This window comes from Mercenaria mercenaria, chromosome 11, assembly GCF_021730395.1.
Source record: "Mercenaria mercenaria strain notata chromosome 11, MADL_Memer_1, whole genome shotgun sequence".
Classification (NCBI taxonomy): Eukaryota; Metazoa; Mollusca; class Bivalvia; order Venerida; family Veneridae; genus Mercenaria; species Mercenaria mercenaria.
This window is the reverse complement of record NC_069371.1, coordinates 44,490,750-44,634,928: the sequence shown is the minus strand read 5'-3', so window position 1 is coordinate 44,634,928 and position 144,179 is coordinate 44,490,750. Positions and strand designations below refer to the sequence as shown.

At 33.8% G+C, this 144,179-nt stretch overlaps 1 protein-coding gene and 1 long non-coding RNA gene across 2 annotated transcripts; both read left to right on the top strand.

Moving 5' to 3' along the window:
• Nucleotides 1-25,256: 25,256 nt before the first annotated feature.
• On the top strand, nucleotides 25,257-47,967 carry LOC123531314 (cytochrome P450 2D28-like). The gene is made up of 6 exons (XM_045312162.2): nucleotides 25,257-25,931; nucleotides 27,333-27,545; nucleotides 28,801-28,939; nucleotides 42,625-42,890; nucleotides 43,345-43,472; nucleotides 45,320-47,967. Exons 1-6 carry the CDS (start codon nucleotides 25,371-25,373, stop codon nucleotides 45,534-45,536), a joined length of 1,524 nt encoding a protein of 507 aa, XP_045168097.2. The 5' UTR covers nucleotides 25,257-25,370; the 3' UTR covers nucleotides 45,537-47,967.
• Nucleotides 47,968-55,423: 7,456 nt separating this feature from the next.
• LOC128546887 (uncharacterized) lies at nucleotides 55,424-121,056 on the top strand. Its single transcript, XR_008366200.1, has 3 exons — nucleotides 55,424-55,516; nucleotides 57,885-57,959; nucleotides 120,357-121,056. It is a non-coding gene; the product is annotated as an uncharacterized LOC128546887 (long non-coding RNA).
• Nucleotides 121,057-144,179: the final 23,123 nt, after the last annotated feature.

Sequence of the window (144,179 nt, the reverse complement as noted above, 5' to 3'; positions counted from 1 at the left end):
TCTATTTTGATTGTGTAACCAAAGTAAACAGATAAAGGGGGATGACAATAAGTTTGCAAACTTGCAGGTGGGTCACCAAACTGCGTTATCTGGGATCAAGAAGTATGTCACAGGGTTTAATTATAAAAATTATGTTAATAAAATAGAGTGCCTGTCTCAACGTCTTATCTATCATCACGAAACACAGATCTGTCCAAGGTGTCTGTATCGAGTCCATGGCCAGCAGCACAGAATACTGACCAAGTCTTTAAACCAAACCTAGCCAGCAGAATTTTATTGCAGTTTAAATGTACAGGCTACCTAGTTTTTCTTGGATGATGTTGTTGCAAAACAAGGGCCTAGCAATGTCAATGTTTTGATGTCCAGTTCGTCTAACCATCCCCCTCATCGTCATCCCCAATATGTTTCCCCTACATTTTATAAATTAAAGGTTCCCGAGCCCAAACAAAGAAAAAAATACATTGAGGGGAAAGTTGCCTAAAGCCTTGTCAGGGTCTGTTGCTTTAAAGATGCTGATGGATTGTGCAGAAGAGAAGCAGCAAGAGGAGGAAGCAAAACAGGTAAGAAAGGCAGAAAGAATCAGGAAGTGGGAAGAACGAGACAGATGAAAGCAAGAAAAGTAAAATAGATGTTAAAAGAAAGAAAAACGAAAACTAAACATGTAGATTCAAGTAAATCTGATGAGCAAAACATGAAATTCATGAATGACAGTGATTAGGAGGATGCTATTTGTCCAGGTTGTAAGTCAAGTGAAGGCACACCTGAAGAGTGGGTGGGTTGTGAACAGTGTCCACGCTGGTGGCACGTAAAGTGTACGACGCCTTCTTAGTAAAAAGGCTAGCGTTCTTGCAGACTGTACCTTTGTGTGCTACTTGTGTGAATAAGTCTGTTCTAAATCTGGCTTCTGTTTACAGCAGTTTAAAGTGAACAGTATTTTATGATCATATGTTACCTGTTAAATCATGTCAGTAGAAAAATGCATATAACAGTTAAATCGTATGATATTACATAGATTGGACTACATGTATAAATATATCGTATTTATATTCTAAAGGTAAATTATATATTGACATGCATGTGCGCATTGAATAAAATACAGATATAACACAGTTGTTTCCTTGGTTTGTTGTCTTCTTTTTGTTTGTTTTGCAAGTCATTATGTTTTTTAATAGATAAGTTAACAAAACAGCAGGACGAGCTTTGGAAAACGATTACTGATAAAAAAAACTTCAAAGAAAGTATTTTCTGAGAAAGGACCTATATTTCATAAAAGTAAGTATTTGCAAGTTTTTGACCCAAGTAATACTATTAAACATGTAGCATACACATTTTATGATTACATTTTCTCCGCTTTTAGTGATATAACTTACCTTGTATTTAAAATTTAATTAAAAATAATCAGCCCTCCCTCCGAAGTATGTCGTTAATTGTAGCCAACTGTCGAAAATAGTGTCCCGTAGCCTACATACATTGGAGTGAATTTTACATCGCCACATAAACTGATAACCGGCGGTGTGTGAAAAAAAGCCAGTCGTATTTACTATTGAAAGAAAATACAGCTTCTGCGACAGTAATGGAACTATTTGATTGTCGGATGCAGGTTTCGTCTTAAACTGTCGATAACTTTGCCCTTCGCTCGTGTGTTGACATGGAATCATTTGCCCCTCACCGGTGTGGACTCGAGCCTCAATCGGGGCTTTGAAGTCTTCATGTGAGGAAGCCATCCAGCTGGATTACGAAGGTCGGTGGTTGTACCCGGGTGCTTGCCAGTGATGAAATAATGCACAGAGAGCACCAGGGGTCTTCCTCCATCATCAAAGCTGTAAAGTCGCCATATGACCAATAATAGTGTCGATGTAATGTTATACGCAATTAAAATCAAATCAAATGCTAAATAGATGTTAAAGGATGTGAAAGTTAGTCCATAAATTGCAGTTGTCTGATTTAAGATGGACATATTTCATTACTAAAGAAGTGGTAACAATAGGCGGGCTTGATTTTGTACCCCGTTTTCTCCCGATACGGTGATTTCATCCGACTTGTACTCGATTCAGTCGGGCATGTTGAGTGCTCATCAATTTGATAAACATGCGGGACATGCCAAATAGCCCAATCGAAACATAACGACGAATTCCGGTGTACCGATTACGTAATCAGGATAGCCCACTTTTATATAAACTGAACCCACCTAATATCATCACTTTTTGACTTCAGCCATTGGGGCATTATCTAGAAGTTCAACACCACAAAATCAAAACTTCTTTACTTTTATATATAGTCCACTTGGTTTATCATAACATTATTTGAACATTTTCTTGAATATCAGGTTTTCAGGGACTTACGTTGCAATACAGACGATATGCATGTCAATGTACCTTTACGCTAAAAAAGTAAAAGGAAAAGGGGTGTAAGGTTTTCTATAAGAAAGTTACTCTTCATTAACTACAAATCAACTCTTTATCATTTCTTTTCAGTGTCACATTTCTGGACTTAAAACTGTGACACAGCTATATTTAACGTGCGACATGAGCATGCTGGTTTCGATAGATGGATACAAATACTGAAACGCAGAGGTGTAAAATAATACACAATGCTGTCAAGAAAGGGCACGGGGAAAGAAAAAAAAAAGATTAGGGTTCTTTATATTTGGATTACTTTTGACTAGGCACGCGTAGGCGATAGTGATCAGTCTAGCGTGGTTTCCTGTGTAGAAAAGGCAACGCAATGACAGGTCCAATATTCCCATGTACATTCGCCAATTGTTGATGTTATACATTAGTATTAATACGCGGGATAGGACTAGATCACCTCTCCTTAGATATCCAAAATCTAAATTATTTCGCGGTAATTTTCATGATACAGGTTATTTAATGGTACAAGGGAGATAAATTAATATGTAAACAAACACGTGTTCTTGCTATACTTTATTTAGCTGTCGTCATAAATAATCACCATCTCCTGTTAATACTCATTATAATCGTCTTCGTCTTTGTAATACTGTACGTATTCCGGCGACCTTTCAACTCTGTACATGAGCACATCGCCATTAACTTCGCTTACCAAGCTCTCATCAAATATTCCCAGGTCAATTTTACCTGCCGTGCGTGCTGTAAAAAGAAATCGGTATATGGTCTTATACAGTGTTTAAGGTCTAACCTACTCTGTGGTAGCACAATTCTAAGCGAATTCAGGGCCGTATGAACAGTGGGGGGGGGGGGGGGTGCCCCCTCCCCCACCCACCAATAATTTGACCGATTAAGGTAATTATCTTAGCAATTGGTTGACAGCGATTCAATATTAGCTGTGCCCTGCAGTTTTGTAATTGTTTTAGATGGGCTAAGCACGCACATAAAAAAAACGTTGTTTAACGTTTCTTTGATCTGAGTCTGTTACAGGTCGGTTGATTTTCAAAATGTGTGCCCCCCCCCCCACCCCCACCCCCCACAATCTGAACATGCTTCCTTCGTGCCTGTAGTGGACCCGTAAAGACTATCGGAAATGTCCATTCGAATACATAATCTTCATATATTATTTCAGAATACTACGGTTTGAACGGAAAGCCAGGTGCTCGCTTGAGCTATAATATCGCCCAAAGAACGCCGAAATGCTAAACAGTACAAGAAAACATAACCATAAGGACGTTGGCGATTGCCATTACTACTCCACTGCCTTGTTAACAAATACAAAATTCTTACTCACTTAGAAGTACAAGAAAGAACAGTGTCTGTTACTTTATATTTATTCATGATAAAGTTGCCCATTGGATAGTTTATCCACTGTCGAATGTTTCGAGCAAGTCGTTCCGATGTTCAATTAGGAACAATAAGTAAAGACGTCCTCCTCTATTATCTTTATATATATTATGATATTATTAGATCTTTATACTCGCATATCATAAGCTTCCATAGCAGTGTGGTTAAGGCTTCAGTTTAGATATTTTACATGATTTAGGGCCAGGGGTTCAATCCACAGCTCTTTTTCTGTTGTTACCGTTTAAAATAGAAAAAGTGGAAACTCCACAGATCGGTCAACGCGACAAAAACGAAAATGTTGCAGGCTCGGTTTGATTGAGCCTGTTCATGGACGGTAGCGGAAATCACGCCCTCTAGCCCCGGGTTGAGCAGAACTCAACATAAACATCATTTTGTTGACTGTGTTGATAGCACAAATTTATGGATATGTCTTTGTTATTTAAAAATAAATAATAACATTAGAGATGAGAATTGCATCTGGCAGTGGCTTATTTTAAATTGGATTCTTTGCAAATCAACATTTTGTAAATGGTAAACGGCTGTTTTACTTGAATGAGTTGCATATAGCCTAAACATTTATTTTAAATTTTCATTATGTTTTAATTGTGTTAGTATTTCTGTTAGTTGTTAATTTCGTTTTGACGACGACCGTCAACAAAAACAATAATGGGACTGTGTGTTATAAATATTATTAAATAGGAACGATATAAGATATCTGTTAACATTTACTTTGTCGTCTAAATGTCGTATAAATGATTAATATTAAAAAAGAATCATTTTGTATGAATTGAGTAATATCTCAATTTGGCGATGTTTTGACACTATGTGTTTGTGGGATGGATAGTGCCTGTCTGGGAGTAAACTCGGTGAATTATTTCCATATTTCGAAAATAAATGTGTATATGCATAGGCTTTTCTACATGTATGTTTTCTAAATGAAAAGACATTCCTAAAATTAGTTGATATTACATCAATTGCATCGTAAAACACTAAAAGAATATTCAAATTCGGACCACTATTGAATACCTTTATGAGTTTTAAATTTTAGAAAATGGCATGGCTATGTTGAATTATTAAAGAAAAAACAGTTCATATAAGTAAAACTCCGTCACTTCGTTATGCCATACAAAAAACTATGGCTGCAAATTTTATCGAATATTGAAATCACGGTCAAACATTGTTTCATTTTGAGGCCGAATTAAAAATTATTATTATTATTATTATTTCATTCACTTAATATAATAAATGACTTATTTGAGGAAGCCGTTTGAAAAATGTTTCATCACTTTAACTAATAACAAATAACAATATCATTTACGATTATTGTAATATCTTTCTCTAAAAGAAACTTTCTTCAGTCATATTTTAGCACATAGTAATATTGCACTTACTATAAAATAAAATAATTTTGTACTGTCTTCTGTAAACAAAGTGTTATTATAGATATATTTTAGACTCATCCAGCGGTTTATCTGTTAACACAACGGAACTGTGACAAATGAAACCAATTGATACAGCAGTAGTATCCAGCAGTATAGTTTTATTATAAAACTACATAAAACAATATGAATTACTCGACTTTTCTGTAATGATTCAATAGACTTACGTCAATAAACAATTATAATATACTGACGTGCAGCGTCCACCGCAAGCACAATTGTCAGCAACAAAACCACAACGTAAAATTTCATTTTCCTTGTTTCGCCTAAGACAGCAAACATATCACTGAACACTGCTTGGAATTGTATATAAATGAAAAACATACACGAGAAATTCGTGCACGCGATATAATTACATGTGATATACATAGAAATTAATTAAAAATATTGGACAACATAAATGATTGTACGGTTTGACGGTATGATTCATAGTTGAGGGATGTGAGTAATTTCGAAAAGTCACAAAGTTGGTCCTTTTGTGGTATTATGTTATTCAATTATTCCGACTCATGCTCGTGTAATTCTTTGAATCAGAAACTAAGATTTAAAAATGATTTTTTTTTCTGTTCATTATTATTTTTTGTCTGGTACTTATTTATCTGAGACACTGCTGGTCTCCTTATTGATTTGTCTTGCATTTGGGGTCGGTTATGGGGGTGGGGATTATTAAGTCCGAATTTTTAAAAAAGGAAATACATTTTAGTTAGACTTGCATGGAGTTTTCGTGTATCCTTATAAATCATAAGACTGATTAAATTAAAGGCTTAACTGTATTGGAAACTTGGAAATTTACAAATATTCATGTAAAATCGTCTAGAAACTCCTTAAGTATGCAATATATTAATAAATCATTCGGAAAAACGAACTTTGGGGCACTTTTGGAGAAATTATTTAAAAATAATGCCGTTTTCTGAATGTTGGCGTCTCTGGTACAGCTGGAAGGTATTGGATATTTCCCAACATGTTTTATTTGTGTTCCAAAACATACCTACGCGTAAATTTATATTAACTAAATTATGTAAATATAATAAAAGTAATTAATGTCACGCTTTCTAGTTTATATCTGAAATTTCAAATTGCCTTCCGTGGTATTTCATATTAATTTTATGGAGTTTATTAAAAAGGCCAATTCTAGACAGGAAATAAAACTATTTTTTATTTAACATACAACCGGTTATTATGCTATACAAAAGGACAGATCGCAGTCAAAAACATAGACACCAAAGTGCCTTGTTTTTATTATTTATTTCGGAGTGGTCAAAGGTTTCAGTCAGTCCAGGCTTAAACCAGGGATCCCTTATTCAATGGAGCAGTGCTAACAACCTGCTTCACACATATTATTTCTTAAGGTAAAAATATTCATAACCAGATACCATGATGTTAACCAGATTGTCACAAATGTTAACTATTCTCTTGACATGCAAAACATGGTCTTATATACAGAAATGTAGTTCACCAGTTTCCCTTCATATTGGTGTGCCTTCAAAAAATAAGAGAAAATTTAAGGGTTATAACAAAATGTTACAAAAGTGCATATTCGAGAATGATTTTCTATTCGTTGACAATTTAGTGTTATAGTCTATGCAAGAGTTGTCATTCGCAGTAGACATATAGAAAATGTTGCCTGATTGGGCAGTTCTGTTACCAGTAGCCAATTAAACACAGTGTAATGGGTAATCCTTGGCACACCCTTCAAAATGGCAGCTATGAAACAGAACAAAGTATTTCTTTAAAAATCAGAAATAAATCAAGATTGTGTGTATCAATGAAGGTTGTTGATATTTTTGCCATATTTTGGTATTGTCCACTTGTAAACTAAACACACTGCATGTACTGTATAGAGTACTAGTTTGTTTTGTGTTTGGTTTAACGCTGTTTTATTAACACTTGAACAGTATTTCAGTTATGTAACGTTGGAGGATGAATGATGTCAGACACAAAGTCTTTGATCAAATCGTCACAGAGAACATCCGTAGATCTGCGCGCTCCTTACTGAGCTAAATGGGTTTCGCTACTTATGCCCCCAAAGGTGGGCATATTAAAATTACACTGTCCGTCCGTCTGTGCCTCAGTGTAAATTCTTATCCGGGCTGTAACTCTGCCATAAGAAAGGGATTTTGAAATAGCATGACATAATTGTTGTAATGAGAGGACGTGTCATGCGGAAGACCAAGACCCCTAGGTCCAAGGTCAAGGGCACATTTAGAGGTCAAAGTATAACAGGATCTGTTTCGTGTCCGGTCCATAACTTTGCCATCCATGAAGGAAGTTTTAAATAACTTGGCTTAAAAATCCTTATGAGCCAATATGCCATACACAAGACCCAGATCCCTAGCTCCAAGGTGAAGGTAACACTTGGAAGTCAAAAGTTAAGAGGGTCTGTTTTGTTTCCGGTTCATAACTCTGCTATTAATCAAGAAATTTAAATGTTCCCAATAATGAGATGACATGTAATGCGCAAAATTCAGACCCCTAGCTCTAAGGTTAAGGTCATACTAAGAGGCTAAAAGTTAACATGGTATTTTTCTTGTCCGGTCTATAAGTCTGCCATCAATGAAGGGATTTTAAAATTAATTGGCATAAATATTCCCTATAATTATGACAGTATGTGTCATGCGCAAAACCCAGGCCCCTAGCTCCATGGTCAATGTGACACTTAGGAGTGAAAGGTTAGCATGGTCTGTTTCTTGTCTGGTCCATAGCTCTGCCATTTATCAAGGTATTTTAAAATTACTTGGCGTTAACTGTATTTATGTGTGTTATGCTTATAACCCAAGACTATCAGGTCAAGGCCACAAAATGATTCAAACCTAAATTATTCTGGCATATTTTGCGCATACACCTGTAGCATTCTTGGGCACGCTTTGGGATTATTTGTCACTAATAGTGACAGTTCTTGTTGAGTACTAGAACTGAAAGTGAAAGAACAAAATTACAACTGCCTAACGGGATTTATTCCATCAGTTTCAAAAAGAAAAAAAGTTTGTCTGTTGATCACATCATAATGCTATGACTGTGAATTATAGGCAAAAACCTCAGTGATGTATAGTCTACTAAAATTATATCTTTTTTTAGTCCACCAGAGGACGAAGTGCTCAAGGTGACCAATCATCGTCCGTCCGTCGTCCGGCGTCATGCGTAGTGCGTCAACCGTCAACATTTGCCTTGTCAACACTCTAGAGGCCACATTTGTGACCCAATCTTTTTGAATCTTGATCAGAATGTTTGTTTTGATGACTCTAGGTCAAGATAAAACGTGGGTTATCTTGGGTCCAAAACTAGGTCAGTAGGCCAGATCAAAGGAAAATCTTGTTAACACACTAGAGTCCACAGTTTAAGTTGGAAACTCATGAGAAGTGTTGAGAGTGTTTGTCTTGATGAATTCTAGGTCAAGTTCGAATCTTGATCATGTGGGCCCAAAAACTAGGTCACCGGGTCAAATCAATTGAAAAGCTTGTTAACGCTCTAGAGGCCACAGTTGCAACCCAATCGTTTTGAAACTTAGTCAAAATGTTTATATAGATGATCTCTAGGTCAAGTTTGAAACTGAATCATATGGGTCAAAAATAAGGTCAGTAGGCTGGATCATAGGAAAATTTTGTTAACACTCTAGAGTCCACAATTTAAGTTTGAAACTAATGAGAAGTGGCCAGAGTGTTTGTCCTGATGACCTTTAGATCAAGTTCGAATCTTGGTCATGTGGGGCCAAAATCTAGGTCACCCGGTCAAATCAAAGGAAAAGCTTGTTAACACTCTAGAGACCAAAGTTGTAACCCAATTCTTATAAAACTTAATCAGAATGTACGCATAGTTGATTTCTAGGCCAAGTTTGAAACTAGGTTATGTGGGGTCAAAAACAAGGTTAGTAGGTCAGATCAAAGGAAAATCTTGTTAACACTAAAGAGTCCACAGTTTAAGTTTCAAACAAAGTTCAAATCTGGGTCATGTGGGGTAAGATACTAGGTCACCCGGTCAAACCAAAGGAAAAACTTCTTAACAATCCAGAGGCCACAATTAAAACTTTTTCGGAATGTTTGTCTTAATGATCTCTATGTCAAGTTTTGAAACTGGGTCATGTGAGGTCAAAAACTAGGTCAGAAGACCAGATCAACTCTGCTGAGCGATATATGGCCATCATGGCCCTCTTGTTTTATGAATTTATGTTACAGAAACTAAAATTACAACATGAGTGAAAGAAAATGTATATGTTTTAACTCGTATATAATGACATGTGTTATCATAAAACAGTCACTTAGTGCTGTTTGAATACTTATACAGTTGTAATAGAAATATATATTTAATAACTGGATGCTACACACAATTTCTAGCTTAACTATTCGAAGAATATTCTAGAGTTATTCTACTCATGCTGGCACTGGTGTTGGCTTCACACCTTGGTTAAAGTATTGCACGGTCCTTCGGGAGCATGGAGTCCGTTCAACATATGTGTAATAGAGTTTCGCTTAAGCCGGTGCTAGGGGGCGTGAGAGGTGTTGCACATTTCATTACCTCTCATGAACAGAAAACCGAGTCTGCTATTATTCTTCTTGGTTGCATTCTTTGCTTCCAAAGGATCTTTTTGCAGATTTTATTAATAAGATAGTAACCGATTTAACGCATGAATTCTCCGTTAGAAAGATAAGGGAGAATGGTGTCATTTCACTAAAAAAAATATTAATATATTCTGAACAGTGTTGGCATCTCAACAGATGTTTAAGTATCTTGCTAGATTTTATCATCAATTATTGCAACAACTGTTATATTACTGTCCTGTGGATGATGTAGTTGTATCCTCATACTTTGAATAAGTGGATATTCATAACAGAATTACAGTTTCAAAATTTCGTGGACTTTATTAAAGATAAGTATGATACGTAAACCAGGCAAATTGTTTTTGTTAATATTAAACTGTAATCAGTCCGTATAAAGTTTGATTTTGACAGATGAGAATTCAATTTATAGACTCATCTGCTGGATAGGGAAATCAGCATGATTTTGATATTTGTCATAACATAATATAAGCAGTACTTATTATAACTATCAGAATGACGTAGTGGTTTCTCGTTGGCCTATCGCTCAGGCGAAAGCGGTTGAAACATTTGATGTGTAATTGTATTCATTTCATGATTTTAATGTTATTTTGAAATTATATATTTTTGATGTCATAATACTGTCATATATAAGTAACTTATATTTAATGGCGCTCGCGGTAGTTTTTCTGGACGGGTCGATATTTACCCCAACACCGTGCCAATTTGGTTGTTTCTAATCGATATAGCTCATTGCAGAGTTGGAGCGGTCTTCTGCGCATGTTCGGAAGTGATTATCAAATGTCGCCTACGGCAAAAAATGCGCAAATTATTGCATGTTCGCACGCTTGTAGTGTATAATATGTATGATATACTGATTAAAGGTTAGGGTTAGTATCACCATGGTTACAAAATATATACATTTAAAGGATTTTTACTTCAAATTGCTTCAACCCGTCATATACCCGAGTCTGTAATTTATACCGGCACTCCAACTCTGCATTGAGTCACAGCCTTTCTAATCCAGTACCGTACCCATACCGTACATCCGTATTCGTAAACTGTAGGTTTTGTTCGGAGAAAGACGGAAACTTACATCGTTCTATGACATCAAAATACTTCAGAAACACGTTTAAATCCGCTTATTAAGAAATCTGCCGTTTGATAATTTGATATATCTGTGAGTCATTTGCTAAAACACTGAACGAGTTTCCGTGGCATTTGTCGAGAAACCTTTGACCTGTACTCTTCAAACTTAGTGGGATGATTGACTAAATGGAGTGGATAACACCTTTTAAGATCAATATGTTAAAGGTAAAGGATGCGGCAGCCAAAATGATGAAATGATTTCTTCCTATAAAAATCCAGAAATAAAGTTTCAGCGAGTTTATTCCAAATGTTCCAAAGGTGAGCGACATTGGGCCATTTGATCCTCTTGTTAAATATCTCTGCCTTAAGCTGTGGACAAATAAAGAATACTGTCAAGAGTTTGGCTGAATATATGCCCTTGTTTGAAATAAAAATTGATGACGTATTTCGTACCAACCTGCGTTGAATAAATGCCCGCCACACCCCACCTCGTTGTAATTTGATTTATGTGAAATCTAATATGATGACCTATCAATTTTCTTTTTGTTTTAGATTAGCTAGACATAATTAAAGGTATGTGCAGAGTTTGATTCAATTATATTATATGAAACTCGATAAAATAGCAGAAGTACCAACTTGAAATTGACAAAAACATGCAAAAATAGCCCTTGGGTCTGCTGAACAAGTATTCCTTTCTTTACAAAATCATTTTCTTTTGATTTCTCTGAGCATGCTTCAAATAGATATATTGTTTTCCGCTATAAAAATACTTAGATATCAAATTTATGCTGGTTATTGTACTTCACTGAAATATGTTTTCGGAGTATAGAAATTTTGAAAAATGTTAAAAATAGCAACATATCTAGGGGCAAATAAAATTGAAACAAATCTGGTGACCTAGTATTTTTATTTCATTTTTCAATACATCATAACATGATCTTTCAATACAGAACATGTCATCAAAATCTATTATTGGGAAAAAAATCGAAACTGTAGCGAGCGTCTTTAAATGCAAAATACCCTTAAAAATGCTTCTTCAGTAGTTTCGCTAGCTGTGTGAATGAATTCCTAGTGTCAAAGTGCCAAGTTAGAATGACAAGCATTAGATGCAATCATTTCTTTGTTTCTTTTCACGTGTGTACAACACATTGTGTGTGTATTCTATAAAAATATTTATACTAATACTGAAACATTATTATTGAAGTACGTAACAGATTTACATATTATTTTATTATATAGTTTATCTCCCCTGAGAAGATTTGAATTCACATAACGCGATAAAAACTATAGAATAAAATACATAATATACATAGTGGCACTGTCGGATATGGAGCCCATACCCACAAAAAACAAATATCACAATGTTTATACAAACTTGTACAATCAGGGCTATTAAAGCGAAACATAAGCCCATACAAATTGTATTAAAACATACTGATTGGTAAATATTATTTAAATAACGGACCGTTCCATTAGTAAGACGGTTTCGCATGTTTGGATCAAAATGTAAAATTTCAGAACATACTGAAAATAATTCGGCAAGTAAAAGATAGGTCACGTGCTCGATCTTTATGCTAGTTAACTGATACAAGTTTTCATAATGAGAGCCTATAGGAAATTCCCTATATTGATAACATTTTCGCGAATAGAATTGTACAAATTCTACAAATTGAATATGTAATAGTTATTGTTCGAGGAATAGGTCTGCATTGTGTTTATAGTCCTGTTAGGGATTTGTGAACCAATCGAGCGTAGCGAGCGAGGTTTTCAAATCACCTCACAGGTCTATAAACACTATGCAGAGCTATTCCGAGAATGATAACTGACTTACCGACATGCTTCTTTGTTTTATATAGTCCAGATTGGTTTCGGATTTGAAGAACGTTTGTAACGTGTATGTATGATTAAAAACAAATAGTTAGAAGAAGGCACAAGACAATATGTGCTACAATTTATTGGATACTATTAATATAACAAAAGGCCAAACTTGCTACGCACCTGTAAATATATTTGTTAGCAACTAGGACATGACATTTTGTTTTGCATGAAAAATCCGTGCACATTTCGGAGATATTGGGAAGATTATAGTCTCTTTCTGAGATGTGTGTCAAGTCAATTAGTCAGAGTTTGACGCGAATGGTATTTTATAAGTTGTTTTATGTCACAAAGATAGGCATATAAAAATCGCACTGTCCGTCTGTCCGTCCGTGCGTGTGTGCGTGCGGTAAATTCTTCTCCGGGATGTAAGTTTTCCAGCCATGAAGGTATTTTGAAATAACTTGCCATAAATGTTAACCATAATGAGACGACGTGTCCTGCGCAAGACCAAGACCCTTAGCATCAAGGTCAAGGTCACACTTAACTTGGTCTGTTTCGTGTCCGGTCCGTAAATCTGCCATCCATGAAGGGATTTTGAAAAAAAACATGGCATAAATGTTCCTCATATTGAGACGACGTGTCCTGAGCAAGACCCAGACCCCTAGCTCCAAGGTCAAGGTCACGATTATAAGTCAAAGGTTAACATGGTTTGTTTCTTGTCCGGTCCATAACTCCGCCATTTAAGTAGGGGTTTTGAAATTTCTTGGTCTACGGATCATAGGGTCGTGAGTTCCATCCCCGGGCGGGGCATATGTTCTCCGCGACAATTTGATAAAGGACTTTGCGTCTGAAATCATTCGTCCTCAAAATCTGATTCATGTGGGGAAGTTGGCAGTTACTTGCGGAGAACAGGTTTGTACTGGGAAAGAAGCCAGGAACACTGGTTAGGTTAACTGCTCGCCGTTACATAACTGAAATACTGTTGAGAAAAAATGGGGTTAAACCGAAAACAAAACAAAAATAAAATCACAGCTCAGAATGCTTTAATTGACAAACTTCTGGCAAAATCAACATAAACAGTAAATTAAAACAAGTATGGTTACGCTTTTGAACATTTTACTTAAGGTCCATGGACTTCATTAAATACGACAATAACACTCTCTTCAGACTAGGTTAACGCGATAAAAATGTGGAAGTATTCACTTTGCCGCCATTAATGATTTATTGTTTGGGTAACTTCTTCATAGCTTCATAGATATGTAGCTTATGCATCGCAAAGAATGTTATGTTATATATTTACATTTACTTTCTTTATCTCAAGCTGTAACTAAAAATATCGTTTTAAGAATCCTTGTGCATATGCCTCGTATGAATGTTTTGAATTTACTCAGTGAAATATTACTATATTCGTAAGGAGTCCTAATTATTGTATTTCGCTCTTATCACTCCTTCAGTGTGTAAAGACAAGGCCAGAACAAATTAAAGATACGAAAAGAATGACAGCCTTCTAAACCCAAACCTACAATTATAGTATATGCTCGTTTTCTCGATATACATCTTTCCAAAATTACATAGAAGAAGTAATCCAGATAGACAAGAACATACCAAATGTATATAGGAACAGAGTGCGGCCCAGCCTTGGAAGGTTCAGTGACACTAGCTATGTAAATCCCATACGTATATCATATTAGCTTTCTTGACACATCACGCAGAATTATAAATAATTTTCATAAAGCGAACTTGTAGTTCTTGTCAATCGTCCTTCATACAGCTGAAAATCCCAAATTCCAACGCTTTGACCTTGGATATGTTTTACTAAATGCCCTCCGTTACATGACTGAAATACTGTTGAAAAACGGCGTTAAACTCCCCAAAAAACAAACATTAACTGAATCAGGTTATGTATAATATTACATATTTTACAGAAATAGGTCTCTATGTTCAAACTGTACTTGCAAAATGTTCATGTGTAAATAAACGTGATCTCAGTGTTAATATGTTCATTTGGTGCCAATTTGCTATGATAACGTTTTGAAAAATATTGTATTTTCATGCCATAATATTTGTTATAAAAGGACCTCAATGGAAATAAATGTATTATTTTATCTCCTTTTTGTGTTATCCCTTGTGCTAATGCAGTGGGCATAATTCATTATCCTCTTACGATTTAACTTGTTATGCTATGAAATCTTAACATGTTTCTTTTTTTTTCTTGTCAGGAATATAGGATAACCCCATTTATTCTCCACGTCTGTAGTGATGGAGTAACAAATAATACTCAAAATGCTATTACCACACCGTTTCAGGACCCCGTATTTTATCAAAAAATATAAACAAAAAATAGATTGAGATTATTTTTCTAAAATTTAACCAAAACAGAAAAAAATAGGAAAACCCTGACGTAGATAAAGTGTTTTATTGCACATTCAATTTATATAAGGAAAAATATCCCTAAATTCCTATGAAGAACATTAGACTAGAAGTTCTGTGTTCATACAACAAGTAAATGGTACAAATGTAATATACATTAATTGTTTTCCGTTTGAAAGGGTGTTGGAAAAAATATTTCCATTTATTTTGGTATATTTCCGTCACAGTTTTTCCGCTCTGTTTGATCTATATATCTGTTAGCAATTTACTTACATTTGGAGTACTCACTATTTCAAAGATATTCAACTGATCAGTGTTATTTTTTCTTGAGTCAGTTTTATTAGAATATCAGCGATTACTTTATGAAAGTACATACAATATTCTTTTAGATCGATATTGTATTGATTGTTTTGCTAAAGTTATAAATTTGTTATTGTATTTGTCATAAAAATCAGAAATGTACATGCTGTTTTTATTTATCAGTGTTACAAAAATGTTTTTTTTTTTATTTTGTTTTATGTCGACGTTGTTCCTTATATCAACATGTTCCGTTAACATTTTAATTAATTTGTATAATTTATTTTCTACCAAGGTTTTCAACTAGAAACTTACTCTTGATTTCAAGCTGATGCACATCTTGTAAGTAAATATTACGTTTAAACAATGTGATTCCAACTGTAAGTTTTAATTCGTTCGATCTCCTATGCTGTCCTCATTTATTATCATTTTTACCCGTCCAGATTTTTTATATGATTTAATTTTATATTGATATCCATTAATTTCATTTTTTGTTTTTTGTGTTTTTTTGTTGTTGTTTTTTTTTTTTTTGTTAACGTTTGAAAGTCCGATTTAAACTCATGTATAGAGTAGAATTTTTGCCTGGAATATTTTTAAATATAAAACATGTACTTTTGGTAATATGCTGTTGGTTGCCTTGGCAGCGGGGCTAAAATGTAGCATTTTAAAACTTTTATGCATGTTCTGGCTTTAGCATTTTCATTTCTGGACGTTTAAGGGCTGATCATTTTTTTTTGTTGGATTTAACGTCGATCCGACACATGACAGGTCATATGGCGACTTTCCAGCTTTAATGGTGGAGGAAGACCCCAGGTGCCACTCCGTGCATTTTTTCATCACGAGCGGGCACCTGGGTAGAACCAACGACCTTCCGGAAGCCAGCTGGATGGCTTCCTCACATGAAGAATTCAAAGCCCCGAGTGAGGCTCGAACCCACATCGATGAGGGGCAAGTGATTTGAAGTCAGCGACCTTAACCACTCGGCCACGGAGGCCCGTGTTATAACTGACATATGTAATGTTCCTGTAAAGAAAGCAGAAAATAGTATTCAAGTTCCCATGGTAACATGTCGTTTGGTAATCAATTTAATTTTGTTTCCTTAGAATAAGTAAGTTTCTTTCATTTGTTCTCACAATTTATAAAGGCAAAACTATAAGCAGTGATAAAATGGATGTCATTCGCTTGGTTTTGCATGCGAAAAAGGGTATACAAATATTTCATTACCATTGCAACAGAAGTGAAAATGTAAAATGAACTTTACAATCTCATGACATTCCTCTATTTTTCAAAGATAGGAAAGAAAAGGTAAGTAATGCACAGTTTTGAAGAGGACCAATTTAAGAGATGATGGCAACAGAAAACGCGAGCTTGTAGAACACGAAATGCCCCCACCCTTTTGTTGCATTCAATAATAATAAGGAACAGAAATGATTTAGTCACTGTACACAAACGTCCTACTATTCTGGGTCAATGTGACCTTGACCTTTGACCAACTGACCTTAAATTCAATAGGATCATCTACTGTTCAAAATCAACCTCCCTATCAAGTTTCGTGATACTAGGCCCAAGCGTTCTCAAGTGATCATCCAAAATCCGCTTAACTGCACCGGGTTAATGTGACCTTGACCCTTGGCATACTGACCTTAAAATTAATAGGTGTTATCTGCTTATTATGATCAGCTTCCCTATCCAGTTTCATGATTCTAGAACCAAACGTTCTCCATTTTTCATCCGAAAACGGTTCAACTGTTCCTGGTCAATGTGACCTTGATATTTCATCTACTGAAAATCAATGGTCCTAGGCCCAAGCGTTCTTGAGTTATCATCCGGAAACGGACTGGTCTACAAACCGACCGACCGACAGACCGACTGACATCTACAAAACAAAGTACCCATATTTCTTCAAAGTGGGGTGGGGGCGCATAAAAATACAAAATCTATATGTCTCACACGATGGCCTGTTAGTGGCGACTTGGCACGAAAACTACATTTTCAGTATGGTTTGAACTTATCTGTGACCTGTGTGCAAAATCACAATATTCGTCATCTACTTAATATACGGATTCCTGCTGCATGTAAATTACACCCTAAACCACTGTTTATCTCATTGGCACTGTGACCTTTATCTTTGACCTCCTGACCCCAAATGTTTCATCTATTGTCCACAGTCAGTTATGATTTAAGCCTAATGACCAGGGTCAAAGTATTTTTCAGTTTTTTATAATAAAACATTTTAGTGTGGGGTCACTGTTACCTTGACATCTAACCTACTATCACCTTAAAGAAAGAGATAATCTACTGATCTGCAATGAATTTAAACCGTCATGGACTAAAGCATTCTGCTATTATTGATCAGATAGTGCTTTCAGATTTCTCCATATTTTGTGTATTATCATAAATCCTACTCCCAGCAACCTATCAAACTTATTTTGTGCTTCCATAGTGGCGTTTGTGTTTTCATCATTGTATCCAACCAATGTTAATTTCTTTGTACTGTTTTCCTGCAGTCATAGCATTCTTATAATCCATGGGATTCCTCATCAAAATTAAATATTCAACATCCTGGTCCTTTTTGTAAACAACCTTCAAAAATACGTTCATTTATAGCGTATCTTCATCTTCATTTCCAAATGCTAGCTCTTTAAGTTGCTGTATTATTTTCGAAAACTATTGTACCGACTCATAACTTTCTCTTTCATCATTCAGGAAACATTCTACAGCCCCTTTGATCAGACAAAAGCATTACATATTTTCTTTCTTCATGACCCAATAATTTTGTTTACCTTCAGACGTGTGCTTGTATGCATGCGTGTTTCCGTGCGTGATTGCGTCCGTCCGTCTGTCTGTGCGATTATTTTTTATCAAGATTGTAACTTTGCTGTATATTTGGAAATTCTTTATGTTGCATAGGTGAGATATGGATTCTCTAGAGCGAACATAAGATCCCTATCTGAAATGTTACACTTCGCTGAGGGTTTTGGCAAGTATCATGGTCACAAGAAACCATCTCGGTGAGGCAAGCAAATAGTATTTCCCCAATAAACGACAACAACATTTAGTCGTACAGACGGTCGAGCAGGCGTACGCATGCACGCATGCAGATTTCCCTTGATCTATTTATATTTTATAAAAATATTCAAAAAAAGTGGTTCTGATAGAGTTAATGATACGTTTAAAGTTTGGGTTTGGCTAAAGGATGGGGGTAAGAGTGATTTATTTCCTCTGGAAACACTTTATTACGGACTAACAAATATATCATAACTATATAATCTTATTGATTCATATCTCCATTTAAATAATACTCTGCCATTCCAGAGGGCGTTGGGCGGGGCAACATTCGGCGGGAGGGAGGGGGGGGAGGGGAGGGGCGGAGCGTTCGGCCTGACGACGTTTGGTCGTGCGACATTTGGCGGGCTGACGTTTGGCAGGGCGACATTCGGCGGATCGACATTTGGCAGGCCGACGTTCGGCGGGGCGAAGTTATGGTGTCCAACATTCGGCAGTGCGCAATAACGACGTTTATCATTGTATCGCTACAACAGAACGAAAAAACAAAATGTTACACATCAGCCTCCATAGTTAATAGATCTTTATCATTACCATGTTAACAATAGTTCCTGTCATAAAACTTAGTTTCTCATAAAGCGTAGGCTGTCATCCAGTAAAATGGAATTTTGACAAGATGAGCGGAAAAGAGTTTTAAAATACTTAGTTAAATGCGTATTTTCTAGGTTACCCACAAAATGTTAAGAATGACCTTTATGAAATTGAAATTGTGTAAGAATACGTTTCCAATAGCGTCATTAATAGTGAATTATTGGCCAGGATCTTTTCCCGGCTCAAATAATTAGAGTATCAGAGCCTTTGTATGTTTTTAAAAGTCTCCTCACCCCCGCCCCCCAATGCACCCCCGCCCCCCCCCCTCCCCCCCACACACAAACACCTCCAATTTTTTGCTCCTCGGTGAGCAAATGAGGTACCTACTTAGCACAAACTTTTCTCAGGTCCAATCAAACGCTTTTTCAGAATTGCTTGCACACTGCCTTTTGATATGCCAGTACATACGGCTATATCTCTCACCGGCAATCACGCCTTCTGTTTGACCACAGCTTTTACAGCATCGATGTTTCTATGATAACATTGGTTTAGAGCCTACCAGAACGAGAATCATCTTAACTCGGTCATTTGAAGAGAAATGTGCACGAAATAAACGGAACTCCTTAGCTATTGCACACACCATTCAAATGCAATGAAGCGTGTGATTTTTTTTAAATACTTGGGATAAAAGTTCTGCCACTAATTGGCTTCCGTAGATTTTGCAGGACCCTCATAGCTTAAAGGTGTTAAATCAAACTTAAGCATTATATGATATTTTTCATTTTTAGTATATTCTGTTATGAACAAAAGTGATCCATTAAATAGAGTTAGATCCCTTTAAGAAATGTACCACTTCTTATTGATCTTTGTATTTTCTTCCCTTTAATAAAGTAATAAAAAGGTGGACTATTTCATTAGATTTCAATATAATTCCCAGTTTTTTCATTTGCATTTGACAGATACATGTACTGAGATATCTCAATAAACGTAATCGAAATGTAACTGTTAATATAGTGTGTAGCTTCATAATTCATTGATCTTAAATTTATCCGGTTAGCGCAAACAATATAGGTAAAGGGAGGTAATATTAAGTTTACAAACTTGCATTTAAAGATGAATTTTTGCTTGATATATATTTACTCCTTGGCGATATGATAAAAACGTCCAATTCATTTCTTAGCCTAAAGTTGTTTAAGATTTAAACATATTCTAAAATAACTCTAACTCTGTTGGGCAACCAGCTTAGGGAAATTAAATATTCAAACCATTCTCACCTAAAATCGCACATGTATTAAACGCATAGATTTGAATGAAGGAATACCAATACAGCTCAATTATCTAACTGAACGGAAAACTGTTACTGAACATTTTTATTTCATCATAACACAAAGTTTTCAGCTAAGCACACATAATGTTTTCAGATTTTGTGCTTTAAATAAACATTTTATTTTAAACATGAAAGTATATATGTAACATAAATTTAAACATTGAAAATGGTAAACAATGGAAATGTTTATATGTTTCGGATGAACATTTCTTAGCGGCCACCTGTATTAACAAGTCACTTGCCAGCAGCCACTCAGCTAACTTCTCAAACTGTCTTTTGTTCTAATTTCAACATGCATTATGTTTGAAGTTATAGTCAGATAAAGTATCATTTTAACCTATTCACCCACTACCCGAACCACTCTCTCAACCCCATCCAATTTTTTGCGTATCTGTTGATGCTGTGCTCTGTGCGTCTATGAAATCTAGCCTTACATTGTAATTGAAATGCAGTTCAACACTGTATCGCTCCCTTGACTGACTATTTAATACAGATATAATCAGCCTATAACGACATTTATAAACATTTAATGTAAATGGGTGTGCGAAGGGGAACTCCAGTTACTGTCGCATACTACTTTGAATCGTTGACGAATTCTACATGACTGAGGAAGCCATCCAGCTGGTTTCTGGAAAATCGGTATTCTTCCCAGGTGCCTGCTCATACCTGAAATATTAATGGGACACACGCATTACCGCTGTTTATTTAAACATTAGTATCAACTAACAAAATGACTTATTTGTGTCATGTACTGATGATATCTAAAACACAAAAAAAAAACAGAATAAATCGCAAGCTTATGTTTCATAATGCTTACAGATTTAGAAAGAACATAATGCAAAACAAAATCAAAATTCAAACACAAAAATACTTATAACGTATTGCCGTAAAATAACAAACATTTACAATAGTTGAAACTCGACAAAAAAGATGGTTTGTATCAAATAACATCTACATGATGCGTGATATCTACAATGTATAACAAAATTATATTACAATTAAACTATCTAGCCGTCTAGCAAAACACTGTGAATGCGGTTATTATATTGCAGTATTTAAAAATATCTTTAAACAAGTTTACAAACTTATCTCTAGTGAGTGAAATGGGTTTTACGGCGAATCGACACAAAATGGTCATATATCGCCGAGAACTTATTTCTAAATAAAGTCATCATTCGACACATCTTAGATACAATTTAATAGTAAGTTCTTACTGTTAAATCATTCCATTTCGTGGGCAAAATAGTTCGTGGTTTCGGAAATTTAAAAATAAATATTTTATGGGACATGTATATGTCGATGTTAAGTATTTAACATATAAGTATCTAGAAATCCACGAAGGTTAATCTCGCACGAATACTGATTATTTCACACTATTTGTTTTTTCAAATGACATTTTTAAAGCGTTTGACGTTTACTGTAAGAATCCGACCAGCCAGAGCAATTCGCAGTAAATAATTTATGCTAAGTAGCGATTAACCTGACCAAACATTTTATCCCGCCGCCTTAAATACTGTCTCGAGCCTTACTATCGCCTGAAACCATTAATCTCCTCTTTCACTGCCTATTAGTATACTCGATACCTTCTCTCTTCCTGTAATAAAATCTGGTAGTATTCCGGGGCCTACCCTCACCTCCAACAATAAATATTCTCCTTAGTGTCTGGTATTATATCCGAGACCTTCTTTCAACATTCAAGCTGCCTTAGGTAGTGTATGGTAGTTTATCAAGGCCTTTCCAAACATCCATCAAAAAGTCTCATTTGATTTATCTTAGTATTTTGAGCCTAAACATTCAAACTGCCTAAAATAATATCTGGTACAATTTAGTCTACCCGAGGAGACCTTTTTCCAACATTCCAGCTGCCTCTGTCAATGCCTGGTATAAATATCAAAACCTTCTTGCAAAACTCAAGCTGCCTCTAATAATGCCTGGTAGTATATCCGAGACCTTCTTCAAACATCCACACTGCATCAATTAATGTTTGGTAGAAAACAAACTCTGGACCTTCTTCCAACATTTAAGCTGCCTGTATTAATATCTGATAATATTTCCTTCAATAGCCAGGCTGCCGAATATAATGATTGGTACTACATCTGAGGCTTTCCTATAAAATTGAAGCTGCCTCAATAATAGTTCTGCATGGCATGTGCATGTTGTTCAAAATCCTTGTACAGGATTTATCAGTTTATCACTTTTGTTGTAGACTCCAGTTAAAGATAAACCCTTAGATTCTTATCTGAGGTAAGTTATCAGGCCTGAATGAGTTAAACGTCTCATACGCAGAAAATATAACTGTTCGACATCCGACACACTTTTAAGATGTCACATCAGTAGAAAAATCAGCTCTTTGTGTGTAAACAAATATTACGTAATCTTACGTAATCGTCGCGCTTTAAAGGTGATCAGGTGTACCAAAAATCTTGGTGAAAAAGTTTATTTTATATAAGCACGGCACAATGCAAGAGAGAAAAGTACAGGATATTACAAGCCTTAGTAATATTAGTGCACTTCAACACAAGTGTTTGTTGTTCTGTTACAATGGAAATAAAGCTTCTATATTAGCACTCTGAACTAAATTTTGAGAGGATTCGCTGTCAAATAGATTAAGTATATTTTTATATTATAATGCTTTCTGAATAGAAGAGATAGTGTTTGCATTTGCATTCAATTTGTTATTTGTTATGTTTATATTACTCGGGATTTCGACGAATAACTGTTTGCTGTGAAAATATCTTGGTGAAAAAAGTGATACATTTGTTTGATATTATCACGGATAAAGTACATGGTATTACAAGCATCAGTAATAACGGTGCACCAACACAAGTAATTGATGTTCTGTTATAATAAAACAAAAGGTCGGTATTTGGATTCTGAACTAAATTTCAAGGTGATTCGAACCCAGATCGGTTCAGTAATTATTTCTCCGTCATTTACAAAATTATAATCACTTAGTTGCGGCAATAAGAGTCCTGGGGCTGTCCTGGTCCTTCTCTTAAAATGCTTAGCGTTTAAGGACCACATCATCTTATAAAAGCAGATTATGACTAGAGTACGTTTTCCGAATAGAAGAGATTGGGATTTACATAAGGAAATGCATTCAATTTGTTATTCATTATTTTTTTATAGAACCAGGGATTTCTACGAATTAACTAACTGCTTAACTAACTGCTTCGATATCCTAGTGGTAGAGCGTCCGCTTCGAGTGCGGAAGGTCGTGGGTTCGATCCCCGGCCGCGTCATACTAAATGGTACCAGTAGTTCCATTGCTTGGCGCTCAGCATTAAAAGGAAAACTGGCCTCTTTTTTCATACACATGTACATTTGTGGCGATGAACTCCATCAGGAATGATGTGTCGAGAGTGATAAATGGAAGTTGTAGAACTTCCTTCACAATCGACCTGAAATGAATTATGTATAAACTAACTAATTGCGGTATAACACAAAAAAAATGATTCGATTCCCGTAGCGCCTTAAAGGTGCTAAGATGTTTAATGTGTTTTTCTGGTCCATACAGATGGATGTGTTTGTATATTTTCTAGTCCTTACGGATCATTTTGTTAAGATTTGACATGAAAGACTTTGTCTTTAGATTAATAACAAATCAGATTAACGATAGTAAAATTATTCAAACGTTTCAATGTCATATTATGTGCGATTTCCAGAACCGTCAAAATGTCAAACATTTATATGATAAGATAAAGAATGCTGAATCCGCAATCCAATTCTTTTATTCAACACATTTTTATAATTTTCAAATGGCAGGATGATCATAATACATAAAAAAAAAATTTTCAACACTGATACGTCTGAGATTATCATTTAGAGTCCGTTTTAATAATTTTCAGTATTTATTTTTAGATCAAATAAAATATGCTTAAATTTGACCATAATATTAATGTTCATTTTAGTACATCCGCATTAGTTTTTTTTATTATTTAACAATATTTTCTTCGAGTACAGATGAACTAGCAGTCTTAAAGAATAATACATTAAAACATTGTAAAACTAAAAGACTTACATCAGTAAATAAGGTAAGATAAAAGACTGCTGATCCCTTTTTTTTTCAGATAATATTTTTATTCAACACAGTTTTCATTTTTCCAAATGACGAAATGATGCTGCCTTACAGGAATAGGGACATTTTAAAGTTTTCTATCACTGTCCATTGATCTGCAGTTCTTAGCCAAGCACTATGTTACATTTTTGGAAGGCGGGGATCGAAAACACAGGCTTTTCTTCATCCAACAAAGGCAGACGAATTCATGAACTAGGTTTTGACGCTAATTGAGCTTAACCCGTATTATGCTGGACATGAATTATTATACGTTTTAGACCAGTGTAGGTCATGATCAGCCTGCACATCTATGCAGTGTGATCATGATCTGCACTGTTGGCCATTCAGTCAATACCTTTTTTGCTTAGCACCCCTTTGAACATTAAATAGTACTGTCCAAATTTAAAGATGAACAAGTTCATTATTATGTAGAAATTTAGCACGGTAAGGATGAACAATAGCAAAAGCAGCAAACATTTTGTATTTCCTGTGTATGTGCTAATTGTCAATTACCTTAAGTCACACATGTCATATATTTTAAATTGCCGAAAAAGAATTAGAAAATAAAATGGGAAGAGATCTTCTTAAGAAACAACATTAATGTAAGATAATCATTTATATGGCCATTTATATTAAGACTTAAGAATTTGACTTTATATTGTTTTGAAAACCTTCCATACTGTGAAATCATTAATACATGTATTCGTGGGGGACTAATTCTTGTGGATTTCATGGTTAAGTAAATCCACGAAATTTAATCCCATCGAATTCCAATCCATTTTATGTTTTTATGTTGGAAAGTTGAATTCATTACCCCACGAAATTGCCGTTTTAACCAAAACCACGGAATATAATGCCCACGAAATTAAATGATTTTACAGTATGTGAAATAAGATCTATAAAGTCCTTTCTATTTACCTTACTCTTTACACGATCGCGTATATTATTTCTTTTGCAAAGAATATATTTTACGCATGAAGAATTGTGATTTTAAGATGTAGTTGTGTAATGCGCAGTGGTACAAACTTGATGTTTTATAAGGTTATTGGTGTGTACAAAAACTGAATAATTCTGACTTCTTGTGAGAAATTGATCATGGGATACGAATTGTTTTACATAATCTTAGGACTTGTAACAGTGTATATATATTTTAGAAAGAAGGCATTGAAAGGTAAAGTTATAGCAGGACCGAAGGGGTTGCCTGTTCTGGGATGCATCCATAAAATCAATGGTGGGAATATTCGTTACAAGTTTATGGACTATGCAGAGCAGTATGGAGAAATATTTCAAGTGAAAATGCTCTTTGACAGCTTTGTAGTTTTAAATAGCGAAAGCATCATTCGTAAATCATTCGGTGGCGAAAAGTACAAACATTTTTTCAACGATCGGGCATCATATTTTTTTGGCAAGCATTTTCCTTTTTTTGACAACCGAGCCTTAACCTTCCTAGAAGATGGTTCTGGTCATTTTCATAAGACTGCAAAAAGATTTGTAGTGCAAGCGTTACATGCTTACGGGAGTGGTCTTCAAGACTTGGAAAATAATGTAATGTCGGAAATGGTGAATCTACTGCAAAGAATCGAGAATAAACCGGGACAAAAATTTGAATGTGTGAGAATATTTCTGCAGTCTCTGACGAATATTATTTCACTTATGGTTAGTAAGATGTAGTGTATTTAGCCATTTAGGCTGGTTATATTAGATATTTGCGGAGTATGCCGGTACTGAATCCGAAATGGTAATCCGATATTCTTACTCCAATTTGAGGGAGACTCAAGACAAGTTGAAATAAAACACACTGCATTAAGCTGTTTACTTGAATAAGTGTGTCTCTTCTAACTTAATTACCCATTTAATGTGACAAATCTAGATTCATTATATTGTAGTGCTTAACGCGATACTAAGGAATCAATATTTTTCACATCATTGCGTAAATTTTACAGAAATTTTAATGGTATCTTCATTATTCAATATTACATTTAAATAAATTTATGTGAAGAAGCAAAGTTATGAATTAGAGTGATAAATCATGTCACACCATTTACCAGCTGGTGCAAACCAAGATTTGAGAGAAAAATAGTAGGATAGTGTTTGAGTCATAGTGAGTTTCCTATTTGACTTGTTTCTTACATACTGTTTTTTAGATTTCCTGATGTTTGTGTATTCGTTTAAACATGCTGATCTACCAATCAAGACATAGTTTTGAAGTCATGAGCTCAGCAATCTTATGTGGCAAAAGATCATACTGAAGATATAAAACAGATTGCACCTATTGATTTGTCCGAATATAGCTGTTCGCTTCGATCTGTTGCTTCTACAATTATTATCTATCAAGATAAAATAGAAGCTGAATCCCTGAATGAAATCAACACGTAAACGTTATATAGGGAAATATCAAAATTATTACGGAACTAGTACCATTTCTTTTTTTAACTGGATTTCCTTCACCGCAAAGGATTTTTACTATTTATGTTCAAGATAGGTCTAACCAAAATTACTGCATGCTTGCCATCGTGGAAATTATAATTATGAAATTTGTCATGAAATGCTTTGTAAATATTGTGACAAGTCAGTTCCGTATGCAATGGCCGTCACTTTAAGAATACTTAGATCTATAAAACTGCGGATCCATTTATTTTGAGAAATTAAACTGAAACTTGTAAAGTTTTAATTTCTTCTGATATAATACTCATTTTAGTTTTATGTGTAGTCAATCGACATTAACAGGTCAAAGTATATGTACCTCTTTTAATAATTTTATTACTAATTTTTATCACTGAATAGTTTGAGAAAGTCCTAGAAAACAGATTACATCCGAATTAGATTTAGATTCGGTATAAAATTGTAAATGTCTTTTACTAGAAATAATGTCCGAAACTAAACTAATTCCAGCATTATAATGTTTTACTGTCGTAACTTTTTACAAAAACTTAAATGTAGCATGAAAAATAAGATGAATGTGCTAGAACACAACCTATAAACTTTACTGTATATAAACTACGATTGGATCGTTTACAGAAGCTGCAATTCTCTTCAAATATCTTGTTCAATTTTCAGCTGATAGGGGAAACAGTATTAGATGACGAAACTGAAATTACCATGTTTTTGGAGAAAATGAAAGTTGAAGACTTCTTCGTAAATCCTTACGTCAACTTTATTATGTCATCCTTCCCTTTTCTGCGGTATTTACCAGGGAAATACAGAAACGAGTATCGAAAAGGAAAGTCCATTTTTGCCAAACTTATTGAGAGATTTTTCTATGACAAAAAGGTTTGTACGTTGCTTTTGATCATTATATATAATTATGATTTTGTTTCATTAATATTTCATATCATGCTACAAATATGATAGTAAAATGCTATTCTTATTTGACGATCTCTTTGATAAGTCAATATTTAATATCGTAAATTAAAAATTTGATAGTAGTAACAACCACATGTTCTTATACATACATAATAACATAGCTAAAGACAATTTGAACTCTAACTCGTTGTAAAACTGTCTGATGCTACATCAGTTAATTTACAATGAAATTAAAATTCATTGGATGACTGCCAAAACACCGATATCTTTGTTTTGCGACGAGTTTTATCAGGACAAAATAGTTTATTGTTACAATGCAAAAGAATATCGTGAAAATTAAAATAAAACGAATTTAGAAATGTTGTATTAGGAACCAAATTAATGCATACATTAAAAATAAAAGAGTGATGAAAATAAAAAAATACCAGGGTTATTTCTCGTGTAAACAGGTTTGCGTGAATCATAGGATATTAGACAATAAGTCGAAGGTGCACAGTTTTTAAAGTAATGCTAAGTTTGGTATCTTTAACAATATTTCTAGAATTTCTTGAACCATATATTTCTGCCTCGCTTGTAAAAGCTAGGAACTTAATTTTTAGATATTCTTGGACAATATACTTCCCCATAGAACGTTGACGTAAGAAACAGTCTCATTCTCTAGAATTTCTTGAACCATATATTTCCCTGTGGCACGTTGAAGTTTGAAACTGTAACCTCAGATACTCTTCGATAATGTACTTTCCAATTGCACGTTCAAGGTAGAACGGTATCTCTAGACATGTTGGAACCGTATATTTCTCCAGACACAGTCTTACTTACTTATCAACATTTGTGTTTAAAGATAACAGAATCTAACATGACCATGGTATGTTTAACAGTCAATAAAAAATATTTGCATCTAAGGTACACTAATATTTTATAAATTGTATGCTATATCATGCAATGCGACAAACCTTTTTTGCTTATGTCACTTATATCTAATCGGTTTAAAAATAAGGGCATGTATAAAATTTATATTTTATTTTCCTTAATTTACAATTTATATACATGATTGTGGTCAAACTATTGACCACCGAAAACACCAAAAAGGGCAGTTTGTAAATATTATATTAAGAAAAAAAAACAACGCAGGGCATCACGAACTTTGTGCAAGACACAAGTTCAGAGAGCATGTTCTAGATGTGATTAAAAAAATGCTATTAAAGACATCGTTTTATTACAGAAAACACACATCAGTGGTCAAGTTCGTGGCATTGTTGATCTGTACCTCGAGGAACAGAAAAGACAAATGGAATCTAATGGTGATGTTTTCTTTACTGACGAGACCATTATAGCTGAAGTTCTTGATATCTTTGGTGCAGGTAAATAGATAACTAGAAACGTTCTACTTACTCTCTATGTACCTATTCAAGAAATAAATAGTCAGCAATATGTGTATAAAGTTTAAGGTGGCCCGGTGGTTCATAGGTAACACGCTTGACATGAGGTCCGACGTTCGAATCCCGATCAAGGCACTGGAAATTTCTGAGAGTGTATCCCACCTGTCGAAAAGACCAGAACTGTTTTTTTAGGAAAACGGCTTCGGGTGTATCAGTGCTATAACCCAAACAATAATAATTAACAAGAATTTCGAACATTATAGGTAAAGTCGTTGTTTCCAAATATATACCCATGGAGGCAATTATAAATGATGTTGCATCAAAGAAGGTAAACACTGTGTTGAAATAGATTAAAGCCTTTTTAATTAGTCGTTAGAGTCTGATATACATATATTATAAATAATGAAGATAAAATCAATATGTTAAACAAAAATACGTCAAGTTGGACTTTACATTTACCACATAGATATTATCACATATATAATTTATAATTCACGATATTCAGACGTAATTGCAGACATTTTTAAGATGTTAATATCCATATCGTTTTATCGTCAGCTTCCCTAAAAATCACGTGACAATCCTCATCCGCTTGTGTGAGCCTGCGGAACCTCTCCAGAGGAAATTGTTAGTACAGAAATAAACGTTGTGGCTTCTGGATGTAATAAATGGCTAGTATGTCCTGTGTGGGTCTACAATATAGGCATGTAGCTCAACACATGAACATACGACAATAAAAATATGAAAACAACAGAAATTCGATAAATAATGTTTGGAGGCTTAAGGAGTTAGGTTTAAGATGAAACGAAAATGTTTGTATTCATTCAGTTAAATTATTTAATTTACCAGACTGCTGAATAGTCATTTCTATCCTCCGACCACTCTTGTTATTTTCTAAAATTTACAAACTACGACAACTTACAGGTCACTAATACGCGCAAACATTGACTCTTTCATTGTACGCTCTCCCGATCTTTTTCATTGCTTCTTTAAATCTTTAGCCTTTTTATTTTAGGCTTCTGTTGCAAATGTTACTTAGAAATCAGCAGAGTAATTGATTGTGCCGCGATACGCGCCTGAGAGTGTCTTCTAGGTTTCTAGCTGGTATTTAGTACACATGTAACAACAGTATACTAAGTATACTAGTGTATCCAATATTTATAGATGTAAACAGTGAATCCTATCTTAGCGGTCACCTGTATAGAGCAGCCACTTACCTTTTGCTAATTAACAAACTTCCCCAACTGAGTTGAACATGTGTGAAGCAGCAACGTTGCAACGCTTCCTTGGCTGTCTGCTTAAGACCCATTTCACTGTAATCTCATTCGACTTAGTAAATACTTTACTTCAGATTATAAAATCAGAAACTCTTTTTTTCTGAATGAAAAATTCTAAGAAACCATTTCGATATATGGGCAACACCACTGGTCCCCATCCTTGATTATGATACTACTTTACAGGAGCTTATTTGAAACTGAATAGGGATTTTCAAAGTTTTAATATGGTATCTTCATGTACAATGTATAACATTATCATTGTAAATATAAACTTTAAGTGCACCACACGTATATACTTTTAGAAATACAGTATTAAACCTATTATCTATTTATATTATCCGAGCGCAGTTTTAACATTTGTTTTGTGCCGTGACTCTGCAACTTATGCACATATTATCAAGTAATGAGATCCTAGACAAAGGCCCAAATGTATTCATTACACTATCTACATTTAAAAAGATGTTTAATCAGATCATTTTCCATGATATTTTAGTTACCATTGTTAACAATACGATTCAAATGTATGTGATTACATGAACTTTCAACCTAAACAATTGTGTAACTCTTTAGAAGATTAATGTTTTGAAGATTAATTTCTTTATTGACGAGTCTGAATCATGAAATGATATCAAAATATATCAACCTCACATCTGTTTATTGTGCAAATGATCCAAAACTTCGGTTGGTAATTAACAATAGTAAACATTTATTATATATAGCAAAATAAAAGCTATGTTATTCTATGAATTACAATTGTTACTTATTACAACCTGGTAAGCTAGTGTCTCTATAACCACTTGTGGGAATGAATTTAGACTTTACTTAGTCATTTACTGTGATGAATTGACTACTAAAGATATTATCAATTATCATAACACCAATCTTTAAGTGCCGTGTGGTGGCTGTAAAAAGTCTCCCCGTACACTTGGATCCAGTGTTGTTATATTTTCTGGTACCTTGGAACCATGAAGCCCATTCAATAGATGTGTGTTAGAGTTCCGATTAAGACGGTGTTAGAAGGCTTGAGATGTGTCGCACATTTCATTACTCTCATGGACAGACTCAGTGATACCGAGTGTGCTATTAGTTTACAGGTTGCATTCTATGCTTCCAAAGAATCTTTGTACAGATTTTATTGCAGTATGTTGTATATTGTATTATGTTCCATAATTCTTTAATTTTTACAAAATCATGCGCCTTTATTGACTTAGCAATATTTGGTTTTGTTTCTGTATGTAAGCTGGCATCTCAGTAGCCAAAATGGTAATTAATTAAAACTTCACACACTTGTTCAGTTAGATCATAATAAGTGCTATGTTCAGGGTTCCATTATTCTACTTTGTATTTTCACAAAATTATACCTCTTTGTCGACTCAGCCATTTTAGTCAAGATTTTGTTTATAAACTACTATATGAGCTAGAATATCAGCACCCATTAATGTGAATGGATTGAAACCACTTGTCAACTGTGATGATCTGATATTCATTAAACAGATTCCATAACTCTAGTTTGAATTGCTAAAAGAATGTGCCCCTTTTTTTGTTCATTCACTTATCTTATTTTAGTGACAAAGCTGTTAAATAAACAAGCGTTGCTGCCCTCCTACATTTCTTGTTTCGATTAGCATGTACAAACTACAACAACTAACAATTTTCTATTATGCGTAAACATTGACTCTTTCATCGTATTGTCTTCTGATTTGTTTTTATTGCTTCTTTTAATTTTTAGCCTCTTTATTCTAGGCTTTTAGAGCAAATGTTACGATGCAATTAGCAGGGTAACTGAGCATGACACGATAGAGTTACTTTAAGATTGCTGCCTTGTTGGTACTTTTCATGCTCCAGGGTAAAATATTGAAAACACAAAAATTTTCTTCCCAATCTAAAATGCGCGCATCAACTAAAGTATGATAGTTACGCAAATATTTCACGTACGTCACACAATTGTGACGCTGTAGATCTAGGCTATAGTCTTTTCCGCATTTATACAACAAACTTGTTCGAAAATGAAAACTGAAGAAAGTCTTAGACCTAGTGTACTAAGATAAGATTCTTCCGGAAAGGCTGCACCTTCAGTCAGCTTTTGTAAAAACTGAAGACAAACACCGAAAAAATGGCCAAGGCAAAAAAAAAATCAACCCAGGCAATTAAAGCAATTCGTGCCTCGTTGCCTCATCATTAGATGCTGTGGCTATCCCAACCGGAATACACAGAAACAAAATTGAAGGACCAGCCTATTTTAAAAAAACACTGTCTTTAAACCGGGTTTCAAGACAAAATACCTTGCACTTATATATTTAACACAATATCTGTCTCTGTTGACTGACAGATGAATTTTACGCATATTCTGTGTATTGTCTTTTGTCTAAGTCCCAGGTTTCATCTTGTAATTAACGTATGTTTCATATTGTCATCTGTTTATTTGACAAGTTTCAAGAAAAGGTCTCATGTACTTTTCAAGTATTTTCAGAAATGGTATTTGCTACATTGTATCTATCTATGTACCAAGTCGAATTTCATGAAAAATATGTTGTAATTAAAAAGTTTTCGCTGTATCGCACTTTCTGTGATCGAACTTGTGACCGAAGGCGGGATAGGGTGTGGAGTACAATAAGTGTTAGCAAAGGAGTAAAACGTCTGCAAGAAATGTAATTGTCGGATAAAATATAGATTTGCACACGTGTTGACAGCGGTTATTGTAATCAATAAAAAAAATATAAATCTTATAGCGTATGTTATAAGCCAAAAGATTGTGTTTGAGTAGTTAGGGTCATCTCTATAGCACAAATTTCCCTTCTTTATCTATATAAATCCGCAATTTTTTGAGGAGTCAATTTTTGAAACCTTTGTAGCAGACGATTACCTAACAATAAGGAGCTGTTGTGCGTCTCGGCCCTATTTCTGGTGGATCGGGTTACAAATAGGTAGATAGATGATGTTAATAGTGGACAGTACAACAATATGCAAAACAATAGATGCTAGATCAACACAGTTCTGTACGGTGTCTAATGACACTCTGATTTCTTAGCTTCATGAGAATGCTATACTGTCGTTTATTAACCTGATTGACAACAAACCGCGGTATATGTTGTTATTGTATTTACACGCATAGTTATAATCGTTCATTTTAATAAATATTGAATCTCTATCCAGGTCTAGGCACCCTTTCCAATGATTCACACTATTCAGATTTTTTTATTCATTTTTACACTATGGTTTTGTCCTGATGTGTAAGCTTTGAGTGTGAGTGTGGTGCACGCGTTTGCGTGCTGGGGGGTTCGTTTTGAGGAGGCTGCGCTTTTGGTGCGGGGCACTCCCTGTTTGATATTTTTCTTTGTTTTTATATTTACTCGAAAAATTTATTTATTCAAAATTTCATTTAATCCATTATTTTCAATGCTATTATTCAAAAGGAAAGCATTTTATACTAAACGATCGTATTAGGATCGAAAGAATCATCGTCCTCAAGGTCTGATGAAATCCCTTGAATGAAATCCACCTGCGGCAACACGGATCTTCGAATAACTGAATTCAGGGGTTGCAACCTTTTGTATGTTTGACTTGATTCTAGTGTTGTGGTGCTAAAGCAGTTTTGAACAAATATTGTTTTTTCCGCATGCTGTTGGTCCCGATATCATCATAGTAAATGGTGGTTGAAGAACCCCTGAAAGATTGTCATCTGTGTTAAACTTTATGACTTTTCCTTGAGATAATTATTGTTGTACCAACTCTTGTGGCGTTCGTGGTGGTGGTGGTGGTAGCGCTCCCTGCTGCGGCGGCGGCGGTGGCGGCGGTTTACACACTTCAGTGCTCTGCGGCGGCGGCAGCGGCGGTGATGGATACGTTTGAGTGCTCTGCGGATTCACAAGAATGAAGTCCCCGTGCTTGTGTCTTCTATGTCTTAACATGACATCTCTCCTAGAAAATTATTGCTGACAGTCTAGGCATTTATTCATGTTGCTCTTTTGACGGACGGACACTAAATGAGAAGTACAACCAGATGTCAATGCTTATATTAGTTGTATAATTATGCCTGACTTGTTATTAAGGCTATTGTCCAATCAGAGTAGGAGTTCATGTCGCAACCTATCACAAATGTCTTCACAGTTTATAAAGTTAATATATTATGGGATCTCACAAGTCACCTTGAAGACAATTAAACATTACAGTGCAAGAAACATTTTTGTTTCATTTAACTGTGATTTTTGCTTATCTTTCATGTCCTTACTTTCATGCCGTGTAAACGCTTTCATGTAATGCGCATGCATGAATCAATAGGGAAAAGATACTTCAGTGTTAAATTGTACATTAACAAATCATAATACCTTAAACGGCCGAAGTGAGCGTATCGCTAGTATCGATTAATGAAGAAGCTGACGAAAATTGTTTATGCGTAAGGTAAAACCTTAAAGCATATACTCGATCTTATTAGATCCTATAATGTGGATATTTGAAACTAGACAAACGCTTTTTTCCGCATGGGTGGTTATTGAAAAGGTAAACTGTCGAATGGTTTCTTAATGAATGGTCAGTATAATAGTACGGTGTACTTATTTAAATGCTACATGTTCACACTTGTTTGACAATTCAGGCACGCGTCTGATTTTATGTTTTAGATAATCACAGAACAGTGAAAGAAATGAATATATTGTGTGTAATATTATTATAGCTAAGTTGTTTTTTTAATTGTTTTTCATACCTTTCTGATTTCAGACGACAAACAGAGTGCGATTTTACTGTGGACAAGAAAAACGTGTTACTCAAGCATCAACGTACTGCTACCACTGGAGGAGTTTTCGGTCCGATATTTGTAATGCCCGATTTACCAGGAAAACAAACTTGGAACGACATATGGAAAAACACAACAACGTGAACAATGTACACTGCCAAGAATGCAACCGTGCCTTTAGTTGTCCTGACAACTTAGATAGACATTTACGGGAAGAGCACCAAATCGAAGGTGGCCAGAAAAGAAACTCAGTTAATACTGAAGACGCCGGTGTAGCCAAACAACTGCGTAAAAATGACAATCCAAGGCAATTTTACAACATCAACAAGATCAAGGAACAGCGTGAAGTTCAGGACCACCACATCTACATAAAAAAGATAATAGGTAAGGGTAGATATCTCTGAAGCACGGAGCACTCATAACACAACCTTAGAGCAACGCATTTGCAAAGTAGGCCCACAACAAAAAGAAGCTGTAACGGAAAATTATAACAGACGGGTTAAGGTCACCTTCCAAGGCATTGAGGTGACTGGGGAAATATTAATAACCCCAAAATGAATGTTTAATGCTATAATCAAGGATCTGACACAGTCTTCTAAATCAATCGATTTGGTGAGACTGACGATTCAAAGCCAATACCTAGACTATCCTATTGTTATCACATTCCTGAAAATCAACGAACTGACAGCGGACAGATTTATGACGGAACTAGAACGAGTGCTCCAGTCCAACGAAGACTTCCTCATTGACTCTGGCCTGATCATCGAAGTGACACTATTGGAGATACCGGACGGGGGTTGCCGGAAGAGATGTAAATGTGTCAGCACAGATAAGTTTGTTCTGGACAAGAGGTGCATTACACGTGTACAGAATGAAGATGACTTGTATTGTGCTAGAACAATAATAACGGCAAAAGCCAAACTGGATCACCATTAAAATGGGGGGGGGGGGGGGGGGGGAAGGTGAAGTATAAGGAATGGTAATAAAATACATGGAGACTTGGCCAAACAGCTTCACGAGAAAGCAGACGTTCCATTTACATTGGGAAATGTAGTAAAGCAGGAATTAAGAAATTTCAAGACGTTCTACCAGACAACCAGCTTAACGTGTGTCGGCTGACCATTTCAATGCAATTATTTTTAAAGGACCAGAGGCAGATCACCAAAATTTCTTGCACTACCACAATGGCCATTATGACGTGATAACCAGCATGTCGGCCTTTCTGGCCAGAAAATATTTCTGCTTGCCGCAAGGTTCAAGACCGATCTGAGGCTGAATGGATCAAATTTGACCTGTGTCATCGCTTTTTAAAGGTTAAGTATGCTTTGACCTTCACAAGAAAAGCACACACAAGGGAAACTCGACCTGTAAGGTGTTTGGACTGCGGAAAAACGGTCAACAAGATGTTAGATAAAAATCATAAGTGTGGCCAAATTTACTGCAAACAATGCAAGGAGTTTTTCCCAGAAGACCATCTTTGTTACATGAACCCAGAAGAGTCACACCTCCAGCAACCCATTTCCATTGAAGAAGACGTGATCGACGAAGAGGAAAGTGCCAAGACATTCATCATTTTTGACTTTGAATATACACAGGATGATCTGATTCAGTGCGAAAATGGATACAAACCAGATCTTTATGGAAAATGTTCAAACTGTTTAAAATCCAATTGTGGTAATTACGAACACAAACCTAATCTTTGTGTAGTACAGAAGGTGTGCACATCTTGTATGGATAAAACCAAAGACTGTGAATTGTGTGAGCAAAGAGAGTATGTGTTCGCTTGTGAAAACACGTTAGATGAATTTTGTGAATGGTTGTTTTCGGAAGCAAACTACCAACCAACTGTTCTATGTCATTTTTTTCAAGGCTATGACTCCTATATCATCTTACAGTACCTCTATCAAAATGCTGTTATTCCCACGGTGATGGCCAATGGCGCTAAAATAATGTGTCTTACAGTACCCTCTTGCAAAATCAAGATGATCGATTCTATTAATTTTATGCCCATGGCCTTGGCAAAATTACCTGAGATGTTTGGCTTCAGTGAACTCAAAAACGGAAATTTTTCACATTTGTTCAGTAGGAAAGAAAATCAAAGTGTAGTCAGGGATACCTTACCGGATTTTTCGTACTACTGTCCAGATAGCATGAAACCTGAAGCCAGGCAGACGTTTATTTATGTGTTATGAAGAGCATAGAGAGATCGCTTTGATTTTCAAGCAGAACTGTTGGGGTACTGTAGATCGGATGTGGATATTTTGAAACGGTGTTGTTTACATTTCGAGAGGATTTCATGCATATCACGAACATTGATCACTTTGAGCGATGTATCACCATAGCATCTGCCTGCAACATGGTGTTTAGAAACAATTTTCTTTTGCAAGATACTATAGGGATCATTCCTCACCATGGGCGTAGGCCTGAACAAAAGCACTCCGTCAAAGCTCTTCAATGGTTAAAATATCTTGCATACTCAGAAGGGTTAGACATTAAGCATGCGAGAAATAGTGGGTGGGGGGGGGGGGGGGGGGGAAGGTAGGTCCTTTTAGGGTGGATGGGTAATATAAGACGGAAGGAGAGAAAGTAGTGTTGGAATTTCATGGCGATTTTTCTCCCGTGTCACGGTCAACCCAGTGAATTAAATGACTATGGGTGAACTCTTTGACAAAGATCTTGAAAAGAAACGGTATCTGGAAAGTCTCGGGTATACCTACAGATCAATTAGGGAATCGGAATTTTACAAGCAATGCTAAGACAACCCTCAGATGAAATCGTTTGTGGAACAGTTGGATCTAGTCACACCTCTGGAGCCCCGTGATGCCTTCTATGGCGGACCCACAGCGGCTTATACGTTGTACAAAAAGGCTTCAGGGGAAGAAGGCATTTATTATTATGATGTAACTGCCCTCTATCCCTGGGCCAACAAAACGGGAAAAAATACCAATAGGCCACCCTGAAATTATCACGGAAAGTCTTGGATCATTGGCAGATTACGGAGTCTCATCATGTGCCAGGTTATTCCACCCAAATGGTTGTTTAACCCTGTGTTGCCATGCAAAGTAAATAATAAGTTAGTATTTCACCTTTGCAAAACCTGCGCCCAGAACCAACAGCAGGATCCTTGTGGTCATTCCGAGCAACAGCGTTCTTTTGTAGGTAACTGCGTGACAGATGAGTTGAAAAAGGCAATAAAAGTAGGGTACAAGGTGAACAAAATCTACGAAGTGTGGCATTTTAATAACATCGCTCGGTACGATCCAGACATTGCTTGTCAACGTTTTTAAAGTTGAATCAAGAAGCTAGTGGATGGCCTAGCTCGTGCAAGACCGAGAAAGACAAACATCGGTACATGGAGCTCTACTATCAAAAGGAGGGTAAACGGCTCGATTACTCAAAGATTAAGAAAAATCATGGTTTGAGGGCTTTTGCTAAGCTCATGCTAAACTCTTTCTGGGGCAAGTTCGGCCAACGATCCAACATGTCACAGGTAGAGTTCGTGAATGACCCATTCATTTACTTCGATACGTTGACCTCAGACCAGGAGGAAGTCACGACTGTTTATTACGTGCCTTGGGAAATGGTAGAATTGAGGCGGAAGTACAAACCTTACTTTGTGGAAAGCAAAACAAAAAACCAATGTCGTCATTGCCGCTTACACTACGGCTCAAGCCCGTCTCAAACTTTACTCCTATTTAGAGTAAACAAGCCCACAAGCTTTGTACGCAGGCACGGACTCTATAGTGTTCTCCACAAAACTCGGAGAATTGTAACCTGCTTTGGGAGACTAAAAAATGGATCTAACTGACGAAGTTCCACAAAACCGAATAGTAACTTTCGTACAAGGTGGGCCTAAAAACTATGCATACTGAACCCAACAAAAAAACCTGATAAACTGGGTAATTACACCACCTGTAAGGTCAGAGGAATTACTCTCAATTGCAAAAACATGCTTAAAGTCAATTTTGACGTACGGGAAGATTTTGTGACAAACGGCTAAATGCTATGGTATCAGTGTGTGATGCTCACAAAATCACAAGGGACAGAAATGCTGCCAAATTGTGATTGTACCTCAACGCGAAGTCTACCGTTTAGTTTTTTGATAAACGAGTGCTTCGTGATCAAAATGTCACTTATCCTTACGGATATTAATACGTAGAACAGTTGCTTGAGTGTGAAGTATGTATTTATACCCTTCGCTTCATAGATATTGTATTCTGCACTTAGTAAGTCTGTCTGTTCACCTGATCGTTTATATAGTGTGTGTTTGTTTACTGTGTAGCATGCTGCAATAAAATTATATAAGGGTACAATGCTTTTATTTTCCTTCACGGTCCTTAATATGGTAATTCAGACTAACATAGTTACAACTGTTATTAATAATGGTTGGATGAAGATTAAGATCCTATTGCCGCTATATGAACGTCAAGAGGTTACGGCTCTAGTGAATGAATTCTAGCTGGTTTTAACCTATTTAAAGTACGATGTAACATTCAGCTTTAAAAATGAATAACATTCGTGTGCAATGGGGTAAACCATTTTACATTCAAACATCTTTACTTGTTTGGAGTGTTTAATAATCCGTATAAGTGGAGCAAATGAAAAACAGTTTTTCTTGTATTTACATTTTTTATCAATATCCCGGACATAAAATAAGCACCCTTCAATATTATGAAGGTCATGACTAAATGATTTTGAAAAATTTATCCCTGCTGAATCTGTCTTCTACTTCATTGTTAGCCTGCACTGGTTTAGCCCTGTCGTCTGTTATCGATAACGTAACGCCCTAATGATTCTGAAACTTACCTACATCACGAAAAAATCCCTCTGTCGGGGACAAAGACACAAAAGGTCAAACACAAGACAACTGAGAAAAGTTAAAAAATTAGGAAAAAATATTGCCACTGGAACAAGAACGGACCCGTACGGATGACTCATGATACCCAATGATTGTTTTAATATATAATAATCTCTATTGCCATTACTGTGCCCGTGACATACGTTTCTATTGATTTGAAAGGTGTGGCTTCCTATTGTTAGGTATTGTACAATGTATTTGACCTGTCAAAACATGTTCCCGGCTTTCATTATATTCTGTTCACGCCTGCATAAGATTAACATAAAAGTCAGATACATGTTTTGACGGGTCAACTAAATAGTACAATAATCGTCTGCTACAAAGGTTATCGATTTTTTCAAAAATAGACTCCTCAAAGAAACAATATAGCGGATTTATATAGATACAGAAGGGAAATTTTTTGTTTTAGAGATGACCTTAAACACTGTTTTGTAAGATTCCTGTGTATGATATCATAATATTACTAATCTGTTGTAGAACCCATCGCTGCATGAAGTATATAACAAAATAAAGGTTTGATGAACCATACCAAAGAAAATTTTTATTGTACTTGTCATAACTTTTTAAATTCTTTTTATATATTAAGTCTAAAAATGTTTTGTACAAATATTTGTTTAGTGTTGTTTTTTTTTTTTCAAAATTACTGTAGCGTGTCGAAGTTTTGTGATCTTATGCCCAAGCCTTCTCAAGTTCTTGTCCGGAAACCATTTAACTATTCTGGGTAACTGTGACCTTGACCTTTGACCTACTGATCACAAAATCAATAGGAATTATTTGCTGGTCATGAACACCACTTCTTTTAACTTTCATAATCCTAGCTTCAAGCATTCTTGAGTTAACTTCTGGAAACAGGAAAACTGTTCTTGGTCAATGCGACCTTGACCTCTGACCTACTGACCGCAAAATCAGTAGAAGTCACTTGCTGGTCATGATCAACCTCCCAATTATGTTTGTGATCCTAGGCCTAAGCGTTTTTTAAGTTACCGTCCAGAAAATGTTTAATTGCTCCGGATCCGTGTGACCTTGACCTTTGACATACTGAACTCAAAATCAATAGGGATCATCTGCTGGTCAAGATCCACTTCCATACTAATTATTGTTATCCTAGTCCCGAGCGTTCTCAAGTTTTTGTCCGGCAACCGTTTAACTGTTTGATTCACTGTAACCTTGACCTTCGACCTACTGACCTTAAAATCAACAGAGGTCATTTGCTTATCAAAGCCAACATTCCTATCAGACTTCAGATAGGCCAAAGCGGTCTTGCGTTATCAACGGGAAACCGATTGGTCAACATACCGTCCGACCGATAGACAGACCGATTTCTGCAAAACAATATACCCCTCCTTTTTCGAAGGGGCATAAAAATAGGGTCCTTTACTACTTATAACATCGTTTCCGAAAAGATAGCTGAACAAAACTATTCTAAAACCAAACTTAATATGTACCATTAAAAGTGTTTTCTCCAATTTTCTGTAATTTGAAAAATTCAAGGGCCGTGACTCTCGTATAATATTAGGCACATATTTTTTTTTCATTTCTGAGCACCCGGACTGATTAATTATTTTCTCCGACATACATTCTGCATAAAAATGGTGGGACATTTGTATAGCATAAATAAGTATATAGTATAAATATAAATATATAAGTATATACCAATGCCTTTTATAAATGATTTCGAGGGATATAATTCTAACCCGTTCAATTTGCCATAAAAGGGAAGGTAGAGTTGGGTTCTCCATATGAAATGTTTCGTAATAGATGAGATAAAGATTCATACTCTTCTAAAAAGGGCACAACTCGAGGGATATAATTCTAACCCGTTCAATTTGCCATAAAAGGGCAGGTAGAGTTGGGTTCTCCATATGAAATGTTTCGTAATAGATGAGATAAAGATTCAAACTCTTCTAAAAAGGGCACAACTCGAGCCAATTTCCAGTTTTATAACCTAAACTATAATCCCATATGCCCAGCTGGACGTTGATGTTAATTTATACTCAAGTTTTAAGTTTGTTTAAATCATATCACACTAAAATTAGAAAGATAGCAATACTGCGACGTTTTAAATTCTATTTCTAATTAAATGCAATTGAAGAAATGAAATCCACGGGCTAGGGAAAACAAAGGATTGCACTAATGTATTAAAATTATGACATGACTAGAAAGGCATTATTGTCACACTATCATGTAAGGTATTTATTATGCCTAATATCCCTTCCACTTTGTTCAGTAGGGAGAGTGCACATTTATAGGTCGAAAGGTTATGCGTTTTGTCTTTGCATCTCTGCGAGGCATATGACTTCCTGGTGATTTGATGGAAAACATAAGGCCTGAAGTCATTTCTTCCTCCAGTCATGATTCATGTGCTGGTCGGCAGTTACTTGCGGAGAACATGTAAGTAGTGATGCAAATGCACAAATTCAGGAACGCTTGCTAGGTTATCAGCCGTTACTAAATTTCTAATTGACTGGTCGATCATTCAATTTGGGCAATACCATTTTTTATTTTGTTGTTCACTGAAAACTTACTAACTGAATAGCGAACAGTGCAGACCATAATCAGCCTGCATGAATGTGCAGGCTGATCTTGGTCTGCACTGGTCGCAAAGACAGAATAAAATGCGGCCAGCCAAAAATTAACAGAAATACTGCTGAAATCGGCGATACAAAACATATCATACAAGGCAGTGTAATATCGAACTTGTATCATCAAGTGTGAAATAGATGTAATAGATTTAACAGATTTTATTTTCATGACTGCATGCCTTTTCTCAAAATTATTTATATGCATAATTGTATTTATTTAGGTGTCACTACTACCTTGGCTCTCCTTACAAATACCATGTTGATCTTACTAAACTACCCACAATATCAAGTAAAATTGCAAGAGGAGTTTGACAGAAAGATTGGTCAAGGGATAAAACCAACATATAAAGACCGAGCAAACTGTAATTTCTTCAAGGCATTCGAAATGGAGGTCCATCGTTATATAAATGTAGCACCGCTTTTGCTACCGCACAAGTGTAAAGAACATTTAGAATTTGAGGGTTATGATGTTGAGGCAAACAGTACGGTAAGATTACAAAACCTCCCTATGCGGTAGTTTGTAACGTCTTTGAAAATTCTAAGTTTACACAATTGGATACGTTAACAAGTACACAGAAGTAAAGATGGATTTATTTTATTTTAAAATTTATTTCTTTATTTTGTTGGGTTTAGCGTCGTACCGACACAATTTTAGGTCATATGGCGACTTTCTAGCTTTGATTGTAGAGGAAGACCCCTCCGCGCATTATTTCATCACGAGCAGGCACCTGGGTTAAACCACGGACCTTACGTAAGTCGGCTTTTTCAAAACCCCGAGTGAGGCTCGAACCAACATCGAGGAGGGACAAGTGATTCTTATTATTCGGAGGACAAAAACAGATACCATGATAATCTAAGACATTTATATAATGTGATAATTAGATGTTTAAGTTCTTAAAGTATTTGGTCGTTCACAAAAGAACAACAACATTGTATTTCAGATAATTGGAAACGCATGGTTTCTTCACCACAATAAGGAGATATGGGGAGATCCTTGGTCATTCCGACCAGAGAGATTTTTGGACGAGCGCGGAGACCTGTTACCTTCGGAGCACACACTGCGGAAAAAGTAAAGCAAATATACACAAGTTTTGATCACTGTATATAATATCTGTATTTCGAGACAGGAAAGGATCACTGTTTTGAATATACAATGTGTAACTATGTTTTCATTGTACAGTACATCTGTAGAGACGATGGTGCGAATTATTCATTTTGCCTAGTAGGTCCTGTGGTAGAGGCGCCGAAAATTTCTAAAATGCTCCAGAGTGTCTCCCACTAAACTAAGGGCGCAGTGCTGGTTCTTCTTAGGAAAGAGGGATTCGCATGTATTGGTGCTCTATACAGGGCAAGTTTGGTGCTCAGGTTATGCACTGATACAGACACACTGTTTCCGATAGAGGCGCACTCTGTTTGTAAGGTGGATTTGCTCTGTGTATATTACTATTTACAAGTGTTGGCACTCTGTTTCAATACCGGTATAGATGCACTCTCTTTAACATTCGAGGCGCACTGTATCTGTACTGATAAAGACCTTATAATCTGTACTGGTACAGGCACTCTGCGTTCTATTTTTGTATAAGGGACTTGTTCTGTTACTGTACTGGAAGAGGCGCACTGTTACTGTACCAGTAGAGCACACTGTATCTGAACAGGTAGTTGCGTTCTGTTTCTATGTTAGAGACGTGATCTGTTTCTGTACTGGAAGAGACACATGTTTCTGTACGGTAGATAAGCACTGTATATGTATCGTTGGAGGCAATCTTTATACCGGTAGAGATGCACTCTCTGTACAATTAGAGGCGCTCTGTATCTGAACTGGTAGAGACGCTTTGTATCTGCACTAGAAAAAGCACTATGTTTCTGTACCTTTAGAGATGCCATTACTCTACTTTTAGTGGCACACTGTATATGTACTAGTAGAGGCGCTGTGAATTTGTACTGGTAGAGCCACTTTGTTTCTGTGCGCGTGGAGGTGCACTTTCTGTACTATATGAGGTACTCTGTAACTGTACAAGTAGAGGCACTATGTAACTGTACTGGTAGAGGTGCTCTCTTACTGTACTTGTAGGGGCACCCTTTGCAACTGCACTGATAGAGGCACTGTGTGACTGTATTGGTAGAGACACACTTTAACTCTACTAGTAGAAGCACTATGTAACTGTACTGGTAGAGGCGCTCTTTAACTGTACTGGTAGATGCACTTTCTAACTGTACTGGTAGAGTCACTCTTAAAAACTGTACTGGTAGAGGCACTGTTTATCTGTACTCGTAGAGACACTCTGTAACTGTACTGGTAGAGGCACACTGTTTCTTACAGTACAGATGCCCTGTGTTTGTACCTTTAGAGGCGTTCTTTATCTGTTCTGGTGGTAGAGGTGCTCTGTTTCTGTAACGGTAGCGATGCACTGTATTTGTACATGTAGAGGCATTCTGTTTCTGTAGAGGAGTTAGTTTTTGTACCTGTAGAGGCGCAATGTATCTGTTCCAAGGGAAGCCCTCTGTTTCTGTACCGATAGAGGCGTTCTGTATATGTACCGATATAGAATGAGTTTTTCGTGCCTTTAAGAGACACTTTTGCCTGTATATATATACTTATGTTATCACCTTTGATTTTATGAAATAGACGCTATGAAAAATCTGGCACAGTTTAATAGAAAATGACAATGATAACTGTACTAAAAACCATAACATCTCCATAGTAAATCAAGTAATACATTATACCTACCTTGTTAATTTATTTTCAGGAAGAAAAATGAAGTCTTAGCGATCGAATTTTCAAAAGGAAACAAAATATATTTAGTAAATAGCTGAAATACACTTTTAAGAATTTTAACATTCTATGACATGTAATGACATCAAAGCCATGCTAATTGGCAAAATGTATAAATAAAATACATCGCATATAATTTTCAGTCTGATGTCCTTTGGATACGGTCCACGTCAATGCCCAGGAGAGACGTTTGCCAAAACTCGCTACTTTCTTATCATAAGTAGCCTATTACAACGTTGGAATTTCGCATTTCCGGCCGGCAAACATGTCCCTTGTGATCCAAGGCTGCACGAAAACTTTGCTATCAGTAACCTGATAAGAGCAAAACAGTTTGATTGCTGTGCAAAAAGGCGAATATAGATTGTTTTTACTTTATCTAAGGAAATGTTAAAACATCATTATTCTGAACTAGAATTTCAAGTGACGGACGTAAAATATAAACTCGTACATGGTCTCCGTGCTGCTATATTTTTGTTAGGATCGTTTATCATTGTGCATGGATCAAGGCACTTTTCAGACCTCAATCAGTTGCACGTCTTTGCACGACATTTTTTCGACGGTTCTTTTAGATGTGACTCTGAAATTGAGGACCCGTGTCGGCATTTGGGCATATTCTAACGTGCATTATACCCCAAAACTATACAATGACTAACCTTCTGTTGGAGGAGTGACCTTTAAAGGTAACCTGTGATAACTTGAATACACTAAGTGGCTAAGAAGACTAAATATATATAGACCATGCGGTAATTCTATATTCATTGAAAGTTGTAAATAAAAAAATTGGGATTAAAAAGACTTAAACAAATGATAAAAATACCATAATATGTCAGCACTGGTAAAGCCGAGACTGTTTCAGAGTACGAAATCATTACGATATTACACGATGGGTGTATTATAAAAATATATCAGAAAGAAACAAAGATATGCTAAAGAGAGTTAGTATACAGAATAAAAACAAAATAGATACAGCATATAAACTGTTAGTGTGTTAAAATAGAAAATCAAAGGAAGATACAGGGAAGCAACCCAAAAGACTTTTGGGAAACAATATACATTGTAAATAAAATATTTTGAGAATAACAAGTAAAACTAAAAGATTTGCAAGAATAGTTTCGGAACAAAATTGCAGTAAACAAATAGCTTATGATAAATGTAAATTTATATAATTTAGAACAAGTAACAAAAAACGAGTTAAATGAAGAGGTAAATAATGCAATCCTTTTTTACAGTTAATATTACATGTATTTTGATTAAGTATGATGACATTATTACTAATACAACCTTACATTGCTATTATTGTGCACATTGATGTTAATATGTCCAATATATAATCAGCTTAATCAAGACTGACACATTGTATCTAGATATGGAATTAATCAAGACTGACACATTGTATCTAGATAAGGAATTAATCAATACTGACACATTGTATCTAGATATGGAATTAATCAAGACTGTCACATTCTATCTACATAAGGAACTAATCAAGACTGATACACTGGAATTAATCAAGACTGACACATTATATCTAGATATGGAATTAATCAAGATTGACACATTGTATCTAGATATGGAATTAATCAATACTGACTTAGTGTATCTAGATACGGAATTACAGCTAGACCAAATATGCTTAAATTACATTACAGTAACTTGTATTTATTTATATGAAGGTGATAAATATATAACTATGTAGGACGTAGCTATATTATGTATATCATTTTTGTAAGACACATAACTAATTACGTAAAAAATCAATCGACATGCCAGTTAAAATTATCTTTTATTTCATGTCGCAAGAGTGAACTATACTTACAGCTATTCTTCAAAGAATTTCCATACGATATGCTATTTGAACTATGAAAGCCTTGTACTATATAGAATTAGAAACCAATAAATACAATTATCTAAAACATGCACAGGTAAATTAAATATCTCCTCCCCCACTATCTAAATAAATTGTGAATAATAAAGTAATCCACTTGTATACAATATACACGACCTAACAGGTATCACAACAACATAATATCAATCAAGTTATCCTTTAATTACTCAAATAATTGGAATGAACACAGTTTATAGCCCTACTGTATTATGTATACTGACTGAGGAATGTTCAAATACATGCTTCCATATCATACCATGCTGAAGTACAAGCACCCGTATCAGTTATAATATAAGAATAATTGACAAAACGTTATGAAAATACTCACGCTCTGTTGTAAATCAGTTCCAAATTAAAGGACTCCATGCAAAACCCAATCCATGTGTTAAATCAGAACATGAATGGTTATATCATGTATATGGTGCACATACAAACAATTTAAATCCATATTTCAGGAATAAACATTCCATGAATAGACATTTTCTAATAGTTGGACCATATCCTCCTCGAAAACGTTAATGTTCTCTAGTTAACGTGTAGCATCCCGTTATGCCTAACTAGTCAGTCACCCTCAGGTTTTAAACCATTACATGTCAGGACCGATTACACGCTTCATCATATCAACATCTTGGAACTTGACCTATTTCTAACTTCTCGATTGAAACAATGTACGACTAGTTAGTTATTTAGGCCAAAAGTGACCACATCGAAAATGTTACTACATTATATTTAGTAAATTCTTTATTTGTAACATTATTTCAACAACTATACTCCTGTTGTTGCCCTCATTTAAGTGATTGATTATAAAAACTGTATTAGTTATATATTAATGCATTTTCTCATGTATTTGTAAATAGTTACACAAACCGAGAGTATATGAAATAAACCTTTAATTGAAACTTTAAATACTGTTTGTTGTAAAATACTTTCAAACATTTCGTGGGGTTCACCGTTTCCATTTAGGAATATTTTCAGTCGTTAACAGCTTCCCTAAGTCCTTGAATTACATCCCGGGTGTATGAGAATGGTACATAGAGACACTGGTAACAGAGTTTGGTAACATTTACCCTGATTTTTTTCCCGTTTTTCAGCTTTTTACTTTGGCGGACTTATTTGTGATGTAATTTCGCGAGCTTAAAATTTTTCGTTTTTCTTTGAAATTATCCCTCTGTACCAATTATGTGCACATATACTTTGTTTGTGGTGCGCTTTATGCTCTCTGCTCAATATATTATGAGTGCTGAGCTTGCAAAGGGTTCTTATTCTCACAACAACTATCAGCACCATCATGAAAAAGTGACTAAACTTATACATGGCCATCCCCATCTTTGGTCAAAGATATTTGAGCATAGAATTGCATCTTGGGAAGCAGCTGCCGCTTTAAATCGATTCTGCAGCATTGTTAGTCAACCATTTACTATTCGGCTGCTATTTGGGCTGTGCGCAGTCTTTTCGTTCGTAAAAAGAAACTCTTATGCAATAATCGTCTCACACTCACTTACATTTGTTTTATTTTGATACTTGTAACCTTTGATACACGCCAAACCCGAGACCAGATAGCACCAGACAAATTCTTTGTGTTACTTGTAATTTGCAAGTTACATGGCACCCTGCTAGGAGTACATTTTGTGAAGATTGCAATACATGGTTTCATGCTGAGTGCCAGGGAATAAACACTATCATGTATCAATTTCATAATGAACATTCCGAGAAGAAAGACAATGCATGCATAAATTGTTGAGTGGCACATTTCAATTTGTCGTTCTTCGAACACTCAGAAATATCAGACTCCTTATCAGATTCATCTTCCATCAGTTCACAAGACTTCTTACACCTGAACACCTCTAAGAAGCTAGTAAAAGCAAATCAGTTATTTTTATGTTAAACAGCAGTAAGTTATTCGTTGAAACCCCTAGCTTTATCATGTTTATAAACATAATGAATATCAAATTGAATGCAAATGCATGTGTAAACACTAATCTCTTCTATTCAGAAAACGTACAATGTAATAGGGCCATTATTTGCTATTTTTAACATGTTTTTCACTATTGCAAATTGGCATTTTAATGTAAAAGGTATCGTTGCAAAGGACTGCTGCTAAAAGATAAACAAAAGAACATGTTGACAACTTGCCACGGGCGTTTTTCTATTAACAGGTGACACTTTTCATCTGGCACATATTTTGCTGTTCGGTTTTTTGGAAGTCAATTTTAGTGTTAAAATATAAACGGTCTTTCAAAAATCGTCCGGTTTTCAGAATCCGGAAGTTCCGGTTTTCAGAGGTTAAAAATATATTGAAATAAGAACAAAAAAAAACGGGATCTTGAGTTTCGTGCAGTTTTCAAAGGTTTCCGGTTTTCAGAAGGTCCGGTTTTCGGACGTTCCACTGTATTACTAACGCTTGGAATAGCTTATACTGTTTGCACCTGCGTTGAGCCGTGCTTATATAATATATAACTATTTCTTCGTCGAGAGTTTATACACCTGAGCGCCTTTAAGGAGATAGGGAAAGCGAATAAATTATGTTTATGTTACACAGCAATTAGTTACGCGTGGAGATCCCTACTTCTATAAACATAATGAATAACAAATTAAATGTAAATGCATATGTAAACACCAATCTCTTCAATTCAGAAAATCTAGTTCAAATGAGAAATCAGAGTTCTCAGAGACAATTTTCTTCCGTTTTTACAAATGATTCAAGTACTAACTTAACAAGATTTAGCTTACCAAAAGGTTCCTTCTAGCGCATATAAAATATTCTTTTTAAGGGATATTGTTTTAGCATAATGTTACAAATGTTTAATAATGCAATGAGAAAAATATGTGCTGTCATTATTGGTGCAAACTTAATTAAGAACCAATCAAAGTATTAACAGTTTTATCATAACCCAAAATTGTTTTTTTAATATAAGTAAGTGCAGTACATATTCTGCTATTTGGAAGCATTTGTCTTGCAGTCTGTGTTCCGGATATTTTCATCACGCGACTACACCAGCGAGTACCTGCACAACTAACACAAAGAAATTTAATACATGCATTTACGATTCGAAAAACAAATCAGGAAGAGTAAAAAAAAGTACGCAAAAGAAAGCACCGGCAAATCCGAAACGTTAGAAGCTAAAACAAATCACGTGACCAGGGACAATTTCATTACGTAAATTTTTTTTGGCGGGAGTCTATTTTTAGATGATGCATATTCATATTCATTTCATTAATCTCGATTCTTTACTATAATATATTCAATTGAGGAGTTACATGATTTAAACTTTATTATTGTGTCTTTTTGTTCTGTTATTTTAGTAGTTGTATTGCACTATAAAGACTGAAATAAAGATTGATTATGCGTAAACACATATTGGGCTAGAGGCTATTTGTAATGAATATGCATGAGTCCAAGATGGCGACGCCCTACGGGAAATCGGATTCCTTTGATGATACCCTTGCATCCATTACATGCTCAGTCAAGTGTGACATGTTCACCATAAGGAACAATAATATCTGAGCTTGGCCCCGCCTTTTTTACAGCATGCCAAATATTAGTGTGACTGAAAATGGTGTTAAAAAGTTATTGCTAAATTTAGAACCGCACAAGGCGGCGGGTCCTGTCCAAATCAGACCCAGAATTTTGAAAGAGTGTGCAGAGGACATAGCATTATTCTTTATAATTTTGTTTAATAAAATTCTATCTTGTGGATCAATACCATCAGATTAGTCTAAAGTTGTAGTGATTACAATTTATAAAAAAAAGTGTGAAAGATTTATGGCTAGTACTTATAGGCCAGTCTCTTAAAATAATTGAACACATTGTTGTTAGTAATATTCTCGATCATTTGGACAAATTTCAAATCCTTGTTGACAATCAACATGGTTTTTGTTCTCGTAGATCCTGTGAAACCCAACCTGTGGGTTTTATTCACGACTTAGTCGAATCGGTACAACGAAACCAGGTTGATAGTGCCATAATGAATTTCAGCAAAGCTCTTGATGTTGTTCATCATGGTAGATTACTTTTGTCCATTATGACATCAAGGGGACCACCCAATCATGGATACAAGCTTTTCTTTCAGACAGGATACAGATAGTAGTGGTTCATGTCTCAATTTCCAGCACAGATCCTATTATTTCAGGTGTACCCCAAGGGTCTGTTCCGGGGCCACTCTATTTCTGTCATATATTAATGATCTACCTGCAACCTCTAGTGTGCGTCTTTTTGCAGATGACTGTGTCATTCATAAACAAATTAAGTCACAAGGTGGCTCAATCCAGCTTCAAAGAGATCTCGATATTTTGTCATTGTAGAAGCAGAAATGGAAAATGTATTTCAAGATAGCCAAAATGTCAGGTTATACATGTAACAAGATATAGAAAACAATTAATACAGTCTATATGTTACATAATCAGCCTTTATCAACAGTTAATCAGACAACCTATCTAGGCATTAAAGTAGCATCAAATTTGTCACGGACCCCTCAAGAAAAGCTAACAGCTAGTCAAGGAAGTCATAAATTTTGTTTTCTTTAACGTAATATACATTCTGCTAAACGTTCTACCAAGACATACTTTACAAGATAGAAGCAAATATAACAGATTGCATTCTTTCACAATGTGTGGTTCATAATCATGTTAATAGGAATTTAAGTCAGTATCATACACCATACACCAGACAATCTAGGCAGTACCATCACCTATCATAACACATACAAGCCAAGCTACTACAGTAGATTATTACATATTTTCATTTTTTCCACAGACAGTTGTGCAATCGAACACACTTTAATCGAATGTAGTCAGCATTGAATCAATCTCCGGATTCAAGTCTATAAATGCATTGCATTGATTGCACTTGCTTTTATCCTGTTTAACCCTACTAACATCTTCCATTCTGCACATCATGCTATGTAGATACTTTTATATTCAGATAGGGACTTAAAGTTCTCTTTAGGTATAGCACATATTTTATCACCAACTGCCAGTGGGTACTAGGTGGATTGAGTAGCTTTGAAAAGCTGGTGGTTCTATCACTCTGTTAACCCCCAACGCGTGGCCATAATGTTTCAGCAATGAACGTTTGCCATTATTATAGAAGAAGAAGAACACACCTTTCTTGATTGTACTTTGGTCCGTACTAACTTGGAACATTAATGCCTCTTTGATATACTTTTATCCAAAATAGTAGTATAGCAACTGTTTATTACACTTGATTTTATTAGATCCCACACGAGTAACCTCCAATCTTAGCATGTTCTTTTTTGCTACAAAAGTATTGAATGGTTTCCCCAGTTAGCCGAACACTTGTTATGTTCAGTTGCTAAATGTTACGAACTATATTATTACATTGTACTTGACTCCACGTATCTCGGGGGAGCGCGGGTGCTGCATTAGGGTGGTTCACCTACTTGTTATTTGTGAATCTAGGAATTGGTAGTATGGCTTGATTTAATAATTTAGTATTTTCTTTTTTGTAGATATTTAGGATGGAAATAAATGTTATAAATCATATAGTAGTTTTTGTTGAGTGACCTCGAGTGATTATTCTAAGAACGTCCGGCACAAGCTTCTAGCACGGCTGGCCCGTCTACATAGATATCTGCCCGTTTTATCTATTTTATTTTGAAGCTTTTACGATTATTTATCAACAAGTACTAGGTTATTTCTGATAATTAAACACAGAACTTATTTGTAAACGTTTAGGAACATAGCCCTTTAAAAGATCCAATGTCATGTTAATATTTTAATCAATGTTAATGTTTTGTAAATATTCCAGTCAATGATTTTGCTGATATAGGTCAAATATTCTCTGTTGAAATTGTTTTATATGCACACAACAAAAATGGTTTGCTTTATTACAGTACTAGATGGGCATTTATATATTTAGCGTAAATATATTTGTTTTTATTGCAAAGACGGACAGTCATTTATCTTCTAGACAGTAACCTTTCATTATTAAAAATGGATATAACATTGACTTCACATAATATAATCAGATTTACAAAATTAGTCTTTACTAGAGATTTTCCACTGGGTCACTCAATATTTTGCAAACTATGTTTATTTGGTCAAATAGTAATGTATGTTTTGACTAAATGAGTTCTCCTCTCCTCAATACAGTTAGGTGAAACCTAGGGCATTTTGACCCCTATTTGCAGGTATATACAATGGTAACCAGACATAGATCAAAACTTTAAACTGTTGTAGAATTTTATATTTTCAATCAAATTTATATTGAAACCTCTTTATTCTTTTATCAAAATTTGAGTTTTGAGGTATTTGTTGCATTATTTTAGTACTTATTTGTAATTAGTACTGTCAATATACATTTTGACCTGAATTGTCACTACCTACAATTTGAAACTTAAAACAAACTAAAAGCTCCTGTTTGGGTTTCACATTTTTGTATATTTCGAGATACTTACGTTTTAAGTCAATGTAAACTTTAAGGGGCAGACAATTTAAAAAGTAAAATTTGTTAAAGTGTATAGAAATACAATCACAGAATTTCACTATCCGTTGTGAAATCATGTAATTGCCATATGCGCTAAGTCAGCTTGCAGATCAAACTGTTGTTATTATTGCTAGTGGATATGACACTACTCTGAGGAAGCAAATCTATTTCGTTCTAGCGCAGCAGTACAACGACAAACGTCGTTATAGCGCTCAGTCGAACGTCTCCCCGCTGAACGTCGTTATGGTTCCCCGCCTATTTTCGCCCAGTCGAACGTCGAATCACCAAATGTTGCCCAAGCGTTCGTCGCGCCGCCGAACGTTGTCCTGCAAAACATCATCTTTTTCGCCTTCTGGAATGGGATAATTGTATTAATTTAATTGGCGATAAAAGGTGTTGATAGTATAAATAGTTATGACACATTTGTCATTCCCATTGTCGTGGTGGTGTTTGGCGGGGCGACATTCGGCAGTTCGACGTTTGGCGGGGCGAGGTTCGGCGAGACGGCATTTAGCTGGCCGACGTTTGCCGGGGCACCATAACGACGTTTATCGTTGTGTCGCTTCGACAGAACGACATATCGAAATCGCACAAATCAGCTTCCATAGTCCATACGTCTTTATCATTGCCATGTTAACAATAGTTCCTGTCATAAATCATATTTTCCAAAAGGGCCACTTCTCGATTCAATATCTCAGTTTGGCATAAAGCAATACGTAGGTTGTCATCCAACAAAATGGATTTTTGCCAAGTTTTAAAAAATGAGATAAGCGGAACAGAGTTAAAAAATAAACAGAGTCAAATGTGTATTTCCTTGGTTACCAAACAAAATGTTAAATTAGACTTTCATGAAGTTGAAATTGCTTAAGAATACTTTACAGTTATAATCAAATTTGATTGTTCGAAGAAACACAGTTGAAGAATACGTTTTCATTAACGTCAACAAAAACGTTTTAGCATAACTAATTTCGCAGGATCATTTCACGGCTTTAATCTTTTTTTCGAATAAAACATGCTGTAATATTCAGATTGCAAATTTTGATGCAGAGTACTACACATCTGAACGTTCTTAAATCTGAACACTGTAGTGTCTATTTTAAGACTGTACTTTTGGAAAGAGAGCATGAAGTATGTGTATATTTTTGATAATGAGTGTGTCACTAGCATATGTGTAATCATTTCTATTACCCTCTAAGATCTGCATTGTAAAATAATGTACTATCGACTTGCAAAATATCTTTATTCCTAAACCGTATTCGACTTCACTAGACAGTGGCAGCAATTAGATTATTTGGTTACTTTTGGAATTCTTCTGCTTTCTGATATAATTGAGAACTGAAATTACTGTATAATTACTACATATTTATCATTATTTGTTTAGACATTACTGAAGAAATAGGAAAACTGAAAATAAATAATTCAATTAATTAAAGATTAACTGTGACAATATAAACACAAAATGCCCCGGAAGACAAATGTGTCTGGAATTACAGTAATTGTTTTTCTCGAGTAATTTGTTCGTTTCCTGATAAACCTTTTGTTAATAACTGAACTGCAAAACTAAACAGAATTATTTAGGGGATATTTATTTCTGTGAGAATATAACTGAAATATCGTTTACCGAGGGAAATATATGTAAAACTGCACACCATTTTCAAAGTCTGAACAATTCTTTTAATTAAATTTTACCCGCAAAGTTCAGAAAGTTTTTTAATATGATATAGATTTTCTTATACAAATCTGAAAGAAAAATCAAAATTGAAAAGTCTTAAAAACTTTTCTAAATATAACTAAGACAAAAGTGCCATAAATACACAGAGAACTCAAATACATAAGTCGCGTGTCTCCTATCGTGCGTTGAAACGTTATTAATGTACCGTATCTACATTAGGACACATTCTTCTTTCGTATCCAGACATGAGCTGTCATTTACAAATACTTAATTATGGAAATAGCCGTAATTAAGTCTCATACTGGATTATTAGAACGGAGTTTTATATGTATATCAATGTATGTACACTAGTTTATTAATCATATTGATAATATTTAGCTGTCAGATTGTTAGATTATTTTCTGTTAAATACTGTGAAATCATTAATATTCGCGGGGGACTAATTTTTGCGGATTTCGTGGTTGAGTCAGTCCACAAAATTTAATCCCAACGAACAAGTAAAATTCCCATTCATTTTATGTTCAAAAGTTGAAATCCACGAATTCATATCCCCACGAAATTGCCGTTTTGACCAAAACCAGGAAAACTCGTGTCCACAAAAATTAATGATTTTACAGTATGCATTTCAAAGAAATTTGTTAGCCGTGAAAAAGAGGCTAAATATGCAAGAAGACATTAAAAACCCTTCATCTGAGCATTTGGAAAAAAGGATCTGTTTTACAAGGGATGTTAAAAATACCAAGAAAATTTCTCGGATATTGAATGTGGAAACTAAAATTACAGATTTCAGACCATGAACATAGTTTATTTACTGTTTCTAAGACAACGTTACTACTGCTACTATAATATTCCTTTGGTATCACTAAAATGGACACTGAACTGTGATGCACTGATCCATATCAATGAGCTCCTTAATTTCAAACGTGACACGTTTTTGTAATTGACTTCTAGCTTCTAAACCAAGTATCGTCAGCGATACACACCAGGTATCAATTAGACCTCCCATACTACTGATAAAGCCTTGTCCTTTCACCATATGCAGCATACATGTAACATTTGTCTCACCCGATTACAAGAAACTTAAAAAAGAAGCGGCAAGTAATTTTAAGCGAATATGAAACATGAAAAGGGACAAAATCGGACATGGTGATGTTATATGATGTTGCCAATGGGACCACCATTTGCTTATTGATTAGACAAAGAAGATATTATTTTAGCATGTCCTCTAAAATGTCCTTATCTACATAACACAACATTATTGCGCACCTCGTTGTTATAAAATTTGCATCCATCATAATAAAACATCTCTGCCGCTTCTGAACATTTTTCCAACTGAGGATTAAAAGTCAAAGAATAGCAAAGGCTGGTACAGAAGAACGAATATATGCAAAACATATATAATAACAGGCACAGCATATAATACGATCTATGATATTGTAATTTACCGGAATCTGTTAATACGCGAGGATTCCGAGTATAAGTCCACAGTAGATATATCTTGCTGAATATCAAATCTATTGAGGGTTCATTGAAGGTAACGAGCTTGCTTAACTCAATTTACTAGACTGACCACTTTGTCTGCTTTTGTAATGAATGTTCACATACGTAATATTACGGAATGCATAATTTAGCTACTTACGTCCCCTTTTAATTGTCTGCAATCTAAAGATAACTTAAAAATTGAGATTGCCGTTTTTATTGCCGACGATTACTAGTATAACAAATAATCCGAGATTTTAAGAAAATCGATAGTTTTGTATATATAAAAATACTAATTTTAGACTCGATTGTTAGTAAGATGAAATTTTAACTCAAATCGTTACACTACATATTCCTACAATCTTGATAATTATATTATGAATTAACAAATCTGTGTCGTAGAGCTGTTAGCTGCAATACAAATATAAATCATTTAGTGAAAATATACATGTACCTCTCAATATTAGTCTTTCCAAAATCGATTTTAACTAACTAACATAAAAGTTCCGGGATGAAAATATTTTTTACATGGACTGCTTTTCCTCAGAAAAAAAACACACCTTAAGAACTATCGCTCATTTCTATATTCATTAATCATGCTGTCAGTTCCGCCGTGCTTAAAGTTTCACTATAAGTAAAAAAAATGTAAATGCAGATGTTATTGTCTTATGTGACATCATGGTACCATTGCGGGGTTAAGGACGATTTTATTTAAGACTCATTGATGGTTGAGATGAATTTTGAACGAACATAGTTTTCAGTTGTTTCGAATAATCAACAAGACTTAAACGTGTAACTGCAAGATTCTGATGAAATAAGCGATCATGAACATTGAATTAAACATTTCCATTAAACCTCTACTGGTGTAATTGTTGATAGATTTTAATTTGTTCAAGTTAGAATGGCTAAACAATATGATCCTTTTTGCCAATTGCACATGATCTAATAATTCTTATAGCATGTACGTTTGACACCAATTTGTACTGAAATTTTATGGAATAATTTTACTATATTCTAGGTACTTATTTCTAGCAGAATTTGGCAACAGGCATTCCCAGATTGTATGCTAAATTTCTTGTAACGTACGAAAATAACCATATGTCAAATTTATCTCTTGATTAAATACTTTTTTTCTAAAAAGATAAAAGGAATCATTTAAATGCCTCATTATCTTGGTTTATGACATGATATTTGATATAATAAACATTTCTATTGATTTTTATTTAGCGGTAATATTTTCAAAATCGTCGCCATACTGATGACATCATGTCCGGATCCAGTCGCGGATCAGAAGAGATACACGTATGTTGCTTTTGTCTTAGACCCTGAAATAATTTTGGGTCTGTTGCTATGTTTCTCAGTTACTTTTGAGCGGGTGCAATATGATGCCCAAATACATAGCACTGTAGCATTATCGATAAAAAACAACCCTAAGGAGGAAAAACTAAACTGTATTTTACTGAACCTTATCTGATGCCTAGACAGAGTTTCACTTACTTTTTCCCCAGACATAGCGGATATACTTTCATCTTATCATAAATCTGTCAGACCTGTTCATCTAAATAAACATAAAAACAAAACGTTGTGGAAAGGGAATTAGTTAGAGTAGGTAATTCATTTGCTTCAGGGCATGTTATTATCGTATAATTGAATTAGCCGGCGGCCGTAGATCCAACTCAACGTTATGAAACCAATTGATGTCTTAACCATATATACATTATCGCAAGTGGCATAAAATGTTTTATAATTAGCGTCTCCAACATAACATGAGTGAAAACCAGTTCATGATGTTTTACTTAATGGAAGTAAAATAACAATATAAAACTATCGTATCAATTAACGATTGAAATGACTAGCGCTGTTATGCTTTGTGTAATGTCATCTTATTTGATATAATAGTTTATGAACACAACGCATACACTCCTTAAAATAATGACAATGTTGTACTTATATGTAAAACATCGTATAACATAAATAGCGAAGAAACTATCTAACAACACACGTGTCCTAAAAATGCCCGCAGTAAGGGCATGTAAAGCTAACCAAACGAGCTCTAATATTGTGTCATTTCAATTATTACAGAACAAACTGAACAAACAAAAACAGTCTAATGTTTGATAGCGCATGATTCTGTTTGCCATATTTGAACCAGAAATGTCCTCCTACATGTATTCCCTTCACGGATTTTACTGCCTTTCTAAAATGTATAATACGATGCATATTACAGATATGTGAAAAAATATACATTTCTATATGACAGCTTAAACCTGAAATGTAACCAAAAGTTTGTTATACGAAACAAACTGTGTCTACCAATGAACGATAAACAAAAAAAAATACTTAAGGGTACTCACTTTCTATTTCAAGATGCAAACATCTCTGACAATTTTTGGGGACATTTGAAAGTGTTGAGGTATAAGAAATGGAAGCTAAAAGATCAAAAACGTTCAAAAAAGTTCGACAATGGTACGCAGTTTGTTTTTTTTTTTTCAATTCTATTGGGCCAGTCGTTCAAGTGCCTTGTCCATCTGGCGGGGCGTATATTCTCCGTGACGATTTGATAAAAGACACTGTGTCTGAAATCATTTGTACTCCACCTCTGATTCATGTGGGGAAGATGTCAGTTACTTGCGGAAAACAGGTTTGTGCTTATAGCGAATCCAGGAACACTGGTTAGGATAACTGCCCGCCGTTACATGACTGAAATATTGTTGAAAAACGGAGTTTTTAAACCCAAACAATCTGAAAACAAACAAATTGTCCATCTGATCATACAGTCACTGGACGATTCTACAAGAACTCTGTACTGAAGAAAGTGAAAGAGTTTTACAATAAGAAACGCCCAAGCAAAGGATGGTCAGGGGTTCATCTTTTCCACGACATTGCCTCCTCTCAGAAATGCGAGGTTGTTTAGTCATTTTTGCTTCTGAAAATGTGGAATTTGTAAACCTTCCGCGTTATTCATCTGACCTGAGTCCATGTAACTATTTATTTCCAGGGCTTGGGCTTAAGAAAATGCTTTCTGGAAAGAAATATAAGTCCAGAAGTTCTCTTGACAGCGCCATTTATCAGTTTCTCCAACAGACACCTAAAGAATACTATTTATCTGCTTTTCGCGATTGGGTTAAAGGGTTACAAAAATCTGTTTCGGTAAAGGAGGAATACTTTAAAGGTAGTAATAAAAATAGTTTTGATAAAACGTAGCACTTAAGAAATCCGAACCCAAAGACAGATTTTTTTCAGGGCCCTCGTATACTTTATTATCCTTACTTAAAAAACAACGCTATTATGCAGCTGTAATTCAACCTAAAGTTAACAGATCTCTTCAACTTGTACTGATCTGCGTTGGGTGCTGCCCTCAGTTTATTCAATGGACCTTAGTCTGGTGTTTCCTTTGCTTCTCAGTCCTCAACAAAGAAGTCCTTCAGTTTTTCTTTTAAATATATTTACATTAGAATATTTAATGTTTACCTATCTCGCTTCCTTTTGCCTTACTGGTCTTAGGTATTCAGATAATGTGGGTGACTTTTAGTTTCACTAAAACATCGGAGAACGTTTTTATAAACTGTTGCCCCCGTTGTGCTCCTTTTTGGTCGTTTTGTCTACGTTTATATAACTGTTGCGTTCGGTCTTTGCATTACTGTGAGCTTATACGTCTGTATATACCATGCTGTAGAGTTTCGAGTTTCGTGGTAAAGGAGGCTACGTTCTCTAAACATATCCGTTTCTATTGCTCAGTTGTGTGTGTGTGTGTGTGTGTGCGTGCGTGCGTGTGTGTGTGTTCGGGTTTAACGTCTTTTTCAACATTTTTTCAGTCATATAAACGACGGTGTCTATTGTACATGTAGCAGTGAGCACAATGTCCAACTTTATAGTGCTGCCTCACTGGAATATCACGCCGTAGACACGTGACATGATACCCCATCCAGTCACATTATACTGACACCGGGCTGACCAGTCCTATCACTACCCTCTTAATGCTGAGCGCCAAGCGAGGAAGCTACTAGTACCATTTTTTACGTCTTTGGTATGACGCGGCCGGGATTGCTCAGTTGTCTTTATAGCTATAATGACCGTTATTTTTTCGATATTTTCTTTCGCCGTAAGTCATTTTACTACAGGAAGTCAATGTTGTTTGATGATTATCCTTATGGAATAAATCAAAATTAGAAATGCTTACCTCATGTGTCAGCTTTATGAAAATGATTAACATTTTGAACGTAATTATGTTTAATGCGTATGTTCTATCACAATTTCACTCTACAAACAGATTGTTTCCCTTGTATAAAGAGTTAAGAGGGTTAAGGTAGGTCTCTACAACAAATTTGTGTATTTCTGCTCACCTATATTTGTCCGTTGTTTAATCCGAGTATCTATGTTTGTGTGCGTCATAAACTGCTCACCTATATTTGTCCATGGTTTAACCGGAATATCTATCTTTGTGTGCGTCATAAACTGCTTACCTATATTTTCCCATGATTTAACTGGAATATCTATGTTTGTGTGCGTCATAAACTGCTCACCTATAGTTGTCCATGGTTTAACCTAAATATCTATGTTTGTGTGCGTCATAAACTGCTTCCCTATATTTTCTCATGATTTAACCGGAATATCTATGTTTGTGTGCGTCATAAACTGCTCACCTATATTTGTCCGTGGTTTACCTGAATATCTATGTTTGTGTGCGTCATAAACTGCTCACCTATATTTGTTCGTGGTTTAACCTGAATATCTATGTTTGCGTGCGTCATAAACTGCTCACCTATATTTGTCCATGGTTTAACCCTAAATCTATGTTTGTGTGCGTCATAAACTGCTCACTTTTATTTGCCTATGGTTTAACCTGAATATCTATGTTTGTGTGCGTCATAAACTGCTCACCTATATTTGCCCATGGTTTAACCTGAATATCTTATGTTTATGTGCGTCATAAACTGCTCACCTGTATTTGCACATGGTTTAACCTGAATATCTGTTTGTGTGGGTCATTAACTGCTCACCTATATTTGCCCATGGTTTAACATGAATATCTACGTTTGTCTGCGTGAAAAACTGTTCACCTATATTTGTCCTTAATTGTTTAAATTAAAAATCTATGTTTGTCCGCAAATAAAAAAACTCTTCATCTAGTGTATATGTTCCCATGGTTTAAACATGTTTGTTTTTTTTTAGCTATAAACTCTACACTTGTACTTTTGCATTTTTGTGTGTCTTTAGTAGAAAATGCTGCACTACATTCCATGCGGTTGTGCTCCGTCTTATATACTATGACATCTACATATTTGATGGATTAGTTTGACATTACCTTAGACTGTGTTCTATTTAAGAACACACTCGCTTCTAATTCGACGCTATACAACCAAAAATGATAACGGTACATAGAGACACATTGTCTATCAAACATGTTAATACAGTCTCGTCTTCTGCTTTGTTTGGATCACATATTGTTTATGGCGTTTGTTATTTATTTCCTGTCAAGTATAACTGACAATCGTCAAGGATCCAAATGGCATCCAGATGTGGCGTCCATAATATATAAGGGAAACATCCAAAATGCGCCATAAGAGCTATATCTCAATTTGTTTTAAAATAATGAAGGCAGTAGGAGGTAATTCCAGCGCAGACTTAAATTGGTAGTAAATTACGTTTTTGACGTCTCGACCTTTTGTTTCCAGTTTTCACAAAGTCGAAATTGAATAATTGCTATTGCGATCAAAATTGCTTACTGGTCATCATATATAATGGCAAACAGGAGGATAAATATAGTGATATTATTGTTATTTCTGTCCTTTTTTGTATAGGCCTATCGACAATTCTGTTTAAGGCCTCACCAAATTAAAAAGTTGTTCATCGGATTTGCTGCTCGTATATTCAGAAACACACAAAAATATATATTGTTTTGTTTTTGCTTGCGCTCGCCCCATTTAAAAAAATCAAGCCAAAATTTGTTGGTGCGCTACTTTTTACGGACGTATCAGTGTACAAATGCTTATAATTCCAGTCCCAGATTGTTCTAAAATGGACTTTAATCACAATAAATACTTTTCGTATATAATATATCATGATACTTATATTTAGTTGCATTAAAGTTATTTCCCCTTATGCAGTTACGCCATTTTCTTCGAATGTTTATCAAATTGGTTTGCTACAAAAATCGGATTTATTTCATTGAAAATTGGATGAAAACACACACTAATTTATTTGATAACATCAATCTACATTATTTTGGTAAGTATTAAGTAATAAGTATTGATGCATGTCCCCTTTCTGTTTTCTGTTTTTCCTGTCCAAATGATCAGCATTTGTATACGAAAGTGTTTGGGGTAAGGAATTTACATTATGAGTTGTGATCAGACCAATTTAGATCTTCAAATTTTCTAAACCTCGAGTAGAATAATGTTAATGCACGTTAATCTCCATTTCAGACCTTAATTGCAGGCCTGGTATTTTTTAAGGACTGTTCCTGATTTCAGGCTTTTGACAGCCAGAATTTCCCTGTATAACTCTATTGAAAAAGACATTACAGGCTTTTGATTTTTGGCTGAATCCCAGGCCTGTAATTGAGACTTTGTTTCAACAAATTTAATCTGTTAAGAAAGTTTTAAGTTAGAACAAGAGCTGTCCGTAAGGCAGCATGCTCGACTTATCTCAGTGCTTGACTCTGAATTAGAGCTTTGCCAGTTAAAGGGGCATAGTCAATAGCTTTGAAAGTAACACAGATATTAGACGATGTTATATGAAACTTTAACCAAAAAATTCTAAGTTATAAAGGGGCATAATTCTGTCAAAATTCAAACACGAGTTATGGGGATTGTTTCTCCTGGTGTAGACTTTGATAGTAAAAACTATTTTAAGTTTCAAGTCAAAAGCTTTAATAGTAACAGGGATATTTGACATTATCAGAAACTTCGAAAAGTCAAGCTAAAAATGCTATTTTCATTTTCATAGCAGTAAATATTCAAGTCACATACTGTGAAAACATTAATATTCGTGGGATACTAATTTTCGTGGATTTCGTGGTTGAGCCAATCCACAAACTTTAATCCCAATGAGAATAGTTTGTCTGTTTGTTTAAAAAATCCCTAGTATGTAATGGATTATTCCAGGGAACAGTTAAACAGGTAGCATATCACGCTAGTCTTCATTTTGACTTTACGCGTAAAGGTTTCGAATATGCTTACGTTTGGAAAGTAATGTTAGTCCAATAGCGCATCTAAGCCTATCTGAACCCGCCCGGTTAGCTCAGTAGGGAGAGCGTCGGTCTACAGATCGCGGGGTCGCGAGTTCGATCCCCGGGCGGGGCGTATGTTCTCCGTGACGATGTGATAAAAGACATTGTGTCTGAAATCATTCGTCTTAAACCTCTGATAATTCCTGTGTGGAAGTTGGCAGTTACTTGCGGAGAACAGGTTAGTACTGGTATAGAATCCAGGAACACTGGTTAGGTTAATTGCCCGCCGTTACATGTCTGAAATACTGTTGAAAAACGGCGTTAAACCCAAAACAAACAAACAAAATAATCTGATCTGATGCTGTATGCTGTATCATATATATACCTTAAAATTGAAACAATGACATACCCTATTGGTCGCAGAAATTGATAGAGAAAATATTGTAGTAGATGTCTATAAAAAAATAAATCTACCAGTAAAGAAAAATCTTGGAAATGTCTTTAAGATAATTCAATGCCTTCAAAATTTGCTCATTGTCTTGAAACATTCTTGGCTCATTTGTTTCCCTGCCAAGAAATAATTTCTAAATCAAATGATTCACAATTAACGATATTCAGTTCCTCATTAAAACTAAGAGTTATCACCTTTTCTCTTACAGCATAACCACTCGAGCCCAAAAGTTTCACCTAAGAAGAACATAAGATATGCGCTTAAAGAAGTGTCCGGTCATTCAGAAAAATCAGTCAAATCTATTTGTGCTTGTATGAAGATATGGACTATATCTCTCGATTACTAGATATGATATATCACATGATTCTGAACAAATATCATGCTACATCTTTATTGTAGCTTGATCAACTGTTTTGGAAAAGTTTGTTTCAGTTGGTTTGAACTTAAACGTAATGATTCGATGTGGAAAATGTATATATTTCTCCCTAAAGTGTTAAGTACATGACAACAGAGCCCTGCAATTACTTAATTTTCTTTTTAGACCAGTGATGACAAACGTAATAAAATGTAAGTATACTAGATATATGGAAAGTTATAAAAGGTGAAAGACATAATATTGAATCATTATCTGTCGTAACAATATCTATTGATTAATATGAACAAGAAATGTCTTTAAAAAGACAAACGGCGTAAAGGTAATAATATTTTTGCGCATGGAAAAATAAGAACTAAACAGGATGTACTGACAGAAAAGATTTGGATATTAATCTATGGACACATGATTCGTTTCCAAATATTTCAAATAATCAGAAAATTTATATGATCAATAGGTATCCTTTCAATTACGGCCTGTGCCGATTCTGAATAAAAATTGCGTTAGATCAGAATTCATAATAAGTAACCTACTAACACAAAGGCTAGATCCGCATACAATTAGTTTGACTGGAAATAAAAATAATCCCTAGAAGCTTTTGAATCACTAGTGACTCCACCTTCCCCCCCCCCCACCCCCGGCCACACCCACACACACACACAATTCTAATTACTTAATTAAGTTCTCAGTTTTAATAAAACGTAAAGCTAAATTCAAGATGAAGTCAGTTAAACATTTGCAGGTTTGGAGAACTTAAATAATTGTTGAAATTTCTATGTTGTTTTTTTTGAGTCAAGGAATTTCGCTATCTGATTATCACGTTTGTTTACCTATAAAATGCAATTTTGAGAACCAGCTTGCATGAAATGATACAGAAAGAGTAAATATACCATCGCGTGCTGACGACAGAACACGTGGGAATATTTCGCAGACTTTTCAGTATAATATGAGCAATAAACGGGCAAACAATTATTCCATCTTTTCATCTGAATTGCCTTTGGACAATGATACCCTTGTTTTGTATGTTTACGTTTAAGCTTCAATTATCTATACATGTAATAAGCAAATAAAATCCGGTTAAGAACCGACCAAACCTGATAAAAACTATTCTATAATAAGATTTATGATCATAAGCGTATATGTACTAGTTAAATTGAGTATGTTATAAACATATTGAATGGTCTGTCTATCAAAAGTCATAACTCGGACCTCTGGTCATTGACTGGCGAGAAATTTAATAAGTGTTTTATAACGCGAAATCAGATACCAATTTTCACAGTTTTTTCTTGAAATGCTTTGACTTATTAAATCAGTCTTGAATATAGGCCCGTCAAATAGCACCAACTACGGACAGGCGATTTGCATTAGGATCCACGAAACAATCTGATTGTCAAACTGTGTTTTGACTATTTATCGTAACAACAACTAATAACTCTCGCATGATTTTATCAGCGGTTTCAAAAGATATTTGAACAATCAATTGTATAAAGTTTAACGTCATACCGTTTAACATTTATATTTTCGATTAATACCTTTTATTAATTGATTGATGGTCTTGTTACTACCGCTAGAAAAGTGAGAATGAATTGTTCCAGTCTTTAGAATTGTATTCTTATATCTTTGGCAGATCTTTTCGGTAGATTATGTCAAAACATATTCTACTCATGTCAGTGAACTTTGGCAGGTTACAGAAGATTCAATTATCTTGTCATTTCTATTTGCACAGTCTGTTGGTCAATATAAATTATACAAATAGTATGACCTACTTGATAGATTTGTTTCTGTATCAAAGTATTTTTGACAATCATAGAGCAGAATCAGAGTGCTCTAGGATACAGACATGCTATTTTATGACCACTCCTGTCGGTTTTATCAATGTAATCTTACTTTATTGCAGGATTGATCTTTGATATTTCCATCAACATGACAATAAAAAGCAAACATCGTCACATCTTAGTTCCATTTTTAGACATTTATGATCAGTGAAAGTACCAGAGTATGTGCGTTTCTTTCTGAAATTGCTACTCTATAGGTTACAGTTATTATGTAGAAACCAATCATGTGCACAGAAAGACCGATGTATTTGCCTTAACTGATTTTCATTAAGGTCAGCCTATTGTAAAAAATGTCAAGATGTAAATTGAATTTCGTTTTACAAGAAACAGTGGCACACTCTTAAAGCACATGATTTTTTCTCTCAATATTTTATGGAGGTGAAGACCAAGGACGCACGTTTGAACTTTAGGTCCATCAGTCTGTCTGTCCTTCACACTACATGTATCTTCTGTACTCATTTATTCCTTCAGTTTTTATCCAATGAAAATGAAACTTACTATTCATCTTTAGCATGAACCTGACACAATGTCTACGCTTTTGTATTTACCAAATTTCTCTTTAAAATATCACAACTAAATGTAGTTCGAGTATTCAGCCTCTCCAACAGTTTCCATCCGAATCAAATGACACTTGATATACTTCAACAACATGAACTGGACATGCGCATATTGGTGGGGCATTCATGCCCTTGTATTATATCTTGAGTAATAGACCGTCTTGTACTTACTCCATACTAAAAATACTCATCCCTTGACATGTAACTTGTGAACTTATTTACTCATACAATTTACAGCAACTGCAGATAAACTAGGTTCACATCATCACATGAAGTGTTAAGGACTTTTCTGTTCAGTTATTTGTTCTCATATCAACGTATAAATGACTAATGATCTCTCTCAGTGCCCCATCCCCCCCCCCCCCCCCCCCCCCCCCCTACAAACTCTCTCTCTCTCTCTCTCTCTCTCTCTCTCTCCTTCTCTCTCTCTCCCTCTCTCTCTCTGTCTCTCTCTCTCTCGCTAAATGATTTTACTTGCATACATTCAGATTGAAAAAGGAACTGCTTTATAGTGTAAGTCTTTCCATTGTCTTGCATTTCTTGGTGTAGTGAATACATGACTCGTAGCTGTCGTCGAAACTTCAATATTATGCCATACTTTCTAATACGAAAATGTTTTCTGTCATCATCGGGGCTTAACTGCCATTTTAGAACGTTTATTATGCAAATAACCATGGTTAAGGTTCAGTATATGAATGTTAAAACGTAGTGAAATCAATGCACTAAAATCTATATGTTTGTTACTCATGATTTTCATATATTCATGCAAAGAATGTATCTGAGGCTAGCCCCGGTGTGTTTAATACATGTAAATATTTTTGATAAAAATAACTAATTCAAGTATGATGTATTCGTATATACTCGTACATTTTTGTAATGAAATTATACGTTTATGCAACATATTTGAAGATCATGTTTTTGTTTTTTGTTGACTGTAAACTGACATTAAAATATTGAATAACTGATCTCCCAACACTATGCAGGTATAAACTACGGGTATCTATGTTATTTAATGCTTAATTGTATTTTTGTTTATCTATAGGATTACTCCGTTCGTACTGTTACAGAAATTAAAGGTAAAACTGATATTCAAGTTCAACAAGTTTGACCTGGGTTCTACAGTATTTCAATTGAGTAACGGTGAAACATTTTTAAACAGTTTTTATACAGTCTGTTTATTACATCTTCGTTTTCATTAAGAAATATTTTGACTGGATTTATCCGTTTGTTAACATGCAAAAGTAACCACGTGATTTAAATAAAGTACGGGGTATTTCTGGTAAACGATTATGTCACGTAATAACTCCGGTGACAAAGGGAATAGTAAACAACACTTCGAAAGTCAACAGTTTTTATTTAAAGTTCAACCCAAGTTCTTAAGGAAAAATGAGACGCACTGACAATGATAGCTAACCCATAACTAATAGAGTCTATTCAGTTCGGTTCCCGTGCCGTTCTCTCAACGGTTCTCCCTTCTCTCTCGTTAATCAGAGTTATATACGAAATATACCCAAGAGCATTGTTGGTAATTAGCTATCATGTCCGAGCGTTATTACAAATATGGTGATACAACATTCTGCAGACTGCTGAATCTGCATGAAACTGCAATGTATAATGGAAATATGCCAGCGTCCAGTTGGCTACCTGTATGCCTGGTACAGAGAAGAACTGTACTCTGTTAACCTTAGGATAAGAAATATACAATTATACACATGTATGAAACAGAAAGATCAATATTTCGGAGAAGCAATATTTTAGAATACTGAACTGTTTCTATATTACTTTATAACTATGTCCTGAACGGCCATTACATTACAAATTCCTTTCTTTCTTCTCTTTAAAATAAAATAATAATTTAAGTATGAACATGTCATAATAATAAAGTAAAACTTAACTGGCCATTACATTACAATTAATCCTTTTGTATATTGCTATTTATGTGCAAATTTATGTAAAACTGATTATTGTTATAGGTCCACCGTCCTGAAAAAGGGCATACCTGTATTTTTACATTTTCATTTGAAGATCTTTTCACTGGTTGAATGATCAATCGTAAAATCTGGCTCGAGGCTCTGCCAAGTTACCGCGTAAACAGTTAGCCAGGAGCTGGATATTCCCATCCGCACCTACAGCACGAGATAGAAACTTTTTCTTGCAAGCAATAGTAAATAATTAACAAGTAAATGACTATTTTATAGCAGTCTTCTTACAGTAGTGTATTCAAACAAATCGCGGGAAAAATGTTCGTAAACAGGAAATATGTCATGCTGTTTCAAAGACAAATAACAAAGTTTAGTTCCTGTTTTGTAAGCTCAACTGAGAGGAGTTCTTCGTCTCATGAACTGATTGATAGATAACCATCAAATTTTGTCCCTAGCATCCTGGTAAGGTCCTCCTTAAATTTGTCCCGCTGGACTGACTTTATGAGCCGGAGAAGCTTAAACTGGAAAATCCTTTAAACGACTTCTTCTCATGAGTCGTTTGGGTGATCATTACCAAACTTAGACTGTATAATCCTTGTAATGTGTTTTTAAATTTCATTTGAATGGTTCGATTGATTGGTTTTAGAGGAAGCCAGTGCTGAAATAGAACGACTCCTCATGAACCACCCAATATATCATCACCAAACTTGGTCTGTAGCATCCTTTTAAAGTCCTCTAACATTTTAACATGTGACCTAGAGATATATCAAATTATCAAACGGCAGATTCCTTAAGAAACGGATTTTTACGTATTTCTGAAATATTTTGATGTCATAGATGTAAGTTTACGCCATTCTCCGAACAAAACCGATAGTTCCCGAATATGGATGTACGGTACGGGGATTACGAACAACCAAATTGGCACGGTCTTGGGTTAAATATCGACCCTTCCGAAAAAACTACCGCGAGCGCCTTTAAATGATGTAGTTACTTCTATGAGTAATCCTTTCTCTACTAAGAGTCTATTCATTATTTTTCTCTGAATTTTCACCATTTAGCTGGTTAAACTCTGCTGAACTTTAGAAGGAAGTAGTTTATTAGAGCAAGTACCTAGGGGACTTTGTAAAAAGTAACAACGACATCAATCTGGATTTTTTTTAGCGTATTACTTTTTATTAGTAGGCCAATAAAATGCAGAACGTATGTTGTACAACAACTTTTCCGCATATCTCGCGGATGTAATGGTACACTCTTACATATCGTACATATCTAGACGCGTGATAGATATTTTCTTTAATATAAAGTGATATATATAGCGCTGATTGGCTATATGAGCTAAAGAATACCCAAATTTGTTTACTCTAGATATGCTTCAGAAAGTTCTTTAACTTAATTTGTTGTTAATTTGATCCAAAAGTAAATACCAATATTGGCCGATTTTGATGAACCAATCAGAAGTCGTATCACTTAAGGCCGAGTTGATTCACCAGTCATATTATAGGAATCTGAAATTGGGTTGTGATGGTGCAAACCATTGCAGCCTTCATCCTTGTATAACTTCTACAGTTACTGTAGTATTACGGAAGATATCATAAGGTAAATAATAATAAACGATAAATTCCAGTCAAACTATCCAAACTGAATATTTTATATAAACCTCACCATTTCACAAAATTGACCAGACCAATTGGCTATTGTTTATCATGTGCAGTTATCTCCTTTACGTAATCAGGATACAATATAAGAAATGTTTTCTTTATTTCGATTTACTCCTGAGGCTGATTCATTTAAAAATAAAAATGAATAAAACTATTGGCATTCATATTCTCATATCGATGATTATCCTCTTTTGTTCCTTACATGGTAATAACAGAAATAAAACTAAGATGATCAACATCTTTCAAACTGGAATAATCTTAATTAAAAGTTGTTGGTTATTACCACTGGCTCTTTTCCGCTTATTGTGGCGGGCTTGTTTATAACACAAGAGGTGTTTTGATTTTTTACACCGGCATATTTTAAGGCAATAAATATTTTAACAAAAATAATTAAATAAGTCTAAAACGATCGATAGTACAGAGTTGTTACCTATTTTCTAATCGGTGATTCGTTAGATCACTAATCAACCATGTTGCTTTCTATTTTTTATGACAATTTACTCAGACATATAGAATTACCGCACTGGAAAACTAATCTGAATTGCTAGTTTGATACAAATGTTGATTTTTTTAATAAGTAGGAGGGGATTTTTGGATTTGTTCTTATCCGCACGTCTGTCCATGCTCCAGGATATCGGTGGGTCTGAATTTTGTCTTGCATAATACCATAACAGAAGTGTATGACCATCATTTGATTGTTTGCTATTCAGCACCTGAAGTTATACACCTTGGATTTAATTTTGGATTTCACTAGTAAGACCAGAGTTATGGCCCTTGAAAGTAAAATTTCTGCAGAAAGTGTCTGATAGATAGTGTTGCACGTGTCTCAAAAAGTATTTAAATATAACAGCTAAAGAAATGGTAATTTAATACGTATTACTATTATCTTTAGAATAAGCTTGTTATACCTCAAGTTCTGTTTCAATAAAAGTTTTGATAATGATACATTTCGGCCAAGTGTACATTGCTTGGCCTTAAAAATCTTACTCTAATGACAAAATCCATTAAAACTTGCAATGTATAGATTTTTTACTTCCTTTGTTTTGAAGTAGATACACACTCTCTCCCACTCTGTAACATTTCAACTTTCTTGGAGTAGTAATACTGCTATCTTATATGCGGTGAATAATTTTCCTCAGATTCACGAAATATGGATTACATGTCTCGCTGCGTTCAATGAATCACCAATTTAATGCATTTCCCCATTCGAAAATATGTTCTGTCATTACCAGACTTTAGCTGTCATTTAAGAACGTTTTATTATGCAAATAACCATGGTTACTATATGGTGCATGAATATTAGGCAAGATTATTTAATCAGCCAGCTAAAATGTGTACATTAACATTGTTTCTTGTAATATTTAGTTATTCATACGAAGAATAATAGCTTTGAGGTAACTCACTATATATGCTATATTGAAGATTATTTTCTTGATAAATATAACCTATCACTGAATAGTAGAATAATACACTGGATATAATACGGTGTTCGCAAATAATGTGGACACTAGACTGCAAATCATGGTGGTCATGATATTATTTTGTAAATGAGAATTTATTTACTTTACAGTTTGCCACATTATTTTCAACAAACAATATTCAAAGGTTTAAATTTATATTTCTACATGTGGTTTATCAATGTCCGTTTCTGACTGAATACAGTGAACACAGTAATCAGTCACTGTCTTTTGGATGTCCCGTTCCTGATCTGATCTGCAAGGGTTTCTTTGAATTTAGCCATCTCTATGTTTCCCAGATAAAGCCAAATAATTAATGAATATTTTATAAAAATGCATTACATATTTGTCTGTTATTTCAGCCGCTTGATAGAAACGAGTATAATGAAATTTCTCTTCTATTCGTGATGTTCAATTCCTTTGTGAAATCCTGAGATGTTGTTCTTGATAAAACCCATAAATATCCTTATCTAGAAATGATGATTATTACCGTTGACATCTAAATGATAAACCAATGACAAGGTTTTTTTGTAAAATGTTCAGCCACTAAAAACATTGAGTCAGATCTTGATCACATGCGTTATATTCAATTTAAGAAAGTGGGATAAGGCTACTTAGACTTTAGTTATTATTCCCAACCTAAATTTTTAAGTTTTCAGGCAGTTGGTCGTATTTTAAGTTTTGAATAGTTAAAAAGGAGATAAGTTACTATACTAGTAGTTAAAATATGAAAGAGCAATAGAGACATAAAAGTTGATGTTTTTGCTTGCAGGCGGCATATAATGTAGATTATTTTTCAAATTTTTCAGTAGGACGTAAGATTCTCATGACATACTGTTATGAAATAACAGTCTTCTATCCACTAGACACATTATCGTCCCGTGTTATAGCATCTATGATGTAATAAAAATTGACATGATAGTTTGTAAACATCGCTTATAGGCTACGATCCAACGATTATCTACTAGTAGATTCTAGATTTGGATGTGCAAACATGGCAGATAAAGTTTCTATTGTTGTGTTGCGTGATGGCTAACAAATTTATCTAGAAAGAAACTTATCATCAAATTATACCCGAAAACAGGCTTGACCTGACGACCTCTGGTGATGCAGTGTTATTGGAGATGACTGACGCTAAGTGGCCACCAAATAGATTACTGAAGAATCGGCTGATATAGTAAATTATTTGAACTAGAGGAATTGTTATTTTGCATTAGGACTACTGCAGAAAACCACCCGTGACGTTTTTCTCCTATTACCTGTATGGTCAAAATTAAGAGTTTCCTTATTTTTTGTTAAGCCTCAGTTCTTTTTGTCGGATTGTTCCTACGCTTTTGCTGAAAACTTTGTTCAGTCGCATCGTTTTTTCTAATTGAATTTTGCGGGGCTTTTTGGCAGTCAACTCTCTATTTTCAGTCTGCTTTTCAAGTTTGAATTTTGTTTCATTTAGGCCTGCTGTTTTTTTTTTTCTTTTCTTTTCCTTTTTTAAATAACTTAGCTTTGATTTCTTTTTTTTATATTTTAATATTTCATTTTTACATCGGTATATTGTAGGTTTTATGAAAAATACATTTGTAGTTTGTTTAATTAACTGTAGATGTTCATTTCAAAAGAAAACCTATCTAAACAGAACTAACATTAACAATTATGTAACACTAATATTGTACCACATTTAAATATTTTCACGGTGTAAATAAGTTATGTTTACGGTATTATCATTCTTTGCTGAGTTAATTTTGATTTCATACGACTGTGCTGATAAATGAGCTTATTGTGCATCTTTTCACCATATTATAAAAATTCGCAATTACATGATATCGCACTTTTAAACGATAACAAAATTAAAAACAGGCAATGTCCTTGACACTTGACACTTGAATGTTAATCAATTTAAATGATTAGGAACAGAATTTTGAAAATTCGCTCTATCTGCAGCCTCTTTGAGAAAATTACATGAATTGCCTCTTATAAATGTATACGTATCGCGAGATTTATTCAACTGTTTCTAAAATTTGTTAAAAAGAAAAGAAAGATATTGTTCATTCTGTACATAGAGAAACTAAATCAGATATTCCCGCTTAAAACGTCGCGGCGATGCTTTTGTTCGGTAAGGTGAAGATCCAGTCATTACGCGAAAGGAAGCAGGAGCTTATATCAAATTGAATATCCTGCTGAAAAAGTAATGAGAAAGCTTTGGGTCAGTAAGGCCGAAATCCAGTGAATTATATTTACTAATTCATTCGTCACTAATATTCATTGTCTTTTGGATCATTTGATACAAGTCGCTACATTTTTGAAATTTTTCATAACAAAATTGAAAGGAAGACAAATTGAACATGATTCTTTAATGCATTTTAAGAAAAAGAAAACAGCTTTATACGAGCAGACTGTAACAACGAAAATAACACGAATTTCTTCTCATTTTAAGACTAGTACATTTCCAGAACACTCCGTAAAATTATATCATTTAAATAAACTGTGGCCAGTGTTGGAAACACTGATCTATTTTTAGCAAATCTCGTATAATTTCTATTTACACGAGATGTGGGTTGAAATACAGTGTTCAGAAGAACAAACAATATGAAGATCTTGTTTACAGCTTTATCAAAATATTTGCTACAATCGCCTAACTGATACATGGGCTTTCTAGGACACAGACATACTATTTTACGACAATTCTTGTCAGTTTTATCAATGTAATCTTATTTTATTGCATGATTGTGGTTTGAACGTCCATCAACATGTCAATAAAAAGCAAACTTCGTTACATCCTTGCTCTGTTTTTCGTTCAGTGGAAGTATCTGCTTTTTTAAAGGGTGAATATTACAGTGAAACTGCATTAAAAAGAGAACCAAAGACGAACATGGTCATTCCAACGGAAAACCAACGTAAAGGTTAATGAACTATTCTGTTTGTTTGACATTTTCACTACCACCAACGAGTAATTGTTACGAAAGACCGGTGGTGACATTTCAATTTCAAGAATTCATGATTTCTGATTATGAATTCGTGAAGTAGAAATCATGAAGTATTTAAATGAAATCGAGAATTCTTGAATTTTTGACGAGGAATATGGAGATCTGACACATATATCAGCCGCACCATGAGGAAACCAACATAGTGCATTTGCGACCAGCACGGATCTAGGCATCCTCACAGTCTGGTCTGGATCCATACTGTTCGCTTTCAAAGCCTATTGCAATTAGAGAAATCGTTAGCGAACAGCATGGATCCTGACAAGACTGCGCGGATGCGCATGCTGGTCTGGATCTATGGTGGTCGCAAATGCACTATGTTGGTTTTCTCATGGTGCGGCATATTTTGTATTATTTGTTATATATTAGAATAGAAGCAACCAACACACGACTGGGTCATCGCGACATGAAATACAAGGTTATGGTGATTGCCAAATCAGTTCAATCCATATTGATTCATTTGATAATTTCTTCTTGAATTCCAGAGCTTTTTAATCTAAAATCAGATGTCTTATGACTCTATTTGGGTCATACTGAATATATTTCTACAGATATCTTGGGTATTTTGATTTCTGACAAGGCAATCTTCTAACTGATTCCAAACGGTATGCAGATTTGAGAAAAAGACAACAGGTAAATCTATTACAGCACACTTTTTAATATAATTTAAATCTTTCACGGCAACATCAGAGAAATGGAAGGGGATTACCTTATTGAACACATATAACTCAATAATGCAGGTGACAGAATAACTTTTAGACAGAGAAACGAATACTGGCTTTACTGCTATGCGTAACATAATTCTATACTAATTTCTCACGCCTGAGATGGATCACATATAGACTTTTGACAGTTTTCATTACTTTATGTCATTTGTAATTGAAGAACGTCAGAAATTCCATCAAGGAGCGCTAGAAAATATTGGAAGCATGTTTATTTGCGTCAAAAGGGCAATAGCCCTATTATTTTAGAAAGAACAACGACTGCTATACTTAGCTATACAGTAAATCATACATTTATGATTTTTTCATTCAGAAACTGTCAAGCCGAATCCCTGAGTGATCTTAAAATACAGGGCAAGCAGCAGAAGATGTATGCTTTTCACTATGTTCTGGTATTTTTGATAAATTGATATACATATTATCGAATGCCTGCCCTTTATTAAAGCTCTTATAGTCCACAGTCTAACATTATGATTTAAAAAGTGTGCGATAAAAATTTAAGCCAGACCGTTAGTTTTATGTTATATCATAAAACTGTATAATGATGTTTTAAATATTTGTGTAAAACCACTATTATGTAATAAACATTATACCTATGTGTGTAAACAGAATATTAGTCAACTTTTTGTCGTTTGAAAATTGTGTATTAGACGGCATTGATTTCACTTGGTGAGGTAGCTCCAAAATCTGTCATTGTAGAGTTTGCACGAATGTTTCTGTGTATATTTTTGTAGATTACAAAATCTTGACCATGTTTGATACATTGATATGCACATAGAATTAGTTTATTTTGCATTTTGAGTTTGGACTGATATTATGAATTCTATTCTGAATTATGTATAGATTTGAAATATAAAATAATAAAAAGCAGTTGACCCTCAAAGCTTATACAAAGTGTTAGTGCTATCAAAGGAACACGAGTGTATTTTCATACTGCATTATATAAAACTCGTTCAATAAAATAATAAAATCCTTGGATTTGTCGAGCAGTTTGTCTTTTTCATTAAACGAGCTTAATGCTTTAGAAAAACATTGCACCGTTTATTTCACTGCCACGACGTCAACTAAATAAAACAGTTACCGACTTAAGGAGTGCGACCTTTAACAAACATTTAGATAGCTCTATGAAAAATGAATGGATGAAAATTGAGAATATTTCTGATTTATTCTCGTTTTTCGTTTGGCTCTAATTTAAGCCACATTTCTTTGGTACGCTGTCGAACGTGGCCAGTAATGGCACTTTTTGGACGTCTTTTCTTGGCGTCATTTTCACTGTTTCTCCAAGGTTTTTAACATATCCCTGTTTTAGTTGGAAGCGGACACGTATGAAATTAATATATTTTCAAAAGACTAAAGACAATCCTTTCCTGTGATATAAATTCCATGAATGATCTTTGACGTACGTTACGATTATGACGTAGTAAAGCGTCAGACTTACATAAAGCGTAACGTAGAGTACTAGTTTAGCAGGAACATTGTCGGTTTTTCGAGTATAGCCTTTTAAAAAGCCGAGGAATTTTGTTTAAATTTTAATCATAAATGCGCAAATATATTTACTTGCGTTTGATAAACAAAAATTTTATGTCACTGATTTCGTTTTTCTAGTAGGACCAATTTTATTTCCCTACCCCGAGCTTAAACGCGACGTTATTTGGTGGTATTTTTAAAGTTAACGCGGATCAGAATGACGGAGCGGTTTCTCGTTGGCCTCTCACTCAAGCGGATGTGGTTGAAAAATTTGAGGTGTAGTTATATTCATTTTATGATTTAGATGAGTTTTTAATTGTAATGATATTTTTTTGTTGTTATTGTCATAATTATACAAGTAGCTTATAATTATTTAAATGCTTCTTCAGTAGTTTCGCTCGCTTTCTGAATGAATTTCTGGTGTCAAAGTGCCAAGTTACAATGAGTGTGAATTCTATTAAAATATTTACACAAATACATGAAAATAATTATTAAAATATGTAACAGATTAACATATTATTTCATTATATAATATATCACTCCTATGAACATATGAAATCAAATTACACTATAAAAATATAGAATAAAATACTTAAAATACATAGTGACACTGTCGGATGTGGAGCCCATACCAACAAAATACAAATATCACAATGTTTATACAAACTTATACTATCAGGGCTATTAAAGCAAAACATTTATCATTAGCCCATACAAATTGTATTAAAACATACTGATTGGTATATATTATCTTAATATCGGACCGTTCTGTTATTAAGGTGGTTTCGCACGTTTGAATAAAAACGTTTTAATTTTAAGACATTTTTTTGAAATTATTTAGCGTCTCAGATGTTTTAATATCATATCTTAACTTCAAAAGGTAGCAACGTTTTCGTTGTAAGTTTTCTCATGTTTCAATGTGACTCTATTCTACATTTTCTAGGTAAATGACGTTACGCTATTACTTTCGGTTCATGAAATGTGCAGAACTACTTTATAAGTACAAAATCCTTGCTGAACTCGAATCTGCAATATACTTTTTCCTGATACAATAGAAGACGTTTTGCTTTCTTTATGACGATATACACCTTACGCATATCAATATAAAAAACAAATTGGGTATGTCTTAATCTTATAGATGAGTACGAAATTATTATCAAATGGTCACACATCGGTGATTATTTATGTCTTAAGTTGCTCCTGTGGTCTCTTACATTGTATTTGCATTGATATTTTGTTGAAAAAAATGAACTCTTAACAAATTGGACTAATACAAATTGCAAGTTTTCGGCTAGAGATGCTATATTCCGTTTATTTTCCCATCTTGTTTATAATGGAATGTAGTTTTCTTTATATATTTTTGACTGTAAAACTTCAGTATTCTGATTTATCAACCTTAATTCAATCTAATTATTGACCATTCATTTCTTTCTAATGCGAGTAAAAGACTATTCTTTCATTAATACTGAAATACCATACTTTGCTATATGAAAGATTTCCTATCTAAGAAGCACAAGCATGCTCTTTCCATAGGCTTAATTCTACTACAACATGTAAATGCATTTCATATCTTTTTTCACTTCCTTTAGATAACATGACTTTATGACGTTTCTTCTCACTTCTTGTCATTAACGGACGTCAATAACCAATTAAGCTTCCCTACAGAATGTGAGGAGAGAAATATATATTTGCATAATTTCAACTTATTTCAAAGAGAACAAATGGTGATAGAAATCATTTCTATTTCAATACATGGAAATCACCACTGGCATTTAACTAATGCTTTCTTCTTTTTTTTGTATTTAAATTTCTGAGTTGTCAAAAAGAAATACTGAATGGACCGTATGCTGATTCATTTTATGAGTCAGTTTTCGATTATTCATTTCACATCTTTGCGGATGATAGCGTTATAAAGAAATATTAATCCGAGTCACCGAGTTGTCAAAAGATAATAAGGCAATTTGCAAATGATGTATACGGATGATTCTTTTTCCTTTCTTGTGTTTAATAAATCAATATTTCTGATACATGAAAGCAGTTTTGTTAACAAAGTGAGTACAGGACCTGTACGAAGAGATGTAATCAGACATATCATATCACCGCTTCTGTCGATGTGTTTGACATTCTTTTCTAAGTTTATGACTTTATTGTTTTTTGACAGAAAACAAAATATTCATCTAGAAAACTATGACTGGCAGTTTATATCTTTTGATATGGGCATGTTATTTCTTTGTTAACAACGAAGGCAGGTACAACACTTTTACTTAAAATGATCTTTGCATTTCTATGGAAATGTCATAATGCCGATTCCATCAGGGGTTATGTTGTGAAGGAAAGTTGCTATATACATTGTGTAGATTGTGATTTAGAATAAAAGTCTGATTAAATGATTTTGTTACCGAAACTGTCAACGGCATTCCTGCAAAGACTCTATAAAGACTGAAGATAAATCGGGAATATTTTCGACTTCTTGGAAGCAAATACATAAGCTTACACTTTGCTTCTATCATTTGTAATTTAATGGATGCAGAGATTCCGTTACAAAGCGTTAAAATATAACGTATATACTACTGACAGTGACATCACTAGTGACAGTGACATCACAGCTTGTTCCTGCGTCTTGGTAATCACTTGGGCTTATAATTTACCCGGAAAGGCTATAATAAAACACAGACAATCGATTTCCGATGAAAGTAGCATTTTAGGTGCAATATTCTTATCACTATACAATAGATATATTTTGCGACATGTTTTTTTTTTATTTATTTTTTCTCTACATATATTTATTGCACGAGCCAGATTGACTATATCGAAGCAATGTTTGCCTTTTTTCACAAACCCGGTCCATTCAAACTCAAACAAACACTCCATAATCATCAACTAACTAACTGATTACTGGCAACATGCAATGTTTCTGTCAAGATAGTCGATTGTCTTTCTGGTTTCCTTGCGGGATGAAAATTAATCTGTGTAACCTTTATTATAAACCCTATAATATGAGTGACAAGTTCCCATCGGAAATCCAAGGTCAGTAAAGTTCAGTGACAAAGCATAAAAATATTAACTAACTTTTGCATTCGCCTGTTACTCGTCGAATATATTGTGACATATTCAACTAAATAGATATAAAGGGTGTGTAAAAAGTTCTTTTCTATTTTCACCATTGGCTTCATATTCAAATGAGTAGGCAAGTGTCGCTGTAATTTGAACATTCAAACAAGAACGCATATCAGTTTTAGAAAATTTATTAATTTCCGGACAAACTGGATTCTTTGTCTATAAACCATGTATATTTTGAAATCACTCAATTTCGAAAAGGCAGATATTTTCACTGCACCCATCCACTTAATTATACAGTTTTTCATGTACTGGTCATCTTAACATGTTTAATAAATCCATGATTCTGGCTGAAGTAGCTTATAGGTATGTTCATCAGAAAATGAAAAGGTTCAATCAATATTAGTCACGAAATGTAAAATCTAGTTTGTAAAATATTCAACAGCTTGATTTTATCCGAAATGGCATTATCCAAACTTGGCACACTTTTTAAATGTGAAATCTAGCTTAGGGTCTACATGCCAAATTGTATTTAATAACATTCTGGTATATCAAACAGGTTTTACAGTAACAATGCAATAAAATCTGCAAGACTTGCCACAAAATCCATTCGACACTATTCAGTTTATTAGGGTAACAAAACGTATAGGAACGAATTTACTACACACCCTGAAAAAGACGATAAAGCATAATTCACATTTAAAAAAAATGAATTTGTTAGACTGATTGAATTTGATAATCTTTGATGCAGTTATTTCAAATGTTAATGTTCAACGTATTCTATCGAACACTAAAACGTACACACTCATTTGCAAAGTCATTTATCTTTTAGGATATGCTTACGATCTTTAGCCTCCAGACGGCCGCTATTTAATAATATAATGTACCAGTTACTAAGCAAAGGTCGGGTTTCACTACTATCAATTAAAGGTAACCCATATTATTAAGGTCATATGTATAATAATATATGTAAACATATGTAAAACAACTTTTACTTTAGTAATTTGAAGATCGAACAAAATCACGTTAGCGAGCATTTAACGCCTAAAATATTTCCAAGACAGTGTGCAAATTTATTGGAAGCTTCGAAAAAATATTTTGCCGTTTATTTTGGCCTCCAGAGAGTTTTATCAGTAATGAAGTTATGAAAAATGTGTTTACTGTCTGCAGCAAACAGAATGTTGTTTGAATAATACAGATACAGACTGGGAAAGACATACGTAGCAATTACATTTGTTGTTTCTTCTGATTGTGGTAAACACGAACAATCTTTTTCAGATGTATTTTATCTTATATCAAGGGTTATCCGGTTACTATTTTGTATTTTTCGAGAACTTAGTGTTAAAGCTATTGTTTTAATGTTCTTTTCAGTTCGGAGCAATGAATGTAAATGGATTTGTATTTTACAGACTGAATAACATATTGTTATGCTTTGCATTAGGAATATGGGCTTTTTTGAGATTTTTGTAAATGTTGGAAGATTGTCTTAATAATGCTTTAGAAAGTCTTGCATTTCGGCTACACATTTATAGTAAAAAAACTGTAAGTTTAAACTGGCCAGTCCTAGCTGCAAATAGCAGGTGGGGATTTCATGTAAAGATTTTAATTTAAAGAAAATTCAACAACTGTTAAAGTATGTCCTTCTTGATTTCTATGGCTTTTGTAAAACATGTAAAGAATTATGGGTGTAATACGAAAATAAACTGCCATCAAACGATCTGTCGGTGATTCAAACTGTATGTCTGTTTGTGTTTAGCTGAATACAGACCAATACTTGTCCAAAGTATAAACTGTATATCTATATTTGTCCGTTGTAAAGACTTTTTATCTGTGTTAGATTGTACTATTAACCGTAACCCTTTATCATTTGTCCGCGGAATAAACAACTACGTTTAAACTGCGATTGTTACAATAAGTAGACAGAGGAACTAAAGATACAAACTTCAAGTAGGCACTATCTATTTTCGATATATGTATAGTTAACTGCATCCAAGTACAAAGTCTGAAAAAAATGTTTTTTTCTGAAAAAGAGTTATTTGATATGAAAAAAAAATGTTAAAACATTTGGGGAAAAATGGAGACAACTCCACTAAGACTTTATTGTAGGCTTAGGTGACTACTGACCAAGTACCTCATGCAAACCATGCACTGTTTATCTTTAGATACGAGAAAAAAGGATGCATAATTACTACAGTCTGAAAAGAAAACTATTTAAAAATCAAGTCAATTACTGCCTTTGAGAAATTGTGACATTTTCTGGTGAAATTTCTCAACAAACAGACGGTATTTTTAAAACCCACATAATTTCACAAGGTAAAATATGGTGAAAAAGCTATTGCTGGGAAGAGAACAGTCACTGCTACCCATGTATATACGTCAAAGTATGGGAAAAGTATCTAGAAATATGAGAAATTCAAAGAAAACTATTTCAGGAAAGTTACATCCTGCATATCATTTAACATAGATAGCTTACGTTTCCATTGTATTGATATAACATAGACAGGTTATGGATTGACAAACGGTGGTCACTCAACAATTTCACTCTACAAACAGATTGTTTCCCTTGTATAAAGAGCTAAGAGGGTTTAGGGTAAGTCTCTACAATAAATCTGTGATTTTCTGCTCACCTATAATTGTCCGTGGTTTAACCCGAGTATCTATGTTTATGTGCGTCATAAACTGCTCACCTATATGTGTCCATGGTCTAACCTGACAATCTACGTTCGTCTGCGTCATAAACTGTTCACCTTTATTTGTCCTTAATTGCTTAAATCAAAAGTCTACGTTTGTCCGCAAATAAAAAAAAACTGTTCACCTAGTGTATGGTTTAAACATGTTTTTTTTTCGAGGTTGTGCTTTTCCGTGGAATAAGGAGTAGAACTGTATCCTAGCCGTATACAATAATGCCTAAGTTTCTAATCGCTATATACAGTCAAACCTGTCTATAAAGACCACCAATGAGGGAGCCAAAATGTGGTCTTTATTGGGAGGTGGTCTTTATTCACAGGTTAAATTACACTGTAAATGTTCAATTGGGAAACAAAACATGTGGTCTTTAGAGCCAGGTGGTCTCTGTTCAGAGGTGGTCTTTAACACAGGTTTGACTGTATTGCATTTGTGCGTGTCTTTAGCAGAAAATGCTGCACTGCAAGTGGTACATGTATAATAAACTACATTCCATGCGATTGTGCTCCGTCTTATATACTACGACATCTACATATTTGATGGATTAGTTTAACATTACCTTAGATTGTGTTCTATTTAAGAACACAACTGCTTCTAATTCGCACGTTATACAACCAAAAATGATAACGGTACATAGAGACACATTGTCTATAAAATATGTTAATACAGTCTCGTCTTCTGCTTTGTTTGGATCGCATATTGTTAATGGCGTTTGTTATTTATTTCCTGTCAAGTATAAATGACAATCGTCAAGAATCCAAATGGCATCCAGATGTGGCGTCCATAATATATAAGGGAAATATCCAAATGCGCCATAAGAGCTATATCTCAATTTGTTTTAAAATAATAAAGGCAGTAGGAAGTCATTCCAGCGCAGACTTAAATCGATAGTAAATTACGTTTCCGACGTCTCGACCTTTTGCTTCCAATGTTCACAAAGTCGAAATTGAATAATTGCCATTGAGATCAAAATTGCTTACTGGTCGTCAGATATAATGGCAAACGGGGATAACTATTATAGTGATATTTATGTTATTTCTGTCCTTTTTTGTATATCGACATTTTTGTTTATAAGTATGACTTTTTCCTACATCAAATACCGTCTGTTTAATTGTTGACGAACATCAAGTAATGTAAGTCCTATAGCGCATTTAAGCATAATTTAAGCCTCTGATGCTGTATGTGATACCGAATTCTTTTGAGGCACCCGCATATTGTATTTATACCTTAAAAATTGACACGATGACATACCCTAATGGTCGCAGAAATTAATAGAGTAAGTATAGAAGTTGGTGTATATAATTTCATTTTTAAATCTGCCAGTAAAGAAACATTTTAGGAAATGTCTTGAAGATAATTCAATGCATTCAAAATAAGCTGATCGTCTTGAGACATTCTTGCAGTTGGCAAGAGAAGTCTAATAACCTGTCACATTCAAGTTGCTAATCAATGTCTTTATAATTGAGCAAATGAGCTCAAACTTTTATTGCAGATGATACGGTGAAAACAAATTCAGATTTTCTAACAAGACATGTTTAATAAATATCTAAAACAACGAACCAGAATTGTTTTTCTTCTTAGAGAAACTTCATTAGGAGTATGAGAGGATCTCTAGATTAAGATTCCTTCTACTGTATAATGTTCAAGTTACTATATGTATAAAATGAAATCTTGAGAAATAATATAGAAAGTGTAAAAATACTGTTGCGTGCTGAAATATTTCCCAGCCTTTTTAGTATTATATGAGGATTGTACGGACAAACAGTTGTTCCTTCATCTGGATTGCCTGCCTTGGGACAACAATACCCTTGTTTTGTATGTTTATGTTTAAGCTAGACACGTAATAAGCAAATAAAACCAGGTTAAGTAACCTACCAAACCTGAGAAAAGAAACTATTCTATAATAAGATTTATGATCATAAGCGTATATGTACCAGTTAAATTGTGTATGTTATAAATGTATTCAATGGCCTAATTATCAAAAGTCAAAACTCTGATCTCGGTTCAATAGTATTGATAATTGACCGGCGAGCAATTTAATAAGAATTGATGTTTTATAACACGATATCAGATACTAAAATTCACAGTTTTGTCTTGAAATGGTTTGACTTATCAAATCAGTAAACATGTCTTGAACTACCGTCCATGAACAGGCTCAATCAAACCGAGCCTGCAACATTTTCGTTTTTGTCGTGTTGATTGACCTGTGAAGTTTCCACTTTTTCTATTTGAATATAGGCCTGTCATATAGCACAAACTACGGACGGCTGATTTACATAAGGATTCGTGTAATAAATACTACGAAACAAATTGAATGTCAATCTGTGTTTGAAACGTTTAAACGTCACTCCGTTAACATTTATATTTTCGATTAATATTTTTTATTAATAGATTGATGTTCTTGTTACTACCGCTAAAAAAGAAAGAATAAATTGCTCCAGTCTTGTAGATTGTATTCTTATATCTTTTGTAGATCTCTTCGTTAGATTATGTCAAAACATATTCTACTCATGTCAATGAATTTTGGCAGGTTGCAGACGATTTTGTCATTTGTATTTGCATTTGCACAGTGTGTTGGTCAATATAAATTATACAAAAGATATGATCTACTTGATACAGATCAAAGTATTTTTACGAACAATGAGCAGAATCAGTATTTTCTACGATACAGACATGGTATTTTATGACCATTCCTGTCGGTTTTATCAATGTAATCTTCCTTTATTGCAGGACTGATTTTTGATGATTCCATCAATATGACAATAAAAAACAAACATCGTCACATCTTAGTTCCATATTTAGACATTTATGATCAGTAAAAAGTAAGAAAGTATGTGCGTTTCTTTCTGAAATAGTTGAAATATAGGTTACTATTATTATGTAGCAACTATTATTAGATAATCATTAATTATGTAGACCGCTGTGTTTGTCGTAATAGATTACACCAATATTAGTCATCAAGGTCTGCCTATTGTAAAAAAAGTCAAGATATATATTGAAATTCATTTTATAAGAAATTATGGTGGCACGTTCTTAAAACACATGACTACATACTTTTTTCTAAATATGTTACGGTGGCGAAGACCAAGGATGCAGGTAGAGTTTTAACTGTATGTCCATCAGTCAGTCTGTGCTTCACACTACCTTTTGTACTCATTTATTCCTTCAGGTTTTACCCAGTTAAAATGAAACTTACTATTAATCTTAAGCATGAACCTGACTCAATTTTTGCATTTACCAATTTCCTCAACTAAAGGTAGTTTGTGGATTCAACCCATCCAACAGTTTCCATCCGAATCAAGTTATACTTGATGAACATCAACAACATAAATTGGAAATGCGCATATTGGTGGGGCTTTCAAATCCATAGTAATAAACCGTCTTGTACTTATTCGATGCTACAAATACTCATCCCTCGACATGTAACTTATGAACTCATCTACAGTTTACAGCGACTGCAAATTAAACTAGGTTCAATTCATCCACATGACGTGTTAAGGACTTTTCTGTTCAGTTATTTTTTCTTAAGTTCTTAAGTTATGTTTCTTCTTTTCATATGACAGTATTATTGCTTATCTTGATTCTCATAACGACGTTTAAATTACTATTTTCTGAGAAAAACCTCTCTCTGTGTTCCCCGCCCCACGCCCCCACCCCCACACACTCTTTCTCTCTTTCTCTCTCCCTCTCTCTCCCACTCTCTCTCTCTCTCCCTCTCTATTTCTCTCGGTAAATGACTTTACTTGCATACACATACAGATTGAAAAAGGAACTGCTTTTCATATAGTGAATGTCTTTCCAATGTCTTGCATTTCTTGGCATTGTGAATACATGACTCATAGATCTCGTCGAAACTTCAATATTATGCCAGACTTCCCAATACGAAAATGTTTTCTGTCATCATCGGGGCTTAACTGCCATTTAAGAACGTTTGTTATGCAAATAACCATGGTTACGATTCATTATATGAATGTTAAAACGTAAAGAAATCAATGCACTAAACTCTATACGTTTGTTCTCTATGATTTTCATATATAATTTATACAAAGAATGTATCAGAGGCTAGCCCCGGTGTGAAAAATACATGTAAATATTTTTGATAAACATAACTAATTAAAGTATGCTGTATTCGTATATACTATGTACTCGTAAATTGTTGTAATGAAATTATACGTGCATGCAACATATTTGAAGATCATGCTTTTTATGTTTTTGTTGACTGTAAACTAACATTAAAATATTGAATAACTTATCTCCCACAAGTGTGCAGATATTGAGTAACCGTGTAATGACATTTAATGACTATAGGGTAAAATAAGCACTACTTCATCTAAAATGCCATGAATTGAACCGATTAATCATGTTTTTTTTTTATTTTTAAATCATACAAATACGAGATTTGATCAGCACCAAGTTTGGCGAAATGGCCAACTCCTGTGCAAAAATTTGGTCCAAAATCAACCAAAAATCTAGAAATTATTATCTGTTTTGTGTCCAAACGTCGTTATATGTGATTAGAAACAGAACTTTAAAATTTAGCTCTACCTGCAGCCACTTTGAGATAATTACATGAATTGCTTCTTACATACGTATCGCGAGATTTATTCAGCTGGTTCTACAGATATATTTCTAAGAAAGTCAACTTCTTTCAAACTGGAATAATCTTAATTAAAAGTTATTGGTTATTAGCACTGGCTCTTTTCCGCTTATTGTGGCGGGCTTGTTTATAACATAAGAGGTGCTTTGATTTCTTTACACCGGTATATTTTTGAGGCATGATGTTAACAATAATATTGAATAAGTCTAAAGTGATCGATAGTATAGAGGTGTTACCTATTTTTCACAAATCGGTGATTAGTTAGATCCCTAATCAACCATGTTGCATTCTATTTGTTATGACAATTAACTCAGACATATAGACTTACCACACTGGAAAACGAATCTGAATTCCTAGTTTGATACAAATGGCTGCTTTAAAATTATTTGTGCCCATTATTCTTATTTTTTTATTTTTTTTTGATATGAAGGAGGGGATTTTTGGATTTGCCCTAATCCGTACGTCTGTTCATGCGTCAGGATATCGGTTGGTCCGAATTGTGTCTTGCATAAAACAGAAGTATTTGACCATCATTCGATACCTAAAGTAAGTGTTCCGGTCCTTGTAAGTAAAACATATGCAGAAAGTGTCTTATAGATTGTGTTGCACGTGTCTCAAAAAGTATTTAAATATAACAGCTAAAGAAAAAATAATTCAATATGTATTATTATTATCTTTAGAATAAGTCTGTTATACATCAAGTCCTATTTCAATAAAAGTTTTGATAATGATACATTTCGACCAAGCGTACATTGCTTGGCCTTAAATTAGAAAAAAAATCCATTAAAACAAACTTGCAATGTATAGATTACATACTTCCGTTGTTTAGAAGTAGGTTAAAACTCCCTCACACTTTGTAACATTTCAACTTTCGCGGAGTAGTAATACCGCCATATTAGATGTTATCCAGTGAATAGCTTTCCTCTGATTCACGAAATATGGATTACATGTCTCACTTACACGTTCATTGAATCACCAATTTAATGCACTTTCCCCCATACGAAAATATGTTCTGTCATTATCAGACTTGAGCTGTCATTTAAGAACGTTTTATTATGCAAATAATCATGGTTACTATACGGTACATGAGTATTAGGCAATATGTTAAATCAGCCAGCTAATATTTGTCTCTATTTAGCATAAACACATAAAGATTGGATAAGCATTACATTTGCACTGACTGTTCGAGTACTCAATTCAGCAACATACACAAAGAAATACTTATTCCCTGTAGACTGTCCAAGTGACCTCCTTAATCTAAAATAAAACCCTCGTGTTTCATATATGACCATGTTTCATCGTAAATTCCGAAACAAACTGAATGAATTAAAGGACACTGTGCCTGATGTGTTAAACAAACCTACTTTCTTTGTCCGATGTACTGGTTTGTCTGTATTTAGTGGCATTCGAGCCGATTCCGTAATCGAAATATAGTTGAAAATATTCCATTGTTAGAAAATTTTTGGCAAATTTTACATTTATTTCACTGAAAACCTTCACTAAAGACATTGTGTGAAGTTCCATTGCAAAATCATAGTTAAAAGTCGAGGAATTCGTGTTGAAATGAGGCCACCCCATGTCATATGTTTGGCCAAAAAAACACATGTGCAAGGTTTCGTTTTTCTCAATTTAGCAAACGTTTTGATGGATGTAAGGTAAAATAAACATTACTTCATCTAAAATGTAATATATAGAACCTATCAGTCATGATTTTCATTTTTAAATCTTAAAAATACGGGATTTGATCAGCACCAAATTTGGAGAAATGGCCAACTTCTGTGCAAAACTTTGGTTCAGAATTAACAAAAAAAATCTAGAAATTATTCTCTGTGTTGTGCCCAAAACTCGTTATACATGATAAGGAACAGAATTTTGAAATTTCGCGCTCTATCTGCAGCCTCTTTGAGAAAATAACATGAATTGCCTCTTATACATGTATATGTATCGTGAGATTTATTCAGCTGTTTCTATAATTTGTTAAAAAGAAAAGATAGATATTGTTCATTCTGTACATGGAGAAACTAAATCAGATATTCCCGCTTAAAAAGTAGCGGCGAAGCTTTTGTTCGGTAAGGTGAACATCCAGTCATAACGCGAAAGGAAGCAGGAGCTTATTTCAAATCGAATATCCTGCTGAAAAAGTAATGAGAAAGCTTTGGGTCAGTAAGGCGTAGATATAGTAAATTATATTTACTAATTTATTCGTCACTTATATTCATTGGCTTTTTGGATCATTTGATACAAGCCGCTATATTTTTGAAATTTTCATAATAAAGGTGAAAGGAGGACAAATTGAACACGATTCTTTTGTGTATTTTAAAGAAAAACAGCTTTATACGAACAGACTATAGAAACGAAAATAACACGAATTTCTTCTTATATTAAGAATAGTAATCATGCCTGTACATTTGCAGAACACTCCGTAAAATTATATTAATTTAGATTATATTAAATAAACTGTGGCCGGCGTTGGAAACACTGATCTATTTTTTACAAATCTTGTATAATTTCAATTAACACGAGATGTGTGTTGAAATTCAGTATACAGAAGAGCAAACTTAATATGAAGATCTTGTTTACAGCTTTTAAATTATCAAAATATTTGCTACAATCGCCTAACTGATACAGTATTTTCTAGGACACAGACATACTATTTCACGACAATTACTGTCAGTTTTATCAATGTAATCTTGTTTTATTGCATAATTGTGGTTTGAACGTCCATCAACATGTCAATAAAAAGCAAACTTCGCTACATCTTTGCTCTGTTTTCGTTCAGTGGTGGAAGTATGTGCTTTTTTGTTTTAATTGTGAATGTTACGGTGAAACTGCATTAAAAAGAGAACACAAAGACAAGTATCGTCATTCCATCGGAAGACCAATGTAAAGGTTTAATTAACTATTCGGTTTGTTTGACATTTTCACTTCCACCAACGAGTAATTATAGCTACTATAATACATGCATTACTCGTCTGTTTACTGATACATTTTTTTCAATGGAATTATAGCATATTCTGAAAATACACGACACAGTTAAATCTATAATTTTGTATAGCAATACCATAATTATTAAAGATAACTATTTTGAAACTCAGGACATTGAAGTTTTCGAACTTTATAGTGGAAGAAGTTCCAAATAAACTTTGTAAAACTAACGTTGATTGTTTCTGTGTCAAAAGTGTAAATTACATTAAATGAGTAACTGATGCCTTTTACAACAAGAAGGCGTCTGAAAATTCTCTTCGTCTCTCTATTATATCTCCTTGCATATATTTAGATGGGAAAGGAATATGTTAGTTAAGCTTTCATTGAATTCGTTGAATATTGTCCTCTGCATCTGTCATTTCGTAGTAGTGTGAGAGCATTAAGACATGACTAAATTTCAGTTTTATGCACATTTAATAGTTTCTGTCATCATCAGGCTTTAATTGTCACTTAAGAACATTTCACAACGCACATAACCATGGTTACGGTTCTATATTTGAATGTTACAAACAAAGAAGTTTAGTAATTCTCGTAAATTCATGCGTTTGTTTCTTAATATATTTTAGATATTTCTGAGTAAAGTAATAGCTTGATGTTTTATCTTTGTTAAATTATCTTCTCACAATCATATCTATGACTAACTTCTTTCTGAATATAAGAGTTATGTAAGACGAAATAAAGACATATAATTGAATGATTTCTCTTTGCAGACTGGAGATATTTTAGTATTGTTTAAGGTTTTCCACATATCATATGATTGTTAACGTACAGCTTTCCATAACTAGACAAGAGATATATCCTTAAAAATCTGTAAGAAAATTAATAGAATTGTTTGTTATCTTTAGAGCTGATAATCTATGATCCGCGATTAACAAAATTGTAGACTTTGATTTGCAAATAATTGTTATTTTTCCTAAATGACATTTTTTATTTCCTAAATGTGATTCCCTATATATTCCATATAAAATTGACTTTTTTCACGGAGCTATCACATTGTGCAATTACGTGAGATATTAGTGCTCAGAAACCTGTCAACTGTTATATGACTAGCATAGCCTTAGCACTTAATGTTTATATAATGTGTACAACACTTAGACGCTTCGAGCACAACATATATCGTGGAATGATATCTTAAGGTACTTATTATAATCTGATTTTTGTCAAATCTGGTAACTGATTTACATTTTGAATATAAACTCTAATATCTGATCATGTACATCTATTTGGATTCATTCTGAGCTATATACATGTTCATTATTTTCACTTTAGATTTTTTTAATTTTTTTTTATTTCTTGACTGCCTGGCCATAATAGAGTTATTTTAGCAAAAGTATATTTTTATATTTGAACCAACAGGCTTTGAAGAAGGAATGGGATAATTTTAAATATTACTTCTGTCACAGGTTTATATTTAATTAATTGATTTTACATACTCAACTGAAGTGCATTAAAAATACAAGTTTATAAATTATTATTACATCGGTTTGCCTAAGTTTAGATTCGCAATAAAGATAGATTGGAAAGAGATTAATGTGTTCGTGTACTTATTAACTGAAAATGTTAAGATGCAAATGTAAAAGTAGAAATCATATTAAAATCAAAATGAAGACGGAGTTTCCTAAATACTTTTGTATTAAAGCCGGCGCTGGTGGCCTAACTATGCAATGGGTCATTCCCCTGAACATAATGTACATAATGTACAAAATGTCATTACGTGTTTTTGCCTAAAACTAAAGGACCACCTTGAAACATAACACTTACATAACACTGCATACAGAAAGGAAATACAACAAAACAATTACACTAAATAGTATAAATAATTCATTGTGTCTTAAGCTCTAATTTGTCTTACTCGTCTACAATGGCATTAATATATTTCAGCTTATCATATTAATAGAAAAAAAAACCATTTCTCCATTGGATATTAATTATTTTTAAACTCAACATAAAGTGGTCATCGAACACGATATAAAACCTTTAATATCCATTACATTTTTACCATAACCTAATGTGTATAGCGAACCTTGATAGTTTTGATTATTTATCCTGGGTATTTTTGATAGTCTGCGAATGCAGTGCAGGCTTCTGATACTTCCGGGTTCTTACCAAACGTATGTGATTTTCTTCGGTTTAGACATAAAAGCATTTGTTTGACTACGGTATAACCTCTATCCTCCCCAGATATCGCGGGTTCACTTACTGCATATTTATATAATATTTCATGTGCTCATAAAGTTGATATTGTTTTGATTGCTTTTATATGAGTTTGCTTGAATCATTTTAATTATGACATCAATGCTGTGTTGAATTGCAATCATGATAAAGAAGAAACAAACTGTCATTTATAGACTTCCATACTTGTATCATGTTGAAGATATTCAAAGATTGACATATATCTATACATAAATTATAAGCCTCAAATGTGCATTCTCGGTATACAAATATCAGCTGCTTTAGAACAGATTTGTACATGACTGAAAAACAGTTTATACTACTGAGTTATGACGACATAAAATGCCAAATTGCTGCAATAGCAAACAAATTCAATTCCTTGATTGATTTCCACACACTTGTAAATCAGTTTCTGTTCTTCTAAATTCCGAAGCATCTATTCCTATGACACATATATCAGCCGCACCATGAGGAAACCAACATAGTGCATTTGCGACAAGCATGGATCTAGACATCATCCGCGCAGTCTGGTCAGGATCCACACTGTTCGCTTTCAGAGCCTACTGCTATTGGAGAAATCGTTAGCGAACAGCATGGATCCTGACCAGACTGCGCGGATGTTTGTTTTCTCATGGTGCGGCATATTTGTATCATTTGTTATGTATTAAAATAGAAGCAACCAACACATGACTTCGTCATCGCGACATGAAAGACAAGGTTATAGTGATTGTCAAATAAGATCGATCCATATTGATTCATTTGATAATTTCTTCTCCATTTGAATTTCAAAGCTGTTTCAATCTAACCTCACATGTCTTCTGACTCTATTGGGTCCTGCTGAATATATTTCTACAGATATCTCGGGTTTCTGATTTCTGACAAGGCAATCTACTAACTGATTCCAAACGGTATGCAGATTTAAGAAAAGACAGGTAAATCTCTTACATTATACTTTTATATATAATTCAAATCTTTCACGGCAACATGAGAGAGATGGAAGTGGATTACCTTATTGAACACATATAACTCAACATCGCAGATGATAGAATAATTTTAGACAGAGAAACAAACTCTGGCTTTACTGCTCTGCGAAACATAATTCTGTACTAATTTCTTACGCCTGAGATGGATCACATATACATTTTGACAGTTTTCATTACTTTATGTCATTTGTAATTGAAGAACGTCAGAAATTCCATCAAGGAGCGCTAGAAAATATTGGAGGCATATTTATTTGTGTCAAAAGGGCAATAGCTCTATTATTTTAGAAAGAACAACGTCTGCTAGACTCAGCTAAACAGTAAATCATACATTTATGTGTTTTTTCATTAAAAAACTGTCAAGCCGAATCCCCGAGTGGTCTTACAGGGTAAGCAGCTGAAAATGTATGCTTATCACTATGTTCTGGTATTTTTGATAAATTGATATATCTAATCGAATGTCTCCCCTTTATTAAATCTCTTATAGTCCACAGTCTAACATTTTATTATGATATAAAAAGTGTGCAATAAAAGTTTAAGCCAGACCATCAGTTTTATGTCATATTATAAAACTGAACAAGGATGTTTTACATATTTGCGTAGAACCATCATTACTTAATTAACATTATAACATATGTGAGTAAACAGAATATTAATAAACTTTTCGTCGTTTGAAAAATTTATATTAGACAGAATTGATTTCCCTTGGTAAGGTAGGCTAAGCTCCAAAAACTGTCATTATAGAGTTTGCATGAGTGTCTCTGTGTATATGTTTTGTAGCTTTACAAAATCTTGACCATGTTTGATACGTTAATATGCACATGGAATGAGTGTATAATGCATTTTGAATTTGGAATGGTATTATGAATTCTGAATTATGAATAGGTTTCGAAATGTGAAATGATAAAAAGCAGTCGGTCCTCAAAGCTTATACCAAGTGTTATTGCTATCAAAGAAACACGAGTGTATTTTCATACTGCATTATAAAAAACTATTTCAAAAAAACAATAAAATGCTGGGATGACCAATGTAAATTGCAATTTTTCGACTTGAAATGCTATTTTCCGCTTACTTTCCTATAAAACTTCATTTTTCTGATGTATCAACATTAATTCAATGTTGTTGTTGACCATTCATTTCTTTCTGATGCGTGCAAAACACTAATATTCTTTCATTAATTTGGAAATACCATACTTTGCCATATGAAAGCTTTCCTGCCTAAGAAGTCATAAGCAGATTCATTCCATACGCTTAATTCTACTACAACATGTAAATGCATTTTATATCTTTTTTCGCTTCCTATAGATACCATGACTTTATGACTTCTGTTCTCACTTCTTGTCATTTGTCATTAACTGACGTCAATAACCAATCAAGCTTCCCTACAGAATGTGAGAGAAAGCCATATTAGCATAATTTCAACTTATTTCAAAGAGAACAAATGGTGATAGAAATCATTTCTATTTCAATACATGGAAATCACCACTGGCATTTAACTAATGCTTTCTTCTTGTTTTGTTTTTAAATTTCTGAGTTACCGAATGTGCCTTATACTGATTCATTTTACGAGTCAGTTTTCGATTAGTCGTTTCACATTTCTGAGGAAGAAATATCAATCCGAGTCACCGAGTTGTCAAAAGATAATAAGGCAATTTGCAAATGATGTATACGGATGATTCTTCTTCCTTTCTTGTATTTAATAAATCAATATTTATGATACATGAAAGCAGTTTTGTTAACAAAGTGAATACAGGACCTTTACAAAGAGATGTAATCAGACATATCATATCATCGTTTCTGTTGATGTGCTAGGCTTTCGTTACTAAGTTTATAACATACTTGACAGACAACCAAATATACCACTGGCAGTTTATATCTTGTGATATGGGCGTGTTATTTCTTTTATTAACAACGAAGGCAGGTAGAAAACTTTTACTTAAAATGATCTTTGCATTTCTATGGAAATGTCATGATGCCGATTCCATCAGGGGTTAAGCTGTGAAGGGGAGCTGCAATATACATTTTGTACATTGTGATTTAGAATAAATGTCAGATTAAATGGTTTTTTTTATCGAAACTGTCGACAGCAGGCTTGCAAAGACTCTATAAAGAATGAAGATAAATCGAGAATATTTTCAACTTCTTGGAAGCAAATATATAACCTTACACTTTGCTACTATCATTTGTAATTTAACAGCTTCAGAGATTCCGTCATAAAGCTTTAAAATATAACGTATATGTCAACTTGCTGACGTCGATCGACATCAAAGCTTGTTGTGCGTCTTGGTCGTAAACTGGGTTACAATTTATCCGGAAAACATATAATAAAACCCGAAATAATCGATTACTGATGAAAGTAGCATTTTAAGTGCAATACCATAATTAAACTACAATAGATATATTTTTGTCAGATGTTTTTACTTGATTTTGTCACTACATTTATTTATTGCACGATTTAATGACTGAGCCAGATTGACGATATCGAAGCAATGTTTGTCTATTTCACAAACCCGGTCCTTCAAACTCAAACAAACACAACATAATCATCAACTAACAAATTTATTACTGGCAACATGCAATGCTTCTGTCAAAATAGCGTGATTGTCTTTCTAGTTTCATTGCGGGATGAAAATTAATCTGAGTAACCTTTATCATACACCATATAATGTGAGTGACAAGTTTCCATCGGAAGTCCAAGGTCAGTGAAGTTCAGTGACAAATCATACAAATCTTACCTATTTTTTGCATTCGCCTGTTATACTACTCATCGAATTGTGACATATTCAACTAAATAGATATAAAAGACGATAAAGCTTAATTCACATTTAATAAATTGAATTTGTTAGACTGATTGAATTTGATAATCTTTGATGCAGTTATTTCAAATGTTAATAATGTTGAACGTATTCTATCGAACTCTAAAAACGTACAGACTCTTTCCAAAGTCGTTTATTGTTTAGGATATGCTTGCCAATGTCAGCTTCCAGACGGCCGCTATTTAGTTATGCAATGGTTATTGAATGCAATAGCCATGATATGCAGCATTATTTTTTTATTTACTAGCCGTCTTGTAGATATTATTACAACGTCTGGGACACAGAAACGGTTTGGGACTGCTCTCCACTTATTCTGCACAACCAAAACAAAAAGGATGTTGAGATAAACCAAGTGGAAACGGTTCCAGAAACTAGAACGTTTGAAAAGAATACTGACAATTTATTACTTATATTTATTTTTTTGTTATTTCATTAATATTTAAACCATTGAACAAACAGAACTATGTTTGTTTTGTATTTATTATCACTCGTTAACACCCGATCTGACTTATAGTTTATTAATAGGTACGTATGTCTTGTAAATACTGCATCTGGAGTTCACTTGGAGTTCAAACTGAGCCAAATAAATATCCTCTATACATTTTGTTAAGTGTTGTTTATCTTCTTTAAGGCAATATGGTAACCTAATTTTTAATAAGGTGCATATTAAATCCATTGTGTTAAATCCCTGGTGAACACATTCTATAAAATATTCTTGTACAGTTCTAGAATTTAAGATTTCCAATGATGTCCGACTGTGTTGAAATTCTTAAGCGCACAGGTTAGCTCTAGAATAGAAAATTAGAATCGCCTCTGAAACTGGTAAATAATATAACTGAGCTGAAAAGATGTTTAATTGTCTAAGCGCATTTGAATGTGTTTATCATGAATAAGTCTTGTATAATAATGATAATTATTATTATTTGAAAGTTGTGATTTTGAGTTTTTGAATAATAACACGGATATCTCCTTGTCGGATAGGAGTAAAGCAAATTAAAACAGAATACAATATAAATGTTTGTTATCAAATGTCTTGATCAGGCATTTCAGCTAAGGGCAAGCTCCAGTGCGATTCAATCGGAGGAAAAGACCAAAGCTAGTACACAGAGGCTGGGATTTCATACCGTGTATGATTGTGATTAAATTCGTTAAATAAATAAGGTCTGAGATTTTGCAATATAAAAAATATCATAATTTTCACAGAAATATAGAGGATATTTGTTTGTTTCAGTGTAAGATCGAAATATATTTCACCGAGTGAACACTATAATGCAATATTTTTACGAATGGCGCAGCCACGAGTGAAAATGTAAATTATGGTGTTCACGAGTGAAATATATTTCGATCTTACACTGAAATAAACAAATTTTCTATTTACGGTGAAAATATCAATTTTATTTCACTGATAAATTTCAGTATATCACAGAGGAGCATAAAATAAAGTTCACTATATTCAAACTGTACTTGCAAAATATGCATGTGTAAATAAACGTGATATAAGTGTTAATATTTTCATATGATGCCAGGATTCTGTGATATTAACATAATGAAAAATATTGCCTTCTCATGCCATAACATTTGTTATAAAATGACCTTAATGGAAATATATGGAATATTTTAATATCCACTTTTTGTGTTAACTTTTGTGCATAATGCAATGGCAATTATTCATTATCCTGTTATGATTTAGTGTGTTGAGCGATGATATGCTTACATGTTTCTTTCTTTTTTTCGTGTCAGGAAAATAGGGTAACCCCATTTATTCTCCCTGTCAAAGGGTTAGTGTGGGTCAGGGAACCATCCCATACTGACCTTAGATTAAATGAATACATTCAGAATACATAAAAAGAATAATTATACTCAAAATATTATTATCGTTTTAGGACCCTACATTTGATTAAATAGTATAAACAACAACAAAAATAGATCGAGATCGTTTTCTAAAATTCAACAAAACAGAACAATATGGAAAAAAACTAACGTAGAAATAATGTTGTGTTGCATACATTTCTTTTAGATATCAAACGCATAAAAGATGTAGACGTTTCCATTTAAAGAGTTTTTATATGTTGTGACAAAAATTAAATCGTTAAAAAGTATGTGGGCCGAGAGAGGAAAGTTTTTAATAGGTCTATTTGTTTACACAAAATTCATCGGTGAGGTATAAAACAATTTTATCCATTTTTAATGTTTCTCCAAAATTTAAAAAGTCAACAGTTTCGTGGATAAATGTATGGTTGATACTGTCAAACACCTCCGCAAATTCAGTGAATAAGAATTCCTGGTGTATTATGTATGATGTCAAATACTTTCACACATATGTGATAACAGCGACTTTCAACCGATTTTCATTCTTCGACTTAATACTTTTTTTTATTTAAACTCAAGTTATATTTTTGATAAAAACAGTTGTTCAAGTTTTGTTCTTCTCTAGGAATAACATACATTGTGTGTGTACACATTAAACGTCACAAAAAAGCTCTTGAAAAATTGATCCTTAAATGCTCGTCGCCTTTCATAAACATTCAGAATACAACAAATAATTTAAACTGAAAACTGCATAAATTATCTGTATGCCTTATATTGAACTTGCAAGATATTTTTCAATTAATTCCTTTGCCTTAACAGGGCAGTAATATTTTTGTTTTAAACTATAGAAGACATCGAATCATTTTCAGAGTTCAGAGTATTGAGAAAAGAAATTTTCGGTAGCTTTCAGATGGCTTCTTTAAAGTTATTATATTGTCGTCAAATTCAGCTGCAGTTAAAAATATTCACCGACGGTTCCTTTTAGGTTTATTTAAGACATCAGGAGGTTCTGTCTAAATTGGCGGCATAAATATTGTAAACGCATTTGAATTGGAACTGGCATCCCATAAATCATTCAACTAAAATTGTGAAAGATCATTATGAAATTAATTCCACTGTGATAAAAACAGATAAAAGCACTTAAATTGGCGCCAAAACACCCCTACAAAAAATATTTGTAGCCACTGGATATGATCATTCACGTTATTGTGAAATTTATAGAAACAAAACCATTTGACTTCCACAAACAATTTCAGTGGAAAGGCAACAGATATTGCCATTCACTTAGTTAACCGCGTTTGAACAATTTAACTTCCCTTAGCACTGCTGGAGTCTCATTACATTTATAGCTATCCCCCTTGTTTTAATAAGCACTTTTCAAATCTTTAAAAAGAGAAAGAAAGAACATTTATTTTATTATTTCCCGTATTGCTCCACGACTACATTATGTATAATATGGGTAACATTACACTTGTGTTACGATAAATATCCAAATCAAGACACGGTTTCAGTGTATTAAATTTAATTGTAATCGCCGATGTGCACCAAATATTGTGCTTTATTTTAATTCGAACTAAACTATAAGAAGATATGACAGTCAATGTTTGAGTCTTTGAGTAGTATATTTCATACAAGTAGCCTATTCTGCATTCACCAAGACCAGATATTGCTATTGAAAAAGGTTGCAACAGTCATTCACAAAAGAGATATAAACATTTTGTAAAAGTTTGGGCGTAAAAATGGATCATTTTGAGGAAAATTAACCTCGTTACCGAACCTGTAAGAAACATTTCCTAGAAAAGTCGAATTGAGAAACCATTACTTATTTTTGCCAGAAAATATTCGCGGAGATTATCAAATGCCATCTCCCTTTTTGGCTATAATCCTGGGCGTGTGAAAACCTTTCTTTAGATTTAAAATCTGCAGAACTCTCCGTAGCTGTTCAGTACAATTGAATATTTTATAAAATTTTCTCTGTTTAGGATACGACTAAACATTGTCTTCCAATATGGTATTGGTCGGTTTACTATTCATGTACATCCTCATTTAGGATGCCTGAAATAATATGATCATCATGTTTGTCTTTCTAGTTATTGTCTCCTTCGTTCCATACAAACTGTGTTTAATGCATTCGCAACTGCTCAACCAATGCTCTATGATGAATGAATTCAAATAAATAGTGATACGGTTCCGGAAATAAAAGGTATCCTGTTAGTTAACAATATGCTGTAAGCGCTAATATTGCCTTTGTGTGTATTTTCTCCAAACTAAACTGATGATTCGGCCATTCTGAAACGTCAAGAGTACTTTTGATGTTATTACTGTAATAAGACATTCGTAATTGTACCAGACGAGAAAAGAGCAATTAACGTCAGCTGCCTTACCCTGCTTCAGATTAATTGGTGAAATTCTTGATTACTACGGGACTTATTTATACTCTAAACAGACTTGTGGATATGAGATCACTCCGTCTGATTAATAGCTTCCCTGGGTGTTATTGTATACTTGGGAAAGCCTGCTGGTGTCCCAAACTACCAATTTGAAAAAAGATCATCTAGTAATCGGTAGATAAAATTTGTGAAAGCAAGTGTGTTCGGCTCTGCAATGAATATAGATATATGCACTATAAACAGTACGAACTAAAAAGCAGATAAAAAAATCTGCAAAAGAAACAACAACAACAAATCAGCTGGTTGAGCACATTATCATATCAACATAATAATAGTAATGCCAATATTTTTATCACATAAATAGCATTAACATTGCTTCAAGTACATGAAAACGTCGGCGCAGGCTCTAACTGAAAACAAAATGTGATATTCCTGTGTTATTTGGATTTGGTCATGAACAGGTTCTTTGCACTATATACAGTTAAAATAACAAATTCTTTGGTTAAAAGTTAATTAAAGTATTAACAAGCGCATAAATTGGTTCTGTAAGCAATTTGTCTACAATTCAAACGTTTTATTTAATTGCCTTTGTGGGATACCATATTAAGAAATTAGAATCAAATAACTGTGACGATTATAAGCTCAGTAAGCCTTGAAACCCTATCATGCTGAGCAGGACTATTTCTGTCTTTGCGACCAGTGAAGATCATGATCAGCCTGCACATCCGTGCAGTCTGATGATGATCTGCACTGTTCGCCATTCAGTCAGTAACTTTTGGTAAGCACCCCTTTTTAACAGCTAATGGTACTGTCTGAATTGAAAGATGGAAAAGTTCATTATAGAAATTTAGCAGTGTAAGGGTTAATTACCATTGCAGCACATGACATCGTATGCAGGTAGGTACATTATGTTCATCAAACTAGCCACGTGTGCAATTAGACAACATAAGATGACAAGATATTTTTATATTGCAATTGATGGTTTACAAAGCATTTGCTATGTAACTCGCTTGCCAATGTGATACAATTATCGAAATGCAGATCTCGAACTTTCATGTATTTCAGTACATATACATGTATAAAATAAATCAACTTTGAATACATGACGTCTTCTGGCATGTTTTATGTAAAAACTCGTGTTCATTATAGAATCAATTCTAAGGATATATTCTAAAACGACGACTTCAAAGCTCATTAAGTTTAATATCACTCGTTTTTAAGAAAAGTAAGTATCTACTCCTTTAAGATCAGATGTCCATTTATTGAAATTTAATATAGGCTTTCGCATATTTGTATATTTCAAAAGATAATTTTGCATTTTAAGACACGATCGAAACACAAATCATACAATACCACATTTGTTTTGTCAAAGTTAGAAATATTAGAAAGCATATTTTTTGAGAAAGTTAAGTAAGTGTCTACACATTTATCTTCATCTAATAAAGTTTCTTTAAAGGTACTCAAAGGGATTAGGTATTCAGATAAACTGATGTGTTTGCATTAGTCTATTTTTCTTGCAATTTTGACTTGCTATTATCAGTACATTTGAAATTTCAAGAGGCTGAAGTAATTTAATTACTGTTGGCAAAAAGTGTTACTTTAGGACTTTTTATATATATTTTGTATATTTGCTAAAGCATATTTAACTGGTATATCAGATACCGATGTTCTCACTCGAGCTAAACTCCCCTCGATAAATGTCATCCTTCAGCGATCACAAGTACGTTGGACTGGTCACATCTACCGCATGCCAGATACAAGGATCCCCAAACAACTTCTGTTTGGTGAGCTAACTGCTGGGACAAGGTTAGGTGGTCAGCGGAGAGCTTCAGGGACAGTCTGAAAGCATCCCTGAAGACACTTGGAATTGACATAGACACATGGGAGGAATTGGCAAAGGACCGCACAGCATAGAGAACAGCAATATCAAGAAGAGCCAGAAACGCAAAGACAGCACGGTTGGAGGAGTGCAAGAGGAGACGTACACTTCGCAAGATGAGGACAACGAGCACCTCAACTACAGACACTGAACAACAGTGCCCGACCTGCGGCAGATACTTTCGTGCCCGAATTGGTCTGACGAGTCACCTCCGGACACACTGAACCCTGTCAATTACATAAAGTCTGATGTCATGGTCATCTTTTCTGAGCGATAAACGAACATCAAAGCATATTACTTAATCTAACGTCATGTACAGCGAACATATCAATCAGACTGATACGTTTTCCAGTCGTTGTCGTAGTTAGAAAAAGCAAACGGTTTAAAGTTTTTGATGTTTACATATAACATTTCCCCACTGGCAACATTTCGTATTCTATTGTTTATTGTATATAGATCACACAAATATATCTACTGTCAACTTTCTATTAACGCTGTTTCATGACTTGGTTATGGCTAAGATAAGATACCAAGTAAATTGAAATTGGCACTTAAATCTACGGAAAATACTGCCAGAAAACGATAAACAATACCAGTCTTAATCCATGTGGAGGAAAATGCTAAAGATCATGATATAGGTCACGAACATATATTTACTGATCCATAGACATGAAACCCGTTAAAGGTTATTTGCAAGTCAATTGTTCCCAAGATATGACTTCAACCGAAACTTAATACGGTCATGGTTAATCTGATATATGCTTTATTCACTGAAAAGCAATGATGTATAATTACATACAAGCAATTCAAAGATCAATTGATCTCTTTCTAGTATTTGCAGATGTAACGTTTCGATTAATTCTGATTTACCTATGAACAATATTGTTGAAATAAACATTTGTATATAAACAAAACATTTTGTCGTGCCTACATTTCAGAACTGGACCTATTTCCCGTCGGCGTAATGTACACATTATAGTAACAAAACAAGATTTTATTAGTAAGGTGGCAATGGTTCATTTTACAAACTTTGCTTAAGCTATAAAACCGACATTTCTTTCACAACATCAAAGACATGTTCACTACTTATGGTCAAATTTTATGACCAACCCTACCTGAGGTCTATAACTTTTGTTGAAGTATTTAAAGATGGATATCTCGCTTCAAAAAGCATATTCACAAAGGCAACCTTTTAGGTAATTATGACATATGACAACTCATGTAATTGTGACGAATGAAGCAAGTTATTTCCAAAATTAAGTACTACAATCATCGGATAGAAATTTATTTCATTTAGTTAGTATTGTCCTTTAATAACGTTAATTGATATGATCGAAATTATTTCAGACGATGAAAAGGTAGCATTATTATGTCATAGTGTCAATATTGAAAAATATTTACTGTTATTATTTTGGATATAAATGTATATTTTCAAATAAATATCAATACCTCTGACACGTTCGAGGATTTTGAAGTTTTTTCAAGTTTCAAGAATTATTTTGTTAACGAGGCCTGTGATATAAACTCATTGAGATATGAATATTGCAAGCATCTCTGCAAAAAGGAAAACGATATTTTCAATCACACATTTTATAGCAAACTATTTAAGTTAAGTAGACATTTGTGTACAAGTAGCTCTACGTCATTAGATATATAGAGAAATAAGAACCCTATGTATTGTGAAGTATACTTGCATTTTGTCAGATCGAATATTATTAAGAAACAATGATTTAAGCTAATTTAAAAATAATTACTAAATAATTTCTGTATTGATAAATACTTTTTGGAATCCTGAAAAGAGTCCTTTATTGAGACACCACAGCATGTCTCCGATATATGTCCGATGTCTCTTCAGAATATAATATATATCTCAGCATAGACTGAAGTACAATATAATTTGTATTTACTCTTTGCACATAAAGCACTTAGAATTGTAGCTTTTATTCATTTTTGAGAGTAGCTCTCGTTGGATAATCTATAAAGCAGACGGATACAAGGAATATTGTAGGTACAAAAAGAAAACAAAAGAAATTTACTCTCGTCAACACTATTTTAGAAAATTCGTCCGATTTACGTCAGAACATACTGTTGTTTTATTAATTTATCTGATAGTGGAGGAAAGTAAATACTTTTCGTAAATATCTGTAAAATACCTGCTATAGAACCGAATATTTACATGTACAGAGCAACAAGTTAGTCGATATATTATAACTAAACAACTAGCAATACAAAAATACTAAGTTTTGTCAAACTATGACGCATTGGTTTCCTTCTGTTTGCACTTGATCTCAAATAAATGTATTTGCTTAAAGATTACAAGCGATTATACGATCAGCCTAGTCTATGGTATCAGAGTTATCTTTTTTGCAGATATGGAGTTTGGAATAGCTGACACAATATTATTCAAAGCATGTCAAGCCAGTTTTTATTTATGGTTGGTAATACATTGATATACTTTTGTAGGAAATTAAAGTCATACTTCTGTTTGGCATACGATAGATATGCAATCAAACAAGGAAAATAAGAGGCAAGTGGTAACACTGTTGCATTAAAACTGTAATTTTGAAACTCAAAGTATATGATGAATGAGACTAGTTCAACAATTGTCAATATCACCGTATATATCACAAGTTATTCGTTTTGAAAGAGCTTACTCAAAGTTAGAGGATTATAATTATAAACATTTTAGTGTTACGAAAAAGGTGTTACAGGATTGTTAAGAATTTCCCTTGCTTTTGCAACGGATCGTCGAAATAAATAAGAAATATAATACGAACATTAGAATTCTTCTTCATTATGGTCTTATATACTTCGTATACTAAGAGAATATAGATTTTAAACTATGGAAAATTAAATATGATCAAAAATGCATTATTTTAACCAAATATTCATTAAATCTATTTACAACGCGATGAAGGTGCTATGGATACTTAAATTTGAGATACCGTTATGCTTTTCTCTCGAGTCGTACAAAAACGGACGAAGGGAGCTATTAATTTTTGGTCTTGCAGCTTGATTGGTCGTACCGTTAAAAGACATGCTCTTGGTACTCTGACTCTACACAAATTATTGAGTACTCTGCTGTTTTTACAGTTCGAATTGACTCTGCATGTCTTACTTTATACGTTTTGCATTTATCATTAATGTTACAGTTCATCTCAGCGGGGAAGGGGGATTATTCTATGAACTCTTTCTTGTCAAACTATTTAAATACAGGACAAGTGTGAGTTTGAATTAAACTTAAATATAAACTTATGCACTATTACACATTTATGCTATTTCATATCCAAATTACATATTAAGCAAAGCAAAAACCTTAGATGTTTCTTCTAAACTAAAACAAACATAAACAAGATACTAACTGAAACAGAATCAAACTGATATGAAAACAGAAACTAGTGTGTTTTATTATCGTAAAAGAGAGTGAGCGAATATCATCAAAATCATTTCATTATCAAAGAGGAATGTAATACACACTGACAAATATTATAAGGAAATATCGTAGAATTGCTGTTGTTGTTCAATACAAAAATATTTTTGAACCTAAGTCCACATATCGTTCTCTCCTTTCAAAGAATGTGGTTGTTCATTTAAAAGAAATTATTGCCCTGATGTTGAGGTAATAATGACACCACCAACCACGGGATCGGTTAAAAAAACAACAATGTTTCATTCATTCCATGTACTAGGTATTTCATTCGATACCCATGTTAGATAACATAATTTAACTAATTTACGCTTGGTTTATTTCGATAAACAGAATTTCGTCTAATTCACATTATGCCTGCATACAATATTCACATGGGAAACATTACTTTAGGTCTTATAATTGAATATAATGACGGAAAATACTTAAGGAATATGTACGAAGGAGTATAGACATGATTAATGGATAATTTTACTGTGGTTAACAGACAATAATTGCACTGCTTATTAATACCTAGTACTTTGGGGAAAACGGAACTAGATGAATTCTGACTTATATATATATTACGTAATCTTAACACGTAATAAGCGAGAAAAGAGCGGTTATATATTAATGAAAAATAATACATCTAAAATGTTTATTTCTTCGGGTTTGTAGTCTGCAACTTGTTTGAACTTGGTGTATTTTGGTCCTTAGGCCATGGGGTCTATTCAGTTTGATGAAAATAGAATGCTTCTTAAGCCGGTGCAAGGGAGCGTGAGTGGTTTCCCCCAGTAAACTCAGTCAAACCGAGTCTGCTATTAATTTCCTTGGATGTATTCTGTACTTCTAATAGATCTTCTTACAACTTTAGTCCATGATGCCTAAACACATGTATATGCTATTTTTGTTTCTTGTGTTAAAGATGTAGGGAGTCTATTAGTACATGTAACCTATTAGTTGACCCTACTGTATTATATTGATTGTCTTCAAGCAAATAGCTTATTAACATATTGTCTGTAATCATCTTCTAGACACTACCTGATACAGTGACTTCCGCTGTTTTCACAAATGTTCTACTAAGTATTTATAAATTTTGAGCACATAATATCAGAAAATTGTATGCATTTAAGGCTATTGGTATATATTATTGAAAATATCATTATTACGGCTCGATGTTACAGGGTGAGGGTCCCTGTCTATAAGGGCCACGCCAACCTAACAATTATATGCAACGCATAGTAATTATACAAGATCCAGTATCCGTCATACTGCATTATTATCTATTTCAGTTGACAAACTGGAAAAAGGATAATCAAAAATGTTCAGATTAATCGTTGAAAAGTAAATACAACTTGTCCTTTGAGGTCAATGCACCAGTCATTACCATTACACATAATTTTGTGTAATTGTTTCATTTTGTAGAACTTACTTTTAAGTCCGCTATGATAAGTATATTTATTTACATAAAATAGTTGTATTTTTCACTTAACCCGCATAATATTTCATGAAATCAATTATCCGACCGGATTCTAAATACACTGCTCCTACACCATCCCAGCCGTCTTTCCAGGTACATTAACATTCTGATTGCTTATTTCGCAAAGTCATGCTGTCAATGATCTGTTTACAGCATCTCATTATCTGCTTGTTAACCTTGACAAGATATCAGGTAACTTCAAATCGACCTGAAGACACACCAATAAACAACAATGCTAAATTAAGCCAACTACATGTACGTTGAACTACAAGATGTCATGTTAAGTGTGAGCAAGGTATTGAATCTTCCTCACTTTCATTTACAAGTTGTTGTTTTTTTAACTAAGATTATCATAGTATAAGGTGCCTCCTTGGCCGTGTGGTTAAGGTCGCACATTTCCAATTACTTTCCCTCATCAATTAGGGTTCGCGCCTAGCTCAGGGCGTACATTCTTTATGTGAGAAAGCTATCCTGTTGGCTTCCTGTGGTTCTGCACATGTGACCGCGTGTATCTGAAATAAAGCATGAAGGGGCACCTGTGGTCTTCATTCACCTTCAAAATCTGGAAAGTCGACGAATGTCCTTTAAGCATGACGGTGTGACGTTAAACACAACAAAAATGATCTAGGTAAAGATAGCATGTAATGCTTTATATATTTCTGTTCGCTTCAAAGATATGTTTTCATTCCACTTGAAAGCACATTAAACTTTTTGGAAATGCCTGTTAAGTCTTCAGACAGAAATAAACTGATTATAGTTTATATGCTTGTAAAAATGATAACGGTCACAAGGGAGCATAAAGTGTCTAAGGTATCGTCAATATTTAAGAAAAGCTTGCCGATAGGGGTGATCCTGTCTAAATAGTATTCGAATATTTGACTGCATCGTGTATAGCATTCCCTGAATAAAATTTATATATGTTTTCAAACTTATTTATGCCCTTATATGAGCAGTAATAGAAGGAAAGCAAACCAACAGGTAATATTCTTTTTATTTCAATCAAATCATTAAGAAGGAATTAAGATTATGAAGTGTTACGAGTTCTGATTTTCTTTGAGAAAGATAAAAAATAAATGTGATATCATTGTGCTATTTCGCATTGGAAATAAGAAGCTCAAAAACACTTAGTCTTGTTATATATTCATGACACAGGCAGTAACATTCTGGAATGTCATGAATTGTGTTGGTTCCTTTGAGCACAATAAAGTAAAATATCGTTATTTCTTTGGTCCACCATGTTCATTGTTACACACCGGGTATTTCAAATCTTACTTTGTATTCTGTCTACTTGTATACGCGTGATTGTTGCACTGTGCTAAATATGCAAACAACTGAGAACCTTTTGTACAGTGTACTATAACTTATCTGTCAATTCCCACGTTACTTGGAAGGTTGGTGTAATGAATACTTAAACTAAGATGTTTATCATGCTGGTTGCAATAGCTACATGTATATAATTGAACCGGTATGATTGAAGGATGATAAGATAAATTAAATCAAATGTTTCTTGGGAATATATTAAATGAAATCTCGTCTGGGCATCAGGTTGTGTACGATACAATATATCATCATATAAAGTTGCTTCTGTATTTGATTATTTTTCGTCAATATTGATAAAATCATTTGATTTAGGTTAATGACCTATTAATACAAAAGTTAAGGAAAGGTCAGTTTAGTCTAGTGAATTTGCGAGGCTGTTATATATGTTAGGACTGCTGATTAATCGACAAGAATTGCAAGAATATAACAATTTCCTACAAATGTACAATAAAAACAAATGAAATAGAATTCATAAAACACGGTGAAAAATCTTTCGGCTTCAATAACTTGCTGCAAATAATATATATCTGAAACTGTTGTTTTTCGAGAAATCCGAAGAAGAATTACACAGAGCAGACAATGATGTCATTAAGCCATCAAAACAAAAAGTGATAGAAACCTATGGACTCGATGTTAATGTTTTGATGGCTTTGCGTGCAGCTAAATTTATTTTGCGAAATGAAGTGCATAACGAAACAGTATGAGAACTAGAACAGTCACAGTGACTCTTAATCGGAGCCCTTGTCAGTTTATTTGTAGGTATGGAATCGTTTTTTAACAATAAGCATGAAACTGTTTTATTTGATTAAACGCCTATTTTTTTACATAAAACAGATTCAATGATGTTTTACAAACACATACAAAAAAAATTCACGTTTAAAAATCAAAACATTTTAAAAGATGTAAGAAATAAATGAGCATGAATATTATCGTGAATAAACTATTAATTAGGTATTAAACAAAAGATCAGGCATCTTAAAACTTGAAAAGATAAGATTAATAAACTATTAACATATAGTAAGACAGCTGTTTTGTAAGTAATTAAGTCAGTAAGTAAGTAAAAAGTTAATCATAGTGACATGTCCAAAAGTTATTACAAACAATTGTACTTTTGTATTATACAGTGATAAAATTGCACATATTCGAATGTATATACACAGGCTCTAATAGAGTGCAAAGTAATCTCTAAAGTAATGAGTTAATAACTAATGTTTCTGAGTTTCTTATTTCGAGGCAATTCGTTCCAGAGTTTAGGTCCAACAGTACTAAAGTTTCTGTCACTAAACATTTTGCGCTTAAGCCTTGTTAAAAGGAAAAACGAAGCACCAAGTAACGGAATTTGAAGAACGCAAGTTCCTTGTCTGAGTTTGTTTTATAAGAAGTTGTGAAAGGTATTCTGGAGAATTTTCGATTGAACAATTGCACAAGTGGGTAAGCATCTTGAATGTGATTCTGGCTTTGACTGCTAGCCAGTGAAGATCATAGAGCGCCTGTTTGTAACTCCATATTTATTGAGAAGACGTAGTCACATGTGCGCATAGACGTTTCGGTGTACGTCAGCTAACTTTTATTTCTTAACCTCCAATAATACTCTTGTATGTTTTATAAATCCTCACAGCAACAACATTTAAACTAAAAGTGGTAGCCTCCGAAAGTCATACAATAATTTGACAAGGTGTTGTTGTTACTTCATATCCTGTATAATGATCATTGAGGTCATTCAATGTTATTTTTATACTAGATTTTCGCTGACACCGATGCCGCAAGGGGAAAGTGGTAAGGGGTGTTTTACACGTTTGATTACCTCATCAACATACTCTAGTCATTGAAATCAAGTGTGCATTTATTTGCTCGGTCGTACTCTATGCTGAATCTATAGGACATTCTTACATCTATTAAAATATGGATGTATGATAATACCAAACGGTGTGAAATTGTGCGCATATAACATGTAACAACAAATATATCTTTTATCAGAATTTCAGTATTGTTTGAAAAGGTGAACATTTTATTTGTATTCTGCAACAAATAAAAACGTCTAGTTTAAGATACTTTGTTTAAAAGATGTATTGATAGCCTGCAATCATATGACAATAAAACAAAAGTAACTGAAATACATTATACTGGTTATTTCCGGGTAAACATCAAAATAATAGTTGTCTATGACAAAACGGCCATTTCGAGGATACTTCTGATGACTTTGTTTAGGATATTGAATATTTAACCCTCTTGCTGCTTTTGAAGTTTTAAGAAAGCTGCTTTACGTTCTTCGCAATTCCTATTACCTAAAAGAAAACAACAAAACAAAACCAATGGCGCAACGAGAGTATAATAAACTATGATTCAAGTATAGTTTTATACATAATTCCAGAAGCTTACAGCAAAACAGAATAAGAGCCAAAGTGCGTGTCGTCTTCATTTTGCCAATGAAGCATCCATCTCAAGAAACAGACAAAACAACTTTTATTTTCTCTCTGGAGAGCTGACTATTTTCAAATCCATATGAAATTGCTATCTGACACGATATTTTGTAATTACTGCATGGAGTGCATGGTATATTCAGTGTAATTTGTGCAATGAGGTAAGTTGTAATACAGTAAATATTTGCCATCTGCTTGTAGTGTTACAAGGTCCAGATTTTCTGCTTTTTGTTGTAACGAAACATTTTCCTGCTCCCCAAAATAAATAGGACATTGAAAACGTATAATTTTAACATCATTAGTATTTGTCATCCAAAAGACTTCTGTCAAAAAAAAATGAATTTTTTAATGTTTTTTTTTATTTGAAGTTATTTTTGGAAAATGTGATATGGCATGTATGTAACACAACATGAGTTAATTTGATATATTTGTCAAAACCGTTGTCTTATATGGTATAAACGTACGTACAAATCTCTTGATTCAATGTACTCTGACTCAGGCTGACGAAGGCCAAAAATGTAATATTCTGAAACTAAGAACATTAGTAATAAATACTGGTTTGAGTTTTTCATGTGGGTATTAATTTTATGGTCATATGAAACCTAAGATATTCAAGGTACTATCTAATAGCATCTGAACTCCAACGACTTTATGAATTTTCTGCTGGCATTCACCTTGCTTAAAATATGTTGTGGTTATCTGAGGGCGTCATTAGTTGTTCGACTGTGTTCGTCCTAAATATAAACGTTCGTTTGATGAACTGTGGGCGTATGCATGTCTACGATTAAAACAGTTCTGCTGACATTGTTGAAAGTTATAAATGCAAACTTTTATATTTGTATGACATTTATAAATCTGTTGCGAACAATCACTTTTGTTCAAATACATTTTCCAGATAACTAAACTTAAATTCATTTTAAGTGGGCAAAAACTCAATGCCGTTCCTGATTTACTTATGAATTATAATGTCTTCTTATGGAATGATTAATCGTTTTTGTTCTATACTTAATATCAGCTGTTAGCAGATTTGAACTAAACGAGACAGACAATAATCTAGTACATTTGTATCAAGAAAATTAATTACTGGCACCTTCAGTCTGAAGTTCGGTTGCCATTGAAAGCTTTATTAAAGAAGTGTGAATATGAATCAATGGAGATAGAAAATATATGAAGCATATTTGGCAAAAACGTCAAAATGTTATACAAAACAAAAACAGTGCACGCACTTTTAGCTGTGATGGCGTCCAGAATCAACTACATAAGTTTCTTCTTCCTATTCCATGAATAGTATCATGCCTTCATCATTAATTGAATTGTATTTTTGAATACATATTTCAATGTGTAACATCATTAAGGCCTAAAAATAAAGTATCTAAATCATAAATACATTTTTATATAAACACTTTGACGTTCTGAATTATCATTTTCACTACAGTTTTAATAACTTGCATGTATCGTATTTTAACATGAATATTACAAATAAACGCCATAATTTTTAATTAATATGTCCAACTGTTTTATAGGTAAACTTATGGGCCGACATTTCAATTACTTTTTTAAAAAATCTCGTTTCGTAATTCTTATTTTTCCAGTGACACATCTGAAGCATCGACATGATTAAAAATAGTATTTAGCACACTTTTGTTCATAAGCATACATGTCTGTCCAGTTTAGCTGACCCGTTATACATTTAAAAACTTAAATTGATTATTGAATACTAGATTCCTTTCAAATCTAAATCAAATCTATGCAGACATTATTTCATTATTTGACACTAATTAAAAAGAAATATGTTCTGCCGGCGCTTTTAAGCAGGATAGTAAATAAATCTGCTTTCCTGTGTAATGATCATGTCATTTAATGGACTTCCCGTAGAAAAGTCTTTACAACTTAGCTAGAAAGCCATTCAATCTAAAAAAAAAAACATAAACCTTGTTCTCAGTCCTATATAATAAGCAAAACATTAGTCATATTCGAAAACGAAAAGGACAAGTGAAACAAATACTTAATTGCCGAACACTTGGAAATTAGATTTTAATTAAAGCGTTTGTTAACCGCCTTTAACCAAAATTTGCAGAATTCTTTGGAGATACACCAAACTTTAGGAAACAATTACATCTGAAATTGAAACACTCATCCTGTAGATCATTATTAATGTAAATACGTATGAAGTATATGTGGAATAAGAATAAAACTATTGAAATATGCAAGATTTCGTGACTGCTCTTGACGGAATTCTCTAAAACATAACACTTTTCAGAGGATACGAATTATTTTACTGCCTTGAAGCCTCTTACAATATATCTTACTAATGAATGCCTTGACATTCAAAGCATGATTCATAAATAATACAGAAAAAATATTGTTTAGGTTTATTATAACTTGTAAGTATATATTTCAACCATGAACTAATTTCTTGTTTGAGTGAATGCTATGTTATTTGACAAGACAGAGTATTTTTTGTTGATTTTGCGTTGAAATAATACGCTCAGAACTAGACTACACGAGAAAAAAATAATTTGCTTCAACTTCCCGCACCTGGGTTTACTTAGATAAACTAGATTTTTTATTAATATTGGAATATATGTACCATGTAAACAGACTTATTGACATAAATCATTGCTTTATGTATCTTCGAGTGTCCTATGGTTTTCCTTAAGAATATCAAATAAGACACGTCGTAAAGAGTGGCTAACTGGTTGGTAGTTTTAAAGTAATACGAAAGATCCTTGTTTTCTATTTTATTAGGTCACCTGAGCACAAAGTGCTCGGGGTGAGCTATTGTGACCGTTCACCGTCCGGCGTCCGTCCGTCAGTCCGTCGTCCGTCCGTCCGTCCACACTTTCCTTTAAACAACATCTCCTCCTAAACTACCAGGCCAATTTTGATGAAACTTCACAGGGATGTTCCATGGATGGTCCTCTTTAAAAGTTGTTCAAAGAATTGAATTCCATACTGAACCCTGGTTGCCATCGTAACTGAAAGGAAAAACTTAAAAAACCTTCTTGTCCAAAACTGCAGGGCATAGAGCCTCGATATTTGGCATGTGGCATCATCTAATGATCTTCTATGAAGATTGTTCAAATTATTGCCCTGGGGTGAAAAGAGACCCCGCCCCGAGGGTCCCAAGTTTTACATAGACTTATATAGAAAAGAAACTTTAAAAATCTTCTTGTCTGAAAGTTCAAGGCCTAGGCCTTTGAAATATGGTAAGTAGCATTGCCTAGTGGTTCTCTAACAAGATTGTTCAAATTATGCCCCTGGGGTGAAAAGAGGCTCCGCCCTGGGGGTCACTTGTTATATGAGTTATATTGCAAAAAATACTTCAAAAACTATCTACTTATATTGCCTAGTTTAAGATACAGCCTTGAAATTTGGATGACATGAACGGTTTTGCACACCGATCTTAAAACTGATTTTCAGTAACCTTGAATTTGACCTACTGACATACTTTCTTGTTTTTTAAGATACAGCTTTGAAATTTGGATGACATGTATATTTTTGCATGACAGTCTTTAAACAGACTTTCAGTGATCATCAATGTGACCTACTGACCTACTTTCTTGTTTTCTAAGCTACAGCAAAAGGATTTGGACCGCCTGTAATATTTCTTACGGATTTCAGAAGTAATCTTGCATAATCTTTACCTTGACCCACTCTCCTAATTTTTAACTCACCTGAACCAAAGGCTCATGGTGAGCTTTTGTGACCGCTCAGTGTCCGTCGTCCGTCCGTCAACAATTTCTAAAAAAAATCTTCTTTTCCAAAACCACTGAGCAGAATTACACCAAACATTACAGGAATGATTCTTGGGTGGCCCTCTTTCAAAATTGTTCAAAGAATTGAATCCATGCAGAACTCTGGTTGTCATGGCAACTGGAAGGTAAATCTTTAAAATTCTTCTTGGCGTAGAGCCTTGATATTCGGCATGTGACATCATCTAAAGGTCCTCTATTAAAATTGTTCGAATTGTGAAAATTGGTAAAAAATAAAAATCGTCTTCTCTGAAACCACAAGACCTAGACCTTTGATATTTAGTATGTAACTTTGCCTTGTGGTCTTCTACCAAAATTGTTCAAATTATAACCCTGGGGTGAAAAGAGGCCCCACCCCGGGTGGTCTCAAGTTTAACATAGCCTTATATAGGAAAATAACTTTAAAAATCTTCTTGTCTAAACCCAAAAGACATAGGCCTTTGATATTTGATATGTAGCAATGCCTTGTGGTCCTATACCAAAATTGTTCAAATTATAACCCTGGTGTGAAAAGAGGCCCAGCCCTTGGGGTCTCAAGTTTTACATAGACTTATACAGGAAAAAACCTCTTGCCTTAAATTGCAAGGGTTAGGCTTAAATAGTTGGTATGTTGAATTGCCATGTGGTCCTGTACCAAAATTTGGCATGTGGCATCATCTAATGATCCTCTATGAAGATTGTTCAAGTTATGCCCCTAGGGTGAAAAGAGGCCCTGCCCTGGGGGTCCCAAATTTAACATAGACTTATATAGGAAGAAGAAAAATCTTCTTGTCTGACAGTTCAAGACCTAGGCCTTTGATATTTGATATGTAGCAGTGCCTAATGGATTTCTAACAAGATTTTTCAAATTATGCCCCTGGGGTGAACAGAGGCCCCGCCCTGGGGGTCACTTGTTATATGAGTTATGTAGGAAAAAATTCTAAAAAAATCATCAGATCATATTTCCTAGACTGTTTAATTACCTGATGACCACAAGCGATTAGGGGTCACTTGACAGTGACCTTGACCTACTGACCTACTTTCTTGTTTTTTAAGATACAGCCTTGAAATTTATATGACATGTACAGTTGTGCACACCAATCCTAAAACTGACTTTCAGTGACCATGAATGTGACCTACTGGCCTACTTTCTAATATTTTAGCATCAGTGTGCCATTTTAAACATGTGGCTCATATTAATCACGTGAGCGATTCAGGGTCATCATGACCCTCTTGTTAGGTCTGTAAAGTCAAATTATAAATTTATGACAGTACCACTGCGTAGATCCCCACATTAGCGTTATATCTGGCTAAGCAAAACGTACAAAATCTTGTAGCATTTGCGACGATATCGACAAGAAGGGTAAACTAAAAATGACACCCTACATGTCAGAGTAAATGCAATTTGATTTCAGAACTGAAATGTCAATGAAATTACAAGTTTATGCTATTTCCACTAAAAGGCATATAATTAGCTTAAAGCATTTGCTATTATTAATTTATTCATATTAGATGTGGCTTCCATCATTTTGTTGAGGAAATCACGTCGTTATATCTGGTACTGAAATGCATATAGCATCGAAATACAGACGCATATATAACATACTGCTGAAAATGTGGCTACAAAAGTTGTTTAGGGACACTTGATTGTACTACACAATATTTTAAAAGACAAACTATCTGTTCATGTATAATATATGATATTTGCACCCCTCCACCCCCCACTATTCCCCCCACACACATAAAAATGGAATGTGGATGTATAATGTCTAGTATTTAGCCTAGAGTTATCACACATTATAGAAATATCAATCAACATGTGAGTTGCGCACCTTTGGATTTGTTTCGTGTTTCAATGAGTTAGACCTAAAAGTTTGTTTTGCACCTGTTTCAGCAATTATTTCACTCTGAGAAGCTTTAGCTCTTTAAGAATGATATTTAGCATTTGGTTTTTACTCCAGTACACACACCTTTCCAAAGTCCAATGAAGGTATTATATTTTATCTTTAACGTTCTTGTACATTGTATTTATCTTAATTGTTTCTTTTAAATTTTTTAGTCACAAGGTATTTTATTTTATTTTCAGTAGTTTTGTTACCAGTAATTTCAACTTCAAAAAAAAAGCATTTTTTCCTGATTTAAATTAATTTAAAAGAGTGTATTAGTCTTACGCTGTCCAAAAGTAACATATGACCGTGATAGTAAGTTTGGGGCACCTCTGTTATGTGAATACACATCTGAATTATCTAATGTTAAAACATTTAACCAAGTTCAAAATTAGATAAACTCACAAATTTTCAAATTAATTACTCAGTTATCTATAAAGACATAGATATGTTTTATACATGAGATATGTCAACAGATACGTGTGAAATCTTAACTTATGCCAATCCCAAACTTTCAGAACGAGTATCAAAGTATGTTGAATATCAACATAGGAAATGATGTTCAGCTTCGATACACGTATGAATACATAATGGACACACTAATTTGCCTCTTTATACTACTGACAATCATCTTTTGTATTACATCTAGGTATTTTTCATGACAAAAGGAATGTGTGTATAAATCGGGCTATCAATATAGCGGGAATTAAATGATAGCAGCATTATGCGAGTGTGATAAGTTAGAAATACGCATGTACTTCAAAGACTTTATATCAATTCAAATGAGAATTAATTTTAATTTAGAGCTAGCTCACTGCATTGGATATTTCAAATAAATTCAGATCAATCTTGGCAAGGCAAACGCAATTTGTCCCCAAAGACAAATGTGCCTGTCATAATAGTAATTGTTTCACTTTGCGTAATTGAATAAATTTCTCATTGAACCTTTTCACTTAACAACAGACACAATCACAGAATCGCATTTTACGGATTCTGATTTAATCTCCACTTTATTAACGATCTACTTCTGGTATATCAGTGAAAATATTTTAACTATTTTGACGTATACAGATTTCCTTCTATCTGAACCAATATGGTCACCAACATTTCCTTGTAAGAATTTATCATCGCCCTAATTACCTTTAAAAACTGCTTGTTTTCAAGGGCTTATTAATATGCTACAAGAAAGCGCAAATATGACCAAACACATGTAACACTATAACGTTTAGTATATTGTTGCAGTAGACTGTTGGTTGGTATAAAATATTATAAGAGAGCTTACCGTGAACACTAATAGTATACTTTCTCAGAAACCGTTCTATGTTTACCAATGCATACAATTTACTCTTAACGATGTATATAGTTTATATTTAGTACATCATTGAACTTGCGATTTAAGGTAGTATTGTGCATGATATATAATTTATAATTACATTATATTATGTCATTTGGTTGCTTTCTATACTTCCAAAGGATTGTATTGTTTCAGACTGGGCGTTTTAATGTTCCGGGTAAAATGTATTTTACGGCAAGCACATTCACTTCCAAGATTCTTTTCATCCACTAGTATATTTGTAATTGTCATTTATGGTAAATACAGATCAAAGTCATAATTTTTTAAAACAGATATGTAATCAATATTCCCGTCAAAACATTTCATTCCATTACAAAAAAAAACTGAACAGGTTCGATAGAATAGTAAAAGTAATTTGATAAAAGAAAATTGACGTTTGATGTTTGATGAAAGCAGTATCGGGTTGTATTTATTATAATATATACACGTTACGGCCGTAACATCACTACTTACGGATAGCGTTAGCCCAACTCAACGGTAAACCATCTTTACAAGACTTAGTCTGACATAATAAAGATACAACGTATTAGCGTTTCCAGAACGCAGCTTCTCAAAACAAAACCCCACAGCAGCGTATGTGTGCATGTGTAAACAATAAACATATACACTTAAAACATTGAAAAAATACAGACAACCAAAAAGAGTGTGGCAATGCTTTTTTAACGGCAAGTGGCAGAACACCATTCAATTTGGTAAGTTTACAGCAAACCCTCACATTGTATCCCTCATCTTCCAAAGTTGTATGGCAGTGTAATAGTAGAATCATCCAAGATCAATTTAATATCCATACATCAATTGTCTTGGTACGATGTTATTTAGACTTTATAAAACTTTATACTTATTTAGTAATATGAACAAAATCTGATTTATTTACTAGAGTAAACCAGCATATAATATTTGAATAAAATGTTAAGACAGATATGGAATCGTGCGAAAAATAAAACAAAACCAATACTACCAAGAGAAAATGGAAAAGGGTTCCAGTAGTTTGGCATAACTCACCCTTCAAATGTCAGAAATAAAAGAAGAAAGCCCAACATGCAGGAAGTTAGTTTTAATTATCAGTGTTATTAAGTCACAAATCCACTTATAACAATAATTTTCTACGTACATGTCGGCCCAAAAAGCTGAAAGTAAGCAAAGTTACGATACCCTAGTGCAGACGATTGCCTTGCTCAGAAAGTTATGCTATACCATGCAAAATCTCATATCATGTAAACGTTTTTTTTTTTTTTTTTTTTATTATTATTTTTATATTTAATTGGAGCAATATTTATACTAATTCACACGAATTCCTTTGTTTATAAGTGTTATTCATGTTAGAAATGTGTTGATTAATAGAAAGTCTGTGCTAACGTGCCGCCCACATTATAAAAAAAATGAAATGCTACACTGAGACTGTTCAATTTAATGAGGATAAGTAATATTTGTTCTACTGCTGTGTCTGGATTGTCAAGGGACAGCAGTAATTTTCTATGTTGCTTAAGCTGTTATTATCTACGCACATTATACGCCTACATTAGGTTATAACGCAATGGGGAAAAGGATTTAGACAGCTTTAAATGAAAACAAGCACTACATTCACTGGAAGAAATGTTCATTAAGTGAGATTTTATATAGCAGTGTTTTGTTGATATTGCTTTATTAATGTCACTTATGTTCATTTTGAGTGTTGTTTTCTACTGGCCCTCTAAAATCTTGGATCTTATTGTCTTATCATTTGTTTCAATTGTACTTTCATAATTGCTAGTTAGTATAACTATTACATTAATACTGTAACTTCTCCCTGCACGTTAAAATATCTATAATTACAATTACTGAAACTGTTCTTTTTCTAATTTGTGACAAGCTTATTTAAATTCAAAACACGGAAATGAACGTCTCGCAGATACTTTTTATTCAATCTAAACTTTCGAATTCAGGTCTTTAATGACCTTATAAAAAAGTTGAAACAGTAAAGCAAAACCGATCATATTTATTTCATAACGTCAATTATCTGACGGGAATCTAAATGAAAATATCCAGTAGTGGAGCAGATTGAAATTATTGGCATACATGTAAGAAGTAAATTGCAAATTTGTCCGAACACTGTTACAGTATTAAATTGAATCATTATGAATATAAGACAATTAATCTTTCAGAAACATTCTCGACATTCAAGGAGGACACTATGGCTTTTCTGATTGGCGAAGTCCACAATACACCCCACATTGCAATGAAATGACTGTTTTCGTTTATATTTATACTTAAATAGAACAGTAGAAACTATGCTGGCATACTGTATGGTCACGTTTTAAATCAAATATACTAATTGGATACATATTTAAATGACAGATCCGAAAAAAATAGCCATTGCAAGAATATAATTTTGATAAGTGCATTAGAAGAAAATCAATCTTCTGTCCTTACCTCGTTTTTAACTGGCAGTTACCGCAGCCCCCGTTTAGTAAAACAAATAAGAGACATGAGAACATATTATGCAAATGTGGCTTATGCAACGTATAAAGAGATAATGACAGTGAGATATAATACGCGCTTAAGCGCGTGCTTCTTTCATTTTGCCGATAAGATATGGCAGCTCAAGAAATAGATGCAAAGAAAGCAATTATTTTCCCTTTGGAGATCCAAATACTTTCAAATCCGTATTAAATGGTTATCTGACACGATATATTTCAAGTATTGTTTAGAATAATGAGTGTTATTTATACAATATAGTTGGAGATAAAGAAAAATGATTGAAATGTTTGTTGTCTTCTTGTGTTAATATGAATCCTCTTTATCCGGTTTTTGACATTGTAAAACATATTGCCTCGAAAGAAATAACAAGAACCATTTATTAATTGTTTCTTATTCATCCCTAAATAGAGTTATGCATTTCGATATGGATTATTTTTCTTCTTTGTGGCTTTAAAATAAGATATCTATATAAGAGTATAACTGTGTATTTAACACGTCTATTTTTGTGTGTAAATAAAGCATATGTATGAGTTTAAGTGCCTGAGAGATATGTGTTAGGAATGTATTCGTCTGTAGTATATACAACAGGTTTGTGTTCGTCAATAACTTGAATTGCAAATATTTCGATATTGATTTTCTTACAAGTTTTGCCTAAGCTATATAATTTACACTTAAAATTGTTCAACCGACGGACCGATAAAAAAGAAGTTCTATAGAATCTTCCCTACATCGCCGGCTTAAGCGGAACTATATTAATATGTATGTTAATTTTAACAAACTCTTTTACGAGGACGTATTTTACGGCCGTCATACGACATTTGATATCTATTTTGAGACAGGTAAAACATTTATTAGAATACACTTTGGTAGTATAAAAACAGGCAAGACCAATTAAAGTAGATGTCTATGGTTTTTTTACAGGAAGTAGGAACATCCCTCAAAAACTCTAGCAAGTCTTAAGCGGAATTCTGTTTGAATTCATATCCGTCTATCAACATAGAGTCTTTTTTATTTCTCTTCTGCCACCACTTGTCAATCACTTAGCCCCTACTGATAGGTATAAAAACTACAAGAAGTTATACCATTTAGAAGTTTGAAAGCATAACACAAGACCAAGATAGATAATGGCAGACATACCCTTAATGCCCTGACTGCCACACTTCCAACGCAAACACCCACGATAATGCATCCACCACCAACGGATTAAACTGACCTCTATTATGCTTATGCAATGGATGTACTGAATGATACCAAATAACAAGAAGATGTTTTTCGGCCACCAAATGACAGTTAGAGAGTGCTTCTGTCACAGTTAATAACATCTATAGGAACGTCCTAAGGTCGCGTTTAACACAACGAAGCAATAATATAGCAATTGGACCTCCTACATAGGAACAAAATATATTCCCTTCAGTAAAGTAAATAAATTTATTTCCCTCCGTTTGTAGTTGATCAAAACGTTTGCAAAGGGTAATGACAGAAGCTTCTGTTTATTTCACGTAAGAGACAGTAACAGATGAGTTGTATCTTGTAGAGAACAAACATCCTATCCGCTATTTGTTTGTGTCAATGTCTTGATTTGGAATATATAGCGTACGGCTAGAGTTATATGTTGCTGATAACATTTTCAAAATTGAACACAATTAAATAATGACATCATACAAAAGATGTTCCTAGCAACTAGACTAAAATGACTACAACTCAAAAACCAGCAAAATATATTATGAGGGAAAACGTTAGTCATCTGTTTTTTAAAAACACAGTATCTAAGTGTAACGGGCTCGGGCACCAACCAATCCCTTAGGATTCTGCAGATGTTATAACACGAAACGAACATGCGTTAACGCTATTCTACCATAAAACGCGTAAAAACTGATACATGAATAGGATCTCACTCAACGTCATTAAATTTCCACGAAATGCGCGGAAATGTCTAAGTTGTTGTTTTACGTTGACGTCATTTTGTTTTGAATTATCCGTTTTGGGGCAGAATGACGTTAAGTTTTGCCACAGAACGCGCATATATAAAAAGGTGTTATAACAGCACGCGAGCGCGAGAATCTTTCTGTTAACACACATTTTCTCTCCTGCTAAAACACCGCCGAAAAGTGACAAGAACAGCAGTTTTATGCTAGAATGTAGGGTTAATGCATGTTTATTTGTTTTATACCATTTTCTGAATTCCAAGGGATTGGAACTGGGCTCGGACACCAATGTATCCCAGGAGGTTCTGCAAATGTTATAACAGGAAACGAACATGGAGAAAAAAACTAAAAACATGTATATAGGTGCATCAATGTCATTAAATAGATTTAAAAAGCACGAGAATGCCAATGTTGTTGGGTCACACTGTTGCCATTTCCTTTTGAATTACCAGTTACGGGACCGTCCTACGTAGAAAAACATAACAGTGCATAATAAAAGCCATTATATAAGCATAATTATATATTTCTCATTTATCTAGTACATTTAGTATATTGTATATTGATAAAACAATGTGAGAAAATCATTGATGTCTTATTTTCGTACTATATTCTGGCAGCCACCAGAGATGACGTCTTTTAACCAAGAGATAATTGAACAAGTAAAAAGTAATAGATGACCACGGAAATGTTGTCTTATATTGACACGTTGGTGTTTATTTATGTCCCAGAAAGCCTCTATTGCCTCGTATAAGTTATTTGTGATGGCAGATATATTAAATTAGATAAATGAACTTATTCTATCTTAATTATTGCACGACACAGCTCCCCCGGGCGCATTTATATAGCTTAGGAAGATTACTATGCTGTAAATATGACGGTTTTTCACCAGTTTGAGACTTATATAATAGACAAAAAAATCCTTTTCTATAAACAAACTAAAGCTAAAACAATCAGTTACTAGTAATGTTCCTTTCATGACAGTTTGATAGGTTTAGCACACAAAATTCATACTCTAAATGATGAATGCACGTTAGTCTAAGTCCAGTTTTAGGTATTTACAGTCGTTATTAGCACAGTAGTAACGTTTTCTTATTGAAATTAGAGTTTCTGTTCTATATTCCTAAATATGAATATATACTTCTTGTGTTATTTTGATGCACTTTATACAGACACAGTATCTTCATTTCGGAGACAATTTACAATCATTAGAAATGTTGATGGCCTTATGTCTATATATACTAATTTATTTACGAAATTGTAGATTCTTTGAAAATGATATAATGTAAAGAAACATTTCAGTTGAGAGCAAGTTAATTAATAAAGTTGAAAAATATATCCATACATGTCGACTTCAAGTTCGTGCTTTTTATTTAAACAAATGTTAACTTAAAGAAAAGATGTTATGTGATATCAGTAATTCATACACATGAAAATACAAAAAGTCTCCATGCGTTGCAGGGTAGTAAATGCAACTGACTTCGAATACTTGATCCATTAATTGTATTTGTATCGCGTTTAATCAACGGACAACTCTTTCATTTCAAGTTCTATTTCGCTTTGCTCGGTGGTTGCTTAAACTCTGTATCGGCCTTGACTGAATACCGGGGGGAGGGTGTGTGTTATTTAACGCCGTTTTACAACAGTATTTCAGTCATTAACGGCGGGCAGTTAACCTAACCAGTGTTGCTGGAATCAGTGCAAACTTGTTCTCCGCACGTAACTGCCTACTTCCCCACATGAATCAGAGGTGCAGGACGAGGCAAAATTTAAAAGTGATACATATAATATAGTTTAATGATGTATTCAATATCTACACGATACATGCAAATACTTTGGTGTGCATTGTTATTTGTTTCATTTATACACAAAATGTAAAGTACGATGGTTCACAATAACCTATTAATTACTGATATAAATCGTTATATTAAACAATTCACGTGACAGAAAAGTCACGTAAACAGGATACATACATAATACATTATTAGATGTTATGAAGAAAAATAGTGATGGATGATCTATTTCTCATGTAAAACCATTTCCTTTCCGACAAATTTCTGAATTTAAATTGACTTTTTGCTTGAAAGATAAATATCTTTGGAAATCAGGCTTTAGGATGCGTCAAGTAAAAACTTGAAATCAATCGCTTACATATCTATTATATTTCAATACAAACAAACATCTCGTTTCCACGAAGGTTTGAATTAATTAAAACTGTTGCAATATATTTATCAAATGCTTGTAAATTAAAGATATCTCTGTAAATGTAAACTGCAGTAAACTGAATTGATTTGAATGTCTGCTTACACACGATCTTAACAGATGAAATATAAATGAATAGTTTATATTAGTTTGTACAGGAAAAAAACGAACAGGTTCGTGTAAACAACACTGGTACAATAATATTTAGGAGAGTGTGGCATTCCTCGCTCGAAGGAATTTTAAAATCTCTTTTAGACACTGTATCAAGGTTTATGTGACTTACTAAGTCTTGACGTTAAGTGTTTATTCAATCACTTTTTAACTTTATGTGAAATAAATGAATGCCATTCAAAATTTAAACACTACGTTCCCCTGGGTGCAAAGCCTTTGATTCAAAATCTCTGTTGACATCTGAGCATTGGATGTGATGTTTGGACACAAACAAATCAGCGTCATGCGGTAATTAATTTCAAAATCGACAAACAAAATATTTCAAAGAGACATTCAGTTATAACCTTAGTTTTTGGCGGTAAATATCAAAACTGAATTAAGATAAATGTATAGTTTAAGATTTTATGACATACTGATATTACGCCAGGAAATGTGTTTCTATCTTAGAAATTGCAGTTATACGTCGGCGAACCTTGTAGGATGTTTCAGGAGATCAATAGTGACTGTCTGACATTTGCTATGATTTTCTGATACTCTGATACTACAGTAATAAACCATCTCTTATTTTGTAATACGTTTTGTACAAATACTACATTGTAACAGAAACTTCTTATGCCTCTCCCATGGTTTAACAATATTGAGTGTACGTTTAATTTTTTCAGTCAGTTAGATAATAAGAAAGTGCAATGTCAGTCAATATCAATACTTAAAAAGAATAGATAATACAAATGATAATTTTCATTCATTTTATTTCCCCTACCCATTTTTGTAAAGCACGAGAGCATCAGCTCAATGTTACCGTTTTTTTCCCCAGATATTTGTGTACATGACAGCAGCATATGGCTTTTCAAGGATAAACAAGTTAGGTAATAGCTTTATCACATCCATCGAAGGATTTCCAGATACTTCAAGAGACGACAACATACATTAGCATTTTAAATGTGAATATGGTATACACTAATTCACGGATGTTTGCTACTCCAGAATTGACCTATTAGAAGAAACATTATGAATTAGAAGAAACAGGATGAATACATAGTATTTACAATAACAGTCCTATATTTATGAATCGAAAATATATATCATTTCTATGTGCATCTGGAACGGAGACTCTTGTTTGTCTTGAGAGATGTTTAATACTTCATTAAGAATTATACGGGAATGAAAAGCCGTTTGGCACAAAAACTCAGTTTGGTCTTGCAGAGATATAAACTGTCTGCAAACAATCAATATATTATACCTTTGGACCTTCCATGTTTCAATGACTTTTCCTACTTAGTTGACGCAAACTGCAATTGAGGAACGTCATTATATATCTTACTAAGATACACCACGAAACGCAGAATACAAACAAAAGAATGCTAATATCGCACTTGTTGTCTCAACGCATACTTGTAATTTGTAATCCATGAAAATTCTCGGATACATTGCGGCAAATTGGTTATCGAAGAAATACCAACAAAGTTATACACTCTTAGAAAATTACTCAGCCTCTGGGGAAATGAACTTCCACTGTTAACACAAACAACGTAATAGTAAGAATATTTCTTGCGAAAACGTCGTTCCCTTATATATTTATTTTGCATAGGGCATTTTTTATATTTGCCCTTGAAGTATTTTTCATTTAATATTGATATCGACATTTGTAATTGATTTGAAAGAAGAGGCTATAAAGATCAATGACCGTGAGGCTGAAAAAAGTACACTTTACACAGTAGCAGAGTTATATCATTATGTTCTTGATCATATAGGAAACAATCATGTTGTCGTATCGATAATTAAAGAAATAAATATATTAATGTACGTTTAGTCCGGATGGAATTCGGTGATCAATTCATTTCATTATGAACTAGTACATGCTTGATATGTCTCTATTGGCGGATAACAACAATATAATGTCTGTTATTGCTCGACATAAGGCTATATGCAAGAAACGAGTTTAGGTTCTTGATCTTTTACGCACTTACTGATGGTAATCCAGTTTGCAAAGTTTTAGAGCTATTGCTTTATATAAATGGAAATTGGACTTAAAATTTTTTTAAACATTTGTCAAGCAATTCCAATTGTAAAAGTATAATGCAACCTAGAGTTATGTTCACAGCAAAAGCACTCAACAAATGATGATAAACAAGTTGACAAAGTTTCAAAGTTATTGCTCTTATATTATTCAAGTCAAGTGGACCTAAATAAAAGACTTAACTAAGAAAGCTTCTAGAGCTTCTAGCACGTCGATTAATACTCTGACAATATGCAAGCAATAGTTATGATGCTTGGGCAACGTACTCAAAAAAATGATGATAAACAAGATTGCAAAGTTTCAAAACCGTTATTCTTATAGTACTCAACAAAGGTAGTTCTAAACATAAATTTTACCAAAAAGTTCAAATTTTCTGAGTTCCAGAGGAAGCCGAATCTTGACAACATCCATGTCAGGGTTATGGTTATTAGCCTACTTAATGATTATAAACATGTTTGCTGGTTTTTGAGAAAAGCGGACCTAAAAAAAATAAAATGAATTAAAGTAATTTAAAGATAAAATGGTTTTCTTATTATTCATTTTTATTTATTACATTTTATTTCTTCACATTAAAGGAATCATTATGGTTCAAAACAGTTTTGATACGCAGTTTACATTATACAATTTCTTTGAACTTTGCTTTTCCTATTACAGCTGAGTCCTTGAAATCAAGTCTAATTTAAAAATAACATCCAAGACTTCCGTGTGATCATCAAAACCATTGCAATATTGATCCTAAGTTCTAATAAGCCTTCATTAACATTCAAAATTACCTAGTTTAATTGACATTGAAAGCAGCAAAGCATTAATTGCATCCATTTAATTGAAATGCAGGAAACGTTAAACTAATGTCTGCGCTTTAATGAAGTAATTCAATAGTTATATTTTCATGATACTGGAAACCATCGAATAATTCACAAACATGGCTCAAGAGTCAATAACTGTTTTATTACCTGGGTTCAGGTTTATGAATAAATAACAAATATTTGTTGCAACATAATTAATGTTTGAAAGTAACAATTATAAATAACTTCCATTCTATGTTTAGAAAGTCATTTTAATGGGGAAAACTCACTAACCATTAAACATGAAAATTTATATATTTTGAAAGATAATGAACGATTTCAGCCAATGAAATTTAGGTTATTTTTAGAACATATAATAAATTAAACTGTAGTATTTGCCTATTAAATATCTATTGTATGTGTATGTTTGCAGAAATTTGATTGTCTAGTTCATGTATGTTTTAAATAATTTTTAACTTTGGTGTCTTTACATATTTCACTCTCACTGCGGGATTACCGCATGCTGTAAGTAGCTGATGACAAGGAAAGTATTATGTTAAAATCATATTATTATCTATTTCTGTTCTGTTCTGTTCTGTCCTGCACTTTCACCTTCCAAACGGAATCAGTAATTAAATTACAACATTGTGTAACGATCATGTCATACATTAAATACATTTTATCATGAGGAGACACTGCATAAACGTTTGAATGGTTCATAACGCAAACACGTAAAATGCATTAATGCAAGAGAACATACCAGCAAACAAATTGCATTATAAAAAAACAGTACAGAAACAAGTAATTAAGTTGTTATGGGAAACAGTTATTTCCCGGAAATTAAAATGACACATACATTTTTGTGTTTTAAACAGTTAGTAAAAGCGTGCGAAAGTCGTTCTTTGAATTTATATATTTTGCAGAATTCTTCACAGATAAATGAAATGTCTGAAATTGCGTTTCCTGGATTACTGTATATTATACAGTTATTGACTTATGTTTCCGTTAATATGTTTTTTTACGGACCTGTAAAAATGATATTGACCGAGGACGCAGTCCAAGGTCAATATCAGATAATTTACTGGTCCGTTAAAACACATATTGACCAAAACATAAGTCTATAACTGTGCGTCCTAGGTCAATATCAGTTTTACAGGTCCGTAAAACAAATATTGACCGAAACATAAGTTTATAACTTTTATATTATATGCCCTTCTCAAATGCACTTATCTGACTGGCTCATATTTCATAAATATAAGAAAAAGTGATATCACAAGAGTCATTATCATTTTGGCGGGCCAAAAACGCTTTATGCGGACCCGCGCGTGCACCTCTTTCGACCAATCAAATGAACGCATTTGAGAAGGGTATATAATATTACTATATACACTTTATTTATTATTTCTCCTTGTACATTTTGTTTATTGTACAATGGCATAAAGAATTGCGTTCCTGCTTACTTATTTATTTTGATTTACTATTTTTACTTTTTATGTGATGCATGAACTACATGTGATGTATATTATAAAGATGTAAAATTGTAATTTATCTGTATAAAAGATTCTGTTCCTAGTGATTTTTTTCTTAAACGTATTGATCATTTTGAGTACGAATATAATTTTAAATTCATACTTTTCATGCATCTAATACATGTCTTGAAATTTGATATGATTTAGGAACAATACAGACCCAGTCTATCTTATTTTATTGCGTTCCAAGTAAATTGACGAGACGGCGTGTTATCTTTTTTAAAATAAGTGCAACTAAACTCCAGAACTAGACCATACGTGAAATATCCATTTGCGTCAGCTGTACACAATTTGCAAATGGTTAACATTGAATTGGCACTTTCTTGATTAATATGGGGATAACTTTAATATGTACACGGACTTGTGGCCATGAGATCTTCTAGAAATGGTTTGCTTGAGTGTTGTTGTTTTTCCTTTTACCTCATTCATTGTCTGGCAATCAGACAGCAGTTAGGAAGCATTTCTACAAAATAAATCGATCGAGCTCGAGATTAATGTAAAACTGAATGTACATAATAACTGCAGCATATAAGTTACCATACCATCGCTGAAGTCCAAGAAGTGTTTCGCTTAACTGCTACAGGCTCCAAGTGATTTAATGTGTATGTAAAAATATTTGTTGTTTTCAATATCGGAAAGCTAAATTTAGGTCATAGCGCGACAGTTCTCATTTTTAATGATGAATGAAAAACCTAGGTCTACTTCCGGGTATTTTAACATTGCGGACGGGCGCCTGGTTAGAACAGTCGACATTCCGTTAGCCAGCTGGATAGTTTCTCTAAATGAACAATTTAATACCCCGAGCGAAGGTTTGAACTAACACTGGCCAAGGGCAAGTGATTTGAAGCCGATGACTTTAACAACTCGGCCGTTGAGGTCGCTAGTTTTGATATTGGGCCAACGTATATGATGATTGTGTAAGCTTCTGTTTAAAGTTCATAAAAATGTTCAAACGCAATTTAAGTTGAAAAATTAAACTATCCTCGGGTAATTATATTATCAGTTTTGTTAAATCTAAACCTAAGTTTTAAGACATATGTAAAAGTGCTACACACACAAATCATTTTGCAAATGCGCATATAGCTTTAAGGAAAACTAACTTAAAGTATAATGTCGACATTTTAGTATCTTTCTAACTTTACAAAACTTAAGTTCGTACATGTAAAAACAGAATTGGCAGCTGCTGCTTTACTTTTACTACAAAATTTAAAAAGCTGTGTAGTACAATGAAGGCAGATAAGTACGGCTGATTGAAAGATATCTGTTGCAAATATTTCACTAAAATAGTTTATTTTTGGAAACGAACGTAACATGCAGAAAATACTCATTTTAAAATGAACTGAACTTTATCAAAGCTATAACCCGTGTTCACAATTATACATAATGTATAAAAACCATTGGTTACAAAACTTTCAGCGTAAAGTGGTTATGCATATTTCTACAGTGGTATACACGTACATGTATTACGTGTGTTTTATTCAACGTTTAACACGTTCATTTCATTTTTTCCTAATACTAGAATGCGAGAACTACAAGGCAAAGTCCATTTTTTTCAACGTTTCGACAATTTATTTTCTCTTCACCAGGAAGTAAATAATTATGAAAAAAATCACACTATGAAGTGATAATTATATTTTCAAATATGAATTTTGGTCTTAAATATTATTCCTGCCAAATTATAATGAATAAATGGTAGGTATAAGTCGTCGTATTATATTGCAAATTAATGTGACGATTACAAACATTTCTGTCGTCTTTAATTATGGAGTCCGTCCGATGTGGCTGCATATGAAATGCTCTTTATAATTTTATAAGTCGGTGCAAGGGTCGTAACATGTGTTGATCATTATATTACCTTTCTTTTATAAACGATCCGAGGCTGATTTTCTGCGCGTGCTATGCTTGCAAAGGATCCCTTTATAACTTTTATTTCCGTAAATTTTACGCGTCTTTTATGGACATGATCAAAGAGTAAGCTATTATTACCACACTCAAACTAGTAAGATAACCACACTGGGGGTCTCTGAAAGTGCCAACAAGTTTCTCTGTATTCCTTGTAGAACGACCTCAATTTTTGAAGACTTTTTACATGTTTTGAGAAAAAACTGCAACAACTGCTGAATTTTCTCTAATTCCAAAAAAAAAAAAACGTTTCTATTCCCGCTCCGGAAGACATATATGTCCCATCTCCTGACTTAATGAAGATGTCCTTTGGTAGTACGCAGCGCAACCGTGCTAAGAAAAATAATAGCAGACTTTGTTCGTCAGAGTAAATGAAATTTGCAAATGTTCAATAACCTTTACGCCCCAACTCCGCCTCCATAAGTACCAGCTTAAGTGGAATTCTTTGGATGGACTCCACGATGCCAAAGGTCCAAACAATATGTCAATGTTGTCATGTATCAATGTTTCACTACAGAAATGTGTATACACCGGTACGGATACTTGTATAAGAATATATATTTTACCCGCGTTATTTGTAAACAATATTGCAACAGTCGTCCCGCAAGTTTATAAAAATGTAATTTTCAAAGGCAGTCTGTGAATGTTTAACATATGATAACGACAAATGTTGAAAGTCATTTAAGGTCTGACTAACAATTGCAGTCAACAAAATAGTTAACAGGGACGTTTACATTTTATTTCAAGACAACCAGGAGTCTTCTACGAAATGATAAGAGTTAGGCATGCTAGAGATGTGTTAGAGGGGAGAAAAAAGCGATTAACAACTGCCATGACGAAGATATGTTATGTAATGCTACGCTTAGACAGTTCAGTACAACTTAGAGATAAAAATACAATAATGGTTTTACTGTTATGTCTGAATTTCCAGGAGATAACAACAATCTTCTATTATATTGTTAACATAAAAGCTTCAATCATCTGCTGTATCATTAGACGTATCACATGACAACAGGAATATTCTAAATGTTTACGTCAAATATTCAATTGTCTAGCATCTAGGCACGTGATGACCAAGCAAAGAGAGGTAAGGTAAATTTGAAAGGTTACAAAGGTACAAGGTAAGTCCTTGGGCTTGCAACAGCTGATTTTTGGATTAATTACAGTCAGTTCATTGTGAAAGTAGGGTGACTAATTTACTTATATTCTTGACTTCTAAATACATATTTATATAGTCTGTTATGTTATATGTACGAATGAATGAAGTATCACCGATAATAATTATTCTATTGTATTGTATAGATTGTCTACAAACAACGGGAGTCTTCTGTCTTGTTAACAGCCAAATTATTGGAGCCAAACAAATTGTTTCAGAAATTCAATAGTAAATAATAAACATGCCATTATCTACTTAAATTTTACTTTGGAAACTAACAAACTTGAAAAGAATAAACAAAACGTTTTAAGATTACCTATAGTAATATGGATATAATGTTTCCCCAAAGATAAATTATATTTCTTTCATTACAGTGCTTATAAATATAACTTATATAAAATAAGACTTTTCAACTAAACAATCTACTGAAAAATTTGCATTTAATGAGTAGAATCTGGACTAGATTGAGATATTCAAATGAATTAATGTATATTAATCAATAAAAGGAACGTTTATTCTGTGGCTTTAGCAGCAATTAATACAAATCAATTCTAAATATATAACTGTTCTATCAATAATCATGTCTGCCGTCTTTCATTATATATTCCGACTGTATATTTCTCAGGCACTGTTGTTATTGTTCAATTAACCTTACTCCATTATCTGACGGTGAACCGTGACAAGATATCAGGTAATTGCAAATCGACCCAAATACGTGGAATACACATCACGAAACAAGACCTAGTGCTAAAATTACCCCAAATACTTGAAATATACCAGGAGTCACGCAAGTGTTAGTGGCAACATATTGACTTTCTATATAATTTGTTTACAAACTCCAACGAATGTAATATGTTCATTACAAAACTAAATAAGCAGGCATAAAACATTAAATGACATGTTTTCAAAGAGCTCTATTGTTCTTATTTACTAATAGAAAGTACATGAATAAGTCTATATGATTTAGGAAAAGTATTTTCTATAGCTCTACAGAGAAAACAAAACTCATCTTCAAACAAATAGATATACATCACGAAATCGACCCAAATACGAGCCAAACACACATACATGAAGAAAGACCCGATACTAAATTAACCCACTGAGTGAAAATGCGAGAATTCATGCAAGTATGTAAGATATTGATCAGAAAATATAAATTCCTCTACATTTTATTTGCAGACAATCATTTCTAGTGTTTCGTTCAGGCATTTGTAATAAACTCATTTTCCTCTACCATACCTTGTCACTGGCTTTCTGTTTTTGCATCAAAGGTTCTTAAAATGTTGTAGTATTTTGTATATTTCTAGGGAGATTTTTATTTAAGTTTCAAACACCTGCTCAAAGAAACATTTTGACATATCATATTCTCAAGGCACATTTGACTTTATTGACCTTTCACAGTCAGTCTTCCAGGTTTCAATTTTGTTGTAGAATTGCATGCTGTTATTTGGTAATTACTCGGTGCTCTTGCATGAGGTGCTAAGTGTGTTTCTGTTAAAGATCTACAACATGCTCAGAAACAAACAGCTCTTGGCGTTTTGCTTTGGATATTTTTTTCTTAATGATGTTGGCCTCATTAAAAATGGCAAGTACAAATTGTAACTGTATTTCAGGTAATTCTTTTTTAATGTATTTTCGTAAACCAAATAACAAAAGCAAGACATACGTCTGGCTTTGTAGCCGAATCTTGATTTAAAAGCTAAACCCGAGTCCAGATCTTGAAACATCTACTGTGTAAGCTATAATCATGGAATTAGCGACTAAACAGTCTGTAACAACCATCTTTATTTGAGGTTAGAAGTTGTTAGTAATTATGTTCAGTCGTAATTGTCGATAAAGTGATTTCTAGACTTTGAAATAGAAAACCAATTTACTAAACTAAATACATGTGTATGTCAAACGTATTTTCGGGAAACGAAAATGTGTTTAAAATAGAATATGTACATGGAAAATACCAGGGAAATGTAGTGAAAGTAAATTTGGGTACTGGGAATACAGTATATATCATGCAAAATGCAAAACTTAACATATTTTGCAGGTACGTGAAAGGACATAGGATAGTTGTTTAATCACATTTGACTTTATAGATAATTACACTTAGTATAATCTCCTTGTTAAATTATATGAGTGTATTAAATTCGTTTTATTTTTTTTTTTTATTTATTTATATTTTTTCTTGTTTTGTTTTTTGTACTGCGTATTATCTTTCATTTCCCAAATTTAATATTAATGTAAACACGTTTGTTAATCTATGTAAATAAATGACATTTGTCATTATATATGCACATATTGTAATAAGTGTATTTAGACGACCTAAGGTAATAGAATTACCTGTCTTGAAAGTTTCTAGTCTCATCATTTTATTATATCTGTAGGATTGTCAAAAGATTATACGATGAATTTAATCATATATATTTTGGGAATAAGGCAGTTGAACTTTTGTCTGGGCGCTGGGTTATACTCAATATAAGATATCATCATAACAGTTTGCTTCACTGGGTATTTCTTCATCAATAGTAATTTAATCATTTGATACATGTACAAGATATTGAATAGTTCCTATAACGACATAAAATGTTTATTTAATAACAGAGAAGCTGTAATTTCATATGTTTGTATATGTTTTTGTGTGCAAAGGTTTGCCGAGTCTGTAATTATTTTGCTTGGATGTATATTCGTAACGTATAATATATCCTTAAGGTTTGGTTAATCTTTACAACGGCAGTCTCAAATTGACGAACCGTTAAAACTCGTAACATACACTGACGCAGTGTTTTATTATTGCTGGTCCTATTTCATTGTGTGGACCATTTTGTGTTATTGAATAATAAATTTCCGCTAATGAATAAACAAATGTGTTGACGATTTCCTATGGCAATATAGATATAATGCTTCAACAAAGATAAATGTTTTTTATCACAGTAACAAAAAGTACAACTTATATATGTTAAATAAAACTTTTTATCCAAACAATCAAGCGAAGTATTTGCATTAAATGTTTTGATTCAGGATAATTTTGAGTTATTAAAATGACTTAATGTATATTAATCAATAAAAGAAAACATTGTTCTGTGGCTTCAGAAGTAATTAATACATTAAATAAATCCTAGATGAATAACTGTTCTATAAATTTATATTCTGGCTGTATATTTCTCTCTCAGTCCTGTTGTTAATGTTCAATTAACCTTTCTCCATTATCTATGGTGAACACTGACAAGATGAATCGACCCAAATTCACATCACGAAACAGGAACTGTTGCTAAAATTAACTCATATCCTTGAAAAATACTAGGGGTCATGCAAGTGTTAGTTGCAACATATTGAATTCCTATACAATGTGTTTACAAACAAGTTGTAACTAAGTGCAACCAAAATATTATGTTCGTGATAAAACTAATTAAGCAGGCATAAAATATTTATTGCCATCTTTTAAAAGAGTTGTATTGTTCTTATTTACTAGTGGAAAGTACATGAATGAGTCTATATAATTTAGGAAACGTATTTTCTATATCTCTACAGATAAAACAAAACTCGTCTTCATACAAATAGATATGCATAACTAAATCGACCCGAATACGAGCCAAACACATTGAACACGAAACAAGAGCCGATACTAAATTACCCCAATGAGTGAAAATGCCAGAGGTCATGCAAGTGTGTAAGATATTGATAAAAAAAATATATATTCATCTTCATTTTATTCACAGACAACTACTTCCGGTGTTACTTTCAGGCATTCCTGTACACGTAAATGTGTCAGACGTTCTCAAAATGTTGTAGCCTTTTTTACATTTTTAGGGTGACTTTTATTTAATTTTCAAATACTTGCTCAACGAAACATTTTGACATATTTATATTTCACAACGGCGCATTGCAGATTAATGACATTCATGAATATGTTCATGTTTTTCACAGATAGTCAATCTTAGCTAAGCTTGATCAATAGAATAATCTTGATTTCATTTCATCGAATGTTTTTAAATAAATCAAATGACAGGGTATACCTTGCTGTTATTTTGTAATTAACCGTGATTCTCATATGAAATGCTAAGCATGTTTCTATTAAATATCTAGAACATGCTCTGAAACAAAACAGCCTTTGTCGTTTTGCTTTCGAAATTATTTCTCCTTAATGATAGTTGCTGGCCTTATTAAACTTAACAAGTACAAATGTAGCCATATTTTAGGTAATTTTATTTCTGAATGTGTTTTCGTAAATCAAATAACGAAAGCAAGACATAATTCTGGATTTGTAGCCAAATCTTGATTCAATTGAAAATGAAAATCTATACCTAAAATCTGGAAAGTAGATAAGTCCAACTCTGCCAAACATCAACTTGGTAAGCTATAAGCAAGAATATATATATATATATATATATTCACATATATATAATATATATCTTGGGAATAACGCAAGTGAACTTTTGTCTGGTTACTGGGTTATACTTGATACAAAATATCATCATAACAGTTTGCTCCACTGAGTAATTCTGCATTGATAGTAATTTAATCATTTGATACAAGATATGGACTAGTTTCTAGAACGATATAGAATGTTTATTTAATAACAGAGAAGCTGTAATTTCAGAGGTTCGTATACGTTTTTTGTGTGCAAAGGCTCGCCGAGTCTGTAATTATTTTGCTTGGATGCATTCGTTACGTATAATATCCCGGCTGTCAATAAGTGACGAACGGCAACGGTTTACTGTTAAAACTCGCAACATACTTTGACGCAGTGTTTATTTTTGCTGGTCCTATTTAATTATGATGTCCATTTTATATAATATTTAATAGATTTCCTCTGATGTGGTGCCATTAAGAGTAAACGTGACGATTGGTGCACTTTTCATTACATGGGATGAACAGACTATATCAAATCAAGTCTGCTACTACTTGAAGCTTCCAAACGAGTTGCTGAAATCATATCGTTAGTACACAAGTAGAAAATGCATGTTAAAACACTCTCCCGCTAGGTTTTAATAAAAACAGGTTTAGTCTGTTACACTATTTTAAAGAGAATAATTCGCCACTATGGGCAGTTTATCAATCATTTATTATTTTTCGATACAGATCTAGTGTAAAATTTTGATCTGTTAATAAATTTGTTGAACATTTATCTAATTAATGAAATATGACAAACACATTGTCACAACTGCTCATCAAAAACACTTACAATATCTAGAACATAATATTTTAACCGACCAGTAAATCTTAAAGGCCATACTGAAAACTGCGAGCTTTTTAGGTTTCTTTACGGCTAATGACAAGGTCGAAAGCAATTTGATGAAAGCGACAATCGATAGAACCATTGTAGAAATGAGGGTCCGACTCCTGATTACTACGGCAGAATAAATGACCAGTCTTTTGTGTTCATTAATTCCTAACGGACACTCAAAAAGTTATGGGAACGTGGCTTTTCTTACTGGATCCATGCCCTTAATAGTTTATTTTCCAACAAGCTTACACAAGAACTCCTGAAGGTAAATATGTACAACAAACAACAATTTTAAATATTGCAATTAAATTCATTTTTCGGCACCAGTTTTTGCCAACCTCTAACTTTTAAAACACTGAATGTATTTTAGATTCACATGTTCCATGGTTAATGATCTCAAAACGTAATCGCACTGTAGTCTGTCTTAAATGTGGACCAATTGTTAGTACTTGTATGAATATTTGCGCACTTGGGTAAAATTTAATAAAGATTTTTATATATGGTGCAAAAAGGGTATAATTCATGTATATAAGACGACATTTACCTGTAGCAGTTACTTCGAAAAGCATTTTTATAACATTAGACTTCGGTCTCTGTGAAACCACGTTTACATTTTCATTTAAAATCGTCGTGCACGGTAAATTTATTTTTCGTTGTTGTGTTAACCTGTCTGTATAGAGCACTAAATCTTAGTCATGATATGTTGATTTCAAGAAAAATAATTCAGGAAATTTTTCGCATCCAGGAAATGAACCCGAATCGTTACTACTGTAGTGCAACCCGTACGATACTTCGTCACTAACTCCGTATCGAGCAGAAAGAGGAAATGCTGCAATGTAAACACACAAATAGAATATATGAAATGATATAAACGGGTGTCTGGTAGTAACCAACATAGCAAATATATTTTGAAAATTACCTGTCTGTTGATTATGTATATAATGACAGTAATTTGGCGGCATCGGAAGGTTTTTGTGGCGTATATAATAGCTGTACCTCTTAGGAAAGGTGTCAGTAATATGAAAACTTCAGACAGAATTTTGCGCATTGTTTTGACCTCCAGACAGATTTTTAACAGAAAAGAAGATATAACATTATCGTGTGCCGACAGCAGCAAATAAAGATGTCCAATTTAGCACACTTTGCTAGAATGATATAGATATAGTCTGCAGACAAAGAATTAAACTAAATTGTTGATATGTGTTGCAAATTGTTAAACCTTCGGACATGTATTCATTGATTATCATTGGACAGGAATGAGATTTATAGAAATGTTATTTTGGAGATACTTTTTAAAGAGGACTTTCAATACATCTTCAGTTCTCCTGTACACAGCTAGCATTAAATGTTTTAGGACAGGTGATCTTCAATAACTTTCTCCCACTGACTAACCGCTTGACAGTTCTTGCAGTCACAGTTAATTTATCTATTTGTTCGGATTAACGTCGCACCGACGCAATTATAGGTCATATGGCGACGTTCCAGCTTTGATGGTGGAGGAAGACACTAGGTGCCCCTCCGTGCATTATTTCCGAGTGAGGCTTGAACCCGCATCGATAAATAGCAAGTGATTTAATGTCAGTGATCTTCACCACTCCCCCACGAAGGCCCCCTCCTGTTAATTAGGGTAATAGACCCATAAATTACACATGGCAATTTCCAGGTGATTTCGTTTTCTGGTTAAGCCATTCGTCGTTCATCGGACTTAAATATATTTCAGCACACACATGGATTTTCGTACAAACCGGAGATTGCCAGTGTTGCATACGGAATATAGGTAATTTACCAATTTCCAATACAGGCCGAATAACTTAATGCAAAACAAAATATTCAACAATGCATATTCAATTAAATGCAATGCATGTGTGGCTTTATAAATCACATGAGAAGCGTATTACTGTAATACAGGTGCGTGTCGTTTTCACGTTGTCAATAAGAGTATGCAGTAAAAACAAAGTTGAAATTATATAATGCTTTCACTTGAGATTAATATTTTTAATAAAATTTGTAAAAAAGATGAAAGCAAAGAATGCAACCAAGAAGATTAATAGCAGACTTGGTTTGATTGAGTCTGTTCATGAACGGTAATGAAATTGTAACACCTCTCAAGCCCCTTCGTACCGGCTTAAGCGGTACTACATGATCCAAAAGGACCAGATAATATAAAAATTCATATGAATAATTATCGGACACGATATTTTGCTATTACTGTATACTGGTATATGTTCAATTTGGTCAATAAAGTAGCCGAACAAGAAAATGTTTGTACTTTTCTAATAGTGTTTAAAATCTGGGATTTCTTCATTTTGTGTCATTTTCTGGTCTAATTAAAACATTTTTCCTCCGATCGTTCATTCATATGTTCCTTCTTAAAGTGAAAAGCGCTGAATAACGCTGGGTAAAAGTCAGTTAGTGTTTAGGTTTAATAACGGTCCATCCGCCATTTCAGACAAAGTGAAGCATAAAAATGCCACGTAGAGTATAGACCGCCTGAAAGGGTACCGATTTGAATAATGTCTTTTGCAGATTTCAATCAGTCACTGAGAAGTAATACATTTGGACATGGACATTTATGTGGCATGCACATTTCAGTTGTGCTCTTTTGAATACACGTTATGAAAAAAAGAGTAAAAAGCGTACTTAAATTTTGAATCAATTACGTTTGTAAATAATAAAAAAGGACCGACGAAATATGTTTAGGACAGTCAAGTCGCTGACTCCGAAGTAGGTATTAGTTGTACATGTTTATATCAAAGTGACATAGGATATAAAATTGTAAAGCAAGTTCGTTCTGGTTACGTATTATGTAACTGAAATATAAAATATTGTTACTATTCACTGAAAGAATACTTATGATTATGCTACTAACTGTAAAAGTTTAGATGATTGTATGGCATCCAACGGAAATTTGCTTTTGTTCATGCAACGTTGTGGTAAAAAGAATTGGTCACCAAACTAAATTTTGAATGTTGAATGGTTACATGCTTATAAACAAAAATTTGTAGAAATCTAGTGTGAGATAGAAGATTTTTTGTTTGATACTAAGTTCAAGTAGTTAAGTGCAAATATATATGTTTGAGATTCTGACATCAGTTACGGCATTATAACTAAGTAAAGAAGCATGAAACATAACTATATTATAAAGATATATTTTATGTACTCCGTGATCCCAATGGACCAGTTAGTTTGTTTCCTCTAATTGTATGCAATCGAAAGTTTGTAAAGAACAATAGCATAGAGGCTTATGTTGATTTTACACAAGACACTTAAACTTGATTTTGAAAAACATGTTTAATAGATGCCGGATTCGGTCAATTGGAAGTGGATATTTCACGCATTCGTTTTGATTTTACTTTTTGATTTGTGTTCATTTAACCATATCTGAAACTTAATCTATAGTAATATTAACCAGGATAAAGCTTAGCATTAGCTAGATCACTCCTATAATGAATGAGTTAAATAAATCAGACCAGTGCCTAATATAAGCATCTATTAAACAAGCGTCTATCTCACCTAGGTAGTGTATTGATGAAACAATTTTTGAAGAAAATCGTTACTGTTTACACAGACAGTTTACAATCATGGATAAGTACACAGTGATAGATGTGTATGGAACTGTTATCTAATATTCACACATGGGTGATAATTAATGTCTCATAACGTCCCTCATTTGTCTTATACGATGTTCGTAATACTTACTAATAGGGAAACAGGCCAAACATGAAAATTATTGTATGCCGGTGTTGCGCGGGGCGTATTGATATAGCTTTGGAAAATTGTTATGGTATAATTAATAAGTTACTAGGCAAGCTGAATAGGAAAATGTCCGTGGTCTTTAAATGGGTGTTTTGGTGGAAATATAGACTTTTGAATAAAGAGCTACATTTCAGTATGTTACACCTTAGCACCACCAGTTGTCCACCAATTACAGAGAATATATATCTATAAATTCTTATTTCATATTAATTGCAGGTCAGATCGAAACCATCTGTTCAGAGTTATGTACCCTTTATCAAAAATACAATATTATTCCACACCTTATTTCTAATTACTTAAATAACACCATGGACGTAGTAGCAAAAGTAAGAAATTATAGTGTTTTCAATAACAACAGTATGACATGTAATGATAAATTTAAAAACAGATAAGTAAACACTAACCTATGGCAAGACTTCTAAAATAACATAAAAAAGATAGTTAAAGATTTCGACAAAATTTTACAATTTTGTGAACATAAAAGATGACTTTGCATACATATCTAATTCTCATTTCTTTTGAAATATGAACATTAATAATTTTTCCGTTTTAAACATCTGTCCCCCCAGTTACGCAAAAAAAAATATTTTACATGTCTTTGTAAATAATTATTATATATGTTTGCTGCAAAAATTGTACTTGGTCACGGGGGTGGGGGGGAGGAAGTATTGAAAATTGAAAAAAATAATACATACAGGGTGTTAGCAAATGGATTTTACATAAAATACTTTCAGCTGTATTTAAATATTTCATGGATAGAAAAAACAGGTATGCTGCCTCTTGACAATCTAAGTCCGTCGATTGAGTGTCATCAGGATTGAGACAACTGCGTCTGTCGTAAGTCATGAACCATGCAAGTGGTTTAGTCATATACAGCCAGATGTATGTGTCTTCAACTTTAACATGACAAAGAGATATAGACGAACTTCTATGGAAATAGTGCCACTGTGGTGCAAATGCCTTTTTGCCCTTGGTAGGACACAATTATGGCGCACCTAGAATGCATTTTAAGAACAACCTTTGCTTTAATTTGAACCAAGTAACCACTGGATCCAGCTTCCTCAACTCTAACAGAACTACACCAGACACCAATGCCGGTGCCTCCTGAACTGACCCTGGTGCCTACAGAACTAACACTGACGCCCCCCAGAACTAACACTGACACCCCCAGAGTTAACACCAATTCACCCACACGTCTGAAACTTATTCCGAAGTCGACCTAAATACTAGTAATGAACTCCAAAGAAATATTACTGACGCCCCAAGAATATCTACATAAATGTTGATACTATCTAGTGAAGTTCTGTTCCATTGATATATTGGACCAGTGGGTATTTTATTAATACATGTATTATTATGTTGTTTATTTTTTTTTCTTTCTTGTACTGGAGTAACAGAACGTACAATTTATTGTTTGCTAGGCATTAACAAAACATAGGCTAAATGTGCCTTGCCGCTTTATATATGCACAGCAGGCGTGGGCCTACAGATAAATTAGGAAACTGAAAAACTAAACACACCAAAAATGCAATATTAAGAGACATTGAAAAGAGCAAATGATGAATGGCGAACATGCTCAAATGTGTCATAAAATGATTAAACCCAGGCACCTTTGGACCCACAGTGGTCTAGGCAGTCCCCTACACCCATCCGCTACAACTGAAAAAGGCCAGCTACGCCACTGCATGTATTCAATATATAACCCACCCTATAATACCCGGTTAGTTTTGTACATGCATGTGTCAGTTCAGTATAACAATAGGTGTTAAGAAAACGGACAATAGGCTATGATCTTTGCATAAGGTATCATGGGCGCTCGGTTGCAAAAACTGAAGTATAGGTTTGTGCTAAAAGTTTTAGTTTTTGCTTTTCATTTACTTCGAGAAATATTAATTAAACGGATAATCTGCATTGTAAACGTTTATATATTAATTTAAAACATTTACTTATAAACATATCTGAAGTTCATGGGCTTATTTCACTGAAAATACACATATTTTATTTTTTTTTAAATATTAACCTTAGTCACAAACTGATCGAATTTCAAGAAAATGAATATAATATAATATTTTTGTGACATTTTAATAGGAATATAACTTTTTGTGACTATTTGAAGCCATTATATAAAATTATCAGCTATCAAAGTCATGAGATGACATTGAAATTTAGGCAAAATCCCTAGCATGATGTCAGATTCCTTTGCGCAACAAAGTATGATGTTTATCAGTTCTACAAAGTTTCATTAAAACCATGTCTATTGTGTTGTAGAAGTAGTACCGACAAACTTTATCAAAAAGAAGTTAAAGTGATCATTACTCAGTTAATCGGAACACAACGACAATATGCTAAGGAGCTTTTGTACTGAATTTTTAAAGCTATATTAATACGCCCCGCGCAACACCGGCATACAATAATTTTCATCTTTTAATTTTGTTTGGCCTGTTTCCTTAAGTATTAAACATGGTATTACGAACACCGTATAAGGTAAGCACCTCTTTTAACAGTCAATGATACTGTCCAAATTGAAAGATTGACAAGTTCATTATAGACATTAAGCTAGATAAGTTTTAATTAGTATATCAATTAATCGAATAAAACTTTTTTCTATTGTTTCAGCACCAGTTATATTATCAAATCAATTCTAAATGTAGAGCTGTACTAATAATTATAATGTCAGCCGTTTTCCCCTAAAAATTCTGATTTAATGTATATTTCTCACGTCCCAATTAACCTTACTCCCTTATCTGATGAACAACTGTGACAAGATATCGGGTTATTCCAAATCGACCCAAACAAGAGGAACAAACATCACGAAACAAGAATCGATGCTAAAATTAACCGAAATATGTGAT

Coding starts and splice junctions, on each gene's coding strand:
- LOC123531314 (XM_045312162.2), top strand. CDS start 25,371: ATGGGATACGAATTGTTTTACATAATCTTAGGACTTGTAACAGTGTAT. Junction 25,932..27,332: donor CGAATATTATTTCACTTATG/GTTAGTAAGATG, acceptor TTCAATTTTCAG/CTGATAGGGGAAACAGTATT. Junction 43,473..45,319: donor GAGCACACACTGCGGAAAAA/GTAAAGCAAATA, acceptor TATAATTTTCAG/TCTGATGTCCTTTGGATACG.